Source organism: Carettochelys insculpta, chromosome 13 (genome assembly GCF_033958435.1).
Source record: "Carettochelys insculpta isolate YL-2023 chromosome 13, ASM3395843v1, whole genome shotgun sequence".
Taxonomy (NCBI): domain Eukaryota; kingdom Metazoa; phylum Chordata; order Testudines; family Carettochelyidae; genus Carettochelys; species Carettochelys insculpta.
In genome coordinates, this window is record NC_134149.1 from 23,775,708 (window position 1) to 23,919,886 (window position 144,179).

The window sequence follows — 144,179 nt, forward strand, 5'->3', positions numbered from 1 at the left end:
AACAGCGGCCAAAGACTGGTAAGAAGGAAGGCCGGTCAATGACCTTGAGCAAGTCACTTATGCTCTATTTTCTGTCTGTAAAATGTCCCAGGTATACTGTTAGGATAATGTTAGTTTACAGAAGAGAAGACTTAGGGGTGATTTAGTAGCAGCCTTCAACTTCCTGAAGGGGAGCTCTAAAGAGGAGGGCGAGAAACTATTCTCAGTGGTGTCAGGTGGCAGAACAAGGAATAATGGTCTGAAGTTGAAGAGGGAGAGGTGTAGGTTGGATATTAGGAAAAACTACTTCGCCAGGAGGGTGGTGAAGCATTGGAATGTGTTACCGAGTGAGGTAGTGGAATCTCCATCCCTCGAGGTTCTTAAGTCCTGGCTTGACAAGGTACTGGCTGGGCTGACTTAGTGCTGATTGATCCTGTTTGAAGCAGGGGGCTGGACTAGATGACCTCCTGAGGTCCCTTCCAGCCCTGTGACTCGATGATAACGGCATTAACAATGGGCAGGAGAACAGATAGTCTGTCTGTCATATCCTACAATGATATCATCGTAGACAGTGGCTTTTCTTCTGACTATACCAAAGACCCTGTGAGGAGCAAGGTCATAAAGCGCTGTCTCATAGACATGTGTCACCTCTGGCTGAAACCTTGGCATGATCATAAGGCTGGAAGGACCCTCAGGAGGTTATTTAGTCAATCCCCCCCCACCACTTCAAGCAGGATCAACCCCCAACTAAGTCATCCCAGCCAGGGCGTTAGCCCTATTCCACCCCCCACCCCCCAATCTATTCACGCCACTGATTGGAATGCAGGTGTTATGGTGCTAGAGGCTACAGAACAGGGATGGGGAACCTTTGGCTTGTGGGAGAGATCCAGGCCACGGCTTGCCTTGATCCAGCCTACAAGGCTCAGGGCTTTCTGCCAGGACTGGTGCTCCAGACACTTGGTGAACTGAATGAACCTTGGTGCCTCCCATGTGACTGGAGTACCTGCACTGGTTCCACACTGCAGGGAGGGGGAGCCCTCAGCCTCATGGGCTGGATCAAAGCAAGCTGTGCACCTCATCCAGCCTACAGGAAGCTGCAGGGCTGGCCTTGTGACTTCGGGTGCCCTATACAGCCCGAGCACCTGCACTCTCTCTCCCTGCTGGGGCACAAGGCAGCAACTCTATAGGGTGGTGGTCGGGGGGTTGTGCTCAGGGCTGTTGGGGTAGAAGCAGGCCGGGGAGGCTGGTGGGGGGACAGGTGGAAGGCAAGGAGATGCAGCTCATCAGTGTTGTGGGTTGGGAGGCAGAACAGGGGGTCAGGAGACTGTGGCCACTGGAGCTGGCAGGGGAACCATCAGTGCAGGGTGTGGATGGCTGAGAGATTCAGCCCCTGGGGCCAGGAGGCAGGGCGGGGCCATGTGGGGCTGGGGAATTGGGGCATGGGGTGGGAGGCAGGGTGCAGGGGCACAGGCACTAGGGCATTGGGCTGCAGGGGCTGGGAGGTGGAGCAGAGGTCCAGTGGCCAGGGGATTGGGTGGCCACATTCAGGAGGCGGAGCAGAGGCCAGCAGCACTGGGAATACACAGGTGCAGCATAAGGCACTATTTAATTTGGTGCAGAATGGTGCCCCAAATGTAGTGGTGCGTATGCTATAAATACAATCACAGGACAGCAGTGCGGGAAAGCCCTGTCCTATGCTTGTATGTAGGCTCCACCCCCATCACGCCCATTGGCTGTGATTCCCAGACAATGGGAGTGGTGTGTGCGGTGGGGGGTGGTACCTACAAATAGAGGGAGGCACACAGGCACCTGTGTCCCCCCTGGGAACTGCACCAGCTAAGCACCCCATTCCTCTGGCCTCTCACCTCGACCCATATCCCCACCCCCAGCCTACTCCTGTACTCTCCCTCCTGCCCAGCCCCTCCCCTGGTGGCTTGGGAGCATGAGGAAAGTGAGGTGAGTGTCTCTGTTTTGTTTTTTTCTACATCTCAGTTGGAGTGTGGGGGGGCACATCTGTGACAGTTTTTCCTCCTCCCTTGGGGGGGGGTGGTTTAGAGGGGGGTCACTTCTCACCTGCCTGTGGGGCCTGACTGATTTTGCTGTGGGTCAGGGGATGCTGATCCAAGAAAGGTTCCCCACTGCTGCTATAGAAGTAACTAGACAGCTAGGATGGGCACGGGGATGGCAATGTCACTGCTGGAGAAGGGGCCTTCTGGCTGTCTGGGCTGGGCTCAGTGTTTGTGTGTCTGTGAAGCTTGTACTGGTGCTGCCTGGAGCATGTATGAACTCTGGGGCAAGAGCTGACATCAACCCCAGGGCTGTCAATCCACCCTGGGATGTTGCAAAGGCCGTGGGGGGTGTGGTGGTCAAAAAGAGCTAGAGAAGTTCCAGGAGCGCTCCAATCAAAGGTTGTTTGCCAGGAGGGTGCCCTTACCCTATGTTTGCCAGGAGCTGGGAATGGGCAGCAGGACAGTTCACTTGGTGGTTTGCTTCACTCTGTTCCTTCCCAATACGGCCCTTCTTACTCTCTTATGTAACCAGCACTAACTATGGTAGAGTAAACAACAAGGCAATCCTTGATGTGTCATGCAGTAAATGACAAACAAAGCGGTGTTTTTTTTATTGAAATAGTTACAACCATCGCTTGGGACAAGAAGGAGAACGGCTCTTCAGGGAGCACAGGTGAGGGATGATTGTGGGTGTGTTGTAATACAATTATATACATCTCTCATCAGGCAAAGGCCATCAAGGTGAGTCAAGAGTAAAGGAGCCACAGACTGTGTCTAAAGCTACATGTACACAACTGAGCTCTGTGTGCCTTGGGAAATGGGCCCTTCTCCTCTGATGACACACATTTTACCAGGATGAGCCAAAGAGCATGGGACAAGCATCTTCCTTGGTAAGTTCCAGGGGCTTTGATCACAGTCGTGATGGTGGTTTGTACCGACCAGGCATTACTGCCTTTCACTCTGCACTAGAATCCAGTCTGGTGGGGGGGCTGAGCAGCTCCAGCAAGTTGAAAGGAGAGTGCTCAGCTGCTTGCAGGTATAGTGTGGCCATCCGTCCTGTATTGGGCAGGATGGTCCTGTATTTGGGATGCCAAAAAGGCATCCTGACATTTTTTGAAAGGGAAGAATTTTCTCATATTTGGGCTGTCCCTACCCACTCCACCTTTTCCACCAGCAGCCGCTGGTGAGAGTCACTTCCCTGAGCCTTGGGAGTGTTGGCAGCTGCTGCTTCCCCAGGGCTCCAGGGCATTGCTGGCGGCTGTGGCTTCCCTGGGGCCCAGGGGGAGCACCAGTGGCTGCTACTTCCTTCCTGGCTTCCCAGGGCTTGGACGAGCCCTTCCCCCATATCTCCCTGTCCCCTATTTGGGACAGGTAATATGGTCACCTTGTGCAGGTGCCACTTGTCAGTGTGAAGGATCAGACCCTAAAGCAGTGAATAGAGGGGCACAAATTCCCTGGGCTCTGCTTTTCTCTTCTCCTTGCTCCCTGCTTTTACTTTAAAATGCTGGCTGTGGCGGTGGGGGGAGCAGCTTTTGGATCCTGTATACAACAATCAAATGAAACATCCCAAACCATTTGTGACTTTTCTCACCTGGAGAAACCTGCAACTCCAAACCTCCAACAAACAACGGTGGCTTCCTCTTTGAAAGTGAAGTGCAGCATCATTAACTCCTAAACGAGCTCGAATGGGTGTGAGCCAGCTGAGGCTTTCAGGACAGGCTCTTTGAAGACGGTGGTTCAGATGCTCTGAGGTGCTGTTTCCAAGTTCCTGTCCTGATGAATCACTTTCAGCTTGATTATTAGGCTCTAAAACTCACATCATTTGTACTTATCTTCAGACCCAGGCCTGCTGCAGCCAGTGGACACATTTGTGCATGTGCTTCACTGAGTAGAATTAATCACTACTTAGCGGGGAAGCTGTATCTGTCTAACAACCGCTATTCTCTCAACTTTATGCAGTCCAGTCCTTGAACTGCTTGGTAGCTTTCTGGCCAGACAGGACCTTACTTCACAATCCACTCAGCAGTACTTCTCAACGACTTTCCACAACTCCTTGGACATCATGCCAAAACCAAACTATGCTCAACTCTTCATAAGCATGGTTAGGGATTTAAGTAGCATCCCCACATTCACTGCCTCAATATCTGAGAAGTGAGTTCTTGGAATTTTACCTTCAGTTAAACTCCCCAGGAAATAATGATTTCCTTCAGTAGACCTTTTTATATCACCAGCCACTTGCAGAGAACCAAGGAGCAGATTCCTAGCTTGTATAAATTGTCATACAGCAGAACCTCAGAGTTAAGAACACAAGAGTTATAAACTGAGCAGGCAACCACATACCTCATTTGGTATGAAACGTTTGCAATCAGGCATCAGAAAAGACAAAAAACAAAAACAAACAAACAAACAAAAAAAACCAATAAACAAACAAAAAATAGGAATTACAGTTCATCACTGTATTAAAAATAAACAACTAAAAATAAAGGGAAAGTTCAAAACAATTTGACGAGGTCAAGAACATTCTGTGCTTGTTTCAGTTAAATTAAGATGGTTAAAAGCTGCATTTTAATTCAGTCTAGGAAAGTTTCAAAGCTGAACATTTGTCAACATTCAGTTGTAAGTTAAAAAACCCAACATTTTGTTCAGCAAGTGAGGTTCTACTATAGTTCCTCTGAAGACAGTGGAGCCATGACCATTTACACAAGCTGAGAAGCTGCACAGAATTCTTATTGGGGGGGAACCAGGAGAAGAGAAGGTGGATGCACTAGAGCAGATTAACATTGCCATTTTCAAGATGCCTAATCTGTTAAGCAACTGATTCCTTCAGGTGGCTTTGACATCCCAGCCTCAGTCAACAAAGAAAACCTTTCCATTTCAAGCCCAAGTATGGAGGACAAAGAAGGCTAGAGAAGGAAGCACTATCTGTGCATTTTGAGTTAGGGGTGAAGAGTCAGACTTTGGATTGCAAGAAACACAGGTGACAGAAATTAACAATCTCGTGGAGTTTTGTACAAACTTAAAAAAATTGCAGCCTGATCCAAAACTTTGCTACATTGTCAAGGACCCACCACAACTTTTTTATGAAATATAAATTCACTATCCAAGTGCCTCTGCTGACCCACAAATACCTAAGACTTGAGGCAAAACTATTCGGAGAACCTGAAATTCAGGTAAAGGTCTCTGTACAATTCAGCCAATTTACACCTCTAGGGGAAGATTCAGCCCACTGGGCACTGGTCAGTTAAGTACCTTTTGTAGGAAAAAAGGCAGTAGAAATACCAACCCAGACATTAATTACACATTAGCATCACTTTACACTTATTGACCCACACAGACTATTAAATTCTTCACACCTCAGTTGTATCTTACAGAACATTTACCCCAGCACACTGTATAAAAAACAACCACACTTCCCACGCTCTGGTCTCCTAGACAAATGTCTCTTCTGCAAATGCCACTGTCTTGCACTCCTCTGGAGGGGCATCTGTGTGTGATTGGCTCTTGATCCACTCCACCCTGCTCCGGATGAGTTCACGCTCCACAGCTTCTGCATCTGCTGCATGGCTGTTCTTGGCCTCATCGTGCTTGAAGTATTCCCTGACCGTGTTGCGGATGGAGGCTGGGAGGATGATGCGGATAGTGTGGCTGAAAGTGTTGGTGCTTTTGCTGTGGCTTTTGGCAGGCGCTGCTTGTTCAGCGCTGTCTGGCAGCTCCTCTGCAGGGAGAACACTTTGGCAAGTCTCTGGGCACTCCATCTGTGGCTGCTGGCTCGTTGCTTCATGACGGTATCTCCTGGAGATGGACTGTAGCACCAGTGGGGTGTTCTGCCCATAGAACACTGTCTGGGGGATGTGGACTCTTACTGTGTGTTGACTCTTGGAAATGCTCAGGTCGCTGCTGCTGGTGTTTGAGTTGGGGCTACGGGTGCTCATGGAGAAACACTCATCCTCCTGTTCCACTGGAGACCCCTGTGGGCTTCCTTTATTTGGAGCCATGTAAAAGGTTATCTTTGTGCGCTTCAGGCTTTCTTGTCTGGGAGGGGAAAACTCTGGGCCTTTAATCTCAATATGCTTCACTGATTTCTCCCTGGGTCCTTGCTGGCCAATCGCTGATAAGCTTTCCCTGGCTGTGATAAGAGTTGGGGGGTCTGTTTTACTTTCAGCCTCCTTGAAATAACATAGGTTTCCGAGAGCTCGTCCAGAGCCTCTGGCACATCTCACTTGCCCTTTCTCTTCCTCCCAGTCATGCTCGTTCAACAGGCTTCCCATGGCAGCTCCTCTGATGGGCGCAAACCCCTTCCTTTCTCCAGTGCAATGCCTGCTCCCCATGTCCCCTTGCTCAGACTTGCTGCAGGAGTCCAAGTCACAAGGGTTCATAGGCAAAGAAGATGTCAGGGGCTTGTTCCATTCTTTCAGGGACCTCTTTGCTGTCTTTGGAGACAATGCATGGAGTCTGGTGGAAGTGCCAAACATGAAAGGCAGGGAGGAGACATCTGTGGGGCTGAAGGCTGAGGACTCAGAGCAGTAGGAGAATGCGCTGTCTAAGGAGCTTAGTGAGGAGGCAGAAGGGGAAGTGGTGGTGGAGGACAGGCTGGAGAAGCTGGACCTGTTTGAGAGGCTGGGTCTCTGAAGGCTGAGCTTCTTCACCCTAGAGCTGGTCTGAGGTGATTGCCAGAAATTCTGCCTAGTCTTATTCAGGCTTAGGCCTTCATCAATCAGCTTCTGGCTCTCCAGCTGCAGCTGCCTGAGCCTGTGGATATAATCAGTGTGACTGTGCATGATGGTGGCATCACAGCTGGACTGGCGAGCCACGGGCTCATGGCACTGGGCTGGGAGCTGAGAGCTGAGGCAGACACTAGGTTCAGAAGAGCACCGATCCCTTGCAGGGCTCAGTGAACGTATGGAGCCAATGGAGCAGAAAGAGCCCTCTTCCTCCAGGAGGTCATAGCTGTCTGCGCTGGGATTCTTCCTAGTTTTGCTTTGGTAGCAGGCAGTGATCTCACTATACAGATCCCAATCTTCCAGCACCTCTTCAGGTAAACCACTGGATGGGTCAAACAAGGAAATAGCTTCAGGCATGCGCTTATGATTTGGTCTTTCCTGGTCACAGGCAGCAAACTCCATCTCATCAGAGGAATCGTTGTGCTGTGCCATGCCAATACCTGGGGAAGACATGCAGAGAGAATGCAAACTGTTGGAATTCTACAGGACTGCATATAATTATTGGTGATGGAACCCATTGTGCCTTGGTTCATGAGACTCAGGGTCTTGTGATTAGGTCAGAGTGTGTTGTGTATTGATTCCTTTAAATGCTCACCTTCCAAGTCTAAGTTTAGAAAAATCAGTTTAAAATGCTCCACATTTTCTTTTTTTTCTTAAAAAAAAAAAAGACTGTTGGAAAATGGTGAATTCTGAGGTAAATTTTCTGTCAAACCTGCAGCAGCTACAATCAACACGGGGGTAATGGAGAAGAGGCAAGCCAGCCAAACAGAGCCCATATCTGAGGTACTGTGCTTATTCAATGCCCTTGTCAAAATATAGGCAGGAAACAAGGGGCAAGGACTAGCTGAGAATGAATCTCCCCTTCCAGTTTCCCGTGGACAGAGAGTGTGGGAACTGTCACGAGGCATTTGACAGCACTTGTGAGTGACCAGACATCTCTGGAGGAGAAGCCAGGAAAGTACAACGCCATAACCTTACCCAGGAAATCCTCAGAGGTTTTTGACTTTTCTTTGTCTGGTCTTTGAAACAGTGAAGTGATGTCACCTCCAAAAATTTCAGCTGAGTTTTCAATCAGAAACTGAACTAACATGGCCACCTGCCAAAGGAGAGAAAACACTGGGGTCAGTTTGGGGAAAATATATCCAGCTGTATTATCCTCCAAGACAAATTAGCCTACGCAGACAATATGATGATGCCTTTTTTTCTGCACAAACATAAGACTTAATCCTGAGACTTCTCTTTGGCTCAGAAAGCTGGGGACCATATCTTTTAGGTTGGATGCTTGTTTATCAGTCATAGATGAAGGCAAGAAGCTGGACTTAATGGAGCAATACTGTAAGCTGACACAGCAAAGCCTGTTGTCCTAATTATTATTGTCCTTATCTTACTGGCCACAGGCAATATCCTGCCTCTGGAGAGACGTGTCATGGTGTTAGACTCTTTCCTCTCTGCAGGACGGTGCCACCATTATTAGACATTTCAGAGTGGGAGGCAGTTCTCTCCCTTCCAATGGGGTAATAAGTGCCCTCCTCACCACTCCGAGGGTGCATATGCACAGCAGGGAAGTCCATTTGTTAGAGCAGATCATGACTTCTCCATACTTGCAGAGCCTCAGTGCTCAAGTCACCCCAGAACAATTTACATGAGTGGCAGGAGGGAAGGAAAGGTGAAGCTAAAAATGCTGCTTATTTAAATCAGTTTAACCCTTTACAAGTCCTATGTAGACTGCAGTGGAAGAAATCCCAGGAGGTGGGAACTGGGGAAGAAAATCACATGAGCAGAATCCCACCACCAGAATTCCACCACCAGGACTTACCTTCTTAGTTGACCTACTTTCTTCTTCCGGCCCAGTGGGACTAGGGAGCCAGAGCATGTTGGGAGCTATGCAGAGAGCCAGGTTAAATGCATTCATCTGATTCTCCCCTGAATTCTGCTCAATCTGATGCAGGACTCCAAACAGGTGTCTGAGTAAAATGAGGTTGGCTTCTGGGAGCTGCTTCACCAAACTGCCCAGGGAAAAGACAGCAAAACAAGGAGCCTGTAAAACCTGGTCCCCTTTCAAAGCACTACAGGTACAGTGGCATTTTTGTAACCAGTTTGTGACACTCTCATCCGACCGCTCTACAACAAAGAGCATTGAGTTACGCTCACCGCACAGTTACGTTGCTATCACATTTGTGCATTCACACCTACCGTGCAAAATGCATTCTGGGAAAATTTGGACATTACTCCACAGTACTTTCGGAGACAGTAGAATGCCTGGAGGACACATATACAGACAAGGGCTGGCAGCGTGGACAGTGATACACTTTGCCATGATCTACCATATGGAGATCTAAGGGGAAGGAGGAGCAGCCAAACAGTCACTATTTAAAAAAAAAAAAAAGCAAAAAAAAGCAGGGGGCTGAGCCAGGTATAGGAAGAGTATAGCCAGGTATAGGAAGAGGTTTGTCTTTTGGGTCATGTCCATGTGATGCTAATGGACCATCCTGCTAGTGAGTCAGATAGGAAGGCAGATAAAATCGTCATGTCCCTGGTACTATGGCTGGCAGGCTCCGAACGTGGCTATCTATTTAACTTTGTGCATCCACGCGAAAACCACCAATAATTAGGCACCTAAGTCCATTTATACCCAATGGTGCTGGGTTTTTTGAGAGAGGGCAGAGAGGCGGTGTATTAAAAAAAGAAAAATCTCATGTGAACTGGCCTAAGCGCAATATGAGGAATCTCTTAGAACACAGCAATGATGCCAAGCGGGTGGAAATGATACAAGAGAGACATAACGGGACATTTACATACCTTTTGATGGCTTCAATCTTATGTGCTCGATTTTCTGTGTCCATGGCTTCCATCCACAGCCCGTGCATGTCTGAGGATAGAACACTGTCAGGTATATTTCGTAGAAAATCCTGAATTAAATATATATATGCAGAGCAGTCTGGTCAGTTTGGAATAATTTATTTCATGATGCATAAATGTTCATTTATATTAAACATAAGATCAAATGAAATGTGACACAAGTCAGTTCCCACAAGGCCTCCCAGCTTCCCAGGGACAAATAGATGATCTGTGTGTCATAGCAAGACATGGTTCATCTAATTCATCCATTGGCCAGAGCTGGATTATTCTCCATAGAACTGTACATTTGCCAGGGCTTTATCTAGTCAAGATTTAAGTGTCCAACCAATGGAGTTTCCACCACTTTTCTTGTGATACTATTCCACAGTCTAACATATATCTTGGGTTGAATCAATGTGAATCTCCCCTTAAGCTAACAGTGAACTGGAGAGATTTCTACCCAGTTGGCTGGCCAACAAGTGGAGAACTGGGAATATATTTCAAGTGCTGGCCTGACCAGCTCTCATACCTGCCAGGCAATATGATACCTCGTCTTCACCAGAGAGCAAAGTTATAAATTGAGCACTGCCCTTAGCTCAGATCCCTTCCGCACTCAGTGGCCCTTAACTCAAGTGCAGTGGTGCTCTTCACTAGAGCTGGCTGGCACATCAGGGAGCAGAGGCTGAAGTCTGAGGCAATGTCTATACTTCTGGGAAGACCAACCCGGTCAGGGTTGATCTTCTGGAGTTCAGTTTAACATGTCTCTACCAGATGCACGAAATCGATCTGTAGCTAGAATTGTGTATCTGCACTGGACTTTAAAGTCTGGTGTAGCCAGACCCGACTTTGCACATTTTGTCAGCTGCTAACACAACCACTTTGTAGTGAGGACCCAGGTAAACTTCAGTCAAGTGCTACTAGTTCTCCAGTGTCTCCTCACAAGTTCTTCCCCAATCTCCAGAGCAGTTCTGTTTCCTGCATCACTAAGAACTCCCCAGAATCCCAGTGACATACACCAGTGAGGGCTGAGCCAGTGTGGACCTGGCAGCTCAAGTGTTATATGGCAGTGTAGCTGCTTGCACTGGAGCTAGGCTAACTCGACAGGAGTAACCTGAGGGTGGATAATTCAAGTTAATGCAGCCGGGCTGGTAGAGCCTGAATCTGAGTAACCCCTTGCTGCCTGTGGTTCTGTTCTGGTTTTACATTAGAACCGCAGTGTCCAATAAGTTCACCACTCGCCACATGTGTGGTGATTGCAGGCTCTGGAGCTGCATGCGGCTCTTCAGAGATGCACACGTGGCATGACCGCCGCCTGCTCCATGCACGGTGGGCAAGTGTGTGGCAGCAGGAGTGGCCCTGGCTGCTCTGACCCCAGCAAGGCTCCTTTGTTCACAGCCCCGGCTGCTCCTGCATGGCCCCAGCAGCCCTGGCAGCTCTGGTTCCAGCAGCCCTGGTGGCTTCAGCAGCAGCAGCTCTGGTGAGTCGCTGGCATTCATTTTGGGGCAGGAGGGGCTGGGAGTGACTGGCTGTGGGGGAGGGTCGGATGTTCAGTTAGAGCCTGGGCAGGGGGGAGGGGGGAATGGAAGGACCACAACCACAAGTGTGACAGTCCTTGAATTACTATTGGACATGGCCGCATTAGACGGAACAAAAAGGGAAACTGGCCTCAGGGCCAGTAATCGTTTCTGCACGTTAAAGGCTGTTAAAGCAGCAGGTCTCTGTTCATGCAGGGCCATGTCTGCTCTCTGACACATGCCCAGTCCTGGGTGTGGGGGGGGAATAGGCCCAATGTGCCCCATGAAAATGATTTCCCTTATCTCCTCCCTGTGCAAAGAGCAGTACCATTTGGACTAACGTACAGTGATGACTGCGGCAGCCACAAAGACGGACTCGCCATCCATCTGGACATCATCTCCCGAGTTCAATTTCTCTTTCAGTTCCTTGCAGATCTTGGCGTTGGCTGAGCGCCTGAAAATGCCCCTTGTGGAAGGCCCTTCATGGTACAGCAGAAGCAGCATATCCTAGGAGAAAGCCCAACCCCGACACAGATTTAGAAGACTTTATCATCTGAATCCCTACTGGATCAGACCTCACTAAGCAGGGCTAAGGCTGGTCGCCCTCAGGTAGGAGATTCTCAAGGAAAACCAGAGGGTACATGAGGGGATGTGGGTGACTCTGCAGGGGACAATTGTTTGAAATAATATAACAACACAGGTTCATCCCTCCTCCTCCCCAAACCTGGGGAAGTGAGGTGATACTGAGGTGGACGAATAGATAATATATTCTGGCTAATGCTGGGATTCATGACAGAAACCCCATCTTACCATGATAGGCTTGGGGAGGATTCCATCAGGACACACAGAGGACAAAGACAGGCCAAAGAGTTTCCGTGGGGTCGGGGGAGACTGTGATGCTGGGCTGCCCGTTGGGGGGCTGGTAGTCCGGCGCAAAGCCCAGTCAATCAGGGATTTCTTCCGCTTGGTATGTTTCTGCAAGGAATCTGAAACAGCCAAAAGCCCCTTGGTTTACCAGTCGCTCCTTTCGCAAGGGCCGTGCATTAGACCAGGGAAAAGGGAGTCAGCGTTCATTTGTTTTACAGTGAAATATACTGTCAAAATTCCAATGTTGTGGATTGGAAATACATGGGAGTCCTGCTGGGGAGAAAGTGCTTAAATCAAGGGGCAGAGTGAGGTCAGTCACCCAGTGAAAACCCACATGACAAATATTTAATAAGCACAGCATAGGATGGAATGTTTGTATAGCACCTACCAGGATGGGAGCCCATTCTTAGCAGGCCCTGTGGCGCTACTGCAATAAACATTAGTAAATAATAATAATAAGAAGTTGTTTATGTGCTGTGAAGAAGTGCTAGGAGGCCATAATGCTGCTGCGCCATTCAGTCATCTGTCTTGCCTTACTGCCATGCAGCAAGTGGCTTCGAGCTGGCTGGGCCTATTCCCCAGCCTTTTGAAAGCTGAGCTCTCCAAAGGAGTTACAGGCTGTGTCGCTGTGTGCCACAATGCCTCACTTTTAGGGTCCTGGAAAAAAATCGCTGTTATTCATTCACCAAGCCTGAGTTAGGTGATAGTCACCTAAGGCTGCAAGGCACAAGAGTCAGCAGACTAGGCTGGTGTGTGTGTGTGTGTGTGTGTGCGCGCGCGTGTGTGTGTGTGTGTGCACGCACACACCACGCTCCACCCCTTTCTCAAGGAGAGATGCCTGACTCCACGCTGTGGAGAAGTGGCTAATTCAGCTTACAGTTCCGAGCTGGGAAGCCCCTTTGGATTGAGGGATCAGGCAGCCCTGCACATGGCCAGAATGAGAAACTTAAGCACCTAGGGAACATACAGTGGAAAATCTTAGGTGCCAAGTGGGTTTAGGCACTTTCAGGGTTCAGCAGGAGGTTTGTTTGTCACATTGAACCTGAGACTGGGACTTTGGTGCCTAAAACAGGGTCTTCAGTGTCTACCTCCTTGAGTGCTTTCAGCCCTGAGTGATTAACTTCTCCTATCGCTAGAGGAACACATCATCTCTGAACTGCCTTTTGGATTATGTGTGCAGCTCTACAGAGGGTCAAATAATAGTCACTAGAGAAATTATTGGTACATGTTTGGTCAATTGGCAGGAGTGTTCCCTGTATTTTTTCCATCCATGGGCTGAATAAATTTTATGTGCATCAAGGCATGTGTGGATGTGAACCACAAATGGAAACACATGCTGCCCACTGTGGGTGGCTCTGGGCACTCTGGCACCTGAATCTCTTCTGGACAACCACCCAAGCGGTGAGCTTACAGGGAACACTGATCAGCAAACAAGTTTGTCATGGATAATTCTTGTATTAATTGAATGACTCAAACATGGAAGTTATTGTAGGCTTAGTTCAACCCATCAATAAACCAGTTGGCAAACAAAGACCTCAGAGACAATGTCTCCTGTGCTTCTTGGGAAGATCTAGTCAGAGAGCCAAATATAGTCTGGTGGCTGTGTGTGTGGAACATGGCAAGTCATCCAAGGAGATTGAAACTTGCTGTTAAATGCTTATCAGAGAATCATAGAATGCTAGGACTGGAAGGGACCTTGAGAGGTCATCGAGTCCAGCCCCCTGCACTCGTGGCAGGACCAAATACTGTCTCGACCATCCCTGATAGACATTTATCTAACCTGTTCTTAAATATCTTCACAGATGGAGAGTCCACAACCTCCCTAGGCAATTTATTCCACTGTTTGACCACCCTGACAGTTAGGAACTGTTTCCTAATGTCCAACCTAAACCGCCCTTGCTGCAGTTTAAGCCCATTGCTTCTTGTTCTATCCTCAGAGGCCAAGAAGAACAAATTTTCTCCCTCCTCCTTGTGACACCCTTTTAGATACCTGAAAACAACTAGCATGTCTCCCCTTATAAACACCTAGAATTTGGTAATAAGAGCCAAAGTCATGGTTTAGGCCTGGGTGAAGTCCTGCTGCCACTGAAGTCAATGTTTGTTCAGTAGGAGAAGGAACAAGCCCTGTTTTATGATGGGACAAAAATCAAACCTCTTTTCAGTGCAGATATAGCCAAGCTGTGAGTCGCTATCTAAAATAAATACACAATGCAACAGGAAGTAAAAAACTGCCGTGAGGGAGAGCTCCCAGGTTCTCTGAAGCGACATACAGCATCTTTCTGGCTCTCACCTCTCCTCAGATGCATTGGAGCGTGTGGCCTGGGTTTCAGGATGAACTGACACTGCCTGTCCTTGGGAAGCTGGTCCAGGAGGGAAGCCTCTGTCCCATCAGCTAGGAGCGTGTTGTTGTTGGTTCCCTGGTGGTGGTCCATAGAGTCTCGGATGCAGCTCAGAATGATGCTGAAAGGATGCTCATGACCTGTTTTAGTCACAGACCCAGAAAGACTATGTGAGGATATAGCGCCCATGAGTGAAAGCAATTAGGGGAGCTGGTTGGCAGTGGTCAGGCATCCACATCTCACAACTTCCACCACAGTTAGCTGTAGCAGTCTCATCAGAGAGCCCAAAGAATGAATGGGCCATGGCCTGTGAGACTACTCCTGGATGTGCTTTTTTCTAGGCTGGGGGTTGAGGTGCACTGCTGAGTGGCAAGGGTTTGGGGAAGGCCTGCCATGCTGTGCCAGTGCTGCACATGCTCTGGGGTAAAGAGAAATGTTTGACTGAGGAGACTTTCAGCCTAGAACCTGGCAGGAGTGCTGCCCTCAGGAGGACAAGCAAAATCGGAGGGGAAATGGAAAAGGATCAAAGTGCAGATTCAGTTGTTTTACAGCTGGAAGAAGCTGCCTTGAAGAACACCGAAGCAAGTCGCAGATTTAAATTGATATTTTAAAAGGGTATATCAGATACCTTCCCCCGACCCCGAGCATGCATGTCTCCAGCTCACCAAATCTGAATCACAGTAGTACTTAGACATCCCAACGGGGATTGGGCTCCACTGTGCTAGGCACTGCACCAAATACACAGTGAGAAATGATCTCTGCTGTGAAGAGCTTATAGTCTGAACAGGACAGACAAGGATGGGAGGGAAAACAAAAAGGTAATGTGATTTGACCAGGATCACACAACTGGCCAGTGGCAGAGGTGGAAATAGACCCCCCCCCCCACATACACACCTTCTGTCCTGACTCTCAGTTGAGTGCACTATCTAGTAACCACACCCTGACTCTGAGGCAGCTATGCTGAACTTTTTTATTTGTAGTGGCAGTAAAAAGTGGAAAGTTTACTCTAAGGACTTCCTGTGTTTGCTAATCCATGAAATTACTGGCATATGCAGATACGAAAAAGGCTCCTGAAGGGTAGAAGCTGAGCTCTTGTTGCGTGTATGTACACATTGGTATGTGTGCCCGGAAGGGTGGGGAGAATTGTTTCCTCCATAAATTTCACATAATCAGATGTGACGGCAATCTCATTTGGAAAAACAATAATAGCAGTGAGTTTACTTTAAATAGATACCAAAGGGAAATACACCAAGAGTGATCTGCCTACCTTTGGGCACATCTGTGGTTTTGATATTGTCCAGACAATGGTGGTGGAATCTTACATTCCCCTCACCACCCCATAAATATGTCAGGACTATTTGAAAAGTAAATATAGGCTGAACCTCTCTTGTCTGGCACCCTCAGGACCTGACCGGTGCTGAACGACAGAATTCGCTGGACTGCAGGAGGTCAATATTGTCGAGCAGCATTACCAAAACTTCCACCGCTTACGGGGCTCTTAAAAGTCATTTGGGGTAAATTACAGCTAAATAACAGCACAGAACACTGAGAGCCAGGACTGATGGCTGTAAACGAACTTGATGGGACCACGGGAAATTTGGCCACATCCATGATAAGTAGTCAGCTTGGTAACTAAAATCATGCTGGATTACGGATGTTGCTGGATGAGAGAGTTCCGGATTAGAGAAGTTCAACCTGTAGATAAATCAAACAAAACCCACAACTCCAGTCTTCATTAGCCACCCTACATAACAGAGAATGTGCTCACCTCTATTTAATGTGTGTAATGTGTGCGTATCCCTCTGCTCACATACTACACTACTATAGCATGTGCATTCCTGTGCTCATGAGGTAGTCTTCAGTCAACGACCTCATGTGCATACAGCTGTGTTAATAATGGTCACTATTCTGTGCTCGCATGCTATCCTACAATAAAAATCAAACCGGTGCTTCCCTAAACTCAATGACCACAACAAATAAGCATGGTCAGACAGCACCTGTGAGAGACACCAACAATCACAAAACTGTGCTAAGTGTTCAACAGCAACCCTACAATAACAGTTTTATGAGGACAACATGCTCTTAAGAGCAATTCTACAATAACAAACCAGTGGGAGCAAATCCTATGGGAGAATTAATCCAGAAAGGACACCACATCTCAGTTTCAACAACAGTGAGAAAATAGCTCATTTAAAATGATGAAATACAAGAGCCAAGATTGGGGGGTGAGGTAATATCATTCATTGGAACAGATTTCAGTGGTGAGAGAAACAAGCCTTCAGGCTTACACAAAGCTCTTCTTCATATCTAGAAAATGAAGAGGAGATTTCTATAGCGTGAAACGTTATCTCTGTCACCAACAGCAATTGGTCCAATAACAGATATTACACCTCACCCATCTTGTCTCCCTAATATCCTGGGACCAATAAATCCACAACTATGTTGTGTAAGAAATATATTTTGATAGACACCACTGGAATGTGAACCTGAGTGTGAAACTTGCTCATTGGAATATCACTTGAGCTGCTAAACTCTACAGTTGACCTTCAAAACTTTTAACCTAGGTAGCTGATTAGCAGTTCAGCTCACAGGGTATTGGTCAAAATATTAGAAGTGATGCCTGCTTTGTTCAGATGCATAATCCTCTGTTCAGATCCTTCAGAGCAGCTGGGATATGGACATTCTATAACACACCGAGTGATAGTTTTTTTGTTCACTCGCCACTACTCGATCACATACAGAGTTTTGACTGTGTTTATAAAAGTAGCCCAAGTATAGGCTCTCTCTTTGAAAGGAATCAGCACTTCATAATGCTGGTGATGTTAAAAGCACCGGAAGGGCAGTGCACTGTCTGGTATTTTGGGCACTCTGGTCTCTGGCAGGAATTGCAAAGATTTGAAAATATATTAACAGAAAAACTCAAAAAAAAAAAAAAAACCACCCAAAGTATTTTGAACTGCAGAAGAAGTTCAGGTTGGAGTTGATTCTTATTTTAATCCAAATGGCTCTTCCTTAAATATGATTCTATCAGAATGTCATATGCAATAATAGAATTTGTTATGAATTGCTATGGGAAAGATTGGAGAGCCCTGCTTCACACACTGTGCCAAAGTAAATACCCTGTCTAATTTTAATTGTACATTTAATCTTATTTCACTGTCTTGTTTTTGCCAATGATGCAAATCTGAAACAAATATTTTTTTTCAGACTATAACTTTGGTACTTTCAAAGATTAATGCCTGGAATTAATAAGACAGAATACTGTGTTTTAGCTTATTTGGTAGTGTTGTGTTTCTGAAATCATCACACACAGAGCTCTGAGAGTGTCTGTCCTGGCTCTGAAACCCCAATGTTTTCCTTCCCATGTCCCAAATTTATCATAAACTAAACAAATTTTGTGTGTGTGTGTGTGTGTGTGTGTGTGTGTGTGTGTGTGTGTGTGTGTGTGTGTGTGTGTGTGTGTGTGTAAAAAGAGAACATTTCAAATGAACAATTTGCAAAGGACATTTCCCCAGATGCCCTGTGTCTCCTTGCAAGATTGGTTTCAGATCAGATGGGCATTTGTACTAAAGCAAAGCAAAAATACCTTATGAAATGAAACATCTGCTTAATACAGTAGGCTATAACCTCTTGCCTGAAAAATGGTTTCTTTAAATCTGAGCTGCAATGCTTTGAAAAATAGACATCAGACAAAAACATTAACACGTTGGGCTCTTGATAGGCTTAAATGTTGGGCTGTCCCAAGGCGGAGTGGAGTGCAGTGCAACACCCCTCAGTCCCCTGGGCCTGAGGCCCAGGGCAACCCTCCTTCTCTGCTGCGGGCCCCACCCCTTCTTCCACTCCGCTCCCCCTGCCACTAGGTATCAGCCTGGTTGGGGATTACCTGGGGCAGGTGGCAGGCAGCAGAGAGCAGTGGCAGCCACAGGAAGTCACCTTCCAGCTACCCATGGAGAAGTGGGGCTCAGTAGGTTGGGAGGTGGTGTCAGAGCACTGCATGGTGAGTGCAGAAGTGGGGGATGCTGAGGGGAGGTGACCCTCTGTGTCTCCTGCTGCCACCACCTGCCCCTGACTTCTGAGCCCTGCTCCAGGTAATCCCCCCACTCCCATAGGACAGGTGGGGCAGCCGCCGCAGGGCCCCTGACAGGTCAGGGCCTGGGGCAACCACCCCACCTCAACCTATTGATGGGACAGCTCTGGTTAAGTGTTACCAAGAAATAAAACACTTCCTCTTCCTTCAGTTGCCTACCTGCTAAGACCGCCTTTGGGATTCTGTATCCTCGGCAAGACTGGAAGCCATTGCTACTTTCTAAAGTGGGCTTTCCCAAACTTTATATAATTGGAACCCATTTTCTTTCATTACCTTTTTTTGTGGCCCAAAATATAAACATATTAAAAAAATATAAAAACTGAATAATTTTCACTGTGTATTATTTATTTGCAATAATAATCTTACATAATAATATAAATATTGATATAAAATACTTACGTGCTTAACTTATTGTTATCACCTTAATTACATGGGAAAATACAAAATGTACCAAATCAATAGGATCATGGGTGATAATTTGTATATTTTGTAAGGACCAGTATTTTTTTTTCCAAGGACTGGTACTGGGCCATGGACCACACTTTGGCAAACACTTATCTAAGCAACAGACTGCATGCAGCTACTCCTTCTGCTTTAGGAGTTAGGGTGCAATTTGCTCCCCAAGAAGTAATCATGGAAAGCCCTCAGGACCTTGTGGAAGATGTTCAGCCCTGACTAATAGAGTCCTTTGTTTGTGTGGAACAGCCAACTGAAGGTCATAAGCAGATGCTAAGAGCTAGACCCCAGGAGTGCCTGGCATTTCTTAACAATGATTGTGTATGCAGCATCAGATCTTTAAAGAGCCAACACATGGTTTGAGATGGATTTGTAAAGAGTCTCTTAAATAGTGACCATTATTATTATTATTATTATCCTCATCATCACTGGCATACTACATCAGCATCTTATTGCTGGCATACCTAAAGGAAAAAATGGAAGAACTCTTACCAATAAGGGGATAAGCAGGTTCATCCTTTCCTGATATCACCCAGAGGTGGTAGTCGCTTGGTCTCCCCTGTGGATTGAGGAAGATAAGGGACAAATATTAAATGGGGCCAAGGACTGAAAAGAGGGTCTGGAGAAGCTGGAAGTGGCACAGAAAACAACTAGAATAGTTAATGTTGGAGTGGGCCAATGGTCAGGAAACAAATTTCTATAAATATCTGGGAGACATCAGGGTTAGGAGTGACAAGCTCTCAGAATCTGGTTGTCTGCCATACAGTAGAAGGTGAAAGGTTCAGGAGAGAGAAAGAAAGGTAATGAGAAAGATGAAAATAAACTAAGATTTCCCCAACATCCACACAGAAAGCTCAGATTCAGGAAGTTTCTTGAAATACTGATCAGATATCATCACTCATTTCTAAGATCCCACCGAAATGCTAGCATTCGCTGGCTATAATGGGGTATGCACAACATTCAGGGCCAGCTTCCAGTTGAGAAGGTTTCTAATTTTTGCCTTGACTGACCTGTCAGACTACAAATATTTCTGTCCACAGATACAGTAATGAGACCAATGAGATTCCCCTCTCCCAACGGCAAGCATAAAGAAGTGCAAGCATGCTTATGTAATACTTTATGTTCACTCATTATACAAGCTGACAAAAGAGATGAAATGTTAATTTCTCCATTATATTGCAAGTTTTCTAAGGCAAGGAACATATCCACCTCTGAGTATGCAACATTGCATAATAACTTACAACACAATAGAAGTGAGTTTAATGAATAGTTAATAGAAAATGAGGGGTCGCATACATTTATAGTCAATGTGTTGCACAGCTATGGTTGGCATTCATCTATTGGAATGTTGTTTTGCCTCTCTTCAATACTGGATAGACAATTTTTTCAGTAATTTCACAGCTCTATTAATAACTGTTTGAAAATCTTGGGCCAAGATCAGCCCTGGTAGAAGTGGATATACTTCTCTGGAAATCAATGGAGTTGCATCTACTTACACAAAACCCTAATTTGGTCCATTATACAGAGGCATGTTTTTCTAAATTTGATATCTGCACATATTCTCTGTAGCATGGAGAATACTAGAGTTCTAATGCTTAACTTTAGCCAGTCAATGTTTACCAGACTCCCCTGTACCTATGGTGTACCATAAAACAGATGTTGCCAACTTCCCAACAGAGGATCTGTCAGGATGTGCAGTGGCTACTTACAGGAAGTCCAAGCTGATTAGCTGTTTTCTTGATCACATTGTCTGCTGTTTCTGTGTTGGACACATTTACTGTTGTTGTCTAGGCAAGGAAGACAAAGAGATGCATCTGATGAAGCAGGTCTTTGCCCATGAAAGCTTATGCTCCAAAATATCTGTTAGTCTATAAGGTGCCACAGGACTTCTTGTTATTCTCAAAGAGTACTTAGAAAGTGAATGGGGTTGGGAGTGCAGAGGGTTGAATTTGGTAATATTTTCACCAGGTTTGAAAATCCAGGAACGATGCTACTTTTTTGTCACCCGTTTAGGCAGTAGAGTGTCTGAAACTGGCACACGCGAAGCAATGGTAACACCATGAAGGTTAGGGTTTTACCACTAATTTATTAGCTTGATAACACAACTGTATTTTACTGCCTGTGTGAGAGGTGGACCAAGCTGGGAATACAGTAGGATCTTTCTTAAGCATAACAAAGTTACAGTGAACCAACAACACTGACCATCATGTCTCAAGCACTTTTCTAACACAGCCCACACTGGCAACACACTGGAAATGCAAAACACAGAATCTCAGTGCCACTCAAACATCATGCTGCCAGACAGAAAACCCAGATGGGCAGCTCCCTTGTTAGCACAGGAGTGAAGTACAGTGTAGATCTCTAGCAGTGCAACAGGATTTTGTAGTCCTTTCCTGAGGGAAGGTGAGGATGAACCCATGAGCCAGGCATGAATCTTGAGAATATGAAAAGGCAAGAATATGCTCCAACGATAAACTGAATAAATAAATGAATCTACCAGGAACAAAATACTCAATCTGTTGCACCAGTAGCAAGTGTTATTGGGCATTGCTCTCACTGTAGCCACTAAAGATAAAGTCTTCACTAGTGCTGAGATGAGAGGTAACACCAGGCAAAGAAGTTAAAGCAGGCAACCAAAAATAATCCCCACAACTAGCTTTTTAGGTGAGTCTAGCTATCCCTGTGCCAATGCTTCTTAATTTCCTGAACTGACCCATGTCTGAAAGTAACACCCCAGTGAAGAACCCAGAGGATAGATGGTGAATGCTCTTTTATCACTCCGTCAAGTAAGGCTTAGCTACTTTAGAAAGGATGTTGGATACATTAGCAGCGTACCAGCCTTCCCAAACCCCTTTCAGATTTCCATGTAGTGTTGACCTGACAAGTAGATTCTCCATTTTACTCACAGAAGTACAGCTGTCAGCATCCAGAAGGAGGATTTGAATTGTTATGTCTTTTGGATATTCATTCTGTTTCATCTCACTGATTTGCCTGAAAATCAAGAGGTGGGAGAAACAAACAATCACATCATAACAGAATTTGAGAAAGTAACTCCAGCAAATGCACCTTAACAGCCAACAAGGCAACTGTTTAAAAAGTGACCCTTTCAGTTGAGGTTGTTAGTCCCAAAATAGGAAACCCCAATGGATGGTATCTTCATTGAGAAGGGACAGGACATGAAAAAATTCAGAATATATTGTGGAATTATTTGGAGAATAGAGGTGATGTAACAGTGTCAACTGGCTCTAGGACAGTTGGGGAGATTGTTTGGACTATCTGGGCCAAACTCTGCACTCAACAGGTGGAACATCAGTGACTATGCTACTGGAAAGGCGATTCCAACCTTCTGCTTGGAAAGTCACTGCCTGTGAGCAAGGAACTGAGAGGAAACAAGGCCTGTTGTGTTCACACAAATTGATTTAGAGATTTGGTCTATCGTAGAAGACCTATTCTATCCACCCATTTATCTGCCCACCAGTATTTTAAGGGGCTTTTTCTATAGAATTATGGATTTATAGAAACGATGGACTGGAGGGGATCTTGAAAAGGCAACAAGTCCAATCCCCTGAGCTGAGGTAGGATCATGTCAACCCAGATCAAGCTGGACATGTGTTTGTCCAGTGATGGGGATTCCACAACCTCCCTTGAGGCATATTCCAGAGCTGCAGTACCTTCTAGTTCAAAAGATTTTCTTAACATCTAAGCTAAAGTTCCCTTGATGAGTATTAAGTCCACTATCTCTTGTACAAGCTTCAGTGGGCAAGAAAAACAATTGATCACTGCCTTCTTGATAACAGCCACTAACATAGTTGAAGATGGTTAGCAGGTCCTCCACATAGTCTTCTGTTCTCAAGGCTAAAGGCAACCAGTTTTTTTAACCTTTCTTCATAGGCCAGGTTTTCTAAAGCTTTTATCCTTTTGTTACATTCCCTTGCACTTGCTCCAGTTTGTCCACTTTGTTCTTAAGATCTGGTACCGAGAACTGGACACAGTACTACAGCTGAGGGCTCAGCAGTGTCCACTATAGTGGGACAATTATCTTGCGTGTTATACACATTATTACCAATAAACCCCAGAATGCTATTAGTCTTTTTCACAATTGCATCACACTGTTCACTCCTATTCAGTTTGAGCCACTGTCACCCCAGATCTATTTTAGCAGTACTCTCACCTAGCCTGTTATTCCCCATATTGAAGTTTTTCATGTGATTTTTCCTTCCAAAGTGAAGTACTTGGCACTTGTCTTTACTGACTATCACATTGTTGATTTCAAACCACTTCTCTAACTTCTCAAGATTGTTTTTAATGCTAAACCTGCCCTCCAAATTGTTTCCAACCCCTCCCATCTTGGCATCATAAGCAAGTTTTATAAGCATATTCTCCATTCCTTTATCCAGGTCATTAATGAAAATGCTGATTAATACCAGAACTGAGCCCTGTGGGATGCCACTTGATAAGCCCACAGAAGGAGGAGAACTACTTCTTTATGCTCAACCTGTTGACCACCCCTTATTTTCCTAGTTTGCTTAAGAATCTCATGTAACACTGTACCAAAGCCTGAGTAAAACCAAGATATATCACGTGCACTGATTTTCCACAATCCACTAGGTTAGGAACAGAATCAAAGAAGGAAATTTGGTTAGCTTGGCATCATTTCCTCTTGACAAATTTTTGCTAGCTGTTCCTTATAACCACTTTGTCCCTGAGGTGCTGAAAAACTGATAGTTTAATTTGTTCCAATATCTTCTAATATCAAAGTTAAATGGACGGGTCTATAATTCCTTGGGTCCTCTCTGTTTCCTTTTTAAACACATTTCTCCAGTTGTCTAGGACCTCATGCATCTTTCAGAGGTTCTTGAAGATAATTGCTAATGGCTCCAAGATTGCTTCAGCTAGTTCCGTATGAACTGTAGGATGAATTTAATCAGGCCCTGTCAATTGGAATACATGTAATATTCTTAAGATATTCTGTCCCTGTGTTGGCTTGCTTTTCTCTCCCTTGTTGATCATATTAGTTATATTGAATATTTGGTCACTATTATATTTTTTCAGTGAGGTCTGCCACACAATGGGTATGAAAAATCTCTGCCTTCTTGATGTTATCAGTTATTAGTGCTTATTCCCTAGTAAGTAGAGGATGTAAACAAGTGTTTCTCAAGCTGGGACATGTGTACCCTTGGGGGGACACAGTGGTGTTTCAGGAGGTTCATCAACTCATCTAGATATTTGCCTAGCTTTATAACAGGTCACATAAAAACACGAGTAAAGTCAGCATGATCTAAAAGTTCATTCAGACAATGACTTGTTCCTACTGCTTCACATGTCTTACGCTGAAATTTAAGTATGCTATTTCTATTCGAATCCATTTATTTGATTATAAGATTGTAGAAAGTCAGCTAGTTTTCAGTACTAGTCTTCCATGACGTTTTTACATATTTTTGTAAGTAGTTTTTAAGTGAGGTGTAACTTGGTGATATGTAAAATAAACCTGACTCCTGAAAAGGGTACAGTAATCTGGACGGACTAAATGGCATTTGTTTCAAGACCTCACATTACTTTAAGACCATGTCTCTCAACCAATGGTGCATGTACCCTTAGGGGTATGTGAGAGAAGTCTGTGGTTATTTACAATTTATTTTGTTTTTTTGAAAAAGGGGTACTTTATAAAAAAGGTTGAGAAAGACTGACCTGCACCTCCCTTTGTCTTTCTCTTGTTCCTAATGCATTTAAATAACCCCATTCTTATTGTCTGGTATATCTCTTTCTAGATGTAATTCATTCTGTGCTTTACTCTTTATGATTTTTGTTCCGATATGCTTGTGCTATTCTTTTGTGTTCCTCTTTAACAATTTGTCTATATTTCCACTTTTTGTGGGACTCCTTTTAGATTTTCAAGTTATCTTCTGATGAAATCATATAGGACTCTTACTGGTCTTCCTTTTTTCACATTGGAATAGTTGGCAGTTGTGCATTTAATATGGTCTTCTTTAGAAATTGCCACTTCTCCTGAACTCTTAATACCTTAGATTTATTCCCATGGGAGTGTATACTAATTCTCTGAATTTGTTAAAATCTGCTATTGTGAAGCAGACATCTTCTTACTGTGACGCCTCGCTTTCTCTTGAGTCATGAAATTGGTCATTTCATGATCCCTTCCACCCAAATTGTCTGCCACATTCAGATTTGACACCAATTCTTCCTCATTCAGAATCAAGTCTAAAATGGGTTGCCATCAGGTTATTTCTGACTCTCTTTGAAAAAAAGAGTTGTCCCACTATATTTATTAGAAATGTTATGTCTTGCTATATTACTTTTCTAACAGATGTGTACCATAATTACCAGCTCATATGGTTCGGATATTTGGGTATTTGTATTATTATCATTAACCTCATCCTTATTTAGTGGTTTATAGTAGACTCCTATCATGATATCACTCCTATTTTTTCCCCCTTTAATCTTTATCCAGACACTTTTGTCTGATCTGCCTCTCAACTCTCTCTAGAACTCTGAACAAGGGTACATATTCTGGATGTCTATTGGAATACCTCCTTCCTTTTCTCCCTGCTTTTCCCAGCTGTCCTAGACATACCCCTCTATACCAATAGTCCAATCATGAGGTTTAGCTTGCCAAGTCTCTGATGCCGGTCAGACTGTTCCCTCTATTGTGACCCCATCCACGTTCAGAATAAATTTTGCTATGTGCACCAAGACACATTCAGAGGTGCACCACAAATATAAACACACACTGCTGGCTGTGCGTGTCTGTGTGTGCTCTGCTAGTCAGCACCTGCATCTCTCTGGGGTGGCTGTCCAAGTGTTCAGCTTACAGGGAACACCGGCTAGTGAAGTCATAATTTATCTTATGTATTAATCCTCTGAGCTTTCTCCATTTATTACATATATTCCTTGCATTTGTGTACAGGCAGCTAAGATAGTGGGCAGCTTCCCCCATGGATTTCTTCCTTGTTGCTCCTATGACCCTGAAATAATTGTTCATACCCCCAACATTTAGTTATCTGTTAAGGTTGCCTGTTTTTATGCTCACCTGTGGGATTTTTTTCACCTGTTGCCTTTGAACCTTGTGTAAAAGCTAAAGGCCAGGCTGAAGCTCACACTGTAATGTGGATTTCTTACCATCCCCATTCACATATCATATGAAGGCAGAGGCTGCTGACAAGGGAAATCCAGGTGTATTTGATTTTGGCCCAAGTGTGCCTCATATAACCCTTTCCAACACCCTATTTCAGGTCATCAGTGTTCTCCCCAATTTGGAGGAGGATTCCTTTCCCTCTCTGTACCCTCCATGAACCCAGGAGTTACTGGCCATCACATATTAAATGTTAAGGGTAGGTCCACACAACAAAGTTATTTCAAAATAACAGCTGTTATTTCAAAATAAGTATCATAGCATCTACATGACAAAACTGCTATTTTAAAATAAATTTGAAATAGTGGCTGGCTTATTTCAAAATTGGTAAACCTCATTGTTTGAGGAATTGCGTTTATTTTGAAATAGCTATTTCGAAATAGGAGCTGTTAAGATAAGCTGTGTCTACACATATCCCCTCCTTTCGAAAGTACCCTCCTTACTTTGAAAGCCCCTTCTTCCCATTTGGTTTTAGGAAGAAGGGGCTTTCTAAGTCATGCAGTCCTTTTGGAAGATCCCCATCTACACGGGTGGCGTGCATTCCGAAACTGGCACTTTCGATTTGTGTATGGCTGTTATTATGCTAATGAGCCACTGCACATTCATGTCAGCACCTCATTAGCATTTTCTGAAGTGCCTCATTAACATGCCCCCTCTGAAATGAGGGGGTATGTGTAGACCCAGCTCTCGGGAATAGAGCCTATTTTGAAATAAGCCATAGTCCATTCAATGATTTTATTTCGAAATAGGCTCTATGTGTTAAGATGATGTATTTCGAAATAGCTAAGTGCTATTCTGAAATGCACTTTTGTGGCTGTGTCTACACATGTCCCTCCCCTTTGGAAGGGGCATGTTAAAGAGGCACTTTGGAACAGGTTAATAAGGCGCTGATATGCATATGCAGCACCTCATTAGCATAATGACAGCCAGACATGCTTCAAAAGTGCAGCTTTTGAAACACAGACTGGTTGTATAGATGTGGGCACTTTGAAATAAGCGTTACACTTTGAAATTCCTTTATTCCCAATTCATTTTGGGAACAAGGGAATTTCGAAGTGTGGGGTTTATTTCGAAGCCCACATCTACACAGCCAGTCTGTGTTTCGAAAGCAGTACTTTCTAAGCATGTCTGGCTGCCATTATGCTAATGAGGTACTGGATATGGATATCAGCGCCTCATTAACCTGTTCCAAAGTGCCTTATTAACATGCCCCTTCTGAAGCAGAGGGACATGTGTCGACAAGTCCTGTGTGTAGCAGCATTATTTTGAAATAAGCTATTTCAGAAGAGGTATTCTGGAATATCTAATTTTGGAATAAGGCTGGTGTGGAGACTTACCCTAAGTAATTACTACAAATGATTTCAACCTCCAAATGACAGTGATGAAATATCAATTTTCAATCAAAGCAGACCCCATCTAACTTATTAGCATTATTGTTACCATTTTCATTGCAGTGAAGAAAGACATTTCCCAAGGATTTTAGCTCCCATTCAGTGGAATTTGTTCTTCTGGACTTTTAGAAACCAATCTGCTTTCATCACAGGATCCTAGAAACATCCTTTCATGAAAGCAGAGATCAAATGTGTAAAAGGCAAAGAGGATCCCATTGGAAGGCAATGAGAGTTGGGCATATAGCATCTAAAATCTCCCCCACATTTGTTTATATGGGATTGTCAAAGGACAACACAACAAAGGGACAAGGAGGCATCTCTTACCACAGTAATGTTGAGAGCCATCGCTCCTTCTCTTCAGATGAGCTGAGAAGAAAAAAGGGAGGCAAAATATTAAATAATAGCTAAATGTCTAATAATGTTTGGAGACTCCACTGGGCTTCGCTTATATTTAGCCATAAATCTCAGTTCCTTCCTGGAAGCCCTAGAACAAAAGTACAGTCCTTTCCTGGTTCTGTTCTGTATTAACAAAAAGAAATAATAATAATAATAATAATAATGAAACCCCAAGAGCTGAACTAAATTTCCTGGCCAACCTGAGGGGTGTTCAGATAAGAAACAAATTTCTTTCTGTGATAGAGTTAGCAAATCAGGTGTCTATTTTTCTGGAATGACCTTTAATTAATATTTTGTTTCTACTACCATTTCCTTTCCTATGCTTCCAATTCCTAGAAGCCTTAGGCGGCAGTGTCAGCCACCAGTTTCCATTGCTATGGTAACATGGTAATGAGCTTCCCAGCCTGAGCTGACACATTTGGCTAGCATGGCCCCTGCTAGCACTCTAAAAACTGCTGTGTAGACAGGACTTTGAAGTCACAGCCTATGGCAGAACCAGGACCTGAACTACTGTATTCTTCTTCACTTTCCCTATGTTGCCAATAGCTAGCAGGAGCTCTAAAGCTCACTGCGGGAGGGTCTGTATTTTTGGAACAGGAGCTCAGAGTTCTCACTTCTCTGGCATCATTTAGTTCTAAGCACGCAGCAGAGTGAAAGCCATGAGATTGCAGGAGGTTTTTCACTGTGCTGTGATACCTGAAGGAGACAACACAGTTGGTGGTCGGCCAGCCAATGACAAAAGAATTCTCAGGGCTCATCTTTTTCTCAGACACTTCGTTGAGACAGGAACCAGTCCAGACTTCACTCAAGCGCACCTGCTTCTTCAGCTTCAAGCTGGAGGATGACCTGGAATTCAAAGCAGAGATTGCTGAGGAAAATGAGGTGGCTAGAGTGAAGCATAGCATGTGTACGGACCTCCTCAGCCATCTCCTTTGATGTACATGAAATGACACAATATCCCAAGTCCTTGACCTCTCCTCAGTCTTACCAAAATATGTGCCCTACCCTGGTGGTTTTGTGATTTGAACAAATTACTACCCCACACAAATATGCACTGTTGAGATTGGTTAAACTCATTACCTCCCTGCTAAACAGGAGCTAAAGAGATCTAGCCAAAAGGTGAGTTAATTTTCTGTGTTCTATGTGGAGCTTCTTTCACTCCATTTCCTCAGCACTGGCAACAATGCCACGTCACTTCTACAAGGAGTCTCATGAAGCAAAGAGCAAATGTACGTAGTTCAGATCATGCTGCTTTATAAAAATGCAATGATACATTAATGCCAGTTATCCTCAAATGTGACCAACACATTTCCATAGGTGGAATGAGGAAGATGCAAACTTTTAGAAGCCCCTTTAAAAACATGGCTCTACTGGTACCCAGATCCACAAATGCCCTTGACCTGGCTTACATCACCTCTAAGGCTACATCTACACTACAGAGATCTTTCGAAATAAGCCCTTCTGGAAGATCTCTTCCAAGAGAACTTCTTTCGAAAGAGTGCGCCCACACACAAAAAAGCAGACCAAATTGTGATCTGCTCTTTCAAAAGAGAGTATCCATGCAGCCCTTGATCTTTTGAAAGAACGGGCCAGTGATTGAAAAATCAGGCCCCATGAGGCCTGCTCTTTTGAAAGAACAGCCCTAGGGAGTGTCCACATATGGTTTCTTTTGAAACAAACCTTTGAAAGAAGGTGCTCTTCCTGAGACGGGAAAGGAAGAGCAATTTTGAAAGGAGCACTGTGTTCTTTTGATTTACTTTCGAAAGAACACTTTTTGTGTGTAGATGCTCCATGGGATCTTTCGAAAGGGTCCCCTTCTTTCAAAAAATCTTTTGAAAGAACTTGCTAGTGTAGACGCAGGCTAAATGTGTAGACATATAACCCTTGTGTAGTTTGCTAGCGTTCTCTTACTTGGACTTGGCAATGATCAGCATGTCACTGAAGAGGAACAAATGTCGCTCCTGAGTCTGCAGTCCCATGGTAAGTTGTACCTTCTCATCCAAGATGAAAGCTGAATTGGGGCTACTGAAAGCCCTGGGTCGTAGTCCGTTGTCTGGGGGCAATGAGGAAAGAGTAATTTCCCTGGAAAAAAATCATTACTTGAATTGTGTGATTATTGCAATTCCTACAGATATTGTTAATAACTCAATAGAGGGATCGGCTATTTTATTTCTTCTCACATAGGCCCAGAGTGAGCGTAATACAAGCTGTCCTTATTTTTATACTGAATGTGGAGGAAACTCTGAGGTCCTCTACTCAGGCATGAGTATTGTTATCTGAGTAAAGACCTCAGCTTGTGATTCTATAAATGGAAAGGGGGTTGAGATCTGTGCAGAAGGTCACTCATCAGGAGGGAGGGCAGGCAAATTTGCAAGCTATTTGGTCAGTTCCGTTTTTACTAATGCTACACGCACCCATTAATCCACACCAAATTGCTTGTCCCTGTAGGGGCAGTAACACAATGAATATTTATTATATATACTTGTCTAGTTCCACCAACCTGTTTCAGGGATCCATCTATAATTTGGTAAGAACACCTTGAAATCTACTGATTGAAAGCACTATATAAAAGCTAGATACAGTACTATTGTTCATGCAATCCAGCTATTTTTGTTGCTACTTTAGACTGATTTTGGTGCAATATTTTGCCAGAGAAATTACTGCTGTATCTCTATTGCATTCAGCAAACAGTTGCTGGGCTCAAACCCGATCCCGTACTCATGCAAACTGGCAAAATGTAATAATTCCAAAATCTTATTACGCTTTTCCCTATGCATGTCAAAACTCCCTCTACTGTTCTCAAGCATGAATTACATATGCTCTCTTTATTAGTATTAAGTATCAAATGCAGCAATGGCCCGATGTGAAGAATGTCACAGCATCATCAATAAGAGATGTAGGACAGATCTTCATTTTCTGCGGCTAACTTTTCTGTAGTATGGGGGATTGCCTCTACCAAACTGGCACATGAGCTCTGTCCAGATTATTTACAAGGATGAAGCACCTTTGGCATGAGTGATACAACCAGTCCTAGCTGCATTTATTAGTCTCATAGAAATGGCTGTAAACAGAAGGGATATATACCTATAATGCAGTTTTCAGGGAGATGGTCATTGCAGGCCAGCCTTTGACCTCTTTACTCCAGTTGAGCAGTGCCTAGTCCGTGGTCCCATTTTGCACAGGTTGAGATTTTCAGCATCATTGGCCTAACTCTGCTGCCAATACTCAAGAGTAAAGCTACTCGCTGGCACTAATGGGAGCAGGTTAAGCCAACACTAACTGCTTTTAAAAAGCTCCCCTGATGTCCCCGAACACCTCATTTTTGCAGCCTGAGCATCAGACTGGCTCCAGCCTGGCTCTCACGCTCACTAACAACCACATTCATGGTTTGTAAGCCTCTTGCCTCTACAAATGAAAAAATAAGTTCCCTTTAAAGCATGCCCATAAAAGCCTCCCCAGTGGAGCAGTGGAGATGGGAACATCAAGTGACCTCAGCAATGACTTCTCAGTACTGGAGAAGTTACAAGGTTTAGTAAACACAACCGAAGAGTAGAAAAAAAAATCAGCAATGCTCTGGTGGCCCAAGTAAAGATGGCATTGTACCAGCTCCTTCTGAGGCAATGCATCATGAGAAATGTTTGGAGCTTCCCTCCCTTGCGAAGATGTTCTCCAGCCAAATAAAGTCAAGAATTTGTTTCTCTTTTTAGAGCCAATGTGATATTGCGTGGGGGTGGGGGTGGGGGAAGGAGAAGGCAGATTTTTGAAGGAGGGAAAAATGCATTTCTGAGACCACATTACTTGGGCAGGAGACACAGCTGACGTGATTTCTGCCATTTATTTTAAACCACCCTAAAACCTTGGCTCCTGTCTGAATATTTCACAAAAGCAAGACTTACTCCCAAGCAGTTAAATACAAGGGGAAAGGAAACTGCTGTTCTTGGAAAGGGTTGCTTGGTACAAAATGTAAATCACTTACGTTTTTATCTTTTAAACAAATATTTGTTTTAATTAAACAAATCAGGGCAGTGATGTTATTTATGAGGGTGTTATCAGAACCAAGCAGAGAAAGATCATGGTATTCTTTTGTCTGGTGTCTAATGGTTACACTGTGCAGGGTGGGGAGAAACGACATGAACTTTAAGACGGTTATTCTCCAATCAGAGGGACTGTGAGGCTTGGCTACTCTTCAGCAAAAGATCTGGAAGGGCATTGTGTTTGTACTTGACTATAAACACTGGAAATCTTAGTGCTTTATATCTGGAGGAACTAAGATCAGTAGGTCACAAGGTGGCTCCAGAGCACACGAGTGGGAAAGGGAACTTTTCACATGAGGTCACCTGTTAACACGTCACCTGGGTTGATAGTTAATGAAAGCTGTGACCATCGAAAAAGTGACCTGTAGGAAATTAGTCTGGAAGAAGTCTTCCAATCACAAGTTACAGATGTTCACAAACAGATACTTGAACTATTGCCTTGGCATCAAATAACAAAACATGGTCACAGATGAGGAGCTTTGGAACAGAGCAGCAGAAGAAACACTTGACATTCCAATCAAAGAATTAAGTGTGGCCACGCTCTCAGGAAATCATCATCCAGCACCGTCTGCCAAGCTCTCAAATGGAACCCGCGTGGAAACCAGGAAAGAGGAAGACTTCGGACTATGTGGAGAAGATCTACAGAGATTGAAAGACAACAACTGGGGTACTCCTGGGGTCAGCTAGAAGTTTTGTCCTGAGACAGAGAGAAATGGAGGAGACTTGTAGATGACCTATGAGCTATCCAGAGCGCAAGTGTTTAAGTCAAGTTAAATCTGTCCAGTTTTTAGTGGAAATGCCCCTATAACGCCAAACCAAATATCATACTGGCAGTCACAGAGGCAGAGAAGGCAAAGACAGAATGGGTCACAAACATTGAATTCCTAGCTTGCCCCTCGAGTGGGCAGGGTATGGAAGCACATTGGTGAAATGGTTCAGAGAGGTTATGCTGCTCTTCTGTTCCCTGCACCTGCTCTGAGAATAACTAACTTCTTCCAGGGTTTTCAATCCACCACCTCGCACAGCACCTGAATTTACCTCTAGACAGGAGGGACAAGAGCTTCCACGGGCCCCAGGGCAAGGTGTGTGTGGGGCAGACTCTGTACCCTCAGAAGGGGTGGAGCCTCACACAGAAGGGGTGGGGCTGGGGCATCCAGCCCTCAGCACCACTGGACAGTGGTGATGGCGCCTCCCTGTTCTCAGAGCAGCACGGAGCATGCAGTGTGGTGCTCTGAAGGCAATTTAAAGAAGCTGTTGCAGAGGCAGTGGCCAGAGCTCCAGGCACCTTCGAATCACCCACAGCAATTTCCTCTTTTGCCCCATCCTTCCCCCTTGTCGGCAGGTCTGTTTCCAAAGCATAAGCCTTTGCCGCCCAGTCTTACTCCTTTAGTTGGAGGATTTAAATGATTTTCTCTGTGTTCCTCTCATCAGGGTGCCATTTTGATTCTTCCCTTTTTCTAGATTTGATTTAGAGTTTCCAGCCTCAAACTGTTGTGATTATCGTGAAAGTCCGGCGTGAGCCCTGACCCTGATCTAAACTGACTTCAGCTGGAGCAAGCCTAGCTCTTAAAGAGCAGCTCTATGCCAAGAGACTCTGTGTTGACACTTGCCAATGCTGTTTTTCACCAACGGCTGCACATCACAGGCCCCAGTAACCAAGGACGGAGGAGAACTTCAAGGGAAGGTCTGTTCTGGGCAAGGTGTGTGTGTATTTTCAAAATTTTCTCCCGTCTCATTTTTCCATCACATCAGTAACTTAGTTTCTGAGGCCATCACTGTTTCAGCTTCTCATTGCCCGTTGCTGGTTAGATGGCAGAATAAACAGCAACGAATCCATCAGGCAAACAAACATTCACTGACTGCCCAGTTGGCATTACACAGAAAAGTTGAGAGAGGGCCTGTCTGATGAGAACCGGGTGAGAAAGTAAAACGGAGGATTGTAATTTATGTTTTGTTGGTTTTTTAAAAAAAAAAAAAATTAAAAGTAAACAATTACTGATTTCTTTTAAGGGCCTCACGGGCCATCAGTTGTTTGGCTTCCAGAGAGAATACAGTCAGGCTGCTGTGACTAACTAGATATTTATCATATGTGTGTCTTGGCTACTGGCATACAAACTTCACCTTAAAGTTGGCTGCTTTTCCATACAGTAAAGGCTAGATCCTGACCTGAACAACACCAATGTAAACCCGGAGTGATTCCACTGAGTGCAGTTGAGTTACTCTCTGGATTTACATCTGCAAAGGTGAGATCACAGTCTGGCACAATGTGTTTTCTGCACCACACTTTTAAAGCATGTTCCAAAAAAGAAACAGGAACCCCTCCAGATGGAAGAGCTGTCCAGACACAAATGGTCGTTGGTATTAGCAACTGAACTAAAATACGGATTAGAAAATCTCATTTATAATTTTCTTTGCAAAAGGGGACTTAAGAATGAGTGGGGATACTGGGGAGATGTTTCCTTACCTGGAATGGGATTTGGACTTGCTGAGTGCTTTGCTAATGGCAGAAGGGGTGGAGCGTCTCCTTTGGACAATGGGCTTCATCTTCTGTGGGAAAAAGATATATCTGAATTAGTGTAACCAGCTCCCATGCTGCACTCACTTTCCCATTGCAAATCTGATAACTGCCTTTCAGATTTTTTATACGCAATTTCTTTTTCTCTAGTTACCACTCACAACCCCTAGACACAGAAAGCAACATGAATTGTGTGTCTACTGAAGTTTCGCTTAATTTCCTTGCTATTTAAATACTCATTGGCTTTCATAGTTACTCAAGAGATTCAAGATTTTCCTAGCTGGAAATAGATCCAGTTTTCACATCCAAAAATCAAAGTGAGTAAGAGTAATGGGCTGAAACAGAGTGGAGGAGACTTTAGGCTGAATATCAGGAAAAAATACCTAACATTAATGTTGACTAGAACAGTCTAAGAAGAGAACATGATGGAAACCTCACTTGAAACTGAGCTGTATAGGGACCAATCATTTATTGGCTGGAGGGTTGGATGACATTACCTAATAGGTCTCCTCTACCTCTAATTTCTGTGGTTCAGGGATTCAGTATATAGCTTACTATTAACACCCCTAAGCTCATGTCTCTTTTCAGAACAGCTAACATTTGTAATTGTCTGAACCACACAAATCCCATCTGCCACATGAGTGAAATTATTAGAAAGATGATCCTTGTCAGCTTGAAGGGTAAGGCTTCCAGTGAATACATTGTGTGTGTGTTGGGGACAGGTCTTTTTTTCTGTGGAAAGATGTCAGATTTCTAGCCTGGTGACAAATCCTCAAATCACTAATACTGCCTGTACTGAGCAGTACAGGACTACTAACTAGGAGTAAGAGAACAGCTCATCACTTTTCTTGCCAGCTTACAGCACCAACAGCAGAGAGTACGCTGAACATCAGCGATCTGGGAACATTGGCATGGTGGTGGCATGTTTAACTGGAGAGGCAGTGTTTCTTCTCTAATGGAATGTTTTGCCAGAAGGCTCACTAATGTCCCACCACTCATGAGGTCAGCCAGGGATGAACTGGTCATCAGAGAAAGAGGTCTCTAAGCTCATTGAAATGCTTTTCTTTGACCATGCAGGAAAAAGTAAATTTCTACCCTTCTTGTTTTATATTATACAATAATAATAAAAAATAATTTATTGAAGCATATTTATTTATATAGAACCAAAAGCTCATTAGATGTTTTCCCATCATGTAGCAAGACAAGGTTCTTGCTCCAAAGAGATAGCAATTTAAATACTTTCTGGATACTCTGCACAGTCTTCTGTAAGAACACACCTTTTATTATCAGCCTGGTCTCTAAACTATGCTTATCAACATGGTAACTAATCCCCTGCCTCATTCAGCGCACACCTTTGGTCCTCTACAACAAATGAGGCTGGGAATCCTGCAGAGTAGTGTTTCTTAACCAGGGGCACTTGTACCCTTGGGGATACACAGAGGTCTTCCGGGGGTACAACTCATCTAGCTATTCACCTAATTTTACAACAGGCTACACAGAAAACACTGGTAAAGTCGGCACACTCTAAAAGTTCTTTCAGACAACATGTTTCTACTGCTTCATGTGCCTTACGCTAAATGTAAGTACAATATTTCTATTTCAAATAATTTCTTTGATAATAAGCTGGTAGAAAGTCAGCAAGTTTTCAGTAGTAGTCTTCTGTGATATTGCTGCATGTTTTCGTAAGTAAGTCGATCTTAAGGGCGGTGTAACTTGGTGTATGCAAAACAAATGTGACCCCTGAAAAGGGCATGGTGATCTGGACAGGTGGAATGGCACTTGCTTCAAGTCCTCAGATTACCTTAGGACCAGGTTTCTCAACTGGTGGTATGTGTACCCTTACGGGTATGTGAGAGAAGTCTGGTGGGTGCTTAAATATGTATTTTTAAAAGGGGCACTTTATCAAAAAGGTTGACAGACATTGGTGCAGAGGACAGGCTCCTTTTTGTCACAGCCCTTATTCAGCTTCAGAATAGGTCCACGCTGTGCAAGCAATAGAGCAAGGGTCCTGTGGGAAAAATAATGTGTGCTCATGTCACCGAAGATTGTCTCATAATACATCTGCATCAGGGGGTTGAATTCAGGTTGCCCACACCATCTTAACTCAGGCATTTCCTAACTTTCAAGTGTATATAAATAAATATATATATATTGCAAAGTCATACACTTGAAAGTATATATATAAATTCCCCCCCCACCCACTCCTTCTCCTGATGTGACTCTGCCAAGCATAGAGCCATTTCTGTCCTAAAGAGTTCACAGAGGGAACTGAATAAAAATACAACCAGCTCAAAAATGTTTGTTTAAAAAAAGAAGAGGCCATGCTGAGAGGGAACATCTGGCTTTCAGAGGTACCCTGGTGGGATAAAATGTACTTACAAAACACAATACAGTAAAGCAGCAGTCATTCAACATCTTAGGGAGGGGAGACCAGGGTTGGGGTGGACTCCATCTCTCTCCAAACAGAGTTAATGCAGTACAGCATTATGGAGAAGAGCTGATGCATACAGCCAACACCGTAGGGCAGAGAGAGACTAAAGTATCCCCTAAGACAGGGGTGAGCAAAGTGCGGGGTGGGCCCCCTTTTGGGGGGCAGTGTGCGACATTTCATAAGGGGTCACAGCATGATTGGCTGCTGGGTCTCAGGCTCATTCATCTCATTAAATATGTTGAAATATGTTACTGTTTTTATGTGTATTCACTTTTATATACATATACATATGTATATAAAAACTTTCTTTTAACATTCTACAGACTTATTTTCTTACACATGCCAAAAAGGTTATTTTATTTTTCATATGAACATAACCAAAATTTCCATTGGTTTGTATTACATTAGACCGGTTGTGGCACCCTGCTATTTGCAGGGATGAAAAGTGGGGCCTGAGACAGAGTTTGCTCATCTCCGCCCTAAAGAATGTTAGAATAATCTCTTACAGGCTACGTCTACACGTGCCCCAAACTTCGAAATGGCCATGCAAATGGCCATTTCGAAGTTTACTAATGAAGCGCTGAAATGCATATTCAGTGCTTCATTAGCATGCGGGCGGCAGCGGCGCTTCGAAATTGACGCGCCTTGCCGCCGTGCAGTGCGTCCAGACGGGGCTCCTTTTCGAAAGGGGCTCATGGGAATAAGGGGACTTCAAAGTAGGTGGGGCCCTTTCAAAAAGGAGCCCTGTCTGGACGCGCCGCGCGGCGGCGAGGCGCGTCAATTTCGAAGCGCCGCTGCCGCCCGCATGCTAATGAAGCGCTGAATATGCATTTCAGCGCTTCATTAGTAAACTTCGAAATGGCCATTTGCATGGCCATTTCGAAGTTTGGGGCACGTGTAGACACGGCCACATGCAACTGACACCTTTCATCAAAACCCAAAATCTCAAAGCACATTACAAGCCTCTTGTATGTAAAGGAATCACCTGCTAGCCTGCCCTAGCTAAGTGGAGTCTCATCTGGGGTATAATACGGGAGCTGTTTAGCAATGCTTATCAACACCACAGAGGCTAGACTGTGTGGAAGCATTTCGTACCCCAATTAAAGTTCAGACAGCATGAATGTAAGTTCCCAAAGTGGAGTGTGGCCACAACTCTTGGGAATCTCAGAACTCATCTCTTGGCAACTCTTGGGTTTTAGATAACCATAAATGGCTTTATAGTTTATCTGAAGGCTGGCAGTTCCAGATAGCACACAAATCTCAGATGCATTGGATCTGTATTAGTTTAGCAGGAAGAACATGACAGAACAATTCATTGACAACACTTCCAGCAGAAATTGGATTACCTGTGGAAGTCTCATGTCCACGGCATAATCTGAAGGTGAATCTGAGCAGGCATAATCTGAAGGTGTTGTGGCTACAACAGGGTGTGCCTCTCACTCACTGACTCCAAACAAAATCCTTTTGCACTCCTGAGGTGGTTTGATTTGTGTTAGGCACAAATTCAACACACAAAAAGCAGCGTGGGGTGAAAATCTGTTCGAGGTATAGCACAGGTGCTTGGCAAATGAGAAAAATCTCTTCCTCAATCCTAGAACAGAGTCAAAAACTATTGTGCGGCCCTAGCTAATCACCTGCTCTCCTTCTCGTAGCAGTGTCCAAGCTCCACAATAAATTGATACAGTTGGCATTCTGCCGGGGCACAGGACCTAACTGGCATACATTTAAAATTATTTATTCTCTTTGACTCGTATCTTTCTTGGTAGGTGTAAAGAAATCACTGGGCAGTAGCACTATGCCATAAATTGTTCAACGTCTCGTTCCAGGAAGAACCTGGCCGTTCATCCCATTTTAAGATGCATCTGGCTATAACAACATTTTGACTATCCCTTGTTTAGAAAGAAGAGGCAGTTGTGCTGACGCAACTTTCGAGAAGCTCTTAGGCACAGAAGTAAGTCTCAACTCCCTGGACATGCTTCGAGTGATGCACTGCCATGCGCAAAAAGTGTTCCACATGCTGCTTGTTTCTGGAGGACTTTCCACAATCGTCACCTGGAGTTTGTCAGTTTCCAGAACTCTGGACTGTGCCTTTAGGACTGCCGTGCCCAATACACCGTCTGTTCACTGCATGTGATGAACTGGACGCTGCGGTGCGGCAAAGTGGCTTGTTAGAACCGCATGCATGAAGACCCTTCTGCCCGTCCGCACATGCACCCCACCACTTGGTGGGACAAGCACATGGTGGCAGCTGCAGAGGCATCTCCTCCTCTGGCTCGCTCGGGGCCTCGGGGCGGGGCGGGGTGGCTTGTGGAGCTTACATGGCAAGACTCGGGTTGGCGGCTCCAGTGATTCACCAGCAGTTTGCACAAGGGGGATGGGGAGAAAGGTGCCTGGTTGGGTGGGAGGGGCGAGCGGGGGTGTGTGTGTGTCTGTGGCGATTGTTACATTTTGTTTTGGACACCACTGCTGTAGGATGTCCTACTCTATAGACTACAACAGAACAGCTACCAGAGCCCCCTGTGACCCACGTTTACCAGCATGCTTGGAGTCCAAGTAGGATCAGAATGGACTAGAAACTCCTGTTGAGGCCCGTGAGACACTTCTATTTTGGGCGATACAGACGGGCAGTTTGCTGGGCCAGGGATGAGAGGACAACCTGACTCTGAGACAAAGAGGCTTTGCAAAGCTGTGGGATCTAGTGCATGGGCCAGGCAGCAGTTCCAGCCCTGCAGAGACCAGCGTTCCCAGAGGCAGAGACTTGACCCAACACCAGCTTCTGGGAGTCACCCAAGTGCCCTCCAGAGTGATATTTCGTCACTGGTTCAAGATATAAAATAGCAGGTCCCAGATCTCTGAGTAGTGTCCTTTTTCCTGTGGACATTTCATTTCCCAAGAAAGTTGGGAACTTGTGTTAACGAACAAGGATATTATGCAGCATGCACGACGGCTCTGCCATGCTCTAGCTCATAAGCATGCAAAGCTTCAGTAAGTAATAAGACATATGACAAGCAGCTTTATTCAAAGCATGCAACTTAACTCCAGCACTGCTTCAGGAACTCACTAATCAGTCTCTCAGTGTCCTGTCCCTTTAAGTCCTGGGTGCCACATAAAACCAGAGCTGGACTTTTCAGGAGGATATCTACATGCTGGTTGTTCCAAGGTCCACATACAGCAAATGGACTGGTTCCTCTCTGGAAAGTTACCCTCCCTTCACCGTGTTCCAAATTAAAACTTAAGTAAACAGTCAAAGCTCCAATGTCTTGGTTCAGCTCTGTGTCTAGTTCACAGGCAACTTCTGGAATAATCCCAGGCTTTTTTTGAATTTTCAGATGAACACAAGGAGAGTTCCCAGTATTCTCTGTCTTCCTCAGAGTTGAAAAAGACACAGACCAGCCTCTCCCATGGCACCCTGGCGCTACTGCCTTTCTGCTGAAATGCAGAGAGAAGTGGCAGCATGTGAACAAATCGTAGCCCAACCAAAACAAGTTAATTTTACTTTTGTTACACCAGCAACCATTTGGATGAAGTGACTGGTTGGTTATTTTATCATGCCTCGGTCTCGTTAGGTTAGTTCTCAAGTCTGCTATCACATTGTGGCCTAGAAGAGTACTGGGAGGAGGCTGAATGGCTGGGCTCTTGTCCTGGCTCTGACACTGACTGGCCTTGGTCAAGCCACTCTCCTTCTCTAGTTAGGGCAAGGGCAACATCTTTACCTGCCTCACACAGCCGTGATGAGGATTAATTAGCAATCAGTGTATTTTGAATTTCTTGGGTGATGTGCTATGAACGTTAAGAGCTGGGCACAAGAAGCTACTTGGAGCACACGATGATGTTTACTGGCTCTATAAAAGCCAGCAACGCTGCTGTGTAATCTTCTGTGCCATCTATTGCCACCTTGACTAGTAACTATAGTAGGACCCCAATTATCCAACATAAATAGGACTGACAGATAGGCCCCCTGGCTGTCTAGGGCAGGCTGCTGGTTGCTGCAGGGCTGACTGCCGTGGGACCAGCTCTCCGGGGCCAGCTGCCATGGGGTGGGCTGGTGGCACTGAGCTGATTGCCGTGGGGCTGGGGGAGCGGGCAGGGCCAGTTGCTCCAGGACTGTGGGATTGGGATGGATACTGCCAGGCGGGCAGAGCACCTCAAATAAAATGGAAAGTTGGATAACTGACGGTCAAATAATTGGCGTTCTCCAGTAGTTACATGTCTGTGACTCCTGGGACAATAGAGGTGCTAGTTCTGAACTGTCTAGAGTACATGTGTATCATTGCCTTCTACTGAATAGACCCAGCATTCCTAAATGAGATGCCACCGACCCCGTGGTTCTGACAATGATGAGCCATTCTCTCTTTGCTCAACTGGCAGAGGCCTGTTCTTTTGAAGCCAGAGGATCTGAGTTTTACCCACTGACTTCCAAATCTTCCCAGAGATGTCTCTGGATTAATTCCACAATCACTATTTGAAGAGGTTGGCGGGAACCTCTCTCCCACACTACCTGGAGTTATGTGGAGCAGCTGTTCTAAACTGAAGTTAGGACAGTTCAAATTAACCAGGCACTTCAACTGGAAAGCTGTCAGAGAGAGGCAGCAGGATTGCCCCTCTGTTTGGTTGCCATAACAACAGATTTGCGTTTACTCAACATACTTCCAAAGTGCTCGAACACTTGCAACACTCCAGGCTGTGTTTGTACGTTACTCATCTCAGAGCTGCCAATTTTAGCTTTGTAGTTCTTGGCACTGGCAACAGTTGTGAGCCTAATATCCCTCATTCCAAACCCATGTATGGCCTACAATATCAAGTCAGCCTGCTGGTGCAAACCAGGGTTTTTCCCCCCCCACATCTATTGATTCCTGTGCTCAAGTGTTATTATCCAGACCACGAACTTCGGATGGAGCAGAAGAAAAATACACCTGCTGAGTACAGGGTCAATTTCCTTTTTGACATTATATGCACAGAACAGACTTCAAGCAAGAAATACTCAGTGTTCCTGTATTAATGCATTCCCTGTTGGGTCACGGACTTTCTCTGTCTGCCCTTCAGGGAAAGAAGTGCTGTGTGCTGACATCATGGAGCTAACACATGCCACTCAACTATCAGAGCCAACACAAGCTTCAGATGTGACTCCAGACATGAGCTTCTCCAGTTTTCAGGGAGGGCTGGATCTGGGGATTTGGTCTATTGTAGAGAAAGAGCCAAACTAACTTCTGGATTCAGCTCTAGCTCTCTTTCTTCACGCCCGCGTAGCTGTTTGTTCAGTGCATCTGTGCATTGCCGCAGTGTCAACCATTGCCAATGCTGAGGAAGTTTGGATCTGGATTATTATAGAAGCAGGGACAGCTTTAAATTTCGAACCTGGGACCAGATTCAAACTTCCCCAGTATTCAGAGAGCGAAATGGAGTAGGCTCAGATCAGTACAGGGACATTTCTGCTTCCTACATATTGAAATTTCATCATGCGTTCCTCGCATTGTGGTTGTCCACTTCTCACCTGAAGGCCACTTTCCTGATGTAAGACGAGAGGCAGAATAAGAAAGCTGAAAGACCTAGTGTCATTAGGGATGGATGGTGGGATACTGGACTAACGTGTATAATGGGGGTGCTGTGAGCCATCAAACCAAATGCTCTACCCTGTATGTGATGGAAACCACTTCAACCCAGAGGCAACCACTTCCAGCATCTACGGCATCCCCTAACTCAGTGTTTCTCAACTTTTTTTTTTTTTTTTTAAATATATAAAGGACATACTTTTCAAAAAAAAAAAAAAAAAGGCTTCTCTGGTGTACGTCAAAGGATATGTGTATCACTGGTTGAGAAACACAGTCCTAAAGCACTCTGAGGTCTCAAAACAAGTGCCATTCAACCTTGCCAGACTACTCTACCCTTTTTAGGAGTCAGATTTGTTTAGCAAACCACCAAGTTACACCTCCCTTAAAAACTACCTTCAGTTGCCCAGCTAGATGGTAGTGGTGATATGCTCATTCGCAATTTATATTTCACATGAATATCATCCCCCCATATCACTTTTTGCAAAATTTTAGGCGATACAAATGAGTTTACAAAGAAAATCTGCAAAAGTTCACTCCCCGCCTTCGAAGCAAAGCCAAAGCCAATCTGAACAAGTAGTTTATTTTTCATTGGGTAAATAGGGGCATTTAGCCCAAAAGAATTAATGTACCAAAGAAAGATTTTTTTAAAATGTTTAAGTTGCTGAAGGAATGTGAACTCTGAGTAGTTTTGCATTCCATTATAAATATTACACTCTGCTCCCCCCAGTTAGGAGTCATGGTGCTGCCAGAGGGGCTGCCTTTCAGATGAAACACAAAACCAAGGTCCTGGTGGCTGTGTATCGTTACATTACATCGTCAAGTGCTTTGGACAAGAAGAGGGATGATGTTAGTATCACAGATGGATTTTTCTTATGTGCTGACTTGCCTACCAAAAATGTTCCCTGCGGGTTTCACGTGCAGAGTGTTTTCTGTCCTGAATTTCAGAATAATATTCATTAACTAATGACTGTCACCCTAGAGGTGACTGTATCCCATCAAGAGATTCCATGATTAATCCCTATGCTCTAGATCAGTGTTTCTCACACTTTTTGAGACTGCAGAACACCAAACAATTTTGTTTGCGGATCATCTACGACAACTTTCTTAAAAAAATTGTTGTCAGACTGAAACACCACCCCCGCCCCCCCCCCCGCCAAACCACAGCATATACAGCAAAACCAAAATGAAGTAATTTAATCAGGTATTGTAGCAATGAAGCAGTAACATTATTTTAATAACAGAACATATATACATGTGCAGCACATCGTCGTCAGTTGCTACGCCGCCGTGACGCAGCTGTGAGACGGTCAGGAGAACACAGAACACAGTTTAAGAAACACCGCTGTAAAGTCACAGTGCAAATACAACAGCATTATTTAGCCTTGAGGAAATGTGTGAAGGGGCTTTATTTAAGAATCAAGTAAAAGTACAGGAAAAATTAACCAGACTTGGGCTCAGATCCATCCATATGAAAACAATCGCTGCTTCCTTCTCTTGAATTATGCCTTTGTGTTACCAACAGCATTTGATGTGTGACGTTTCTGCCATCTGCGCCAGTGTCTCTTCTGTTTATGTGCATGGAGGATGGTGTCACAAAGGGCTTTTAGATGCGCTGTTTATTAAAGAACCGAGACGGAGAGGGAGACAGTGAAGGAGAGCAAGGCCTTGTGGGGTGGGAATGTGGAATTAGACCACTTTGGAAACAATGACTGGGCATTTTATGATGAGTTAGTCAGCTTCTTTTTTGAAGTGATTTTTTAAGGCTGGAGAAAGGTGCTGGCTTGAATTTCCAGAAGAATGAACTCCAGTGTGGCGTATAGGAGTAATAGTTAGCATGGGGAAACTGGGAGCCTAGAACCCCTTGTCCTAGCCCTAACTGACCCAGTTCACTGCATGACCTTGGGGAGGTCATTTGAGCTATCTGTAAAATGGGGATAGCGACTCCCTCACCCTTTGGAAGTTTGCAGCTATTAAGCCAAAAGCTACTCCCTCAGTGCAGCCCAATCAGTGTTTCTCTATAATTTTTTGCATTCATGGGCAAACTAAATTTTATTACGTGCACCAAGGCATGTGTGGATGTGCACCACCAATACAAACACAAGCCTGCTGGCTGTGGTTGGCTGTGGATGCTCTGCCAATAAATAAAAAAGTGGAGATGTACAGCTCTCATAGAGCTGGAAGGGACCTCAAGATGCCATCAAGTCCAGTCCCCTGTCTGCCTGGCAGGACCAAGCACCATCTCTGACAGTTTATTTTTTTAATCTATTTTTCCCCAGCCCCTAAGCAGTTTCCTCAAGGACTGAATTCACAACCCTGGGTTTATCAGCCTGCTGCTCAAACCATTGTGGCCGTTGAGTCTCTCCTGGTGGTTGCTCAAGGGCTCAGCTTACAGGAAACACTGAGCCCAAGCTACACACACTACATTGCCACATGCCTCATTCCTGTCCCAGCAGGAGCCTTTTTGGCGGTGTAAGAGGAGAGCACTTAAGCTGTGTCTACACGTGCACGCTACTTCGAAGTAGCGGCACTAACTTCGAAATAGCGCCCGTCGCGGCTACACGCGTCGGGCGCTATTTCGAAGTTAACTTCGACGTTAGGCAGCGAGACGTCGAAGTCGCTAACCTCATGAGGGGATCGGAATAGCGCCCTACTTCGACGTTGAACGTCGAAGTAGGGACCATGTAGACGATCTGCGTCCCGCAACATCAAAATTGCTGGGTCCTCCATGGCGGCCATCAGCTGTGGGGTTGAGAGATGCTCTCTCTCCAGCCCCTGCGGGGCTCTATGGTCACCGTGGGCAGCAGCCCTTAGCCCAGGGCTTCTGGCTGCTGCTGCGGCAGCTGGGGATCCATGCTGCATGCACAGGGTCTGCAACCAGTTGTCGGCTCTGTGGATCTTGTGTTGTTTAGCGCAACTGTGTCTGGGAGGGGCCCTTTAAGGGAGCGGCTTGCTGTTGAGTCCGCCCTGTGACTCTGTCTGCAGCTGTGCCTGGCACCCTTATTTCAATGTGTGCTACTTTGGCGTGTAGACGTACCCTCGCAGCGCCTATTTCGATGTGGTGCCGCGCAACGTCGAAGTTGAACGTCGACGTTGCCAGCCCTGGAGGACGTGTAGACGTTATTCATCGAAATAGCCTATTTCGATGTTGGCTTCACGTGTAGACGTAGCCTTAGTGAGCAGCTACATAGACAAAGAAAAGCCCCCCCAGATTTTTATGCAAACATGATCCCGCAGATGGATTTGTTGTGACTCTGGGTCTGGAGCACGACAAAGGACTGTCTCGTCCAAATCAGTCCCCCTGTGCCTGCCTCCAAGCCGCCGCTGGGTGAAAGAAGCTATATTCAGTGCGTATAGCTTATGATTATGATGATGCATTGTTAGTTGACTTCCTTGCGTTTGTCAGCCACAGCGACATCAACGTAACCCCGACAGTGACAAAGCCCGGCCAGGAGCAGATTTTAATGAAACATTCCCTCTGGAAAAATGTGTTTTGTACGAATCGGTTCCTGACACCAATAGCTGCTTCCTGGACCAACCTGCTAGTATGCAGCTCATATCCTTCCGGGCTTCTCTCACTAAATACCACTGGCCATGGACAAGGTTGCCTTGCTGTCCCCATGGCCAGGGGGCTCACAGTGGAGGGGCTGAAAAACTTTCCCAAACTTTTGATATTTGCTCCCACGTGGGCGAGTGACAGCTGAGCGGGAAATGGGGTTGGGGCAATGTAAGTGGGGCCAGGAGAGATTCAGAGCTGGTTGGGCAAGGCCCAAGATGGCACGCTGATAGTGGGGCCCAGACAGTGGGCAGTGGGGTGGGGGGGTTTTCGGACACATTGACAGCAAGGCCAGCTGATGGGTGCGTGACCCTGAAGGCACTGGGCCCATGGCAACTGTCTTGCCCTAAGGCTGGGTCTGGCTACATTACTGGCAGAGAAGCAAATGCTGTCTTTGAAAGAGGATGTCTTGTTTTTAAGAGTTCCCTTTTAGTACATGACCTACTCATTAATATCACAACTAATTAATTGCAAACAACCATACATGAGGCCCAGTTCCTGCCCCAGGACTTATCATTCTTATCCACCACATTAATAAGCACCAAAATGGCACAGCTCTATGTGATCATGATTGAATGTCCACCATTGCAAGTGGTGGGAGGCTGAGCAGTCTTAGCAAAGGAGCCACTTTTATTTTATTTTAATTTATTTTAGAAAAGCTTTGCTTTTCTACTTTCCATTTTAAAGCACTTTACAAACAGGAATCAACCAATCAAGCCTCACGGCATCCCTGTTATATACAGTAGATAGGCATTTTAAACGTGCAGAACCAGAGGCTCATAAAGGCGCAAGTGACCAGCACAAGGTGGCACAGAGAAGCAGTAGCAGAGCTCAAAATAGAACTGTCTCTGCAGTCCCTTCCTCTCACCGCTAGGAAAGTTCCCCTAAAATTACTACTGCAATGGATCAATTGTAAACAGCCACACAAGGCCCAGTTGCTACCCCAGGACTTTACGTTCTAATGCAGAGAGACACCATACTAAGAGTGTAAGGCATGAGGGTGGAAGAGGGTGCTCAGACAGTCAGAGAAGATTAATCTCATAAAGTATCATAAATAATCTGTGACCACTTGGAAATTCCTGGCACAAGGAAGGACTGAACTCAGATTATCCGGTTCCATAAATACAAACCCTTGCTGCTAATGGAGAATTTTCATTAACAAACAGTACAAGACCTATGACACAGAGTTATTCAGTAGAAGACAGTGGCTTTCATGCATACTGTCCTATTCCTATGACTGTTCTGTAACTATTGCCCAAATTGTTGCTTTGAAAATCTGCTGATCATAATGCCATCATGCTTTCAGTGCTTTTCTGGTTAATACCACAAGTTAAAAACTGACTTGCCCAACTATGCCACATTGCTTCAAGTCAGGTAAGGACATTTTTGTAGTTCATATTATTTCATTTCAAAAGGGAAAACTTTTCCATACTCAAAGGGAGGTGGGAATGGAAAGCAGTAATTTTATTAGTTCTTGGGATGGATTTTGCCAGCACAGGCATATGGTAAAGCATTAACTTTCCCCTACAAACACTAGGCAGACTTCTTTAACCCTGCAAGCCTCTTCTTGGAGCAACAATTAGCTCAATTAGTGAAAGGAGGAAGCATAAATAGCATTGAATAGCCACAACATGCTACCTGGGACAAAAGCCCCCTCTGAGAAAGAGCCAGATTTAAAGTGAACCAAGAGCTAAGCAGATTGGCTGTATGTATTTATCTTAGCTGTTTTACATAAGCTCATTTTCACTTCGTATTTTACTAATAGTTTTTCTTTCTTACTTTTTTTTCCTCCAAAAGAAAAATCCCAAACCCAAACCTTTTTAAAATATGCAGAGCCCAGTGGTGCTAAATCACATATGAAGGACGTACTTTGAAAAAGCTTCATTTCCTTCCAAGAAATGGAACCCTACCCATTTATTTTAAAACAGGCGTGTCCAACCTGCAGCCCGTGGGCCGCGTGCGGCCCTGTACAGCTAGTAATGCGGCCCCACAAGATCGTAAACTTTTAACATTATTATGTGATTTATATACATTAACTATATGATACATTTTGTACGTGGCCCAAGACTATCTTCATTCAAAGCGGCCCAGGCAAACCAAAAGGTTGGACACCCATGTTTTAAAATATCCCAAATGAGGAGGCTGGAGAGGGACAGAATTAATTCTATAACAGCAAAGTGTTTTTCCAGGGGATGTGCCTGGGGAATAGTTTAACTCACACTGTATTATGCCCTATCATTTCTCCAGCTCCCAGGAATTGTGTATACCTTCAGGGTTCCGTTCAGGATCCCTGGAACAGCATACAAGTGGATGAAAAAAGTGATGCCTTCAAAAGGACAAAAGCTGTAGCTGATGTAAGCAAAGTTCCAACAAACAGACCTTCTACTGGAGAGAACTCTGCCCAAGGCAACTTTGAGAAACATCAGTTCCCAAGCCAAACATCATGTTTCAGAACTACCTCAAACTTGGCAGTGTTTGGTTCTGGGCCAGTGGTTACTAAACACAGTTTGATTGTGTGAAAGCTTTGGAAGTTTAAGAAACACCTATATGCTAGGGTTTCTCCTGGGAGACTCTGTGCTGTAAGGCTAGTTTTTCCCAGCGTAGCATTGCTATTGAACCATCATTACCAAGCGCATCAATGTGTAGTGCTGTTTGTATCATGAGGTTGCATTGTTGTATTGTTGAGATTAGAATCCTAAAACAAATTCAGGGAGTCTTAATTGCTGCAGAGTACCCCTGTGAGAACTAAATGAGTCATAAACTTAGAGACACGTGGCTTATACCTAAGCCTACACAAGTTAAAGGTCCTTAGAAAGGAATCCCATTGTTCTTAGCAGAGTAAGGATAGTATGTTATTTATATAGGTTGGACCTCTTTAGTCCAGAATTCTCTTATGTGCCAACATTGGTAATCCAGCATGTTTTTAGTTAGCCAAATGAGCACTTACCATGGGTGCGGCCAAGTTTCATATGGTCCCATCAAGTTTGTTTATGTCTGTCAGTCCTGGCTCTCAGTGTTCTGTGCTGTTATTTGGCTGTAATTTACCCTTCATGTCTTCTCAGAGCCCAGCAAGCAGTGGAAGTATTGGTAATGTGCTAGGACAAATTGATTTCCTGTGGTCTTGCAAATTCTCTCGTTTGGCACTGGCTAGGTCCCCAGGGTGCCGAACTACAGCAATTCAACCTGTATTGTAATAGTGCTTAAGAGTCCGAATCATGGACCAGGACCCCATGGAGCTAGATAGCAGTCACTTCATTATTGGCCATCACAGAGATGGTTCCTGATGGAATAGAGAACTGACATACAAGGGAAAAAAACCTCCTGATATTTTCAGGCCTCAGCCAGTGGACATAGTGATGATGGAAAGAATCTTGGATCACTTAGGAGAGTCTCTGCAGCTGCAAACAACCCAGCCTCCTCTTTTCTCTACGGCTACGTCTACACGTGAAGCCAACATCGAAATAGCTTATTTCAATGTATCAACATCGAAATAGGCTATTTCGATGAATAACGTCTACACATCCTCCAGGGCTGGCAACGTCGATGTTCAACTTCGACGTTGCGCGGCACCACATCGAAATAGGCGCTGCGAGGGTACGTCTACACGCCAAAGTAGCACACATCGAAATAAGGGTGCCAGGCACAGCTGCAGACAGGGTCACAGGGCGGACTCAACAGCAAGCCGCTCCCTTAAAGGGCCCCTCCCAGACACAGTTGCACTAAACAACACAAGATCCACAGAGCCGACAACTGGTTGCAGACCCTGTGCATGCAGCATGGATCCCCAGCTGCTGCAGCAGCAGCCAGAAACCCTGGGCTAAGGGCTGCTGCCCACGGTGACCATAGAGCCCCGCAGGGGCTGGAGAGAGAGCATCTCTCAACCCCCCAGCTGATGGCCACCATGGAGGACCCGGCAATTTCGACGTTGCGGGACGCGCATCGTCTACACGTGCCCTACTTCGACGTTGAACGTCGAAGTAGGGCGCTATTCTGATCCCCTCATGAGGTTAGCGACTTCGACGTCTCGCCGCCTAACATCGAAGTTAACTTCGAAATAGCGCCCGACGCATGTAGCCGCGACGGGCGCTATGTCGAAGTTAGTGCCACTACTTCGAAGTAGCGTGCACGTGTAGACACAGCTTACAAGTCCAACAGTCCAGCACCAGGGTGTGTCTGTCAGTTTATTTCTGGGGCCATCCCATCAGAATAAAAGACCATCCAGTACAGAAAAGAAAAGATGAGACTGGAAGGCACAATGGCCAGTTAAGGACTTGATGATTCTAACAATTAAATGCAGTTTTAGAACTGTTTAACTACAATCTAGTGGCAGCCTTGTTCCTAAGAATTAATGTTTTTAGATCCAGCTTTTAAATCCTGGTTTGTATGTTTCTGCCTAAGTGGGATACTTCGTGTTGCTAAGTGTTTACCCCAATGAACCAGTTGACGTGGCTCAGGGTCGTATATTGCTGTGCACCCTGCATAGTCATTATATGGATTGGGATAGAACCTAGAGACCTCAGCTGGGATCAAAGCACAAAGTAAGTTGCCGTCTCCCTAACAAGAGGCAGCCTGAGCACTTGATCATTTTCGTGTTTGGTTTTTCCTTGTTCGTGTAATTTTTTCAGTGAGTTAAGTTCCAGGATATTTACCACAGTGGTGGATGAATCACTTAGTGTTTGCTCCTGCAAGATCTTGCTGTTACTTCAACTGGATTAGGCCTTGAATGTCTGAGTTTCCATTCAAAGCAGCACCCAGAAATTCAGAAGCTTTTCTCATCCCTAGCTGCCAGAAAAAACAGGACTAACAGTCACACAAAATCCTGCTTTTCACATCTTTCCAGCATGAATCAAATCAACAAAATCACAAGTTGTCTGGTACTAAGGAGATCAATAAGTAAAGACGTCTTAGAAGAGCCATATACTTTTTGTTTCTGTTGGGTCAGTATACAGCAAAAGAAACCTCTGGAATGAGAGTTCACTGGTTTCCCCTCAAGCCCTCGTTAAGAAGGTCACAGGCAGAAGAAAAAGTGAAACATCAGTTTGTAAATTTAGCTGAACATTTTTTTTAACCTGCATAAAGCTCCGAGCGGCTTTGGTTCAAGCCCTGAACAGTTCTTGTCCTGTCCAGCCTGAAAGCCCTGTCTCTGGTCTACACGTAATAATAAGATTTGGTACACTCCTTCTACAGGGGAAGGTTCTGTTCTTCTTAAGGCTTGAATGTCATACCTACCACCCCGGTATCTCAAGGCCTCATGTGGAGATGTTCTTTTCAAAGATTCCAAGTAGTGTATTTTTTAAAATCTTAATTTCATCTGTCCTTCCAAAAAGGATCTGGGCTGACTCTCCTGGCAGAACAGTATCTCTATTTTCATTCCCTATTCCCTTCCTCTGGGTTGGAGGCATGTGTCAGTTACCTGGGAAAGTTCTTCCTTACAAAATGGTTTCTTGCTTCTCAAGTTGTGAAAGAGTCTCTGTCATTTTTTACATATTTATTATTTTTACCATCAGGCCTGGATGATTTCCAGAAATGAATCTGCCCTTAAACAATTCCAAAGCAACAACCAAGAAGCCCTGCTTGGGAAACCGATGCAGACAGACTTTAAAAAGCCTTTAAAACCATTTAATGAAGGCTGGGATTTTGGAATAGAAGCCCGTACTGTGAAGTCGGATGTATGTATAATGGGAGGGAACTTATTGGATTTCTGTGTATATAAAGTCATCAATGAGGCCAATGTAAATTATGAACAGAGGGTTTTTTTTTTTCTTAAATGCAAATAAATTCTTCACTGAACCAAGAGTTAGCCCAATGAAAACGTTGTGTAGCGGCCAAACCCAAGGAATGGAAGAATGTAACACATGCCTTTGTGCCTTTGAAAAAGCCCCACTGTTTTCCATTCGAGCACAATTCCCTCCACTGCTTCCATATTAAACACACAAATACATGGGCAGTTGGGTGGGCAAATGGGATTAGTTTATGCTGCTACACTCAGGGTATCTGAGTTTGAGAGTCAGGGTTGTTCCTTGCTCTTGTGGCAGGCAGGGGGGTGAGACTTTACAGCACCCCATGCTAGGGGTGAGTGAAAGGAAAATGCAGCCATGCAACAGGGAGAAAAGGCCAATGATAAACACTGTGTAAAGTAGCAATCCTTCAAGTGCCTTGGCCACACTCCAACCCCATTTCCCAAAGGTTTCAAGGTGTCTCATTCCCCTTCACCAAAATACGGCCACCTCTGGGGTGGAACGCTGCACACCAGCCGTCCCTTGCTCAGCCCCTAGAGGTGAGAAGGGATTTTTTTTGTCTGCTGGAGCCATTGAATGCTTTGCTCGCCAGGTATGTCTACGCAGTAATGAATCACCTGTGATTTGCCCTTGTCAGCAGACTTGAGCTCACAGGGCTGAGGCAAAGGGGCTGTTTAACTGCAGTGCAGCGGCTCAGGTTTCAGCTGCAGTTCACACCCTGGGGCCCTTATGTTTCAGAATCCTAGAGCCTGGGGCCTCACCCACACTCACCTGTCTACACTGAAAGTAAACAGACTCCTAGCCTACGCTCTAAGCCGGAGACAGCTGGTAAGGGCCAGCCGTGGGCAGAGAGGCTGAGAGCTGCTGCAGGCCGCAGGGAAGCGTGTGGGGAGGGCCAATGTCAGAAGGGGTGGGGCCTAGGGCATTCAGCCCTCTGTGCCGCTGGGACTATGATGCTGCTCCTCCACCCCCCATTGAGCTGCCGTGGCCATTCAAAGGAGCTCAGACTGCCCCCTCGGCCCCCCTTCTGTCAGTGGGCCTGGCCGTGGGCTTTTAATTGCAGTGCAGCCCTACCCTCAGATGAGACTACCATCAACAAGGCCAACTGCTGCTATATGCAGAAGTGGTTTTGGTAATGTTGCCACCTCTCCATTAGGGACTGGGCTTAGACCCATCATGTCATTACACAGACCTTTGTTTTCATTGATTAAAAAGAAACTTTATTCCTCTACTATGTTTCCCCAGCTCTACTGCCTCATGGACCTCTGCAAAGGCTTGCCTAGCTTATCTCATGCATTCTTTGCAAATGAAGTTGATTTGTGGATAATTAAGTCTTCCCTACTGTGTGAAGGGTCAATAGAAACCCAATAGCCTTGGTACCTGTGGGTTTAAGTGTGTAGTAGGTATTGTAGTTATTCTGAGTCTGGTGTGTTCCATGTATTTACACTGACTAAATCATTTCATTTCAGCTTGGCAACAGAGGGGAGTTTGAAAAGAGGCAGCTGTGTGCATCTGGATTTCATTAGTGTTGAACATTAATCCCTTTATGCCTTATAAGCATCACATTAGTGCTCTACAGTTCTGGATTTGCTAAATGGCATTCTCAGAACTGGCTGGTGGAAAAACAGGCTAATCAGCAATGACCCTTACAATGCACACACCAGGAAGAGAAGTCCCCTTCTTGCATCACTCACCCACCTGCCAACTGGAATAGGGACAGCTCAGCTTCTTCTGAATAAAACCCACTCTCCAGCACCTACATTACAAGAAAAAGCGTGTCCTCAACTGATGTTAGCTAGCCCGAGTTCCAATAGCAGTGAAGACATCAAAAAACAACAGAAAGTCCTGTGGCATCTTATAGACTAACAGATTTATTGGAGCATCAGCTTTCATGGGCAAAGACCCACTTAGTCAGACATGGCAACTAGGTTAGCGGATGGAGGTATCAAATTTGCTGCTGGGTAATTTTGATATGTCACTTTCTGCATCTTTCTTGTGCAACATTAAGGAACTGCCAATGGGCAATGGGGAATGTCAAGAAATGCTTTATTTCAGGCTAATTCTGCTTTTTTCCTCAGATTATTTTTGGTTTAATTTCGTGTTTGCTTCCTTTGATCTCTAGGGGCATTTTTGTGAAAAAAGAGAGTCAGGTGAAACCAGGCAGGGAGCCATGGCACATTATGGGTTACAGAAGTTCCCCCAAATGATGGGAACAAACCCCAGAGAAGTTTATTAATTACCCCCAGAGTTCAACACACCTCTGTGCTTACATCAGTTCCTCTAGTAGCTGAAGCACCTTTGTTGCATTTTTCTGACATTCTTTGGTAATTTGCCAAAATCTGTCTGGTTCTGAGGTTCTCAGTGTTGAATGCAATGTCCCAGGTGCATCTGCACTGGGTGAGGGTGCATGTTCTGGGCTAGGCTAGTCGGCATTACATTACTCTACCTTTTGTCTGCTTAGCAGTATCCCTCCCAACATACACTCCTAAACAGCCACAAAGTTCTTGGTCTTGCCACATCTCCAGTAAGGGGTGCAGGCAATTCAAAAAACAGAACAAAACAAAACCCCACCCACGCAGTCCTGTAGCACCTGCACGACTAATGATTTTATTTATTAGGTAATGAACTTTCACAGGTAAGACTCACTTCATCAGCTTCCGGAGCAGAAACAAAACAAACGTTTCAGTGAGAATTATGAAAAATACCACAAAAACATCCTGTTTTCCGTCAGATTTTGTTTTTTTTCCTCTCTCTCTCTCTTCCTATAGGCTACACCCCCACACACACACTGCGCGGCCTGTTTCCAGTGGGACAGATTATGGGTTTTGGAAACTTCCCCCTTCGCTTTTCCAACCCTTATCTGACCAGCCTGTTTATTCACTATGGGGAGGGGAATGTGGGGTGTAGAAGGTGAAGAGAATGGCTCCCCTCCCACTACACTTTCACTTATAGTCAGGGTTGAAAGGAGCTTAATTTTTTGCTGGTGTGATCTGTTACAACCCCCACCCCCAGGGTGGAGGCACCTTAGGGCAGGGGTTTGTGGGGGGGGGGGGGCGGAGTGCAGAGGTTATGTTACCATAATAAAAAATTAACATGTGAGATGGAGTCGGGGGGGGTCCGGATGGGGCTGTGCATGGGTGGTGCAGTTGTCTGGGCAGGGGGCTAGGAGTGTGGGGGGCACAGGGGAGGGGGCCATGCATGTGGGGGTGGTGCAGTAGTCAGGGTGGGGAGGCTCAGGGCAGGGGGCTGGAGGCATGTGGGGGGAGGCAGGGTGCAGGGCAGGTATGCATGTGGGGAGTGCAGCCGTAAGGGTCGGGCTTGTGGGAAGCAGCGGGGCCAACAGCCATCTCAGGACCTGGGGCAAGGTACATCTGTGGGGCCAGCTCCGCACTCCCGGAAGGGCTGGGGACTCAGGCGGAAGGGGCAGGGCTTCGGGGAGCCAGACCTTAGTTGTGCTCAGACCCCCAGCGTGCCCTCCCGCCAGTGTTCAGTGCCAGGCAGCGTGGCACTCCAGTGGCAATTCAAAGCGGCTTGGGGCGCTTCCTGCCACTACAGCTGCAGTAGCAGGGCAGTGGCTTGGAGCTCTGGGCTCCTTTGAATTGCTGGGCTCCAGGACAAGAGCCCCCTTCGCCCCCTATGTCAGTAGGCTTAAGGCAGGGGGCTGGGAGGAGGTGTCAGGTGGTGCAGGGATTAAGGCCGAGGTCTGGGGGTTTGGGGAGAGTCAGGTCAGAGGGCTGGGAGTGTGTGTGTGTGTGTGTGTGTGTGTGTGAGGTGCTTGTGTGTGGAGGTGCAGGAATAAGCGTAGGGGCCTTGGGGGCTGCTCAGAGCAGGGGGCTGGAAGTGGGTGTGGGAGGGTGCAAGAGCCAGGAAAGGGGGCTGGGTGCAATATTCCTGCTATTTTTTCATCCATGTGCAGAATAATTTTTGTTATATGCACCAAGGCATGTGTGGATGTGCACCACCAATGGTCGACCCTACTGCCAGCCAGGGGCACTATGGGGATGCTGCTAGTCAGCTAGGTGGCATCTGACTCTCTCCTGGGTGGACAGCCCAAGTGCTCAGCTTACAGGGAACCCTGGCTGGGAGTGTGCGTGGGGGAGGCTCGAGGCAGAGGAGGCGATGGAGGAGTGAGTGTGTTTAGAGAGGAGTTTGGATATGGGCTGCAGGGCTGGGGCAGTCCAGTTACCTTACCTGGGTAGTAGATGGGTCCCTGTCCCCCAGCTCCTGTTTGCTGCCAGTGCCGAGGGAGCTGTGGGCTGGCTGTGTGGGGGCCCTGCTATAGGCAAACAGGCAGCAGTGGTGTGAGAGACCCACTGTCAGCAGCAGTGCACGCCACAGGGGCTTCATGTGCACTGTCCTGTGTCTAGCTAAAGAGGGGCCGGGCAATAGGACAGGTGCAGACACCCATCAGGAGCCTGGCTGGAAGCACACACCCCTCCCCTGCAGCGCACCGCCAGCCCTCCCTTTCAGCCCGGTCTGGCTCACACCAGGGTTCACCAGAGCTGCTCTGCAACAGGAGCCATGAGGGAGCCAGCCAGGCATGCGCACTACAAGCTGCGCTGCGCGTCTCCACCTGCAATGCCACACCTCAGCGGGCTCTTACCAGAGCAGCACACCAGGGTTTGTCGCTTTACTTTCACCTCTGCAGATAGTCACTGTCAACCTCAGTACAGAATTTTCTGATACCACTGACTGGAGCGATTACCGATACATCTGGGTCCCTGGCAGTGAGGGGAAGGATCGTATATATTCTGGGTAAAACCCATATGCCAGGCCAGGATCTGTTTAGTGGGGCTGAGGATGAACTTGGACAGATGACTAGGGAGGAGTAAAAAGATATTGCTTGAGCATGCAGGAGTGTAATCAGGAAGGCCAAAGTACAGCTGGCATGACAGCTAGCAAGGGACGTGAAGGATACCCAGAAGGGTTCTACAGGTATGTTCGCAACAAGAAGGTGGACAGGGAAATTGTGTGTCCATTACTTAATGGGGAAGGTGACCTAGTGACAGAAGGCTTGGAAAACGCTGAAGCACTTAATGCTATTTTTTGCCTCAGTCTTCACAGAGAAGTTCAGCTCCCAGACTGCTGCACTGGGCAGCAGAGTAGGGCAAGGAGGTGAGCAGTTCTCAGTGAGGGAAGAACAGGCTTGGGACAATTTAGAAAAGCTGGATATGCACAAATCCATGGGACCAGAGTCAATGCATCTGAGGCTGCTGAGGGAAGCTGATGTGATTGCAGAGCCTTTGGACATTATTTTTGAAAACTTGTGGCTATTAAGGGTGGTCTGTGAAAAGGCAATTATGGTGCCTATCTTTAAAAAAAAAAAGGGAAGGAGGAGAACCTGGGGAATCACAGACCTGTCAGCTTCACCTCAATCCCTGAAAAAATTATGGAGCAGATCTTCAAAGAATCCATTTTGAAATAGTTGAAGGGAAAGGAAGATGATCAGGAGCAGTCACCATGGGTTCACCATGGATTTATGCCTGACCAACCTGACTGCCTTCTTTGATGAGATAACTGGCTCTTTGGATATGGGGAAAGGGTGGATGTGCTGTACCTTGACATTGACAAAGCTTTTGGTATAGTCTCCCACCGTAGTTTTGCCAGCAAGTTAAAGTAGTCCAGAGTGGATGAATGACCTATAATGTGGACAGAAAGCTGAACAGATTGTTGTGTTTAAGAGGTAGTGAGCAATGGCTCAAGGTCTACTTGGTAGCCAGTATCAAGTGGAATACCCCAGGGGTCAGTTCTGGGGCCAGTTTTGTTCAACATCTTCATTAATGATCTGGATGATAGGATGAATTGCACCTTCAGCAAGTTCATGGTTGACACTAAACTGGGAGTAAGTGGTGGACACACTGGCCGGTAGGCATAGGGTCCAGAGTGACCTAGACAAGTTGCAGGATTGGACCAAAATAAATCTGATCAGTCTCAGCAAGGACAAGTGCAGAGTTCTGCACTTAGGAGGGAAGCATGCCATGTCCTACTACAATCTGGGGACTGGCTGAGTAAGTGACAGTTCTGCAGAAATGGAGCTGGAGGTAACAGTGTATGAGAAGCTGGATATGAGTCAACGGTGTGCCCTTGTTGCCAAGAAGGCCAATGGCATGCTGGGATGCATCAGTAAGAGCATTGCCGGCAGATTGAGGGAATTGATCATTGCCTTCTATCTGGTACTAGCAAGGTCACATCAGGAGTACTGCATCCAGTTTCAGTCACACCACTAAAGAAAGGATATGGACAAATTGGCAGAAGTCCAGTGGAGGGTAGTGAAAATGATTAGTGGGCTGAGGCACATGACATTAGGAGATGCTGAAGGAACTGGGCTGAGGAAGAGAAGAGAAAGGGAGTGGTGGTACCTAGCAGCCTTCAACTAGTTAAGGGGAGCTTCAAAGAAGATGGAGCTAGGTTGTTCTCAGTGCTAGCAGGTGACGGACCAAGGAGTTCACCTTGCAGTTGGGGTGGGTGGTGAAACACTGAAATGGGTTACCTAGAGGAAGTGGTGGAAGTGGTGGGATCTCCATCCCTAGAGGTTTTTAAGTCCTGCCTTGACAAAGCCCTGACTGGGATGATTTAGTTGGGGTTGATCCTGCTCTGAGCAGGGGATTGGACTAGATGACCTCCTGAGGTCCCTTTCTACCCTAACCTTCTGTAATTTTAGGATGATAACCTCTTGTGCCATGATGATGTGGGTATCCCTGAGAACATGTGTGCATGACAAAACTCTAACCAGGAGCACCCAACAGAAGAACTGGATGTTGGCCACCAGCAAATGTCCATCTTTTATCCATCTGCAATGACACATAGATCAAGCCATTGTTTCAGGGGTCTTCTCTGGGAGACCACACCTACAGTTCAATTGTCAACCACTGTAACGACATCAATGGATAGAAACCATGGCTGGTTGATACAATGCTATTGCCACATAGAGATGGTACCTCTGCAGTAAGTACTGGTGCACAGTGGGTGTGACGACTGCAAGTGAGTGTAGCACAGGAGTGAGTGAATAAGTGTAAGATTGGGAGCCATGTGAATGTGTGTGATTGTACAATATGGGTGTAAATAGGAGTGGATATTTATGGCTGGAATACAGAAGGGTACAGATTTGCATGTTTATGTAGATTTAGCGGAGTAATATCAGCATGGGGGTTTTTGGAATGGTAGCATAGGCATCAGTGAAAGAATATGTAATATTAATCTGAGTAAGGGTACTGGTGTAACGTAGGAATGTGTGCGGATGTAATGTATTTTACGTAGGTGTTTATGATTGTTTGCGTGAGCTGGTTTCATGTAGCTGTCTGGCAATACGACAGTACACCTAAATCTGGGTGGATATGGATGTGGATATCCCACTGGAGTGTCAGATACTCTCATGACTGGGTCCAGGTGTGAGTGGCTGTAACATGCACAGCTGTCTGAGAACAGCAAATCCGTTAAGCAATTTCCTTCCTTATTTCTCATATCAAGATGCAGTTCGTATAGAAAAAAAAAGATTTTACATGCAGCAAAACAATCCGAGGCCAGACCCCAGGCTTCCCCTGAAGGACCTGGGATGGAAAAAATCTAGTCTAGTCTTTCTGCTGTGCAATTTTTTAAAAATAAAAGCACATATTCTAAAAATAAGTCAGAATCCTACATAGACTGTGAATGGGGGGACCCAGGCTCTCTTGTATTTTAGAATGAACATCCACTAAGTCTTCAGGCTGGTGACTTAAAAAAATACTAATGTATCCATCATCTGACATACCTAAGTAGAAGATGAACTCTAATGAGTGTTTAGAACAGAAGCTCTTGGATCACATCCACTGAAGTCCTGGTAGCAGTGTAACACATCACCACACGTGAGACATGTATGCACGGGCAAGCCCCAGACTCACTCATTCCCAAAGCCTGTGGAGCTGAGGCTCCATGAAGAGGTACAGATCGGAGAAGCACTCCACATTCTAACTTTTTCCCCAGCCTCATGCAATAGTAAATTTCAGGGGAACCCAATGTTTTCTATACTGTTCTGGTTGTGAGTCCACTGAGAACTCAGACTGCAGAGGTGCTCAAAAATAACTTGAAGAAAAAGATAAGCAATGTACAGTTTTGTTCACCAGGAGAACTTAATAGAGCCTTTGACAATGCCTCATATTTAGTTGCAAGAATCCGTAGAGGAGTCAGAAGACACTGCCGGTTGCTGGATTCTAAAAATGACAGAGAAATTTCATTTCTAAAAGTTTGGTGTATACCTCATATTTGAAAACATGGCTCAAAGATAAATAGCAATACTCTAAAAAAGTTGATTTCAGCAAATTAAAGGAGTCTTTTAAAAAGAGTAAACTCTTTTCTTCTATAAGGAGCACATGTACATTATTGTGAGTCACTAAAAGATGCTACCACAAATACTCATTCATGATCCATTTTGCTGACTGAATAGATCTTGAAGAAGACTGAATTAGACCTTGAAGAAATGCGTACTGTTAACTTATGATATAACTCTTTTGAGAAACTGTGCACGTCACTAGCAAAGCTTCTAGTTGCATTAGTGTCACTCAGAGTAAATTCTTTATTATCTACGGGGCCACTGCCGCAATATATACCTATGCAAGCCAAAAAAACATTATGTGGGGCCAACATTACATGACAATGTTGTAAGGTGAGGTGGTGTATCAGACCAGGCCTCCGATTCTTTTAATGGTTTAATTATTTTTCTTGGCCACATTCCAGATTATGATGATGTATAATTTTAAAACTAGTAAAGATATTACAGAATTAACCCAGCTTCTCTTTCAATCTCAGGGCAAGTCTATGCTACCCTGGAAGACGGACCCGCTCAGGGTCAACCTTCCAGGGTTTGATTTCATGCCTCTAGTATGGACATGTGAAATTGACCTCTCTGGGGTCGCAGCTGACCCCTGTACTTCTCCTAAGACCTTCTCCAGTATAGAAAGCCAAGTTAGCTGAGAGCAGATACATTGATTTTAGCTACACAATTGCCATAGCTAGAATTGCGTATTTGTGGTCAACTTTCTTAGCTTAGTGCAGACATAGCCTTAGATAGGGTTGAAGTTTTGAACAAAGGCTTTGGATGGCTATTTTCTTTGACTCACTGTGCCCATCCCTAATCCCTAGGTTCCAAGGGCAAGGAGACACATCCACTAGTATTCCCTCCTGCTTTGCTTTACTGCCTGGATTTGCTGTCAGGATGAGAGAGGAAAGGTGCTGTTACGGAGGAGGAAAAAATAGTGATGCCCCACCATGAAAGTGCAGGAGAAAAGATCAGTTCTGGCCCAGACATGAAGAGAAGGAGACCAGAAGCTGAACGTTATTTCTGATGCTGTTCCTGCTCCACTCCCAATGCTTGTCAGCACTCTGTACCACCTCCAGAAGGAGCATGGTCCAGAGAACCCCCTGAGCACGGTGCATATTGGAACAGAACTTTGGAGGTCTCGTCAGTCCTCTGTGGGTATCCAGGCAGTGTCACAATGAAAAAAACCATTTTTTGATCTGCAAAGCTGTTGAGTCTTGGTGCTTTGATTTTGAGCTCCCAGCAATGTGGGATAAACCTGATCAACAGGCCATTGAAAACCCTCCTGTTGCTGGGGCTGCCTTGCAAACAGACAGCTGCAGAGCACTCACATACCTCTCTTAGCTCTGCATTCATAACAGGCTTAGATCAGGGCAGCCACTTTTTTGTGCTGAAACCTCTTTTCTCCATCTCCCTCCACTCCGCCCCCAAGAAAGAAAGATTTGCAATTTTTCAGTGCTGAGATGCAGTAGAGAACATCCCAGTTGCTTGCACAGATAGGTTGCTGCAGCTGTCCTGCTTAGTGCAATAGGTGTGAAGCTTAAACTGCTATTTATAGATGGAGAGGTGAATCAAAAAGCATTTGAAACATTGTCATGTGAGATTTATTCAGTACTTTACTTCCTACGGGACCCCGAACATTACTTACACGGGAAACACTTCATCTACCTCTGAAAAGTAGCTACCTCTGGAGTGGAGCACATCAGTCATTTCACAATGAACAGGGACACCACCAAACCGTTTCAGAACGGAAGAAGAAATCTGTATCCAATTATACCTACAAGGGGGATTTGGGTTTGTAAGAACCCCAGGCAGAGTTTTGGGTCTTAGGGGAGTCAGGTTAATATTGATACCGAAAATGCCAAGTGAAAAGCATAGGGCAGTGAAGAAAGCATTTTAAAACCCGTTGATGCTTCTCTGAATCTAGTAGCATCTATATGTTTCCATTTGACTCTAAATACTGGATCATTTATATTACAGAGCATTAATTAAAGATTGTGCCATTATCTGTATAGAAAAAAACCTTCAGGTCCGCGTGACCCGACAAAAACAGCACCTGCTTCTTTCCAGATTTCAGACGTAACCCACATCTTTTATTTTTAGCCATAAAATAGCCTGGGTGTGGGGATGGAGAATCACTGCTGAATGTTAGTGCACAGGGAGCTGGAGAAAGGAGATATTACAGCTTTCTAATAGAGAGAATGACAAGTGGGTAATTCAGGTTACATGACATGGAAAGTTAAACTTACCATGTGAGACAAAACATGCAGGCACTACAACTTGAGGACATTCAGAAAAAAAATACAGTTTTCAGGCAGATTCTCAGTGGGAATAAATATGGGCTTAGTAAACAGAAGTGGTGGAAAGTTAAGCAAATAAAGAAAAGAAAAAAAAAGGAACAGGGTAGAAAGAAACTGAAAAAGACCAAGGAATTTGATTACGGGTTCCTCACATGAAAACTCTCAGTTTCTGCAGACAAATCAAAGAGCATGCCTGAGCCCCCAACATAGCTGAGAGGTGCTTTTATCTCCCCTTTAACATGTCATCTAGGTACTTGCCTTCCCCCACTCCTGCATCCACACTCTTGGGTCTTCTTCACTCTGCCTGCGAGGCAGATTAGCCTTCTGTTGAGGAGTCATCCTCCTGGCTGGGTGTTGGTTCTCCTTCTGAGTTCATGATTTATTCCCAACCTCACATGTTTTTCTATTGACACAGACAAAAGGAAGAAGGGGAGTAGTCCCCAGGAGGGTGTCGGGGGGTTTTACTGGGTTTATTTTATAAGTCCCAAGTGCTGGAGTATCAATCAGCTCATCCTTAGATTCCGTTAGGCAATTCCAGCCTCAGAACACAGGAGTGAGTGACTGGAGCGAGTAACATTGCTTGCTGGCTTTTCCTGATCAGCTGAGAGGGGACCCAGCTACATTGCTCCTCCTCACGCTGCCTAAATAAGGACATTGACTCACAGTAGGCTATCCCGTGCTCCTCCGTTCTGAAAGCATTTACTGCTAAAAGGAATCTTACCCCTTGACTAAAATGCTGCATAAAGTGAGTATGAAAAGGAACCTGAATGCAGCCTTAGATCACAAGGGGGTTTTTCATTCTTGGGGAAAGGGTCAGGACTCCTTGCTTTGCCAAATGCAGAACTCCAGCATGCCATCAACTGTCGACAGAACACAACACTTCTGAGGTTCTGGGTCTGACAAAATACCTTTCTGGGCTGCTTCATGGTTGTTTGTTTAAGAAAAGAAATACTGCACTGCATTGCTTGTGGCAGAAGCTGAGTAAGAATGACTTTCGAACAGAAAGTTTTCATGTTTACATAGCACAGGCTCTGAGCCACTTAAAAAATATTTGCTTGTTATTTCATCTTCCTTGAAAAGCAACGATTTGAATTATGCCCTGTATTTTACTTAGAGCCTAATCCAAAGTCTACCAAAGAAAACAGAAGCCTGTCTGGACTCAAAGTTTTGCAACCCTCTCAAAATCTGAGGAACTTTGGGAAAGCTCAAGCAATGCTTCTTTGCCCGCGAATCTTTTCTGCACATTCCAGATATTAGGAAACAGCCTGGTCTTTATTAGAACAGCAAACCCTTCCCCTAGCAAATCAGCCAGGCATTTCCCATGCTGTATTCTTTCCAGATAAAGTCAAGATGTGAAAACAGAGTGGAAAAATTCACACCACTGATGAAACTGGGAGGAATGTCACGTTTCAGGGCTGAAAGTGTGAAGCAAACAACCCTTCGAGTGGCAAAAAAAAAAAAAAAAAAAAAAAAAAAAAAGGCAAAACTAGAAAAGGAAGGTGGTTTACTGGAGAAAAGGAAGATCTCCATTGACTATGGACATTTTCACACAGAGTAAAACCTGCCATTTGCTCCTGAGTAGACGTTCTGCATGATAGACTTTGAGAAACATAATATTGAGTCTGTTCTGGTCTGGCTATGGTCTGAAGAGGTGGGTCTGTCCCACGAAAGCTCACCTAATAAGTTATTTTGTTAGTCTTTCATGTGCTACTTGACTGCTTTTTTGTTTTGAGAAACATGTTTTAAAACATTAGTGGCAAAAATCATGTCATTGACCAAATTCTTACCCCATAGTGCACAATCTGTTTTAACAGAGTAAAAATCCACAAAGCCAGAATTGGTACCATTTGTGACAATGGCTGTCTGGGATTTGGTCTAGCAGCACGTGGGCGGCTTTCCACAGCACCCCAGAGTTTTGGATGGTAACTTTTCAGAGTGTTCTCAACGGTAAGGCCAGGGACTGATTAGGGGAGGAGTAACAAACAAGGCTCCCAAGTCAGGCATGTGGGAAACTTTCTCCACTACTGCCTGGGCTGTTCCTACTCTGGGATAGAGAACTTTGTCACCATCCTCACTTTAGCTTGTCATATGTATTCATTGAATGCAAGCTCTTTGGAGAAGGTACCATCTCTTCCCCTAAGTTTATGCAGCATGTAGCACGTGCCTCTGTGTTTTACCACAATACTGTGCAGATAGATAGATAGATGGAAGCTACAACTATTTGGGCATATTTGCAGAATAAATGAGGAATGAAAAATCAAGACCCTGGTATTCGGCATAATGGATGGTTCGAACAGGAGAGGCAGACCCCACAGAGAACAGGTAGATGATATAGTAGATTGATGAGGAGCTAGTCTACAGAAACTAAGCCACTCTGCACTGGACAGGTAAAGATGGAAGGAAATAGTGAGAGAGGCATCGGACACCGATGGACGCTGAGCCCATGGTTATTGATGATGATGATGATGATAGATAGACAGATAGAGAGCTCTGCATGGAAGTATACCTTGGTCACACATTCATTCCATAAAATACTCTCTGGTAAACACCCTACAGAAATTCTTTTAAGAGCATAAATCCATGCAGTGATAACCTTCATTCCTCCCTGGGACTACTTCCATAATTGTGTCCCCCATGTCACTAAAAATAATAAATGCAGCATGTGGCGTGGATCTAAAACAACCTGCCATGGAAACACCCAATTTTACACTCTTCTTTTTTTTTCATTAAGAATTTACAATCTACTGATGTCCCCTTGAGTTTAACCAAAGGCATGTGCTTTGTCTGTAACACTGTGAGATACAGCTGAAGGATAACGAACACAGTGGCTCTTAAAAAACAGACTAATGGGAAGGTGAGTGTATTGAATAATGCAAATCCTTACTTTTGCAAAGATCTCTGTGGGTGTCTATTGCTTTATTCCTTTGTTTTCATTAGGCAAGCCGTTTTGGGAAGCCATGGCTTGGCACCAGTCTTTGCCAGGCCAATGTCTTTCCAGCCTCTTTTGTTGCCAAGACACATTGGCAAGGCCAGTCTTGTTCCCCCCAGATAGCCACTCTTTCCTACAGTTGGATATTTGACAGGAACATTGTGTCACTAGAGTAGCTCACCACTTTTTTCCACCTTTCTTTAAAAAAATACTCAGTGGTGGTGAAAGGTGCCAGCTCTAGCTTTGGAGACTGAACCCTGGAGTGGAGGGCTCATCTTTGTAGAGAGAAGGTTGTTCAGCCTCCTTGGTCTATTCAGTCCTTGGCAGGCTCCAAAAGAGGCCAAGAAGGAAGCCACTTAATGTCAATTCTGTTTGTGGGTAGTGTCCTGAAGTGACTATTTATTGGTATTACCCTAATATAGTAGGCTGGGGTTTTCAAAAGACCCTCAGGGAGTTAGGTGCCCAAATCCCACTAAAAGTCAATGGCAACTGAGAGGCTAAAATCCTTAGGCACTTGAGGTTGAACATCTCCAATCTGGCACTCTCTTGTCTGGCAACATCCATAATCCGGCATGATTTTAGTTAGCTGGACAGCCACTTAGGAGTGTGGCCAAGTTTCCCGTGATCCCATCAAGTTTGTTTACAGCCACCAGTCCAGCATGATGTTCTGTGCTGTAATGTAGCTGTAACTTACCCCTGAATGACTTTTAAGAACCCAGTAAGCAGTGGAAGTGTTGGTAGTGTGCTAGACCATATTGACCTCTCATAGTCTAGCAAATTCTCTCATTTGGCTCTGGTCAGGTCCTGAGGGGGTCAGACGAGAGAGGTTCAACCTGTGTTTTAAAATACCAGTCTGTATTTCTAATTACCCCTGCCCCATTCGACAGTTTCTTAGCCCCATATAATTAGCTAAAGGATATATCAGTTTCCTCACACAGGCCGTGTCTACACTAGCCCCAAACTTTGAAATGGCCATGCAAATGGCCATTTCGAAGTTTACTAATGAAGTGCTGAAATGCATATTCAGTGCTTCATTAGCATGCGGGCGGCCGCAGCACTTCGAAATTGACGCGCCTCACCACCGCGTGGCTCATCCTGATGGGGCTCCTTTTCGAAAGGACCCCACCTATTTTGAAGTCCCCTTATTCCCATCAGCTCATGGGAATAATGGGACTTCGAAGGAGGCGGGGTCCTTTCGAAAAGGAGCCCCATCAGGACGAGCCGCGCGGCAGCGAGGCGCGTCAATGTCGAAGTGCCGCGGCTGCCCGCATGCTAATGAAGCGCTGAATATGCATTTCAGCGCTTCATTAGTAAACTTCGAAATGGCCATTTGCAAGGCCATGTCGAAGTTTGGGGCTAGTGTAGATGCAGCCCAAATGTCTCATGGACTGCAATCGGATTACCCTGGTGGGCCACAGTTTGTTCATTACTGGTCTAGGCATAGACTGAAAGTAACTTGTGTTTGAAGATAGACTAGAACCTGAAACATTATAATATATTCAGATAACATACAAGTTCAAGCATTCAAAAAACCCAAAGATGAGATTTTAAAAAATAGTAATTTTCAGGTTGCTTTTATTTGCCTTCTGGTCATGTTTTCAAGCTGCCAAATTATAGACACTAGAAACTTACTTTGAAAATGAAAGTTGAATTGCACATAAACGTATTATAAAAATGTCAGGCTGCAAGGGACTACAAGCTATCTTTTAGTCCAGCCCCCCTGCACTGAGGCAGGACCAGATAATCCCAGACCATCCCTGACAGGTGTTAGTCCAGCTGGTTCCTAAATCTTTCCATGATGGGAGTTCTTCATCTTTCCTTGGGAGTCTATTCCAGTGCTTTAAATACCATTCTACTTAGAAAGGGTTTCCTAATGTCTAACCTAAACCTCCCTTGGTGCAGATTACCTTCAGTGGACATGGAGAACAACTGATCACATTCCTCTTTATAACAGTCCTTATTATATTTGAAGACAGCTGTCAGGTTCCCCCATTTATCCCCAGGAACCAAGGACTTAAGAAGAATAGCAAATACAATGAGACTTGTAATGAAATATCAAGAGTTAGCCACATTGGTGATTACCATCAATATTTATATTGCAATATGCAGCCTTATTAAGTCTTCCACGGGAGCAAAGTTACACATCGTAGTAACTTTAATTTCTGGACTTTTTTTTCTTTGTTGAATTTACATATAGTAGAATGAAAATGGCTGTCTCCTTGCAAGGTACGTTTTAATTAGAAATAGGTAACAGTTCTATTCAAAAATCTTTTCAACAAAAATGGGCCTCTTTAAAAAGAAATAATGAAAAATTTCCATTTTGCTTGAAATCTTTTCAAAAATTGTCCAAACCTCTCAAAAAAGTGTTTTCTGAAAACAGAAAAAACTGTTTTTTTCCACAGATTTTTGTTTCAGTTTTTCATGAGATGGACACAACAAAACTACTCCATTCCCACCCAAAACAATGGGAAATTCCAAATAAAATAACCATATTTCAACCAGCTCCACTTTTAAAATGTACTTGTTGGGCAATTAAATTCTAGGCTGTGTTTGCAATAAGTCAAACAGAAAAAAGAGAACAGAAGTATTTAGAATCCAAGGCAATGACAGAGTTGACCGCTATGACATAGATTTGTGATACCAAGTCCACATGACACAGTGTTTTTGTGTGTGTTTGTGCCGTGTCTGGTGCAATGGATCCCCAATCCCACTAAGTACCTTCGGTAACTCTACACTTATGCCTCTTTATTCCATGCAGAACATAGGGCAATGGTGGGCAGCCTGTGGCCTATAGGCCACGTGCAGCCTACTAAGGCTCCACCTATGGGCTGTGGACCTCCTAGCTGCTCCATCTTCCATATGCCTCTTGCACACTGGGGCACCAAGGCCCAACACTCCTACACCTCACCCCTCCCTCTCGGCACTTTCAAAGGAGCTGCGAATTGCTTGATTTGCATTCTGTCCCCCTCCTTTCCAGAGCGTGAATGCTGTGAATCAGCTGTTCGTGGTGTCCCAGCTCTGGGAGGGAGGTGGGGAAGGGTAGGAGCAGGGGTGGAGTGCAGATCAGCTTCTTTGCACGTTCTGAACGTGCTGGGAGGGAGGGGGAGGAGCAGTGAAGCACAGGGCTCTTGTTCCCTTGTGTGCAAAAGGTCCATGGGGGACGAGAACTCACTGTGGGTGGGGAGGGGGAGCGCAAAGGGCAGCTGCAACCCACTGAGGTGAAGAAAAGTCACTCATGCAGCCCACCTACAACTGGTGGTTGCCCATCCCTGACACAGGGACTTTATCACTGCTTTCCATCTTAGCTGCTGCCCATATCACTTTGATAGCTTTCATTTCTATTTCTATTGTACACCTCTACATAATTCTTGGCCTCCTTCAGCATCTTGTGCCCTGGGGGCTCCAGCCCAAATTCTGATCACTACTGCAATATTAATAATGAGAGGAACAATCTTTGTGACTACAATGACTTCACAAGTTCCAGAGAAATTCTCCAGACATAATTCAAATCTCCTTCCTAAAATGTCACCTCTTTTCTAGCCTCACATGCAGAGAATGGTTCCGCCTGTAACAGCAAGTTCCTCAAGCTGTCAAAGTTTAACAATTCAAATGATCAAGGCCTGGAGTCTCAAAGGCTGCATCTACGCTAGCTCCCTCTTTTTAGAAGGGACATGGCAATGAATATGCAGTGCCTCATTAGCATAATGGCAGCCGCACAAGTTTTGAAAGTGCCACTTTTGAAATGCACACCGCCTGTGTAGTCAGGGGCCTTTCAGAAGAACACCCTTATTTCGAAAGGCCCTTCTTCCTATTTCGGTTTCGGAAGAAGGGGCTTTCAAAGTCCAGGGGTCCTTTCAAAAGGCCCTGTCTGCAGGGGTGGTGGGCATATCAAAAGCAGCACTTTCAAAATGCGCGGCTATCATTATGCTAATGAGGTGCTGCGTATTCATGGAAGTACCTTATTAGCATCTTCCAAACTCCCTCATTACCATGCCCTTTCCAAAAGGAGGGGGCTAGTGTAGACATGGCCAAAGGGTCTCACCTAACTCTTTTTGATGTCAACAGGAGTTAAGCACTGAAACATGTTTGAGGCTCTGGTTCTGGTAATTTGCTATACCTCAGTAATAGTTCAGGTCTTTACTATGTTACCTGACATTATTTTAAGAGGCATGCAATGCCAGGTTTACCATTACCTTGCAGATTAACAGAAGCATATGAGCTCATAAATATCCACCAAAGATGCAGAAAGTTTGGAAAACCTCACAAATTACAGTTTTACATGACCAAGTTGATCCCTGTCATAGAGGATTCAGAAATGGAACAGCATTCTCTCAGAAACGTTTTATAGTGTCAAAGCAGCTGTGTTTAGAATCAACTACGAGGAAAGGAAACAGATGAATCATGTGAACGGCTAGAGTACAGAGGGCTGGGACACTGTTGTTTCAGAGTAGCACTGGTACCATGGAATTTAAGAAGGTCATTTCTGCATAGACTGGCTTTGCTTGTGACTTTGTTGATGCACTCCATCATCTGCCTGTCTTTCTGAATCACTCCACAACGTTTCTTCATGCTGTGTTCACCAGAAATATGAACACTTTAAAAAGCATTTTTTTAAAGATATGAGTGCGCCAAGCCAGCCATATTGGCTTCAAGCCTGGATATTACAAGAAGGAATTTCAGTCTTGGAAACCTGACAGCATCTATGGTCTCCAGGCCCCAGGTGCCTTTCAAAGAGGCACTAAATGTCAGTGTTCAGCTGAAACAGCCTGTTTTGTGAAAACTCAAAACCAACTTATTCAAATTGCTTTTCTCCACACAAGTTTTTACAGAGTCCTACAAAAATGGCTTAGAAATCACTTCATTTTCTCTCTCATGAAGACACTAAAACAACATCTGACAACATCCATTCCAAAAAGACACCTACAATATCGGGTCAGATTGAAGGTATCTCGTATTAATGTTTCACCCTATTTACCCCAGACCATTTCTCCAGTCTGTCCACATCATTTTGAAATATAGTCCTATCCTCCAAAATACTTGCAACCCCTCCCAGCGTGGTATTATCTCTCTCTCTCAGGAGTCTACACCCTTTTTAAGGTGGCATACTGATATTTGACCTTTCGATCATTACGTATTGTTCAAATGCCGGTGATTCTTTTTAAAGTCACTAATTGTCCTACTTACAATGGCTTCATTAATAAAGATGCAGAACTTTACCATTTAGGTGGTGGTTGGTAGCATTATCTGGTCTTTTGTTAATCCCCAGGTGGCGTGGTTTTGAGCAAGCGCCCAGCTGCATGGGAGGGGAGGGGCGGGGCTGAGTTCCTATCTCATGTGATGATGAAAACCAGCTTGTGTACCACTCTTGGTGCCTGCACTGAGGGTTGCTGACCCCTGCTCTATGCCTTTATCTAAATAATTTATGAAGGTGTTAAATAGAACCAGCCCCAGAACTGGTGGTTGGGGAGCTCCACTCATTTTGCTCTTCCAGCATGACTGAACCATTCCTTCCCTGGGAATGATTATCTGACCAGTTATAGTAGGTCCACTTAGGTTATATTTTGCTAATTAATGAGAAAGTCATGTGAGACTATCAAAAGCCTTACTAAAGTCTAGATACACCACATCTACCATTTCTCTCCATGCACAAGGCTTGTTACTCTGTCAACAAAAGCTATCAGGTTGTTTTGACACAGTTCTAGACAGATCCATGCTATTGGTTATCATCTTATCTTCTGGAGGTTTGCAAATTGATCCCGTAATTATTCGCTCCTTTATCTTTTCTGGTGTAGAAGCTAAGTTGACTGCTCTGTAGTGTCTTGGGTTGTCCTTATTTCCTTTTTTATAGATGGACACTATATGTGCCCTTTTCCAGTCTTCTGGAATCTCCCCAGTATTCCATGACTTATAGATATTAGCTAATAGCTGAGATATCTCCTCACTCATCTCCTTGAGTATATGTAGGATGCCTTTCATCAGGCCCTGATGACTTGAAGACATTTAACTTGTCTAAATAATGTTTAACTTATTTTTTCTCTATTTTAGCTTTTTTGATCCTATCCCGTTTTCACTGGAGTTCACTATGTTAGGCGTCCAATTACCACCAACTGTCTTGGTGAAAACTGAAACAAAGAAGTCATTAAGCATCTCTGCCTTTCTACATTTTCTGTTATTGTTTTTTTCTTCTTCATTGAGTAAGTGGCCTTTAAGTCGCTAGCGACTTTGAGCTCATTTTGTATGTTGGTCTTTTGAATTTTGCTCCTACATATGAGTGTTATTTGTTTATAGTCATCCTCTATAATTCAACATAGTTTCCACTTTTTCCAGGACTCTTTTTGATTTTTATTTAGATCACTGAAGATCTCCAGGGTGAGCCAGGGAGGTCTTTTGCTGAACTTCCTATCTTTCCTATGCAGCTGAAGAATTTGCTCTTCTGCCTTTAATAATGTCGCTTTGAACAACTCCTGACTGATTTCAGTTGTTTTTTTTTCTCTTGGACTAATTTCCAAGGGATTTTACCTACCAAATCCCTCAGTTTGCTAAATTCTGCCTTGTTGAAATCCATTGTCTTTACTTTTCTGCTCTCCCTCTTACCAATCCTTAGAATCATGAACTCTCTTATTTCATAGTCACTTTCACCCAAGCTGCCTTCCACTTTCACAAATTAAGTTGTGTAGTAATTATTTACCTGCACAAAGAATGTATTTCAGTCAGTTCTACCAATGCGAAAGATAACTTGGTCAATTTCATTAAGGTCCCTGATGTGCCAAGGAGTCAACTCCTGAAACTATGGTTTTATTGGAAAGCTTTAAAACAAATAATTGCATTGGCCATTTTGTCTTAAATTCATCCAGTATGCTGGATCTGATGATCTTTGACATCTGGAGGCTCACAATACTGCATCCTTCCTGGACAAAGCTGCTTGGAGAATATAGTGACCTGCTGACTGTGGCTGACAATCTGATTTTATAGTTAAATGTGTAGTTGGTTTCTGCTACAGAAATAATACATCCTATATGCATTGTATAATCAACTTGATTTATGTCATGCTTCCTCCAGTAGAACACACTAGCATCCTGTTTGCCTGGTTGTTCTTTGAGGCAGCTGCACTCAGGGCCAAAAACTACAGGGATTTCTTTGAGTCTAACATAAAGGTCACTAATGTCATCACAAGGCAATAGCTTTTCATATGGGCAACATTCCCCTTTTTCCTTCCTCATGCCAAAGAGCCTGTTTGGTGCCAGGCTCATACCAAAGAACACCACAGAGCATTACACAGATAGTCCCCAGCCATCAAAGTGAGAAAAAAATGTATATTTTCAGTACTGGATACAACCACTCTTCACCCTCATACAAATAACTCCTCCACAAGGAATACAGGATTAAACCTATGTAAAACATGTAAAACAACAACAACAACAAAATAAAAAAATCAGAGAATGCAAAACATAACAGCCTTACCCAATCTGAGTTAGTTGCATATGCTGTTCACAACGGAACTGCTGAAAGCTTGCTTCATGGGAGGAAAATGTGTCAGAAGCACAGAGGAGCTAACGTGCTTTCAATTCACATCACAGCTCATTGAGCATTAACTGTCCCATGTAGACAAGCCCTAGTATATTCTTTCTTTAGTGGGGGTTGAGCCTGCTTGGAGCAGGGGGCTGGACTAGATGACTTCCTGGGGTCCCTTCCAGCCCTATGATTCTATGATACTAAGCTACACTGTTAGTCAGGCAAACGGGATTAGAAAACATGATATGGGTACTATGTGACCAACTGAGTGTGACTTCTGCATTTTGAGCCTTTTTGTGACTAACTCCAGCAGCGGGGCAGGGTTAGACCACTGCTCAGTAAAGACTCAAACACGTGGTTAACTTCCAGCAGGCCTGTAGTTCCTGGCCCATGGAAGTCAAAAGCATTACTCATGTGCCAGCCCCTGTTCATTCCAGCTGTTAACCTTGTGAATGGTTTCCCTGTCTGTAAAATGGGATACTAATGCTCATCTCCTTTGAGATTTTGGGAGGAAAAATGCTATATAGGAACTAAATGTTATTATTCAATGAGAGGAATTTGGGTCAGGTTTCTTGCGTCTTGTGCCACCATTTACATATGTACTGAGTGAGTATAAAAATGCCATCAGATCAGAATACTTGTATTTTGCAACCCACTTGGCACAGGTGGCTGGGAGGTATGAGAGATAGTAAGAAAAATCATGAATACCCTTATCCCTTCAAACCTTTGTTGACTTCTAGGATTACACTCTTCCAAGACTCTTAAAATTCCTCAACTGCTGGCTGGTCTTTTTCATGAAGTTCCAGGTTCTGGCCAGGGTAGGAGACAAAACTGCCAAAAGTACCGTGAGATATATCCAGTAGTTTCCGGTGAATTTGTAGGCTCAATAGGTACCCATTAATCATCCACACAGATGGGTCCTGCTGAAAGCTGAATCTTTCTAACATTACCCTTCCCTACAGCTGCTCCCCATTGCATTCAGTTAGAGTTGGGTCCATTTGCTGGATTTTAGTCGGGGTGTATTTGACATTCGGTCAGCCATTATAGAGAGTGGGGTAGGGAGTTAAATAAAGATTTGAATTTGGATTTCAATATCCCAAAGTTTGGGGGTGCTTGAAAACAGGGATTTAGGGTCAGTACCACATCTTCTATGACCACAACTTTCACAGCTCTCCTAGAGAGGACAATATACCCCTTACCATGTCAAAAGGGCACAATAGGGCCCCAGTCCTGAAGAGGATCTGTGGATGCCCCTGTAATATAAATACTCAACAACAATACTGGCAGCAAAGGCCATTTCTGTCTGAAATGTCTTACAGGCAAAAACACCATCTCATTTTATACACTATTCGTCTAACATGGCTGTGGGCAGAACTCCAGAGAAGTCACCATTTGGGGCATAAATGCCTTGCTTCTGGAAGTTACAGTGGAGGAGCATAGGAGACACAAAGAGTGGTCCAAAGAAAGTGAGGGTGGCTTAGAAAGAAGCACAAAATGACAGCAGAATGGGAGAGCAGCAGAAACCATGGCCAAAGGGGAACTGGTGTCTCAAGTTGTGCTGATGGCCTGTGGTCCAGGCCCCACCTCACCTTCCTCCCCAAAGCACAACCATATGTGAAAATATTTATCTGGTTGAGAACCAAGCTGAAAATAGCCCAACGTTTTCCTTCCTCAGGCTATATCCAGCCTTCCCCGTAGACTGCACGAGAACAGTGTTGCCTAAAAGGACACCAGTTGCTTTCACATGCTAATTAATACAGCCTTGGCACACAGCTCAGTGGTGGCAGCAATGGTTTTCTAGATCCTGTGTGACACAGGAGAGTTTCCTTCTCCTTTCATGACTCTGCAGCAAGGGCTTTGACCTCCTTCTAATGAACCAGAGTGATTGATACATAGAATCATAGAATCATAGAACACTAGGACTGGAAGGGACCTCGAGAGGCCATCGAGTCCAGGCCCTGCCCCAGTGGCGGGACCAAGTACTATCTAAACCTTCCCTGATAGACATCTATCTAACCTGTTCTTAAATACCTCCATCGATGGAGATTCCACAACCTCCCTTGGCAATTTATTCCACTGTTTGACCACCCTGACAGTTAGGAACTTTTTCCTAATGTCCAACCTAAACCTCCCTTGCTGCAGTTTAAGCCCGTTGCCTCTTGTTCTATCCTCAGAGGCCAAGAAGAACAAGTTTTCTCCTTCCTCCTTATGACTCCCTTTTAGATACCTGAAGACCGCTATCATGTCTCCCCTCAATCTTCTCTTTTCCAAACTAAACAAGCCCAATTCTTTCAATCTTTTTTCATAGGTCACTTTCTCTAGACCTTTAATCATTCTTGTCGCTCTTCTCTGGACCCTCTCTAGTTTCTCCACATCTTTTCTGAACTGCGGTGCCCAGAACTGGACACAATACTCCAGCTGAGGCCTAATTAGCACAGAGTAGAGCGGAAGAATGACTTCTCGTGTCTTGTTCACAACACACCTGTTAATGCATCCCAGAATCATGTTTGCTTTTTTTGCAACAGCATCACACTGTTGACTCATATTTAGCTTGTGGTCCACTATAACCCCTAGATCCCTTTCAGCTGTAGTCATTCCTAGACAGTCTCTCCCCATTCTGTATGTGTGAAACTGATTGTTCCTTCCCAAGTGGGGCACTTTGCATTTGTCCTTATGCAACTTCATCCTGTTTACCTCAGACCATTTCTCCAATTTATTCAGATCAGTTTGAATTATGACCCTATCCTCCAAAGCAGTTGCAACCCCTCCCAACTTGGTATCATCTGCAAACTTAATAAGTGTACTTTCTATGCCAATATCTAAATCATTGATGAAGACATTGAACAGAACTGGTCCTAACACAGACCCCTGCGGAACTCCACTTTTTATGCTTTTCCAGCAGGATTGAGAACCATTAAGAACTACTCTCTGGGTACGGTTATCCAGCCAGTTATGCACCCACCTTACAGTAACATCATCTAAATTGTATTTGTCTAGTTTTTTTATAAGAATATCATGCAAGACCATATCAAATGCTTTACTAAAGCCTAGGTAGACCACATCTACCTTTTCTTCCCTATCCACAAGTCTCGTTATCCTATCAAAGAAAGCTATCAGATTAGTTTGACAAGATTTATTCTTTACAAATCCATGCTGGCTGTTTCCTATTACCTTACCACCTTCCAAGTGCTTGCAGATGATTTCTTTAATTACCTGCTCCATTATCTTTCCTGGCACTGAAGTTAAGCTGACTGGCCTGTAGTCTCCTGGATTATTCTTATTTCCTTTTTTATAGATGGCCACTATATTTGCCCTTTTTTAGTCTTCTGGAATCTCTCCTGTCTTCCATGATTTTCCAAAGATGATAGCTAAAGGCTCAGATACCTCCTCTATCAGCTGCTTGAGTTTTCTAGGGTGCATTTCATCAGGCCCTGGTGACTTGCAGACATCTAATTTTCCTAAGTGATTTTTAACTTGTTCTTTTTTTATTTCAACTTCTAACCCTACCCCTTTCCCACTAGCATTCACTATGTTGGGCATTCTTTCATCAGACTTATCAGTGAAGACCGAAACAAAGAAGTCATTGAGCATCTCTGCCATTTCCAAGTTCCCTGTTACTGTTTCTCCCTCCTCATTGAGCAATGGCCCTACCCTGTCCCTGGTCTTCCTCTTGTTTCTAATATATTTATAAAAAGCTTTCGTGTTTCCCTTTATGCCTGTAGCTAGTTTGAGCTCATTTTGTGCCTTAGCCTTTCTAATCTTTCTCCTGCACGCTCGTGTTGTTTGCCTATATTCGTCCTTTGTAATTTTTCCTTGTTTCCATTTCTTATACAATTCCTTTTTTATTTTCAGATCGTGCAAGATCTCCTGGTTAAGCCAAGGCGGTCTTTTTCCATATTTTCTATCTTTCCTACACAGCGGGATAGTTTGCTTTTGGGCCCTTAATAATGTCCCTTTGAAAAACTGCCAACTCTCCTCAGCTGTTTTGCCCCTCAGCTTTGCTTCCCATGGGACCTTACCTACCAGCTCTCTGAGTTTACCAAAATCTGCCCTCCTGAAATCCACTCTCTCTATTTTGCTGTTTTCTGTTCTACCCTTCCTTAGGATTGTGAACTCTATGATGTCGTGATCACTTTCACTCAAGCTGCCTTCCACCTTCAAGTTCTTTACCAATTCCTCCCTACTTGTTAAAATCAAATCTAAAGCAGCTTCCCCCCGCTAGCTTTTTCAACCTTTTTTCAACATGACGCATAGCCCTCATTTGTCACACCTCCTGTGCTGGAAAGTGGGGAATTTGCAGTCCTGGAACACCTGCTTTCTAGAGGAGGTCTCATGTTCTTGTTTATTTTGTCAGAACTCACTCACATTTTCTCATCTTCTGGGTCTTGTCCCTTTGGGTGGGATGCTCTTTCTTTCTCATCTGCCATGTCAGTGCCTACCCCCTCTTCCTGCCCAGTCTAATCCCATCTGGCTACAGGACTAAGTGAATGTTTGACGATCGCTTAGCAAAACCAGCTGGGTAAGCACTGGAGGAGCAGTGGGCAGAATTAGCCACTGCCAGCAGGGAAAGGAAATCTTCATGCTGGACTGGCTGGCACAAAAATAGTTATTTCCCAATCCAAGAAAGGCTTATTGTTATATTAAGGGTGGGTCGGTCAGAAGGGGATGTGTGTGTGAATGCAGGCCTATGCTGGCATTCAGGTTACAGAGGTCATAGAGGCAATAAGTCTCTGTTCTGGAACACAAGTCCTAATATAACTAACCAGACTGGCTGGTCACTTCCTCTTCTAGGACAACAAAGGCAGGGTGCAGCCTGAGAGCCTCAATGGTCCCATTCCTGAATCTAAGAAAGCTTCAGATCGATAGCTCCTCTGCTGGGGACACCTTCAGGTTGAATCTCTCTAATCCAGAACTCTCTCGTCTGGCAACATTTATAATCTGGCATGACTTTAATTAGGTGGACAGCCACTTATCATGGGTGGTGTGGTCAAGTTTCACAAGGTCCCATAAAGTTTGTTTCCAGCCACAAGTCCTGGCTCTCAGTGTTCTGTGCTGTTATTTAGCTGCAATTTACCTCTCAATGTCTTTTAGAGCCCAGAAAGCAGTGGAAGTGTTGGTAATGTGCTAGACACATTAAAATCCTGTGGTCTGGCAAATTCTGTCATCCAGCTCCAGTCAGGTCTTGAAGGTGTTGGACAAGAGAGGTTCGACCTGTACATGCATCAAAGACACCCCATAATTAAAGTCTTCCTGGGAGTGCCCTGAAACATGTGAGAAATCCTTCAGTATTATTCAACGTTCCAGCTCCATGCACATGCCCAGGTTGCTCACAGCCCACTGCTGAAACTGCTCTTGGACCCAAAACCTTCCCAGATGACCAAGTCAGAATCTGGGCCAATAAAGACAAACAAATCTTACCAGAATACATGTTTCACAGGGGTCTCTACTTCTAATGTGAATCATGGTCCAGAAATAGGGGCAGATTTAGCTGCTTTGGTGACATAATGTACCCACAAACCTCGTTTAACTGGCATCCAGGGATTCCCATTTGAGATCACACATTATCCTATTACGGCTGATATGTTTTACAAAATAAATCACATGTAGTAGTTAATACTACAGTATCCAAGCTAAGGCCATATGAGTTACTTGGAGCCAGGTTCTGCTTTGGGTGAAACTAGTGTACATCGAGTGTACCTATTAAACTGAGTTGCTCTGGATAACTAAGGGAGCAAAAAGGCTAAGTAGTGTTAAGTGGTAAAATAAAATAATTCAGATCTTGATTCTTCTCTCATGTCAGTTAGGTCAGTGAAGTTACTTGCAGCACTTTTATACTCATAAAGAGGGAACTGAACTGAGCAGGTCCACATCTCTTTTTAATGGTAAGAGAAAGGGATGAAAAATAAGATTTCTTTCCGTGACCTGCCCAGAACTCCTCCTGTACAACTTTGCAATTACTGTTCTTACCAAAGCCCTGAAACAACACAGTCATTGTAAAACAACAAGAAGTCCGGTGGCATCTTATAGATTAACAGATATTTTGGAGCATAAGTTTTTTGGGCAAAAACCTGCTTCATCAGATGCATCTGATGAAGCGGGTCTTTGCCCACGAAAGCTTATGCTCCAAAGTCTCTGTTGGTCTATAAGGTGCCACAGGACTTGTTGTTTTTGAAGATACAGACTAACATGATTACCCCTCTGATCATTGTATTGATTCACGCCAGAAGTGATGGTGAAAAACTGGTATAAAAGGAGTGAGGCAGATTCAATTAATAAAATGGGACGAGCTCTGTCATGAGCAGAAATGCAACTCTACAGAGTGTTTAGAGAAGTTGTGATTTCTTGTGCCAGGGTGAATTTGACCCAGAGTAAGAGAAGTGGAAAGCAGTGATCAGCAGAGTAGTGATAAACAAAGAGGTGTCTGACCTTTATCCACCTCTGTGGGAACTATGTAGGTTAAAATCAGTTTATCCACAACTACTTTACTACTGCTGCTGCTACACTCTGGTGAAGGATCTGGTGACGTGAATCACACTGTCCTCCCCACAAGGCAGCTGCACGGAATGGCACACTATAGGCTGACGTGCCAACATTTGTTAACCGGTTAACATTGTTGTAGAGAGAAGGAGTTGTTCTTCGCCAGCACCTTGTCCAAGTTCCCCAACTGCACAATGAATGGCTGCAACTGCTAAAATGCTCAAAAATGTGTTTGGCCACAGTCTTCTTTAGCAGAGTGTGTGCGATGTCTGCTCACTTGTTTGTGATGTGTGGGTGTGTTATGTATATTCAGATTTTTGGGCCCAATTACAATGTCTTTTACTTGAAGCAGCAATGTGAGTTTTCACCAAACCCAACATGCTGATGATGTCGTGTTTGCCACTAGATTACCAGGTCAACAAAATGGTCAAGACCTTTGAATATTTTGTTTTAATATTTTTTTTTATTTGATCCTCCTCCAGGCTCAATAAAATCCACCAGAGGATGAAAAATAGACATGTCTGCCAACCAGAATTGTGACAGCTGGGCACACATCACATTCAGGGTCTTCTAAGACAGGATGTCACATCACTGGGGTGTGATTAGTAGCAAAACTCAGAACCCACAACATAGGGTGATCGTATCTCCCTGCCCAAGTATAGTAGTAGTAGTAGCAGCATCCTTCAGTCTACGTAGACTATGGAACGTGCCCTTCGTAGTTCCGTTTGGCCTCCTCATTTGCAGCATCGGCTGTGATTGTGAAGACCCACACGAGAGTGACAGTCCTTGCTGCATCTGTCGCATATGTAATGGGTGTCTGGCAGGTCCTTGCTGTGCTTTCTATGGGCTCGCTTCTCCTTTGCTAGCTGTGTGATCCTCAACTCACCCTTCTGAAGGCCCTTGTATAGTTCCTGCCTCCATCTGCTGCGATCGTCTGCCAGCTATTCCCAGCTGTCTGGCTTGATGTCTACTTCCCTCAGGTCACTCTTTCAAACATGTCTGTAGCGCAGCTGGGGGTGTCCGGGAGGTCTTTTGCCAGAGGCTAGCTCGCCATACAGGATGTCTTTTGGGATTCTTTCATCATTCATCCTGTGGACGTGGCCAAGCCAGAGAAGCTGCCGCTGCCTGAGGAGGGTGTGCATAGTTGGGATTCCAGCTTGCTCAAGGACGGTAGTGTTGGACACTCTGTCCTTCCGCGATATTCCAAGGATGCACCTGAGGCGGTGCAAGTGGAAGACGTTCAGCCTCTTTTCCTGGAGGGCGTACAGGGTCCAAGTCTCGCTGCCGTAAAGGAGGGTGCTGAGGATGCAGGCTCTGTAGACTTGCATTTTGGTGTGAGTGTACAGCTTGTTGTTATTCCACACTCTCTCGCTGAGTCTGGACAGAGTTGTGGCTGCTTTACCGATCCTCCTGTTTAGCTCCAAATCTGGTGAAGTCATCCCTGACAAAATTGACAAAACTGACAGAAGATTGCGGAGAGGGTGTATCCTGAATCACAGTGTGGATTCTGCGCAGAGAGATCTACCATCAACATGGTCTTCTCTCTGAGGCAGCTGCAGGAGAAATGCAGGGAGCAGAGGAAGCCACTCTATATTGCCTTCATTGACCTCAGCAAGGCCTTCGACTTGGTCAGCAGGGATGGACTGTTCAAACTGCTCCACAAGATAGGCTGTCTGCCATGGTTACTCAAGATGATCCAGTCTTTCCACGAAGACATGAGAGGAACCGTCCAATACGATGGCACATTATCAGATGCTTTCAGCATCAGGAGCGGCGTCAAACAAGGATGCGTCCTTGCTCCGACATTGGTCAGGATCTTCTTCGCATTCCTCCTTAAACACACCTTTGGATCTTCAACAGAGGGCATCTTTTTGCACACAAGATCTGACGGGAAACTGTTTAATCTTGCAAGGCTGAAAGCTAAATCTAAGGTGCGGGAAGTCCTCATCAGAGATATGCTGTTTGCAGATGATGCTGCTGTCATGTCACACACAGAAGACCAGCTTCAGAAGCTGCTGGATCGGTTCTCCAAAGCATGCAAGGACTTTGGGCTCTCCATCAGCCTAAAGAAGACAAATGTACTTGCTCAGGACGTTGCTGATTCTCCATCAATCAGCATTGACAACTATACGTTAGAGGTCGTCCACAAGTTCGTTTACCTCGGGTCCACCATCACTGACACCCTGTCCTTGGAGACTGAGCTAAATAGGAGGATCGGTAAAGCAGCCACAACTGAGTGCCCAAGTATAGGACAGGGAGATATGGGCGGTGGGGTGGCTCCTCCCAGTTTCCCTGAGCCTCAGGAAGCCATGAAGTGGGTACCAGCTACTGCTGTTCCTCCTGGCTTCCCTGTGGCATGGGGAGCTGGGAAGCAGGTGGCAGCCACCCCAACCTACCCTTAATTTTGCAGGGCCACCTTGTTGACTTCCTCTGGTGTGGCTGGAGAGAACATGTGCAAGTGGCCAGCAGCTGCACCTGTACACCAGCAGGGAGCCAAATAGGGGGCAATTAGCCCCTTTTTAAAAACAAATCAGGATGCCTTCCTGGCACCCAAAATATGGGACTGTCCTGTCCAAAATGGGACAGATGATCACCCTACACCCACAGAAATGAGAATAAGATTTTCTTACCCACCTAAATTCTTGTGAGGAGTCCTGTGTGTGTGGCTGGGAGAATGGGGGGAACTAATGGAATACTTTATTAGGACAAGTGTAACAGGTCACCAGGGAGTGGATCTTCTCTTGAGAGGCTCTGAATAACTCATATCAGGCCTGAGGGTGATCTCTCTTCATTCTAATTGGAGTCTTTACTGATATTTTTATACCCTACTTGAAGCCTGGTGAGAAAGAGCCAAAAGCCCAGACTGCAACACATTGTAAGCTTTGGGGAAGTTTGGCTCTGTGAAGCTTGGGCCCATTTCTGATTCAGCTCCTCATCTTCTTAGCCATCTGAGGGAGAGACACACAGAACCACAAAGGATTAAAATAATGTGGAAAAGAAAGGCCAGGCTCATGCTGTGATGATGCAGGAAACACTGTTTTCTCCCTGATAAACAGGAAACCGTGAATGAATTTGATAAAACCTTTTACATGAAAGCGATACCAGCTGGCAGATTTATATTTTTATTTTCTTTTAACACTCCTCAAACCACCGGACAATGCAGCAGCTCTACAGCTCTGTGGCCTCAAGAGAGCTTTCCAACGATGCAATGTTTATTTGTTTGAAAGGAAAGGCAGCGGTGGCTGAACTCTGTCACCCAGCCTCTTCTGGAGCAAAAATGGCTACTCTGCTTCAGGGGATGATGCCAAACGAACTGATAAATAATAGTGTAACCCCAAAGTTCTCAGTTAGAAGACACAACATGGGGGTGGAGTAAGCATGCTGCACATACCAGCCCTACCACCTCTCCGACTCTCCCCCACGAGCCTCTCCCATCCGCCCTTCTCACCGTGTCTTCCTCACACAACCCTTCTGCCTTACGCACTGACACCATCCCCATCCCCTGTTCTCATGCCCCTCCCTCCCTCTAGTGCACAGGCAGAGAAAGAGGAATTTCCTTCGATTGTCCATACAATCATGGTAAGCTCCACCCATCTCCCCATATGTGTTACAAGCACATGTTGAGTGCATGTAGTACTGCTGAGAGACACCCCAGTGATAGCCCTACAGAGCAAGTCTTTTGATTTCCAAACTGTGGGACGCTGGACTTCTCTGCACCTCCAGAGAATGAAATATGTTGCAAATGGAACTGAGGTGTTGGTAAAGTGCATTTCCCTGGCCAGTGGTCTGCAGATTAAAAATTAGAGAATTCCCTCTCTGTCCCCAGGCAGAGAGAGTCCAGGCAGTAGCAAAAGAAGCTTTTCCCAGTCACCCCAGGACACCCTGACAACTACCTGTCCTGTGACTTAGGTCAGTGTTTCTTAAAGTTTTTAAGTCCATGGAACACCAAACCATAATATTTTTTATGCGGAACACCTATGAAATTTTTAAAAAAGAAATGCAACTTTGTTTACCCATCTTGGTGGAAATAATAAATTCAATGAGTCATCACACGCCACGCACGTCAACCGATATCAAACAGCTGAATGACAGCATAGCTGTAGTGCCAGCATAGTACATGTGCTGCATATCGTTGCTGGTTCCTATGCTGCCCTATGGATCGATGAAGAACAGCAGCGGAGAGGGGAGGCTAGAGCAATGGTAGGCAACCTTGCTGCATTGCCAGACTGCCACTGCTCTCGTGAGACGTACAAATAAAATTATGTTTCAGGGTTTTCCATGACTGTTACCATCGTCAAATGGTTATTTATTGTAAAACTTGAAATGATGTTTCCCAGTGCTCACGGCACACCTGTGAGTTGTTCATGGAACACCAATGTTCCAAAGAACATAGTTTAAGAGACACTGACCTAGTGGGACCATGGGGGAGGGGGAGGAGTTCACTCCATGGCCCACACAACAGTGGTCACTTAGCGTAAAGGCCGAGGGAGACAGTGAGCACTGACTGTGGCGACTAAACTGTTCCGAGCTCACCAACCAACTGCACATTAGCCACCAAATGGCAACGGAGGATTGGGTCCTCAGCTGGTGGTCAACAGAGCTACAGCAATTCACACCACTCTTATTAAAAGCACATACTTTGGGATGAAAGCTGCTCTGCAGAAAGTTGTTCTCAGATCACCTCTCTTTTTGGAGTCCCTGGGATCAGCGTGAGAACACACATTTTCTTAAGTAAATTGTCCTTCCTCTCAGTAGAGTCCCAGAGTGCAGACTTTGCCCCTAAACTTTTGCTAGGAAGCATAGTTTCTGATGCCAGCGACCATTACGCACCTCTGGCAGCTTTTGCAATAGCTCTCTCTGAACAGTAATGGAGAGGGAGCCGTGCTAGTCTATACACTATCAAAACAAAAAAGCAGTCCAGTAGCACTTTAAAGACTAACAAAATAACTTATTAACTGAGCTTTCATGGGACAGACCCACTTCTTGAAATAGCTCCTCCCTGATTACCATGAAGATCTGTTGTTAGCTGTCTCAAAGTTCTACTTGATTTCCCCCAGAATGGGTCCCAAACCCAGAAGATGTCACTATTTAGAGGAAAGCAGTGGCTATGGGCCTCAACCAAAAATTGGACTCCATTGCACTAGGCTCTGTACAAACACATAGCGAGCGACTGCCCCCCGCAGCCAAGAGCGGATGGGCAAGGCAGAGGGAGGGTGGTGTGGGAAAGCAGCACACGGAGGTGGAAGGATATGCCCAAGGTCAGCCACCTGGTCAGGGATAAGACTGTGGATAGAACCACTTCTCCTGACTTTCAGCCTAATGCCTGCTTCCCTGGCACCAGAGGCAACTGGTAAGAGGGGACCCGGGAAGCCACTGGCCAAGTGACCGCCCTCCAGCTTTGAAAAGGCCAGGACAAGGTCCCAGGTCTTGCTTCTGCCATCTACTGGGCTGCTCCTCCTTGCCCTTGCTGCAACCTCCCCTTGCCTTGCTCTGCACCACCCCGCCTCTCCCCCGCAACCAATGCGACCTGGGAGACTAGCAGGTCAGAGGGCCAGCACCAGGGGGCTGGTTGCTCCCTGCATTCACCAGCAGTGGTGGGGGAAGCAAAGCAGTGTGGCTCAGGTTGCTCTGCTCCTCTGGCTGATTCTCACTGGGGAGCGTGGTGGCAGCCCTGTCCTCCTCCGGGAGCTCTGCTTCTCCTGCTGCTGTCAGCGAGTGGGTGTGTGGTGGGGCTGGACCTCTGAGGACTAGTCCCCTCCCACTTGTTAGTCCCTCTGCCAGCTGGTGGCTGGCCCCTCCCACCCAGGGAATTGGGGGTACATAGCCCCTTTTCCCCCCACGTGTCACCCATGCCTGAAGCATATTGTATAAGAACGCTTTGCTTGCCACCCTGCTCTCCTCTTAGCCTGTTTTGTCTGATATGCTTTGCAGGGAATTACTACTCAGCTGAGCTAAGAAACAACGAACTCTTCTCCCCTCGGTCTCCTCACATTCACAGCTCCATTCTGAACTTTGAGGTGGCAGCGGGGAAGGGAGACAAGAAACAAAATCAGGCCCAGAGTTCGAACTGCTGAAACTGCATGAAAGCAGTGAAAATGAAGCACATGTGGCAAAGCATGGCCCAGAGCTGGTTTTAATGGACTCACTTAGCGTCACTATAATTTCCTGTGCATTAATGTCCCTTTGAGCTGGCTCAGTCCTGAAACAGGGCGGGGGCAGAAGGAAGCAGGAATGTTTTGGAATGAGTGTCCCAAAGCTATTCCCTGGAAATGCCTGACCGCTGCCTCTCAAGCACCGCACGTAAGAACTGCAACCACACCCAGAGGCTGCATCTACACTATGAGATAAAATTAAATTTAAAGGTGTTAGCTCGATATTAAAACATCACTATCATCACTGTAAATGTCATGAGCTCGATTTAGTCTGCCCTAATATCAATAACAAAACGTCAAGTTATAGCGTCACTCTTGGGTTTAAAACGTTGAATAAAGGCTAAGTGTGGAAACTCCATGGCTTTCATCTGAATTTATTAGCCTCCACAACTGTCCCGTATGTATCCCACAAAGCTACGTGCTGCCCCTGGCTCCCAGCCCCCTGTTACTACTGGGAGCCAGGAAACTGACCAGGGCTGATGCTCTGTCAGTTTCCCAGGTCCCCCAAGTTGCAGGGACCTGGGAAACTGACAGTGCTGCTGCACATGGCTCCCGGATCAGAATGCAGAGTGGAGAGAACTGTGGGATAGCGTCCCACAATGCACTGCTGCAACAGTCAACGCTTGGTGATTTCAGTGAGGAAGCAACATGTTGAATTTGTTGGGAGCCTGTGGGAAGTGAGGATACGCAAAATCAAATTTAAGAAAACGATATTATAAAATTGATGTTTAATAAATTTGAATTTATCTTGTAGTGTAGATGTAGTCAGAGATCTTTTGTGAACCCAGCATCCAGCCCTGCCCTGGCTGCTGCTGTTCTGTCATGCTGCAGCCCTACTCCAAGAGAGGAGCTTGAACTACTTTTGGAAAGTGATTAGCACAATCAGGTTCTGGTCCATGACAGAATCCTAGGCCCTGCTCAACACAAACAAACAATCAACCGCCCTGAAACCAACTGCATGATAAATAGGAACACTCTGAACACATTGCAGAACTTAAAGGGAGAGTGTCTGCACCAGAGACACTTTTAGGGCAGTATTTGTGGTTTAAACACAGAGGGCCAGACATTGCTCCAATGACTTATCAGCTCCATTTCTGTCACTGTGCTGCAAATGGGGGCTTCTTAGTATTTGGCAGCCACAGCAGGCATAGGACTCACATCCCACAGCTCTAGAAATCACAAGCCCTTCCCATGGGAGCTAATGGAGAATTTCCACTGGCTGCTCTCAGTAAGGGGTCTGTGTCCCACAGTCAGGACTTTCCTCTCCTTGGGAAATGTCCCCTCTCCTGCACTTGACAGATTGAAATTCCAGTCCATTTGATAGCTGGTGCTCACAGCAATCTGTCAGGAAAGGTGTGGTTGGGGCCAACCGTATATCTCCAAGTACTGGAGATTCTGATTCCTGGGACACCCTGGGCTATTTTAATCTATGGAAGCCATTTGGAATTAGTTTCTGTGGCTGAAGGAACTAAATATGCTTCTCCACAAGCATCTTTCACAGAGCAGCTGCACTGAGAACAGGGCGGAAGGGGTGTGAGTAAATGGATGCACACATGTGCAACAGAAAAATGAACATTTGTTGTTGCACCAGATTACCCAGCAGGCAGCTTTAGGTCAGCCCGTGGCCTGCAGGCAGAAATGGACCTATGAATCTGTATCTCCAGCTGCCTGCTGGGGCACTTGTGCATCAACAAAGCAAGACCTATCATGCAGGAAGCATTTGGGGAACTGCAGGGATAAGCTTTAATTTCCCCAGCCACCAGATGATGGGATCTCTGTTCATGTGGGCTGAAACACCTACACAAAGTAGGAGTGTCTGTCTGTCTCAGGACCTGAGCCAAAGCTATTGCTGTCAAATGAATGTCTTTCCACCGATTCAAGTGGCTTTGACTCATCGTCTGGCGCCTGGCGCTCCATCCGCCTCTTTAGTGTTGATGGAAACAAGGGGAAAACAAGGTTATTTCTGTTTTTCACCTGGATGTGTGCTAGGGAAGGTCTGTGCTGAAAATAAAGCAGAACCTTCGTCTCAAATTCATATTAAAGCCAAAATTGAGTTACAACAAAGTTGATGTCGGGACACAGGTCAAGAGTTCATTCTGCTCTAGCTTGCATGTTCCTAGCTATCTACATGGATAATTTTGTAATTCACTATTTATCCAAATTAACCTGGCTAATCTATAAGAAATATAAGCTGCGTCTACACGTGCACGATACTTCGAAGTAGCAGCACCAACTTCGAAATAGCGCCCGTCGCGTCTACACGCGTCGGGCGCTATTTCGAAGTTAACTTCGACGTTAGGCGGCGAGACGTCGAAGTCGCTAACCTCATGAGGAGATAGGAATAGCGCCCTACTTCGACGTTCAACGTTGAAGTAGGGACTGTGTAGACGATCCGTGTCCCGCAACGTCGAAATTGCAGGGTCCTCCATGGCGGCCATCAGCTGGGGGGTTGAGAGATGCTCTCTCTCCAGCCCCTGCGGGGCTCTATGGTCACCGTGGGCAGCAGCCCTTAGCCCAGGGCTTCTGGCTGCTTCTGCGGCAGCTGGGGATCTATGCTGCAGGCACAGGGTCTGCAACCAGTTGTCAGCTCTGTGTATCTTGTGTTGTTTAGTGCAACTGTGTCTGGGAGGGGCCCTTTAAGGGAGCGGCTGGCTGTTGAGTCCGCCCTGTGACCCTGTCTGCAGCTGTGCCTGGCATCCCTATTTCGATGTGTGCTACTTTGACGTGTAGACGTTCCCTCGCTGCGCCTATTTCGATGTTGGGCTGAGCAACGTCGAAGTTGAACATCGACGTTGCCGGCCCTGGAGGACGTGTAGACGTTATTCATCGAAATAGACTATTTCGATGTCGCAACATCGAAATAAGCTATTTCGATGTTGGCTGCACGTGTAGACGTAGCCATAGTGGGGGAAGATGAGTGTAGAAATACTGAAGATCAATTTTTTAAGGTCAAAAGTACCTAAAATTTCATCCAAGAACTGCTTTTGACCAGAAATTTTTGATTTGGAAATATTGCATTATTGTCTCATGGGAACTGTAGTTCAGGGGACTTGTGCCTCATTGACCTCTATGGGTCAGGCTTCCTGCCTGGACAACTCACTGTCATGATGCATCATAACACTGTGCATGCGGAGCTCCATTATGGGATATGTAATTCAGACAAGAAACCTTAGATATAGAGGAAAATGGGGCGTGAAGCCTCTGAACCACAACTCCCATGAAGCACTGCAATAGTATTACAGACCCAACATTCCCCCTCCCCCCACCGGCCCCAGCTCCCCTCCAACTCCAATTTTTGCGGTGTTTCCAATTTTCCCCTGCAAGAATGGTTTTGAAGAAACGTTTCTAGGAGAGCATTGTGTAACTTTTATGCACCCCTCTCCCTCACAATTGATTTGAGTTGGTCTGGAAAACGACCCTAATGTCACATTTCCGTTATTTTAAAGGTATCTATCTCCAAGTTCTGACCTTGTGCAGTCAACACTACAAGAAGTTATCCAGGCAGGAAATCCTGCTTTGTGGAAGAAGGAAATACTAGACTCATGACAGATTTGGTTCTCATAGGATTCTCAGCCCTGTTCTTCACAATCCAATTCCTTCAAATAGGTTTGGATTAGAGATGGGGATGCAGCTTAAACACCGGCATATCCTATTCAATTCTGGAAACATTGGAATCCAGACCACCACCCAGGAGCTCGCTGTGGGAGTGTCTCTCTAGTTCTCATCGGTATCAGAGTGGATTCCCTGTGGCTGTCCCTATGAAGGTGCGCCCACTGGGATTGTGTGTCTGGGTGCCATTTGTATGACTACATGAGCTTCTCTTGTGCCTGGTCTTCCCAAATCATTTAAAAAAACCTCCCTTGAAAAGTAGCTGCTCATGTTACCTCGAGAATAACTCAGTCAGCAACAAGTGATAACATACCAATTGAAAAACGCCCCACATGTAGAGCTTAGACTCTGAGGCAACAAAGACAAACAAACTAAAAACTCACTTACAGGGTATGCTCTGGGCAAGCAGATGTCCCAGCAGCGATCAGTTTTTCTAAGGACGCAGTTCCTTTCTGCCTCTGGTGTGGGGCCTCTCATTCGGTCACCTTTGAACAATATTTTAGCAGGTGCAGTCCTTTTCCTGTGCTTGTTATTGCTGCTGAGAGCATGCTGGGAAAGGGCTGAATGAAATGTTTATGCATTTACCTGCTGTGGGACAGGACAGTAAGGCTGAACTGAGCTTTGACTACAGTATTAATACTTGGGAAACAGCAACTTGGATTTTGACACCAGATTAAATGGATACTCTGCCTCATGCTCAGTTTACAGTTTCAGATTCAGTTTTATTAGTATTTAAGACCTTTATGTTTCCACTTCATCTTAAATAAGCAGAATAGCACGTGTATATTAGATACACCCATCTCAGCTCATTACTATCCACCAGCAATTTATTTTGTTTTAACATTCTGTAGTCAAATCACCATGTGATCTCAAAATCTTAATCTTAATAAGGTTCCCAAAACAGAATCCTCTCTCACATGAACGTGTCTTAAACATAATAGTGATTTCATTGATATGCTGAACTGGGATCCAACCTGAGCTAGACTGGTACTTGGATGGGTGGTTTCCCTGAACCTTGTAAGAAAAGTTGGGAATTCTATGCAGGTGGAACCTTGCTAGTCCGAAATCCTCAGCAATTGACCAGTGTCGGACTAGAAAATTTGCTGGCCCACATGAGATCAGTATTGACTAGCAGCGTTACTGACACATTCACTGTTACTGGGCTCAAAGAAGACATTTGGGGTAAATTAGACCTAAATAACAGCACAGAACACTGAGAGCCAGGATTGGTGGCTGTAAACAAGCTATAAGGGACCACAGAAAACTTGACTGCACCCATGCTAAGTGGACATCCATCTACTTAAAATCATGCCAGATTATAGATGTTGCTGGATGAGAAAGTGCCATCTTAGAGAGGTTCAGCTGGCAGTTAGCTCATTATTGCTGATTTAGTCCTGAAGCAACTTTCTAGTGTGGTGCTACTGTGCACTATGTTGCTGGAGATGCAATTTCTTATTAGGTGTAAAATGGTTTTAAACATTTGTTATAATTAAAACTAGTGTTACAATTTTTGCAAGTACAGGAACGTATTAAGCCTGGTGTCCTCCTGAACAAATTCCCACTTGGCCTAATTCAGTGCATCAAACACTCCTTTTTCATGTGGCTACTATATTATTCTTCAGTCTTTCATAGTGGCACGTGAGAGCTTCTGGAGTCCACTGCAGTGTAAGAAGTGATCATTTCAATAACCACCTCATCTCTCACTGGAAGGGATTTTTAGATTCAAGTAAAGCTTGCAAAGTGATTTAAGATTTTTAGGGGATGAGTTTGAAGTATCAAGTCACACTACTAACATTTGTTTAATCCCCTGACTCCATCAGTCTTATAAGGATTATGAACCGCTCTCAATCGATTTTTTCTGGCACGTTGCTCTCCAGACTTCCTTCAGCAGCAGACTCCTGGGTCTTGTTGTTCAGCTGATTTTCTTCTTGAACAATAACAAAAGAAGTTTTTATTGCAGCACTGGAGAGAAACAACCCTCTCCACTTTTGTTAGAGTTCAGGTGTGGTGTGAATGAGATTCCAGGACAACAATGAGATATTTATTGGTGAGCAGCTTGAGTCCCAATTTCCTAGGATGGCAAATCCTGACATTGTGTGATACTCCACATTAACCAGCTAGTCCCTGAACCTGTTGTGACTGGAACAAGTTCTTCTTGCTATAAATCAGTGGTGGGCAACCTGTGGCCCATCAGGGTTCGATGTGTTGCCCATGAGACACTTTGTTTATTGTTACCCATATGCAGAGTTACCAGATTCCACTGGTTTCCCTCCACTTATTTTTTTCCCCTACCAGTATTACTAAAGTGATCTGTACATAAAGCAAAGGCACATGTTGTGAGGTGTGTGCTGACCACACAGAACATTGACTGGGAGAGCCGTGCACTCCCATGTTTCCAATCAAAGCATTGCTACAATTTGGTTGTCACACCCCACAAACTGTAGCTACCAAGCACAGTTAGCAAGCCTCCCTGTCCCAGGAGAGGGTCTTGGTTATGGCAATCGTGTGGTCCACTTACTAGCTGAGATTGCCCATTGTTACTAGGGATGCATGCAGCATGAAACTTTGACTTGTTTTTCCATGCATGAGAGTTAGTGGCATGCGGTAGCGAAGTAGGTTTCACTAGGGTGCTAGGAGTGACTGTACGGGAAATCAAATCACAAGCAGATTCGGGTGAGATGCACTTCTGTCTCCCTCCTACCCCCCAGCAGTATGTTGTGACAATGACAATCTGTGCACATCTGCTGTCTATCTGGACCGAGGTGCTGATATTTCCATCAGTTTCCTCTGCTGCCAGAGCTGGCAGATTTGTTAGGCCCAGGGTGCACTGAGTTATGTCTGTTGACTGCTGCCCTCTATGGATGGAACAGTCATCTTGCTACTAGGGTTGTTAACGCTTAACTGATTAACCAGTTAGTCTCACCCTAAATGCATTGACATAAGCAAATAGAACTGCAGAGGTACACCCACCTATGTTATCCCAAAGACACCTAAGAGCAACACTAGCCAACACCATTAAAATCTTGCAGTTATCAGTGTACTGTCTAGGTTTAATGCAGGGGTGGACAACATGTGGCCCACAGGTCAGAATCCAGCCCATGGAGCCTTTCCATCTGGCATCCAGAGCCAGCAGCAGTGCCATTTTGAAAGCCAGCTGGGTGGCTCTGAGCTGCATGTGGCTCTTTAAGGAGCCATTTGCAGCTCTGGATACTGCCACTGCTCACTCCTCTCTGGCCTGCCTCACTGAAACTCAGTTTAATTAGTAGAACTCAGTTTAATTAGTCTAACAGCCAGCAGGAGAGATCTAGATGTGAAACCAATTAAATTGAGTTCCATTATTTCAGCACGGCAGGGCAGAGTCACACATGCTGTACATGGGGGAAGGGGGCAGGAGGGCTAGGGAGAGCTGTGCAGCTGTGGCGAGAAGGAGAGAGCAGCCCAGTGAAGGTGTGGCGAGGGATGGCAGCATGCAGAGCTCCTGTGAGAGATAAATTAATCCAGGGTTTGGGGCTGCAAGGGGCTAAGCCGGGGGGTGGGAGGGTGGTGTGGGGCAGCGAGGAGTTAAGCCTGGGTGGGTGGGGGGTCATGGTTTGGGGCTATTTTGTGTTCAGTCCCTGTAACATGACAAATATTGCCAGGTGGCCCCCAGTGAAAAAAAGGGTTGGCCACCCCTGGTTTAATGCATGGTGATTCCATGTAATGCTATGCACATGAGCTCACAGTCTTTTATTCATTCTCCCCACTTCAGGCTGAAGCTAGCTAAGGCACAGACAGTCTAAAATGCTCCTCCTAGGCCTGGAACTTGCACCCAAGGAGATTTTTGCTATTCTTATGGCCAGAATCTGCATCCTGTACTCACCCAAGTAATTCCATTGAAAGCAGCAGGATGATGCACCTGAAGGGCTGCTGGATGGGATCACAACAACTGTTGATAGTAGGCACAGAACTTCAGAGAAAAAGAAATGCCTTGCCACAAAGTTCAGTTTACTTCAGACACATGAAGTACACAGAAGAGCAGATAAAGCTTGCTTAGCCCAGTGTATTTAATGCCTCAGAAAACCTTAATGCACTTGACAAGTGAATGGCAGTACTGACCGCAGGAGGATCAGCGTAGAGAGAAGAGGGCTTTAAGGAAGCTTTTGAGGAGCAAGAACTTTCTCTAACTTAAGGCTTTTATAAAATCTTCATGCACCAGTCAATATTTGTCCGGTTGACCAATGCAAGGGAAAGTGGGGTTGATTTCAATTAAAGCAGATTAACAGTCTCCTACAACATTCTTGCCCATAAGTTAAGGAAGTATGGATTGGATACAGGGACTATAAGATGGATAGAAATCTGGCATGATGGTTGGGCTCAATGGGTAGTGGTCAATGGCTCGATATCTAGATGGTGGTTAGTTTCAAGCAGAGTGCACCAAGGCTCGGTTCTGGGCTGGTGTTGTTCAACATCTTTATTAATGACATGGATGAGGGACTGGATTGCACCGTCAGCAAGTTTGTGGATGACACCAAGCTAGAGGGAGAGGTAGATACGCTGGAGTGTAGAGATAGGATCCAGAGTGACCTAGATAAATTGGAGGACTGGGCTAAAAGAAATCTGATGCAGTTCAAAAAGGAGAAGTGTAGAGTCCTGCACTTGGGACAGAAGAATCCCAAGCATTGTTATAGCCTGGGGACCGACCGGCTAAGCAGCAGTACAATGGAAAGAGACCTAGGGATTGTGGTGGATGAAAGGCTGGATGTGAGTAAACAGTGTGCCCTTGGAGCCAAGATGGTCAATGGTATATTGGGCTGCATAAAGGAGGGACATTTCGAGCAGATCCAGAGAAGTGTTTTTTCCCTCCTATTGAGCACTGGTGAGGCCACATCTGGAGTATTGCATCCAGTTTTGGGCCCCCCTAGTATAGAAAAGATGTGGATGTGCTGGAAGAAGGTCCAGTGGAAGGCAATGAAACTGATTATGGGGCTGGACCATGACTTATGAAGAGAGGCTGAGGGATTTGGGCTTATTTAGTTTACAGAAGAGAAGACTGAGGGGTGATTTAATAGAAGCCTTCAACTTCCTGAAGGGGGGCTGTAAAGAGGATGGAGAGAAACTTCTCAGTGGTGACAGATGGCAGAACAAGGAGCAACAGTCTGAAGTTACAGAAGGAGAGGAGTAGGTTGAATATTAGGAAAAACTACTTCACCAGGCGGGTGGTGAAGTACTGGAATGCTTTGCCTAGAGAGTTGGTGGATCTCAATCCCTAGAGGTTTTTAAGTCCCGGCTTGACATAGTCATGGCTGGGATGACTTATTTGGGGTTGATTTTGCTTGAAGCAGAGGGCTAGACTCAATGACCTCTTGAGGTCCCTTCCAGGCCTCTGACTCCATGAAGGTTCTTTCCCAGTTCTACAAAATAGGTGTATCTCCATATTTTAATATTATAATTGACTATAGCATCCACCACCTGCTCGGGCAGCTAGTGATAGAAAGCAGCTTGCTAGACACATCTCTCTGAAGTATCTGTCCTGGTCTATTAGTTAGGTAGGCCTTTGGTCTAATCCAGTATAACATTTCCCAGGAGGGAAAAAGTCCTGACATAGGAGACCAGCTTCATCAGATGTAGATGCCTTTAAAACCATAATTTACACAGCAAGGGGCATTTCTGATTTAATATTTTGATAAACAGTGCCAAGTTCTACAACCACAATCAATAAGAGCTGCATTTTCAGTGGAGCTCACCGTGGCTTATGCAGGCCCCTCATGTAGTTTGATGTCTGCGTGCAAGAGAGCTGAATGCCCAAACTTGCAAGCATACTTGATGTGTTATGGATATATTTATTTTTAGTCTCCAAAAGGGTACAGAGGTCTTTGCAACACAGATGCAGTGACCAAGGCTAAAAGAGAATGAGGGATAAGCAAGAAGAATCCAGTTGATGAAGGCTGTTTGAAATGCATACCATAAATCAAAGATCATGCCCAGGCCTGTTTTGCGTTTACAAGTGAAACTCAAGAGAAAACAGATTGAGTTTTGTGTTACATACTAAATCATGTGTGTGTGCTTGCATGCTCCTACAATCAAGTAGTAAGGCAGCCAAAAAATGGTTAGAGATGTTGAAAATCTAAATGTTTTGGCAAAGGCCTTTTATCATAGTGAGTCACAACACTTGCTGGCCAGTCAAACTGTTACCACCAAGTTGTCCTGGAAACCAAACAAGTTCAGTATTAAGTGACAATAACTTAATAGTTTTTCATTTATTGCAAGCAGCATGTACCTTGCTTGACTGCCCCATCAAAACCTAGTCAGCTTCTCAACATGTTACTGAACAGCTCTCAAAAGGTAGGTGTGATGGGCCAAATTCCTCCCAGGTATCGTGTTGTTGTCTCCAACTGTAGGTCTTCTGGGAGGTTCAGGACTGTTAGGACACCAAACCTCATCTAGGAATAATCTCTTCCAGAAAAGCAAGTTTACCATGCCAGAGGCCCACAGTGTAGGTTCCTCAGCTGCTACCACTCAGGGAGACCCTCCCAAGCGTCTTCAGCACTGCTCCGTCCCCTAGCCCAGACACTGCCTTGTGACCCACTGTCCCCCCTCTGGCTTCCAGCTTCAGCGGAATTTGCTCCAGGTGACTATCCATCTTCCCCACAAAGGAAAAGAGAAGCAGCAGGTTTATGCCAAGAAGATTTGCCACATGGCTATCTGCTGGCACATGGCCGCTCAGTGTGCTCGTTACAACTTTGTTGGTTACACCAGAGAAGAATTGGCCCCTTGAATGTGTTCCCCATTCCCGAACACATCCTGGAGCTAGCCCTTTGCACAGCCTCAACACGGGAGCAGGGCAGTGGCCATTGAGAAGAACCCCATCCCAGTCTTTACATTTTAAAGAGATATTATGAGTCATTTATTGGTTGTCACTATGGCTGAAAGGCAGGGTTTGAGCCTCTGCCTTGTACTAAACTATTGCTATCTCCCTGCCAGTTATCCACCCCGTCTCAAGAAAGGAAAGTGCAAATAAGGTTACAGAGCAATGCTGTCTTTGAAATTTTTCCTAACTCCTCAAGCAGGCCCGGTCTTATGGCAAAGCAAGCGAGGCAGTTGCCTTGGGCCCTGTGCCTTCAGGGTCCTGTGCTTGCATCCATTGCTCACCGGCCAGGACTGCACTTAGCCTGCCACCTTGGGCCCTGAAAACTCTTTGGCTGGGCCTGTCCTCAAGAGGGAGGACAAATACCGGAATGCTAGCTCAGCCATTACTGGAAGCACTTGTAAGGACTTGTCTACGTGAGAAAGTCGCAGTGTCTAGCTCAGATTGGATATTTAAGGATATAGTTAAATCAGTGCAACTATGTGGACATTTCAATATAAGAGTGGGTTACTTCAGTTTAATTAAACCCATAGATTAACTGTTCCTAAAGGTAACCTGAAATCAACCACTCTAAATACTGAATTAAAGCCCCAATCCTGAAAACACTTAAATATGTGATTAATTCCACCATTGTGAGCTGTTCTATTGAAATCATTTGGGTTACTCCTGGTAGACAAGATAATCACGTACATAAGAGTTGTGAAGCTGGGGACCAAGAGTGTCCACAAAGCTTTTTGCACTGGTTGAACTATGTTAGTTTCAGTTTACTCCTGAAGTTATTGAGATGTAGTTGTCTTGGTAAGACAAGTCCTAAAAGGAGAGCTACATTGAACCTAAGTACAAAAATCAATGCCTGGACTATTCAGAGATTCTGTGACAATAGAACGTGCTGCAGATTCCACTCCTGGCATGTGTTCTGCAAAAATTTATGTTCTCTTTTCAGCAAGGTTGCAAGCATCAGTGTTAGGTCGTACATTTCCATCTCCTGCGACTGGGAAGACACATGCAGTTCACACTCAAAGAGCTAACTGCTGCAGTGATGCTCTGAGTCTTTCCACAGATGGAAGAATAGTTCTGAGAGAGAAATGAAGTGCTCATTTCACTAAAGAGGCATGTTAAATCTGAAACCTAGTGGTGACAGACCAAGCGTCAGCACTTTAACTGTCTGGTCAGCCAGGGTGGTTGTCATTGCTGGACGCAGGGGTAGATTTTGGGGCAGGCAGTAGGAGAATGACTAGTTGTTGGAGGGGAGAGTAGGGGTTCAAACTCAGCAGCAAGTTCCAAGTCATCGCTGTCCCATAGAGAAAGATGTTTCCCCTTAGTCAGCCTGCCAGGTTCCCAAAGCCCTTCACATTCCCTGCCAAAATAGTCCCGCAGACGGCTTCAGTTTGTGTGACCAATATGACAATTTCCTCCAATATCCATGGAAGACCTTCTTAAGTTTAAGTATGTTAAGACCTATCTCAGATATCTGGACCTCAAGAGGTCATCAAATCCAGTCCCCTGCCCTCTCGGCAGGACTAAACACCATCCCTGACAGATTTGTGTTTTTTTAATCTATTTGCCCCAGACCTCTAAATGGCCTCCTCAAGGAATGAGCTCACAGCCCTGGGTTTACAAGGAGTCCATTGTCTTAATGGAGTTGTTTGTGTTATTGTGGGCCAGGGATTGTATGTAATTCCATATGAGACAGTGAACATATCTCTTTCAGGGACTAAGAATGTGTGTGGAGGGGTGGGGACTTAGGTAAATTTATTCAGTGTGTAATACCACTTGTACAGGCTCTTACATATTATCTTAAGCATAAGCATATTTGCTTATAATTAGGGTTACCATATTTCCCTATGCCAAATATAGGACACCTGGTAAAATTGCTTGGATTTAAGTAAGTTCAATGACAATCAACCAGAACTAGGTAGTACAAGTGTTCATAACATCAAACTGATGGAGTACTCATTAAAACAGATACTGCATTATTATAACAAAATATGTTACACATTACAAATATATGCTTACAATCAAGTGGTTACTGCTATTTGGAGAGCAGCAAGATAACGACAAGGCAGGCACTTCTGTCCCACGAAAGCTCACCTAATAAACTACTTTGCTAGTCTTTAAAGTGCTACTTGACTGCTTTTTGTTTTAGCACTTCTACAGTGTGAGCTGCTAGTGTGAGGATTGGTAGTGTTAAAGGGACCTGCAGGAGCCAGGGTAGAAGGCTGGTGGTGGGAGGGCTGGGGTTTCCTGCTGTTTAAGGAGCCTGCTCCACCCGTTCTCCAGACCCCCTGCAGGTAGCTCTTTAAACAGCAGATCAACAGATAGGACAATTTGCCCCTTTTAATAAAGTTGGGGTGCCTTCCAGGAAGCTCAAATAAGGGACAGTCCCATTAAAAACAGGACAGATGGGCACCCTTTCTATAATGGGCTTTGTGGTAACTTCTGTCTGTTGCCTTATTCATAGCCTTCAAAGAGAAAGCAGCGCATAGGCATGCTCTGCTTAGGTAGTCTGTGTGATGGTGTATTTCATATTCTTTATAAAATATGCTTAGGAATGTTCGGACTATGAATATGCCTAACAAATGTGCTTTATGTGAAATATTTAATGTAATGAATCATTGGAAAGTGTGTGATCCACTGAATGCATATATTCTATTTATGTGCATGCACCATTTCTGTATCTGAAATTGTCTGTAGGTTTATCATCAATGTGTTAGGTTGAGAGAAGCCTATTTCCTGCCTGTCTGGGACAATAATGAAGAAGCTGGACACAGAATTAGGAAGAGACAATTGAGTGGAAGAGAACTTTCTTCCTGTGGATATGCTGCAAAACATATGTCCATGTCATCTGATGCTGGAATCCATTTTGAATTTTGCACTTTTCCAGAGGTTTCAGGGAATTGAACAAAGGCTATAGAAAGCAAGAGAAGTAAACAATGAGGGCAGCTGGCTTGACAGACTCCCACCCCACCCAAAGACAATATATAAAAAGACCTGGAAACAAAAGGACTGTAAGAACAAGGGTGGAGGAGAACCACTGGACCCAGGTCAGAAAGGACATTTCTGGCCTGAAAAAGACTAACTGAAAGAAGTAGAGTGAGAAATTATGATTTCTAACAAGTTCCATTAAAGTATTAGTCTTAGCTGGTGCATTTTGTTTTATTTTCCTTAGTAACTTACTTTGATTTGTCTGCTCTCATTTGCAACCACTTAAATCCTACTTTTAAACATGTAATACACTCACTTTTTAAATACAATGTAAATCATTGTTACGAAGGGACGACAACTGTGCCTCTCTCTCCTTCATTGGAAAAGGAGGCAAACAAGTTACGAGCTTGCTCTGTATAAATGTTATACAGAGTATGATGGATTTATCTGATGTTCTGGCACCACTCAGGCTATGCCCCTGGGTGCTGTGTCAAATTCCTTTGTCCAAGCCTTCCCCAAGCCAACCTGATCTGTGTCTCTGCTGCTCTCCTGTGGGCTGTGACCTCAGCTCTCTGCATTTGCTGGGGGAGACCAGAGGCTCTGGCTCAGCAGGACGGGGTGGAAGGAAACCCCAGAGGGCAGCTAGGCCCTCAGTGGCATTTTCAGACCAGCAAGTGACAGTCTCAGTGGCATCTCTGTGACTGAACTCATCACAGTCTGGTTTGCAAGAAATATTCTACCATAGGCAGGGAACTCTGCAGCTTGGGACAAACAAACAAAACAGACAATTGGGGACGGTGAGGAGAGAGAGAGAAAAAAAATGCAGGTTTAAATGTCCCTTCATTACCTGAGATTGAGGGCAAGAATAATCGGGTGGGACCAAATGGGCCCACAGCAGCTCATTAATATTTGCTGGCTCAGGGTGGATTTGGTATACTCCACCCTGCCTATAAAGGCTAAAAATATTGGTCCAGCATAAAATCACTGAATCTCTTCTCAAAGAACTAGGGCGCTGGTTATATAACTCATTGCCATTGTGAGTTCAGTAAAAACTTCCAGTTGGTTCATTTATTTGGAGCTGCCACGGAATCAGCCTGAGGTGCCAGCTAACCCAGGTGGTCCAGCTGTAGACTGTATGTCTAATTTCCTGCAGGGGATATGGGGCCTCGCTCTCTCTGTGTAATCACCACACCCAGCCAAAGTCCCAGTGATGCCTGTTGCTGGATTGAGACTAATTCTGCTCCAAGTCCTGTAGGCATCTCAGGATAGTTTCCAAGACAGTGCATGAGGGGAAAGAATGAACCATATGCCTTCGAGGGGCCAGCTTCTCCATCCCAGCAATCCCAGTCTCCATTTTGGGATGGGGCCTAGGTATTCTCAGACAGTTGTCAGGAGCTGGAGGTAGCACATCTGGAGCCTATGAATCATAGCTCAAAGCTTTTCAATGGCTCCCAAAATAATCTGCATGTTCAGCAACCAACTCAGCAGCTGTAATGCTGGGCCCTCAAGTACAGCAGGGCAGAGGCTCCCATTATATTGTTTACTACAACAGTATCTTGGTGCCTCAGGGATTCATGATCCGGCTGCATCTACACTAGCAAGTTCTTTCAAGAGAGATTTCAGAACCCAGGGCTCTTTCGAAAGATCCAGCAGAGCATCTATACACAAAAAGCTTTCTTTCGAAAGACTATCTTCTGGGGGATATCTTCCAGAAGAGCGCTGCAGTGTAAATGTAGTTTATGAGATAAGATTGCAATGACTCCACCTTGCCACCTGCCGTCAGGAGGCTTACACCACAAAACTTGTTTACAAGTTCTCTTCTTCCCCCGCTCCTCATTCAGGGCTCCTTTAACCCAGTCATGTTGCTGAAGGCCCATAGCATTGCATTACTTTTCTTCCTGCTTTCCATTGCCCAGGCAATATCACCCAGCAACCTGCAGCTGCAGAACTGTGAGACCACAAAGGACAAGTGGACATCCAGAAAACAGCAACAAGCCAGACAAACAATAACTTGATCAGTGCCATGATTAGCGTGACCACAGGCTACAAACAGATGCCTCTATGACGTCTCCAGATGGTGGCAGACGAATATGGACATTTTGACTTCAAGAAAAGAGCCATTCTGAGTCTTGGTAAAAAAGGAACTGGTTTGTTTATTATTCATTTATTCCCCAAATCAAATAATTGAATAAAAATGAGAAATTAAATGGAACTCTTATGTACTCTGAGACAGCAGGGGTGACAGACACCGCAGGCCCGAGCGCAAGGTAGGAGGGCTGTCCAGCTCCCTGCCCAGCAAAGGGGCAGGGCCAAGGGCAGAGGTTGTGGCTTAGGGTGGTTAGCCTTGGTCTCCTCCCCACACACACTACCTTGAGACACATGTGAAAGGGCACACAGTGCTGCCACAATGTTTCAATGGGGTCCTGTGGCAACTGCCTCCTCCCTCATGCCACCCCATCAGTGGGCCTGCTTGGAGGTGCCACAGACCTCAGCCTAACACAAAAAAGCATAAAAGTGACTGAAGGAGTTGTGGAGGAACAAGAGAAACTCACAATATAGAAAATATGATTTTTTTTTTTACTATAACAACTAGTGTTTGATGTGCTAGGTGCTGTACCAACAGAAACTGAGAAGCAGTCCCTGCTCTGAAGAGCTTATGGTTGAGTTTGCATAGAGGTTGCTGAAAATGGCACCTTGGATTGAGACAACCAGAACTTGGGGAGGGTTTCTGGACCTAGTTTTGAAATCTGTGGTTGCAGAGAGACCAAATGGGTCTCATCTGGCAGCTTGGATGTCAACACCGCAGAACTTCGGCAGAATTGTCACCCAGATCTCATTTCCCTGGTTTAGACCCGTACATACGTACGGGCAGACTGAAGATCACAGGAGCTTTCCACACCTGCACTCAGATCTGGGGAAGTGTGGGTTTGAGTCTCTGCTTCAGAATGCGGACAGCAATCAGACAGGTATTTCTGTGCTGCATTTGAAATGAAGCAGGCAGATGTCTCCATCCCCTATAATGCTGTAGATGGAGTAGAAAGTTAATCGATAAAGTGGGATGTGAGGCAGCAGCATCAACCAAAATTAAACATTTTCAAATAAACAGGCCAGCATAATTTACAACCAAGAGTTTTAAAAGAAGTAGCTAGGGAGCTCTTTGAACCACCAATGTTCATTTTAAATCAGTCTTAGAAAACTGGGCAAAAGCCTGGACGACTGCCAGTGTAATTCATTATTTAAACTATAGCCCAGTTAGCCTGACATCAACCCAGGACAAAATAATGGAGTGGTTATTCAGGACTCTAGCAACAAAAGAGAAATCATAAAGTATAACTAATGCCAGTCAACGAGGTTGCATGCAAAGAAGATTTGTGCAAACCTTATTTAAAAAACAAAATTAGAAGTCTGGGTGATAACAGTATATGTGGATTTTTCCAAGGCAAGTAACAATCTTGATTTTAAATGTTTGCATTATAGGGAGACAGCAGAGTACCACATGAGATGGATTGAAAGCTGGCTCACTGAGGGATCACAAAAGGTAGTTGTTAATGGTAAAGTATCAAAGAATGGGGCTGTTACTGGTGAGCTCTTCAGGGATTGCTTCCTAGTCCAGTGGTATTTAATGGTTTTATCAACAATTAGACTATGATGTAAAAGCTTTGTGGGCAAAGCTTACAGATAACACAAAGGTTACACATATCACACACACACACCTCCTAGAACTGGAATGGTCCTTGGGAAGTCATCTAGTCCAGTCCCCTACCCTCTTGGCAGGACCAAGCACCAACCCTGACATCTATTTGCCCCATCAAGGATTGGGCTTGCAACCTGGGGTTTAGAAGGCCAATGCTCAAGCCACTGAGCTACTCCTCCCTGCCAGATCACTAGCTGAAAGCTTCTTTCCCTGACTAGGAATTGAACCACTAAAGTGAGAGGGCTGAATCCTAACCACTAAGCCACCAGGTTAGTGGGGCAATTAATAATGAGGAAGGCAAGTTACTGTTAGATGGAGCTTAATTGCCTGTTTAAATGGGCACAGCCCAAGAAAATATGTGAGCATCATTATGAATCCAGGAAAAAAGAATGCAGGTGCCACAGGACACTTCACTCACCATCAGATTTTACTTCCTCCAGTTTGCTCTGGGATTAGCTCAAGGTTGACGCTGCCATCCGTGGTCTACACCTTCGCTGCTTTTCCACAGTCCACCTGCTCCCTGTCTCACCACAACAGCAACCACAGTACCCTGTTTGTGGCTCAACCCTCTGGCTGTGCCTTCCCTCCTCCGCACATTAAAGGGGAGGTTCAGCTGTTCAATAGTCCAGCGGATGCTCTCAATTGGCCATGCCACTTTCACAGTGGTGTGTGGGTGCAGGATGTGGGTCTGCTCACTACTCTGGGTCCCAGCCCAGATACCCTGTGGGTCACAGCCTCCTGTTGCACCTCAAATTCTTCTCACCACTGCAGTGTCTCCCTGGCCTACTTGCCTGTGGCCCTAGCCCTTTCCCCTTCCTCAGAGATTGCAACTCTCCAGTGCCAGCAGCCAGCCAGCATAGCTCTGTCAAAGGTGCTACTGGTCTCTCAGCCTTTCAGAGACAGTCTTCACTTCTTGAGCTCCCAGCAGTAAATGACCCTGCTCTACACTGTGGCTCTTTTTATATGGGCCTGCTGGACCCTGATTGGCTGTTCTTTGCAATTACTTTTCTATTGGCTCCTTTTCTCACAGACTCCCTAGACTTCTGTTAAATCCTCTGCCAGTTTTGGGGACATGTCCCATCACAGTAGATTATACACATAGGGTTGGAGAGTGTCTTGGAAAATAAATAGATATCTGCCTTAACATGAGCTCTCTGTGAAATTCTGTGACTCAAAGGGCTGATGCGAACCTTAGGTGTATGTCAAATGGAATGTCAAGTACAAATAAAGAAGAGAACTCATCCTTGCACACAGAATTGGCAAGACTATCACTAGAATACTGTGTCCAGTTTTGTTGTTCACACTTAAAGAAGGATGAGGGATGGAGGGCCACAAAATGACCCAGGGATGAAGCACAAGCCTTTTGATGTGAAGTTTAAGGAGCTCATCCGATTCACCTTACCAAACAGAAGATTGAGAGGCAGTGTGATCACTGTGTAGGTACTTAGGCCTTGTCCACACTTACTTTAACTTTTACCTTTGGTCTACTTTAGCTATGCAAATTGCATAGGTGAACTCAACATACCTGCCACAGTGTCCTCAGGCAGTAAGGGCAGTGAGGGCTGCTCTTCTGTAAACAACAGCTACTTTTCTCGTTCTGCTAGCGTACCAGCCTCTATGGGAGCACATTCGGAGGTTGATTTATTGCCTCTTCAATGACATGAGAAATCAAGGCCCCATGGAGCATTCCCTGCTGGGTTGGTCTGCAGCAAAGCATAGACACGCCCTTACAGATGGAAGAGGTGTCTGAGAATTGGGGAGACAGAAAGAGAGGAGACAGCATTGCGGACAAAGATGCAACGAAATCCAATGGTTGGACATTGAAGTTGTACAAATTCAAACCTGACATAAGGTATATTTAGCAGGGCTGGTGGTGGACTCATTGTCTGGAGTCTTTAAAACAAGATTAGCTACCTTTCTGGAAGATGTGTGTTAATTCAGCGTCTAGGAGAACGTCTGTGGCCTGGCGTGAGCATGCTGGTCAGGCTAGTCTATCATAGTGTTTCCTAAGGCAGTTAAAGTACATGAGAAATCTATGTGTTGAGTGAGAGACAGGAAATGTTACTCCACTAACACTTGGAAAACACAATTTGCTGTTGGTAATGAATAACCCCCATTCTCATTTGAAGATAGATCAAAGTTCACATGAGATGCATATGGCAGTGAGTGGTGGGATTCTATAAATTCCTTCTTCTTGCCTAGAAGCTTCAGCACCACCTGACTCATGTCCCAGCAAAGGAAACACCAAGACAATGTGTTAAATATCAAGGGGGCATCAGGAAATGTCTTAACGTTTGAGGTATGTGAGATGGCGGCTGGGTTTTTTTAGATTTGGAACAGGGCTGGGTTTCCTGATCCTCTTACACTAAGCAGCCTGCCATTGAACTTCACACTGTGTCATTGATCTTGACTCTTGGAATGATAGCAACTCAGAAAGTCATTTCACATGTGCTGAACAATTTCCGCAGTGAGACAGAGGCTAATTGCAGTAGGAATCAAAAGCATCCTTTGGAGTTGTATAGACCTCTGAACTGTGGTACGTATGTTGAGCTCATGGGACCAGATCACATTCCAAGAGAAGGGTGGGGTGGAAGCAAAGTGGCACTAGGATTAGCATGCCAAGGAGGAATAGTGTAACTGTCATCAGTTTGTCCATGAATAGAGGTTACGTTCTAACACGTCATAGTGATACAAAGGCAAAAAAGCACCTCTGCCATCAAGGCATTTATGACAGCACACCACACTAACCCCTGCCATTTGGAAGAGATGTGAAACCAAGACAATGAAGCCATTACAGATCTTGTATGATTTTTTTTTTGAGGGCTCACCAAAGCAGGTAGCTACTTTTGGATGACCTAACATTTCCCCTGCAGCTTCAACTGAAGCCAGAATTCTTCACTTCCAGAAGTACATTGTTGTGTAGTGTTGCTGCATGCTGCTAGACTGCTGCTGTGTTCCACCCACATGGCAGGCGACCCCTGCACAGCTCGTAGCTACCTGGCTAGGAGGATGACAGGATTAATCTTGCACAAATGTGCCACAATCAAACCCCCAGATCCAAGCACCCTGACAGTTAAAAAGAACGGCCAAACAAGGAATCATGCTGGGTGAGAATGGGAGGGGTTCAGAATTAGTTCAAAGCAAAAAGGAAGAAGGATGTGACTCTTGTGCCAGTTCAGTGTAATTAATGAATTTCTCTGGAGCATTGTCTGAGGCCCATTGTCCGCCTGTGGACGACTGGGTTCTCTCAACAAAGTAAATTATTAGCAATTAAGACTAATTGATAGAAAGATGTTATTTAATATGATACTTTCCACCAGTAAATCTCAAAGCGCTAAAGAAGGTCAGTATCATTAACTTCCTTTTACCAGTGAGGAAACTGAGGTATGGGGCAGTCAAGTGACTTGACCAAGGTCATCCAGCAGGCCGGTGGCAGATCCAGGAGCAGATTCCAGGTCTCCTGCTTTCTAGTTCAGCGCTATAGCCCCAAGCACACACCGCAGAGGAGCAAATATGCACCTGCACATTTGCAGGATGGGCTCACGTACACAGGGATGGAAACACCCACATATAATAATGTAGCCCTCTCTTGCTGCACAAGCCCTGAAGGACTAGTAATCCACGCTACTAATTCTTTCTGGAAGAGACTTGTTATTGATGGGTGGGGAAGCTAGAAGCCAAATGACTCTGGCTGACAAGAGCAGCTCGAAGTACTGTAGGAGCCCAATTAATTGCTGTCCTGGCACGGGGGGGGGCGGGGGTAGGGCAAGAAAGCTTGCCAGTGAATATTGCTTTCAGCCTTCCACCCTTTAAAGGATGAAACCTAAGGGAAGGTGTCAGAAGTCAATTTGCTTTGGCACAGAGAGAGAGAGAGAAAATGCAGCCGGCTTGGAGCCAGGGGGTTCGTTCTGGATGCAGTGGAACAGAAGAGCATTTGTGTGGGTCTCCGCGCCCACTGGCCTGGCACTTGCTGTGGCCTTGGGGATGAGTGTGGTGGAGGCAGGGCAGCTGTGCCACACAGGGCTCCTAGTTCCCAGACCACATCCATTGTGCAGGGAATTCCTTTGTTCTCATTGAGAATGGGTGGGGGGCGACACATGGGGGAGCTGGGGTGGGAAGTGGAGATGATTTCATTCAGCTAAACAATCTTCTCCGTTTTAACCCTTGTTGCAATGGCCTTTTCCACCCAGCCAGCCAAAGGAACGATTTAAGGGAGGCTCCTTGGCAATGGTTGGAAAGAGACATAGGATGGAGCAAACTCATCCGCCTGCGCGTCCCTTCATGGCCCCGCATGGCACTGCAGCAGCTCCATCTGCTTCCCCCACCAGACAGCTCTTTGGTGCTGAGACTCCGTCTATTCCCACAGCACTAGCCCTCCAGCCAGGTCACTCTCACCTGCACACCTTCTGAAGCAACAAAGAGGCCAGCTGGCCAACGTCCCATGACCTGTGTTGACTCATCCGTCCCACCTCAGGTTCTATTCTCCTTATCTGCTTTTCCTCAGTGAGGCTTTATTATCCCACCTTCCTGGGCATGGCCAGGGAACCTAGGCCCACCATCTCAACTAGGCCCAGATGAGGGGCCCTCTATTTAAGCACCTAAGACCTGCTACTCACAAGTTCTTTCTGCTTCCCTTGGCTGCTTCCCCACAGTTGCCTTTCCCAGGGCTATATCTTCAGTCCCCGTTGTAGGGAAGTCTGATTCCATGTAGCTTCTTGCCTGTCTGTTGCTCAGGAGTCTCTTCTTGGCAGGACCTGCCCTGCCTGCCATCTGTCCAGAAGCCTTTCACAGTGCTGCCCTTTGCTTCAGGGCCAGTCCAAGGGTTCAATTTCATGCTGCCCCTTTCCTCTCTTGGTCCTTCCCTGTTGGCCCTGCAGTCCTTCCTTCATAGGCATGACCCAGGCTGGTTTTCTCTAGCCGGGTCTGATCCTTAATAACCTTTTCCTCCGCCAGATGCCACCAGATTAGGCTCTCTAGTTGCTCTTAGCTCTGTCACTGACAGCGTGGCTCCCATCGTGAGAACCACATCAAGGGAGCACAAACCCTGTGGAGGAGGTTTAAAAGAGTCAGAGATGCCCAGGTTTCTACTCTGCCTGAGCCCCCACTGTTTTTCATTTTCACATCTGTCCTCGAATTTTCATTGTCTGGCCAGGACTGGATCCAAAACATCTGGTGAGGGGCTGTTGTCATGAGATTTTGAGCCTCATTTAAGAGACCCAAATGGCTGGGAGATGATTTAGGTCCTTATCTAAAGGGATATTAAAATCTGAACCTGTCAAGGCCCCTGTCACTAACCTATTGCCACTGTCTCCAGAGGAATAGTAACAGAGAAGTAGGTGTGTAAGTCTGTACTCCAACAAACCAAAGCAGCAGCAAGGTAGCACTTTAAAGACGAACAAAATGATTTATTCGGTGATGAGGTTTCGTGAGACAGACCCACTTCATCATCCTCACTTGGAAAAGGAAGTTAATGATACTGACCTTCCTTTTAAAGCACTTCATCAGATGAAGTGCGTCTGTCCCACGAAACCTCATCACTGAATAATTCATTTTGTTAGTCTTTAAAGTGTTACATGTCTGCTGCTTTGGCTTGTCTCCAGAGGGTTAGCTACCTGTAAGGAAAAAGCTTCCTCCAGAAAGGTCTGCCTTCAGATTACCTTACCTTTGTTTGAATAATGGGGAATGGAAGAGGATAGGATAGGAATAGACCAGATTTAAATTCAACTAGCCGTATTGCCTTCATCTAGAGTGTCTGAGAAGGTATCTTCCCACTTGCAGTTCTTGTGTTTGGGTTTCTGCATATGGAAACTGTTACTCTGAATTATTACAAATAATTACTCAGTGACACAGGAATTCCTAGGCAGACAATCACGTTGATATTAACCATCCTTCCACTACACTGCACTAACTCACCCTGGTTACACTAAAGACACCCTTTAGTCCTGGTTAGTTTTCCCCTGGAAATGTTTGGCCACTGCCTGCATCCTCAGGTTGCCACTTTGGGGAAAGTGAGTCGCATGTAGGATAGTTCTTCACAGCTGCTTTTCACAAGAGTGGAGGTGTTCTACAAGGCTGCTGAGACCCCCGTAAGCCTTCTGGGGACTGGATGGTCTAAGAAGCAATCAGAGCACTTTCCTAGATCCATTACTGCCCTGGGGAAATCATTCCCTGTATTGGGGCAGTAAAATTTCCTTACACGTGACGGATGAATGTTTATAACAGAAGCTTGAACTTCTCCCAACAAACTGCAAACTCTCCTCCTGGGTCTGGCCCGTTCATTTCTCAGCCATGCGGCAGAGAAGAATTAGGGTCATGCTCCGTCTGTCACGTTGGAAAGCCTGCAGAGCAATGTTTTTCCAGGGGAGCAGGGTGACCACAGCACCAACACATCTCCATCACCTGGCAACGCTCCCCCGATACTATAAATTAGGAGGGCCCAGTACCCCAATAATTCTTTGTTGGCAATCTATGCAGTGTGCCCACTTGCCATGACAGGGGCAGGGTCCCAGACTATGTGAGACAAACTTGATTTCCAAAGGTCCAGCTTTCAGGCCCAGCCTGTGGGAAGACACAAGTTTATTGCGGACACAGTGACGTTATAGCTACCTGTGACAATGTTACACCAAATGAAATAACAAGCCACTGAGCAGCGAACACACCCAGGGTTTATCAATGCCTAGCCATGTCTACACGTGCACGCTACTTCGAAGTAGCGGCACTAACTTCGAAACAGCGCCCGTCACGGCTACACGTGTTGGGCGCGATTTCGAAGTTAACATCGACGTTAGGCAGCGAGTCGTCGAAGCCACTAACTCCATGAGGGGATGGGAATAGCGCCCTACTTCGACGTTCAACGTCGAAGTAGGGACCGTGTAGTCGTTGCGCGTCCCGCAACATCGAAATTGCGGGGTCCGCCATGGCGGCCATCAGCTGAGGGGTTGAGAGATGCTCTCTCTCCAGCCCCTGCGGGGCTCTATGGTCATTGTGTGCAGCAGCCCTTAGCCCAGGGCTTCTGGCTGCTGCTGTGGCAGCTGGGGATCCATGCTGCATGCACAGGGTCTGCAACCAGTTGTCGGCTCTGTGGATCTTGTGTTGTTTAGTGCAACTGTGTCTGGGAGGGGCCCTTTAAGGGAGCGGCTTGCTGTTGAGTCCGCCCTGTGACCCTGTCTGCAGCTGTGCCTGGCACCCTTATTTCGATGTGTGCTACTTTGGCGTGTAGACGTTCCCTCACTGCGCCTATTTCGATGTGGTGCTGCGCAACGTCGAAGTTGAACATCGACGTTGCCAGCTCTGGAGGACGTGTAGACGTTATTCATCGAAATAGGCTAGTTCGATGTCGCTACATCGAAATAAGCTACTTCGAAGTAGGCTTCACGTGTAGATGTAGCCCCTGTGTGTCAATCATGCTGAATTCCTAGCAGTTAGGGCAGACTCTCAGAGACTGTTCCTGACTCTTCCAATGATTTGTTGTTTAATCTTGGAGAAAACACCTCTTGATTCATCAGTTTCTCCGGCTTTAAAGCTCAGATCATGTTACTCACCTATCTATAGAAGGGCAAATCATTCTTACAACCATCCGTCTTGAAAGAGGAGCTAGGGGAGTTTACTTACAGGGGCATCTGGGAGACAGAGGTGTGCACAGCTGATTGATGCTCTCTGCTGAAAAATACTGAGGCCGCAGTGGAGTTCTGGAGGCTGGATGAATGTGAATTTTGCACGTATGGGAAAGACCCAGTGCTGACCTCCCTTTTATGAAATGTGTTGGTCAGAGGAATGCCGGGAGCACATGGTGAAATAGAGGAAAAGTGCACACGCTGCTGGGACTGTGGTTCATGATGGGTTTGTGAAATGTGTGTAGCAGCAAGACAACAGAAGTGGGGAGGTGGGGAGTCATTCACTGTATAGCTGTGTGTGAACGGTGATGTGAGAGCCACTGTTGTCCAAAGAGGGATTTGAAATATATGACGCCCATCTAACGGGCTCCACTAAATAGTTCTGGGTTTCCACAGAGTGCTCTGACATTGCCTTAACAGTGCTTCACTCGGAGCAGCATGTCTGGGAATGAAAATAAAGGGTCCAGAGGGACCCTAAGAATACAGAAAGTGTCTTCCAGGCTTCAATGCCTGACTCAAATACACAGTAAGGTGCAGAGCAGACATTCAGGGATGCTTGTAGCATGTAGTCATCTGTTCACAGAACAGATAGCCATTGGCCTTCAGAAATATACTTGAGTTCATCTCTTGCATGAGTGCATATTAATTCCACCCTTTTATCTGATCTTTGGATATTTTACTTTTAATGAACATGACTCAAGAGAACAAGATACAGAGCATTTTACATCAAAGTCACAGTCCTCATGCAACCCAGGATGGGCATTGGCTGCAAGTCAGTGCCATATGATAGCTGTTCCTTGAGCTCTGCAAAGTCAACTGTAGAGTCTCCAGCCAGTTTCTAGCAGACACATGCCCATGTCATTAAAACCACTCTCCTCACTGGCACTGTTGCTGGCAATCTTAGCAGAGAAGCCAAGGACTGAAGAGACCAACAAGGCTGAATTCTTTTCTTTCTCTCCTTCATGCATAGTGAGGGCAGCATTCTGGCTTGCATGGAATGCTTCCACTGGTGATGCCCATGCCTGCATGAGTTCCCTGGACCAGCTACTTTCACCTCCAGCAGCATCAACGTTCTCCAGCACTGCATTCACTTTGAACGTAATTAGAGAAAAGTAACAGAACTTTAGCTGCCGCAAACAACAGCAATAACTTGTCCAAACAAATGAAGGTGCAAATCAAGCCAGATTAGAGCTGATCCAATTTTAATACTTCTGTGTGACACAGAAAACACATCCCAGACCCCAGAGCAAACTGGCCAGATTAGGAATTGCTGCTGTGTGAGTTGTCTAGGAGATGCCAAGGAGAGTTCATAAGTCTTGACTAGTTAAAAGCCCCTACAATAAAAGTTCATTATCCAGATAGACAAAGAACTTTAACTGCAAGAGAGCTATCAAAATGTTTATGAACCTGTAGCTGGCTGACATATGTTCTGTCTGAGAAGCTTTGCAGGTGATACGCAATAAAAATATGGTAGGATAAACTCACTGAGAATACTAAACAGATTTAATATTCATACACTCAGGCTAAACTAAATCTTGGACATGTTTATCAATTCTCTCACACTTCAGCAGTTGGAATGTAAGTACAAAATAATAAGCTCAGACTCCTGTAAGATTTGTTTTATTATTGTTTCGCTGCTTCCCGAGACATCCAGAGGAAACGATGTTCAGCCCTGGTGCCTCCTTAGAAGAAATGAAAACATCACAAAGTCCCCAACACTTTCTGATGTGACTGCCCAGAATTCTAACAATTTTATGCAAACTCTACAGGAGGCAGGGAATGAATATATCAGAGTTGTAGAAAATACCAGTTTATCCCATACTAGCAGATGTACCTGGTGTTGCCTGGCTCTTTAACTGAAGTGATTTTTTGATAATAAACGAAAAAAGGGAGGACAGTTGGAGGGTGGCAGCTCCCAGAACCTTGCCTCCCAGATGGGCTGCAGACCAAGCGGGCAGCTCCCCCCATCTTAGCCCCCCTCAGACAGCCTGTACACTGTGGGAGACTAGTGGAGGGGCACAGCCACCACCCCAGAGCCTGGCTGTGCTGAAGGCCATGGGGGGCAGCTGGAGGGAAGCTGCCCCCCCCCCACATCCTGAAGCCTGCGTGGGAGGGGAACCACTGGAGGCTGGGGGCAGCTCCAAGAGCCCCCCGCAACACAGATTCAAAGAGACAGCAATAAACAGGAAGAAGTTTAGGAAAGAACAACAAAATGCAGAGGGAACAAGAGGAAAAACCCTCAAAAAGTGAAAGGAAATTGGAGGTAAATGTATATAATTATTATCTCTGTACTACGTAGCAGTGCTAGGGTGATCATCCATCCCATATTGGGCATATTTAGGATGCCAAAAAGGTGTCCTGACTTTTTAAAAAAAGGGACAAATTGTCCCATATTTGGGCCGTCCCTGCAACCTTTTCTTCCAGCAACTGCGCAGGTGCAGCTGCTGGCAGAAGTCCCTTCTCCGAGCCTCGGGGAAGTGGGAGAGCGTGGGCTGCTGCCACGTCCCTGCTGCTTCCCCAGGGCTCTGGGGCAGGGCTGGGGGCTGCTGCTTCGTCGGGCTTCAGGGGAGCGCCAGCAGCTGCCGCCTCCTTCTTGGCTCTCTGGGGCTTGACAGAGCTGGAGAAAACATTCCTCCCCCCATATCTCCCTGTCCTGTATTTGGGACAAGGAGATATGGTCACCCTAAGCAGTGCTGACAATGGTCTTTGAAAGTGTAAACACCAATGAGGGAGGAGAACTGTTTATAATGGCCCGATGGGCTATACCGAGGAACAATGGTTTGAAATTAAGGGGAAATTTAAGTAGAACACCAGGAAAATTTCATGTCATTGAGCTGTTAATTGTCTCCTTGAAAGAAATGTTGTAAACGTCATTAGATGAGAAATTTACAACTTGTCTTAATCAAACAATAGTAAACATCCATCTACATTGGCCCGAGTGAGATGGACTAGATGTCCTAATAGGTCCTTTTCATGGGTAACTTTTGTCGTACATCTGTGAAATGTCTCAGACATGCCAAGGCACAGGCAAACCTATACGCATTCCTAATCCATATACAGAGAAAAGGTTTGAAGGAGCCCTTACTGCAAAGTTCATCAAGCTTCAAGCTGTCTGGTTTGGTTTCCAGAAACAGTGTAGCTTTAGCAGAGCTGTAAAAAACACTTGCTTCCCTAATTGCTTTCCATTGAGTTGGATCCTCCCATATGGACAAATCCTCTTCACGCAACTCCAGCGAATGGCCTTGCTCTCTAACTGCCTCACGTGGATGCTACTAGACCTGTTCAAAGAGCAAAATGAATAAACAAAGAAAAACACAGATCGACAAGCATGTCCTGGATGAACACACTAAGTTTGGCTCACTTTCAATGGGAGGGGGCATTCAGGAGTATGTGCTTGGTTGCGGGCAGTAGGACCGACAGATTTGTTGGGCCCCTGAGCAAGAAGGGAGGGCAACTCTGTGCCCACAGAAGGGGCGGGGCCTCAGACAGAAGGGGCGGGGCTGGGACTAACCTCCCCAAAGCAGCCGTCAGCGTGGCCCACAGCATTCCTCCAGGCAACACTCACAGCTCCCTGGACTGCACCCCATGGGGTGCCCATAGTGGTTTAAAGGGCCCAGGGCTTTAGCTGCTGCCACGGCCACAGTAGAGGTGCAGGGCTTTTTTTGAATCACTGGGACTCAAGGCAGCTTCCCCTTTTATTCCCCCATCAGCCGGCCTGGCTGTGGGGTATTTGTGAACACGCCATAAACAAACCAGAGCCTTAAATTTCCAAATAGAGAATATATTGCAAGGAAATCAGAGCTGCGCTGTGACCAAGTCACTGTTTGCTAAAAGGCGTTGTCAAAGATGGTCCCCTGAGAGTCCTTACCTAGAATATAGATTAAACTTTCCTGTCCACATTCTCCTGTTGTGCCCAGTTATAACATTTTAACCACCATAAATACTTCCTTGTCATCCTTCCTACTGGATGGTTACATCAAGATTATGCCAGCACTGTTGATGTACCACTTGAGCTCAATCCCTCCCTGATGTAGCAGGGTTAATGCCACTGCAGTCTATAGAGCTGTACAGAGTGTGTCTCAGGGCAGAATTGAGCCATGTGACTTTATTTCCTGGATCACAACCTATAATAACCTGTATTCCTGGAATTAGAGTCCTTCCAAGGCTGTTCTTGTGCCCAGTGACTCAAAGGCTCCTTGCCCCACGGAAACCCCTCCTCCCTCCTTTTGTAAAATCAAGAAAAAACAGTGCCCATACAAGAGCTGATGTTAAAAATAAAATTAAATGATGAGTCCTGAACAGAGCAACTTCCCTGTTCCAGACCAGACACCGTTTCAGACCAGTGGAGTTTTCCACTTTCCATCATCTCTCTTCTTCCTGCTTTGGCCAGCCCTGGTCTGAACCTAGTAACGTAGCAGTTGGACTCTGCTGGACTTGCTGGAGGCAGGGTATGCTTCTCAGCTTGTCCACCCTTTCCCCTTCCTTGCCAACTGCAATTTTTTCCATCCAACAGCAAGTCTAGTGCAAAGGGGCCCCAGCCGAACAATGATTTCTATGGCAGCTCTTAGATGTCTGCCTCACTGAGCTGTCTTTCTTTGCTCCGTGAAATCTAGAGAGGAAGCTGGCTACTTGATGCTGATCTGCAGAGAGAAAGGACAGATATTGAACTCTGCCACTCTTGTCTCTTCCTTTGACCAGGAGAGTGGCTTCAGCTCCTCCTCTTACTGTTTGCTAAGTGATCTGGTAGGACTGTGAAATCAACCAAACGGAACTAAAGCGTAGAAGAGAGTTACCAGATACGACCCCCGGGTCAAGATGCAGGACAGAAAGCACAATATTGAAAAAAATCATTAACAACCTAGCATTCCTGTTTCCCATGGTTAAAGTTCTGAGATTGTTTCATCTGGTCACAACCCCGGCAGGCCTCAGGGGATTTCAGAGCCAGTGATGGTTTACACCTGGCTAAAACGTAAATTGGTAAAGCAACATCACTTAAACCTGGGAAAATTCTCATGCTCTGTGCAATGTCCAGTAAACTCTTTCCTATGCGGCAGCCCTGGGACCGGGAGGTTGCCAGATGTTCAAATATTCCAGATAATCAAGAGCATCTGTAGGATCCCCTGTGGCAAGCAGGGGACTCTGCTACCTGTGCTGTTGGGAGCAGGCTGGGGCTCAGAGCCCCACTGGCAGCTCTCACCCTGGGGATCCTGCTGGGGACAGGTGAACTCTGCCGGCAGCCCTGGGGCTGGGAGAACTTCGCCAGCAGCTCTGGGGTCAGGGGAACTCTGCTGGCGGCTCCAGCCCTGGGAGCCTGTCCAGGGCTGGGGGGTCACCAGCAGCCCCAGGGCTGGAAGCCGGCTGGGTGCGCAGCTCTGCTGGCAGCTCCAGCCCCAGGAACACAGCTGGGGCCAGGGGAACCCCGGCAGCCTCGGGGCAGGAAGAACCCCAGGGCCAGGAGCCTGCAGGGTATAGAGCCCCATCAGTAGCTCCAACCCTGGAGCTGGGGGAACCCCGGCAGTCCCAGGGCTGGGAGCCAGCCCTGGGTTGTGCTTCACAAGCAGCTCCAGCCATGGGGACCTGGCCAGGAGAACCCCAGCAACCCTGGGGCTGGGAGCCCATCTAGCAGCTCAGAGGGAGGCAGGGTGAGCACCAAGTGGTCTGGCCCCCAAGAGCCGGCATTGCTCAAGTGCTCCCATGCTCAAGTGTTCCCGTTCTACTCTGCGCTGGTTAGGCCTCAGCTGGAGTATTGTGTCCAGTTCTGGGCACCGCAGTTCAGGAAGGATGTGGAGAAATTGGAGAGGGTCCAGAGGAGAGCAACGAGAATGATCAAAGGTCTAGAGAACATGACCTATGAAGAAAGGCTGAAAGAATTGGGCTTGTTTAGTTTGGAAAAGAAGATTGGGGGGGGGCATGATAGCAGTTTTCAGGTATCTAAAAGGGTGTCATAAGGCAGAGGGAGGAAACTTGTTCTTCCTTGCCTCTGAGGAAAGAACAAGAGGCAATGGACTTAAATGGCAGCAGGGGAGGTTCAGGTTGGACATTAGGAAAAAGTTCCTAACCGTCAGGGTGATCAAACACTGGAACGAATTGCCAAGGGAGGTGGTAGAATCTCCATCACTGGAGATATTTAAGAAGAGGTTAGATAGATGGCTTTCAGGGATGGTCTAGAAAGTGCTTGGTCCTGCCGTGAGGGCAGGGGGCTGGACTCGATGGCCTCTCAAGGTCCCTTCCAGTCCTACTCTTCTATGATTCTATGATTCTATGTTTGTGCCAGTTATTTGAGAGTTCCAGTTATACGAATACCAGGCAAAACAGAGTTTCCTGTAGTTAAGTTGTCCTAACACCCGTTTCCATCAGCCTAGGCCCTGCCTTTTGGAGAGGTGGATTACCTATCCCTTCCAGCAATGTGGGAAGCAGCTAAGCTTTAGAGTTACAGCAGCATAGCGAAAGCTCCAGAGCCGTTCTTCTGTAGTATAGATATTCATGCGAATTGTCCCTGATATGGTTAGAGCAGATGGCATGATGCCCAGGTGTCTCCTGGCCTTCCTATACAATTTTCAGTTCATGGCTAAGACCTAGGCATGGTGGATGCCATCTTAAAACCAGTGTATCTTCACAGGGACGGCTTAGAGAAAGCATTGGCTTTCTTCCTCCAGTACTTTTAACCTAAAAGTCCTCCTGGGACAGAGGCCGCAGTCTGTAATTCTCAATTAAGTGTCATGTTCACATAAGGCAAGAGCAAATATTTCTATCCACGACCACTCAGGAGCTTGGCTTTACATTTCAGATAAGCTGTGCCATTGCCGGTAGTGTATGTCCTCGCAACTCTGTGCTGTGGCTTTGCTTCCTTACTCATCCAGGATGGAAGAGAAATCCGTACTGACCCTTGGGCACTACATCCAGGAGCACAAAATCCCCTAACATGCTACACTTCCAGGGATACCTTCTGAACTCGCATGTTGTCAAGTATCAGAGGGGTAGCCGTGTTAGTCTGGATCTGTAGAGCAACGAAGGGTCCTGTGGCACCTTATAGACTAACAGAAAAGTTTAGAGCATGAGCTTTCGTGAGTTAACTCACTTCTTCAGATGTGAAGTGCATCTGAAGAAGTGAGTTAACTCACGAAAGCTCATGCTCTAAACTTTTCTGTTAGTCTATAAGGTGCCACAGGACCCTTCGTTGCTCTTCTGAACTCGTTAGTTTTACTCAGATGTAGCTCTTCCATGCTTTACAGCAGAGTACAAATAAAAGCTTAAATCTTGCCTGTGTTGCAGGGGCTGGTAAAATGTAAAGGGTTAGGGGAGCTGCCAGTCATGTGCTCTATATAAACATCTACACAGAAAAAACAATTTGCAGTGCACAATATACACATATGCAGGCAGCGAGCACTCTTGTAACATTTCCTTTCCAAGGTCATTTGTCATGATCTGCCCTCTGACTGGTTTCAGTCAGCGGTGGAAGAAGTACTCAAAAAGGTACTTGAGTGAAAGTGCAGCTGCTTTCACTTCTGGATACTTGAGTACAATTTAGATGTGACGTGTGTGTGTGTGTGTGTGTGTGTGTGCGCGCGTTTACTTAAGTAGTTTTCCAGAGGGACACCAGTAACTTGTACTTAAGCACATCCCTGCCAAAACAGCTGTACTTCTACTCAAGTAACTTTGGGGTACTTTTCCACCTCTGGTTTCAGTTCCCATCTCAAAAGATTTGCCAGTGGTGCCTCTTTAGCAATCCCCATCTGGTGGTGGGTTTGATTCTTTCTGCCCAGATGAGATTTTGCTCAGTCCTGCCAGTTGCAAACACGTGCTGAGGTACGCAGGTTGCTGATTTCTGGTCCTTACATGGTATTCTTTTCAGGGTCCCTGTGTTTAATATGTGCATGGAGTGAGTTTTGGGTCTGTACCTTATGCCATTGATGCTATATATTTGAGGATGAGGGAAGCGGAAAATAACAACTGTATCTTAATGACAAAACCTGAGCACCCAAAATTTCCAGCAAAGTGAATGGGAGCATGCAGTGCAGAGTGCTTCTAAGAACCCAATCACTATGTGTAATGCTAGGTAGTCAGCTCAACAGGAAGATATCAGAGCAGATCACAGAATGTAGCCCTGGCACAGGTCTAGATTTTTAACAGGAGGCATTGCTGAACTCAGCATCACAATACCTAATAGTTTTAGGATTACAGATCTCATTTCCAAGAGGGATTTGGGTATTTGGCCTAACTCCCACTGCCAATAGATGTGGTTTAACCTCCTGAGTGTCTAAATTAATTTTGAAAATGAGATTGGGGCTCCTAAAGCTGTTAGGCATTGTAACGCTGAGCACAGCGATGCCTAAATACTGTTAAAAATCTAGGACTAAATCTTAAAGAGACTGCATGGTTTTATTCAAACTACCTTAACAATCTGCCCTACACTGAAAAGGGCTCATGGCAGGCCACCTGACTTGCCTGGGGAAGCCAATCATGTGGAAGAAGGCAAAGGAGGGTCAGTCTCACAGAAGCTATGATATGACGTTCCTGGATTATCCTTTATTCTAAACAATGGAATAGTTTCCATTGTTTGCAGTGATGAGCAACTGCACTTGCTTAACCTGGTACTGAACTTGTTCAATGTCACAGCATCTCAGAAGCGGTATATCTTATCAGGCTGTCCTCCAGCACACCTCAAAAGGTACACCCTTTGTTTCCCGAGCCATCATCTCTTGCTCAATGTGTACCACCAAGCTCAAAACTTGAAGGGACAATCTTGGTTTCTAAAGCCTAGCAATATCCTACAGTTACTGTTCCACTGTGATTGTGCAGACTAAAGATAGCAGTTATAGCCATGCTTTAGTGCAGTGAATTAATAGCACTGATAAAAGGCAGCAGCTGGACAACCCAAGAGGATCGTGTTGGCCTCAGTTTAGCTGCAGAACAGGCTACCTAGGCTTCCCAATATGGCTTCAATGAGTAGACTGCAAACCTGACCTGTAATACAGGAGTGATCTGTTAAGCAGAAGCCTGCACAGCAGTACTCCCCCCTGTTTTTTCCATCCAGGGGTAGAATAAATTTTGTTATGTGCACCAAGGCATGTGTGGATGTGCACCCAGTCAGAACACATGGTGGTTGCTCTGCTAATCAGCTGGGTAGCACCTGACTAGCTCATGGACAGCCACCCAGGTGCTCAGCTTACAGGGAACACTGCTGCACATACATGAGTAGTTAATAAGTGCCAGTGGATGGTGCTCAGGAATATGGATCAGAGTTCCTGGGTTCTGTACAGGCAACATATCAGGAAGCCAAACCTACTGAGTGCATACAGCCATCTGCAGCAGTTCAAGAGCCAGGATGTGCCTGCTGAACCCAAGCCCTGCCTGGTGTGCACCATTGGGCTGCAGCCCCAGGATTGCCCTCTCCAGTGCCAGAGGCAATATGTGTATGTGTGAGGGGCAACACGTGGGGTCATCCCCCTGCATGGCATCTTTGGGAGCTTGCAAGCTGGGAGCTGCTGCTATGGGGAAAGGCAGCAGCTAACAGCTGAGCGCTGTTGGGGGTTTTACTGCTGTCGCTGCCCACAGAGCTAATGCAGCCTCTGGAGACAGAGCTGAAAGGTGGGAGCATGGGCAGGGGGTGTAAGGGGGAAAGGGAGGCAATGACTCCTCTGGGTCTTAATGCTCCCCCCACACCTCTCTTCCTTTCCCTAGTCTGACCATTCCTGATTGTTCCCACAGCAGACGGCTTTTGCGGTTTGCAGACTCTGTCATGATTCTTCCCCCAAAGTCCATTGATTAACTTAAAAGTGAAAAAGCATCAGAAATGTAGCAGAGAGGTAGCCGTGTTAGTCTGTTAGCCTGATGGAGACTGAGCTGAGGAAGTGGGTCTGTCCCATGAAAGCTCATCACCGAATAAATCATTTTGTTAGCCTTCAAAGTGCTACCTTGCTGCTGCTTTGTTTTGTTGGAGTACAGACTAACAGGGCTACCTCTCTGTTAGTATTAAAAGTGAAGAGGCTTCCAGCCTGCCAGACCTATTAACATAATGTCAAACCAGTGAAAGAGCCATTAACTGGGTAAAGAAGCTATTTAACAGGCATGCATCAGCCCTGAATGTACTGACAAAACAGTGTATATACCATGTCTCCAGGACCTTCATTTGAAATTGACTTCAAATATTTCATTAGTTTGTGGCTGAAGCTTATAAACATCACATCTCTTAAAAATCATTGCATGGATATTTAGATGCACAAGATGAGTATTCAGGTTTGGCCTTAAATGCTTGAATCTGAAAACATACTTTTTTAAAAAATAAAGTCTTCAAAAGACCACCCTGATCTAAAATAATTAAAAAAAATTAACTATTGTAGTACAAAAACTTGGTTCTCAAGTCTTCCCGTCTTTCTTCTCCAGCCCTGCTCCCCATCACACACACACACACACCGTTGAAGAGGGCCCTTAAAGGGACAACGTTCCTTCTCTTCCAGCTAGTTGGACAAATGAGTTCCCCTTTTACTTCTGACTATTTGACAAATTAGTTTTCAGAGAACCTCCACCAAAATCTGTACCTTACTTAGATATAAAATCCTTTCATATGCCTAAAATTTTTGGAAATATATTTTAACATAAACATATTGTGGAATTTTATGCAATTTAGTGTTCCCTTTTTCTATATAATAACAGAGAGGTAACCACGTTAGTCTGTATCCTAACGAAACAAAAGAGGAGTTTTTTTGTTTTATGTACCTGATTTGTCAGTTTTTATTTCAATTATTTTCGTACCTCTGTGTTATATAATCATCATGACAAACAAACAGGCCAGTGAGTCTTGTGGCACCTTATAGACTAACAGAGAGTTTGGAGCATAAGCTTTCGTGGGCAAAGACCTGCTTCATCAGATGCACACACCCCCACTCATGTAACTGATGAAGCGGGTCTTTGCCCACAAAAGCTTATGCTCCAAACTCTCTGTTAGTCTATAAGGTGCCACAAGATTTCTTGTTGTTCTCGAAGCTACAGACTAACACGGCTACCTCTCTGATAAGCAGTCCAGTAGCACTTCAAAGACTAACTAAATAATTTATTAGGTGAGCTTCTGTGGGACAGACCCACTTCTTCAGACCACAGCTGTACCAGAACAGACTCAATATTTAAGGCACAAAGAACCAAAACTTGTTATGAAGGTTAACAAATCAGAAAAATAGCAATCAAGGTGGGCAAATCAGAAGAGCAGAGGGGTGATAGCTCACCACCTAATACATTATTTTGTTAGTCTTTGAAGTGCTACTGGACTGCCTTTTTGTTTTGATAGAATATCGCTTAACACAGCTATCTCTCTGTTACTATTCAATCATGACAATTCACTTTCAGCAACGTTTCCAGTACAGCACTATCTCCAGATCTGAAGAAGTGAGTCAGCCTTACAAAAGCTCATCACCTTTTTCTAAAAGCAATGAACTTTGTTATAAACACATTAAACAGCCCTGACTGATTGATTTCAAATAATGTTTTTGTTTCTGTGAGTTTAAATATGTAGCAATCTCATGCTTTCTTTCTGAAAATCTTGAGTATACTCAAAATATAAAATCCGCTTAGAAATATTGATGCGGAAAATGTAGAATAGACAAGGGCTACATCATGTATTCCAGAGTATTCAATATTGCATTCAGCTGGACAACTGACCTGCCCTTACTACAGAGTATTTGCACATAAATTTCTGACAGACTATAGGGTATATTTAAAAACCTGTGACTGCCATTTTGTATTCCCAGATATAGTGCTTTTAATTAAATATCTTCTGCATGGCCAGTGTTCACAATCTGGCATGCAGTGGAAAACGTGTGGCATTTTCTTTACAAAGAAATTTTAGAAGAGTTTTCCAAATGCCATTTGCTACGGTTGGGTTCAGGGATTTAACTGGAATGGGTGAGCAGGCAGAAGACAGAGACAATGCAGGGTGGGGGTGGGGGGCACTGGGCGAGGGGGCGGGGTCTAGGCTTAGCAGGGGTGCAGCATGGGCAATGCCACAGGCTGGGGAGTTCGTGCCTCTCCAAGCAGCAGCTTCATCCACCACCCATGGTCGTGAGCTGCAGGGAGCAGTCCCTGAGGGTAAGAAGGGAGATGGGTCTGGAAGGGCCTGACTCAAGCTCTTCAGATGGCTTTATAAACGGAGCTTCAAATGTTTTTGCGTATTCCCCATGAGGCATTCCCTCTATCTCGCTGAGACAGCACATATGAGGTCTGAGGAAAGAAAAGGCAAAACCTTGGTCCATGGCTTAGCACATCCTTCCTGCAAGAGGCTGGGAGTTCATGTCAATGAATAGATGTTTTTTTAAAGCTCCCAGAGAAATGCCAGGGTCCAGTATGGGTGTATAAGAGGATATGAATGTGATTTTCCCAAAATAAAATATCAGCATTTGCATTTGTGTTTTCTAGGGTTAATTTATTACCTCATGGAGCCACTGAAGAGGCCAAAAGAACATGAGATTTCATCTTTTCAGGGTATTTCCACCATCAAAGAAGCAAAATGCTTCACTCCAAGCATTTCTCAGATCTCTCTGTATTTTTGACAAATGCATCACCATGGTATGCGAGCGCTGGTCTCAGAACTAATGCCTGGAGTCCTGCAATGAGCTGTGCAGACAGTGGGAGCTACTTATGCATTGCTCATTGCAAGGTTGGGCCCTATGTTTGCATATTTTTCACCACAGAGTTACTGGGAGCCATTGAGCTGTTGACCCTCCCTTTTCCACTGACCTGGGAGTTGAAGGACACTGTGTAATATCAATCCTTTCTTGCAGACAGATTCCCAGACCCTTTTGAGCACAGTCAGCTCTCTAATATTTTATTAATAATTTCCTTTACAGGGCGAGGGTTTTTTTTCCCTCCTTCTTCTTTTCATTACCATCACACAGCTTCCTAAGATAGAAATGAACATGAGGAAAACCATAACGATGAAGACACAGAAGCCAACACATCTGTCAGGCAAATGGCCTCTCATAAATGGCGCCCCAGTTTCCAATCCATGAACAGCACATTTTGTCTCTTGCTAGAGGGTGGGTCTGGACTGGTGCCCAGGAACCAAACAAGAGCTGACCGGAGCAAGTTTCTGGACTGCTAGCAATACAGGAAGAGGTGGAATTTCTGTGGAATCTCTCTCTCTTTCTCTCTCTCTCCCTGCTCCCACCCCTTTCCTGCTGGTTTCCTGCTTGATACATCTGAGCTACAGAGACAGCTTTTGTATTGGAAACTAAACCCAAGCTGCTATTCTGGGATGACGAAATTGGAGACAAATAGCCTAGGGGAAACCCATTACCACTAGCCTTACTTTAACCTTCCTTGTGGTGTGTAGTGCAGCCAATAACTAGTTCGCTTTCTAGTAGCACATTTCATGTCTTCCCTCTTTTTCTATGTCTCTCTGTCTTAGGTCCTTCAGTAAAAAATTATCAGCCATCCATCGCCAGCCACGCAGGGAACAGAGGAGGCCAATGTGGAAAATGGAACTGGAGATAACCCACATGTGTGCAGTGCTCTCTCCAACCTAGAATCTTCTTCCCTTTCCCCACACTTCCTAAATATTTACTGTGTGCTGCTCTGTACTCTTCATTCAAGCAAAACTATCACTGCAGTCCAGAGAAAATTTGCAGAACAAGAACTGATTCACAACTTTCATCCAAGTCCCCTCTTATTAAGGGGATGAAAATTAAAATATATATATATATATATATATATATTCCCTTCCCAGCATCAAACTGGACCAAACCCAGCATTCTTCATGGAAGAACACAACAGTATGGTAAATATTTACCATACTGTTGTGTTCTTCCATGAAGAATGCTGGGTTTGGTCCAGTTTGATGCTGGGAAGGGAATGGTTTGATAACATCCAAGCCACTTCACTCAGCACTATGCAAAAAGTTTAAGTGATAGAGATGGGAAAAGCCTATTGAGTCATCGGAGGGCAGTGTAAAATGGTTTCCTGAAATCCTCTTTGCTGCTTGTCCCGTCCATATTAATAGGACTCAAATGATAGGGCTCCCTGTTGATTCCTGGTGGGAAATGATTTCAAGATTTCATAGCTCTTGCTGGTAGGAAGGTTTTTCTTCAGAGTTGTTATTTTAAATTTTCTTTTGCTATGTTTTATTCCATTAGTTGGAAATAGAACTTAACCCCCCTCACACACACACACCGAAACCCCCCTCCCCAGAAATAATGGCAAGCTCACAGGAAATGCATGTTTGTAAACCACTTGGGCGACATCTGTACTACAGTGATCTAGCGACAGAAGTTCCCGTTAAGAGAGATCTTCCGACAAAAACCTCTGTCAACAGATCATGTCCACACACAAAAGCAGATCGAAAAAGCAATCTGCTCTGTCGCCAGAGAGTGGCCGGGCTGCCTGGCCCTCTCAACAGAACAGCCAACTGGAAGCACTGTGGACAGGGCTGCCTGGTGACCACAAAGCTCTGCCTGTTGACAGAGGTCCCCCTGGAGCATCTACATGGCTTTCTTACATCTGACAAAGTAGGTCTTTGCCCATGAAAGCTTATGTTCCAAAAAAATCCATTGGCCTACAAGGTGCCACAAGACTTCTCATTGTTTTTGCAGATGCTCCTCTATAGGGCATTCTCGTTGACAGAAACTGTTGATAAAGGCATTATTCCTTGGAGCAGAGAGGCCGAACGCTGTCAGTGAAAGTGCTGAGTTTTGTCGACAAACTGGTGACAAAATGCATTTTGTGTGTAGACACTCTGCAAGTTTTGTTGACAGAATGCTAGTTTTGTCCACAAAATCCTCTAATGTAGATGTAGCATTGGAGAACATGTGCTGGCTGGTACTGAGGAAGGCAAAGCATTGTTATCAATAACACACAGCACCTTGCAGATATTGGTAAATGAAGAGTCACAATTAAAGCCAGGCAGATTTTTTCTGCTCAAGCTTTTCATGGTGAAAAATGGAAATTCAGTGACACCAAAATGTTTTGTGAGTATGAGCTGATTTTATCCTGCTTGAGAAGAATGTCCCAGAACTCAGGCTCCATCCCAAGCCTGGATGGCTACACTATAATTTTGTAGTTCTGAAATCTGAGTCAGCTGACATGGGCCAGCCACCGGTGTTTTAGTGCAGTGTAGACTTACCACAGTGACTCTATGCTTGTCTGTATGACAATGTAATTCAATTGGTGACTTGAGTTGCTTTGCTTGAACTAGCCCAGTTTGAGTAATAGTGAACTGAGGTAGTATGGGTATGCTGCAATGTAAGCCCAGAGTTAGTTCAACTTGAGTTAGCAGACCCTGAGTTTGTTAACCTAGTCCAGGGGTCGGCAACAAAGAGCCAATTTTTTTGAATTTGATTAAACAACTCAATAATTCAAGAGCTGCAATGCATGTGAATTCGAGATAGCACTTGAGAAATAATGTCAGACCATACTTTTTGTAACTTCTCACGTTATGAGCCAGCATTTTCTGCAAGAGCAAAACAAACCCCTAGTGTGACGTTTTCATACTTGGTGCCCCATCAGTTGCAACTGAGATGATGTGGCTGGTGCTTATGTCTTTCATTTTTAGGCAGTTGGTGACAGCTGAAAAAATATCTTCTTCCCTTGTTTGGCCTTTGAGCATCAGCAACTTTAATAAGCTCCTCTGGAGTCCTTCAGAATTCACATACCTGCCGAGAAGAGCAACTTGCGCAATGTCGTCAACATCACTCGACTTATCACAAGCCAGAGAGAAGCCCAGAGCTATATTAATGTCCTTAATCTGCTGGCCAGTGATATCTGTGGCCATTTTTAGATCTCTATCCCTCACTGTCTTTTCAGACAATGGCAGATCTCTAATTTTCTGAGCAATTTTGTTTTTGTTTTTGAAATCACTGTACAGCTGCTCTGATATTTTGATGGAGCACTTTTTTACATATTCGCCTTCCATGAAGAGCTTTCCTCATTTCATAATTTCTTGAATTGCCACAAAACTAGTCACAGTAATGCCACTTGTTGATTTCACCCATTTAGCGTACATGTTCTTACTTTCTCTGCTTTGCATACCAAGTCCTCCACATCTTTTTTTCTGGCATCTCCTGCTGAATACTGTTCGGCAAAAGTAGTGTGTTTTTGGAGGAAATGTCGCTTGAGGTTACACTTTTTGTCGATGAATTTTTCATTGCCAGTGAGACATAAAGGGACCTCAGCCAAACTCAATATGAATGTAAAGAATTGGGTCCATTCATGTGAAATTCTGTTTTCATCTTCAGTTTTCCTCTTTTTGAAGCCGTTCCAGGCCCACTTTAATTATGCCAATTTTACTTCACGTTTATTTTCAATTTTCTTTCTTAAAATGTATGTTGCCCTTCACAGCAGGAATGCTGCAAGCTACCTTTTCCTCTTCAAAATCAAGACTTTACAGTAAATTCTTTCATGTCCAGTGGCTCTGGGACCAGGAGATTGACTGATATTCAAATATTCTGGATAATCGAGAGGTACACACCTAGCAATGCATAACACTACAGAAAAACAAGATTAGATATGAACAAACAAAATGTATGCAGAGTACTTTATTTACCAACATTGGTTGTATTGTACAGTGTGAACATATACTGTATTTGCTGTATTTATTTGTATTTACTTTCACTATACTGTACTTCAGGAAAACATAACTAAACTTTCCTTATGGTGAAAATGCCGGTTATTTGAGAGTTCAGGGTAATAGAATGATACATATGAAAGAGTTTGCTGTCTTAGTGCAACAAGATCAAAACACACATATAGTACCACATCCCACAATGCACTGCACATAAAGAGGGAGTAATCTGATGTTTTGAGATCACATATCATTTGCTATTTCAATATGAGTTGTTCGGTTTGGGGCTTTCAGATGGTCACCCCGATCGAAAATAATCAGGAGGCTATTTTTCTTTTTTTTTTTTTTTTCACTTTGCAGTTATAGACTACATCTACACTAGCCAAAAACTTCGAAATGGCCATGCAAATGGCCATTTCGAAGTTTGCTAATGAAGTGCTGAAATACATATTCAGCGCCTCATTAGCATGCGGGCAGCCGTGGCACTTTGAAATTGACTTCGAAGTAGCCGGGGTCCTTTTCAAAACTAGTCTGTCCAGAAGGCAAAGAAAGTTGGTCTTGGGAATTTGTGGAATAGTTCTGATAGACTCCCAGAACTTGAGTCCAGTGAGGATGCATCTACTCTGCAAAGCCGTAGGGCTTGAGCCCTGAGTCCCATTTTAACTCAGCCTCAAACCCTCCCCTCCTCCAGGTTTTGGGACACTGGGTTCAAGCTGTATGTTTGCATGATTTGTGCGTAGTCAGAAGGTGGGCTATGCTTGGGCGTGAGTTTGAACCCCAGATTTACATGGCCACGTAGCTATATCTTGGGTGACCACATTGGGAAGCAGCTGTGGGCGTGACCCATGAAGAGTAGATTAGCACCTAATGCCATGCACACAACTTGCTGCATCCCCACTGAAATGCTAACACCAGCTTCTGCAGCATTTACACACTTCCCTAACAGACCATCTTACTAGGACTTAAAGCATAATTTAAATCCAGCTGGAGATTTTTGTGTGTGGACAGGAGCTGGACTGGGGGGGCAAAGCTCAAGTTATAGCTCAAGATGACAATTCAGTGAAGACAATCCTGACTCCCAGTCTATTGCTGAGCTCCGCAGAGCCTCCTGCATCGAGCTAATATTGGGCAACTGTCATCCAGAAGTTAAACGTCAGTGGAGGCTATTAAATGGAAACAGGTCATTGTTCTAACCCTTGGACTGATGGGCTGATTGCTGTAACCTCAGACTCCAGCAGGGATAGCCCCATTTGAACTTGGCAACTGAAAGATGGTTTTTAAACTGATTGCACATTTCTCCAGTTTTATTGCAATAATTAATTTCAAACGATTAGTGCGTGGTGAGTGAAGGCAAAATGCAGCCCAGCAGACCCCAGACTCCATCCAGAAAACATAGTTTCAAGAAGAAACTATAAACCATATAAACAGGATGACAAAGCCACATGTCAAGTGTCGCAAAGAAAGCAAGGCTCAATTACCAGGTGGGGCAGGATGGAAGCAAGAACAAAAGCATTAGGGACGTTTGACTTGTCCACCTGGGTTTAAAAAAATCAGATAAGCTCCAAATCCTCTGAAACTCAGCCAAGGAATTTTGCTTTAATAGCTTCAGCAATAAACTGCTGCCAACGCATGAGAATGGAGTGTGTGCGGGGGGATGATGACAGTGCTGGATAAGGTCACCTCGCTATCCTCTCAGCAGGTACAGCACAGATGGTTGCGAGTTCAGTATCTTGTGGGTAACACATGGAAGTCATAATGGCAACTACATGGATAGTAAGTGAGGTCATCAGGACTAATGTTATTACAATAAATACCACAGGAATTAATCACTATCCAGCCGTAAGGATAACAGAGTGTGAGTTGTCTCTCGAGGCCTCCAAGCTCTGTTCCCCGACCCTCACAGGCTGAGGCTGTCTGGATGTGTTATAGGAGTGTTTCTGCACCCACAGGAAAAGCAAACTAATTTAGTTACATCAAGGGTTACTGTCAGGTAAAAGGCTTCCAAGTTAGGTCATGTAGTTTAAAAAAAAACCGCATTTATGAAGCTAGATTTCTCTGTGTCTGTATTTTTTTTTTTTACTATGAAAATGTTTCCTGTGGTCAGTGAAGAGTCCACCCAAGAGCCGGGTCCACGAAGGTGATTTGTAACAGTTGTGTGAGCATCTACACGAGGTACATTACCACAGGCAAGTGACTCAGAGCCAGAATGTATAACTGGCCAAGTGAATTTCACTCTCTATACTGAGTGAAATGCAACAAGTGAACATGCAGCTTTGATGACAGAAAGTAAATAGGAGCTTTAAAATTCATACGGAGTTACTAACTGAAGTTGTTGCCCACTGCACAAAATGTAAAAATCCCATAAGTAGTTGCTCTTGTTAAAAATAAACTCAGTTTGATTTTTCTGTATGCCCCATTTACTCTCTGTCCATGAATATCCTAGTGAAAGAATTTACTGACAGAAGTATACATGGAAACAAGGGTTTTGAACACAGTGTTGACGAATATTTGCTGAAAACAACATTTTAATTCATAGTTGGAAGCAGAATTAAGCTCATTCAGTCAAGACAGAAACATACCACATGGCCTATGCATCCTAGCAAAAGAGCTCCAGTTTGAATCGTGAGCATTGTCAGTGAGCTAATTGTGAAATGACTCCACAGCGAGCACTCACAGACTGAACTAGATAAATAAAACAGAGAAAATCATGACCTGGACACCACTTGCAAAACAGAGAAAGAAGTGAAATTTTTGAACAAACAATTGATTAGAAATGATTCTGTCTGCTGCAGGGAAAAGAAAGGAGTTGTTTGGAATACACTGGATGAAGACGTCATGTCTTTCAAAACACGTTAAGAGTTTTGGGTCCTGCATCCATGATTTAATTTTAACTGAATGATCCTGAACCCTTTTCAATTTACATCTTCCCTCCAAAAATATGAATATGAAGTCCCTGAATGGCACCCCTTGCACTGTCCCATGGGCTCCTGATCTCATTTGTAGCCTGTAAGTGCTAAAGAGTTATCCTTACTCTATTATTTTAAAGAACTGTGCATCTGTCTGTCTGTGAATCTGTTTGTTCAAGAACTCCTCCTGAACTCTAAGAGCTAGGACCATCCAATTGGTATGCAGCTTCTTCTTATCATAACTTACAGAAAGGCCAGGGGTTGGTTGTGACAGGGCAATGGGATGTGTGTGGAATGCAATTGTTTCATATCCAACAGAAAGGGAAGGGTGTGAAGGTAGGGACAGTTAGACTTATGAATAACCATACGGGGTCAACCGCTTGCTGGCTACACAGCCTCCAGCCACCTCAGCCTGCACTGGGGAGCAACTGCCAGCTGCTGCATGGCCTCCGCCACCCAGGGGGAAGGTGGTGGGCAGCCTGTGCAGCTTCCAGCCATTCCAGGTGAACCCAGGGGAGAAGATAGTGGGTGGCCTGTGTAATCTGGTGTTGACGTCTCTTTGTTTTAGAATGCACTCTTTCAAATTTGGGATGCTATGACCTGCTAGATCTAAATGCTCACTGTCCCGTTTATGTGTATTCAGCTTCCGAATGTTTGATTTGTGTCCATTCATTCTTTGGCAAAGTGATTGTCCAGTTTGTCCAATACACATGGCACAGGGGCATTCCTGGCATGTGATAACATGTATCGCATATGTGGAAGTGTAGGAGTATGAGCCTCTGATCATGTAGCTGAGATGGTTCAATCCAGAGGCGGTGTCTTCAGTGTAAATCTGTGGACAGAGTTGGTAACAGGGTTTGTTGCAAGGAAAAGTTCCCAGTCAAGCTGGGTTTTTTGTTTTGCTTTGTTTTTTTGTCTTTGTTTTTTTGTTTTGTTTTGTTTTTTTTGTTTTTTTAAATTTCTCCCAGCGGGTAATTCAGTTTTATGAATGCCTGGTAGACATCTTGAAGCATTTGGTCTCTGGCAGCAGGAATGGAGCAGATGCAGTTGTATCGAAGGGCTTGACTATAAATGATAAATCGTGTGATGTGTCCTGGATAGAAGCTGGAGGCATATAGGTAAGAGTAGTGGTCAGTAGGTTTCTGGTAGAGAGTGGTATTGATTTGACCACTGGTGATTTGTACTGTGGTGTCTAGGAAATGGATCTATCATGTGGAATGATCAAGGCTGAGATTGATGGCGGACGGGGTGCAGGTTGTTAAAATCTCTATGGACTTTGCGAAGAATCTCTTTACCGTGGCTTGTAGTCCATCTCATGGGGAATATTGGTGCAAAGAGCTTCTACATCCATGGTGGCAAGGATGGTATTTTCAGGAAGATTTTGGATGTTTTGTGATTTCCTCGAGAAGACAGTGGTACCCCAGAAATAGCTAGGAGTGCTGGTAGCACAGTGTTTGAGGAGGAAGTCCACATAGCTGGATAGTCCTGTACTAAGGGTGCCAGTACCTGAAATAATAGGGTGTTCAGGGTTTCCATCCTTACGGATTGTGGGAAGCAAATAGAATAATCCTGGCTGGGGCTCTGAAGGCATATCTGTATGAATTTGGTCCTGAGTAGAGACAGGGAGTCCCTCCTCTTTCTGTCCTATCTAGCTGATTCGTCAACTTTTATTTCCCTTTTTTTTCTGTCTTTCTGTTAAATTCTCTTTGTATCTATTATCAGTTATCATTCACCAGGATTTTCCAGATCTGAAGAAGTGGATCTCTCCCATGAAAGCTCGTCACCTAATAAGTTATATTGTTAGTCTTTAAAGTGCTATAGGACGGCTTTTTTGTTTTAATAAATAATGGTTATGCTGAACCCCCCCAGGGCTTTCTGCTGACACCCCCCCCCCAGCTCCCAATACTTTTACATTTGCACAGAAAGAGCCCCCACTAGCACACTATGAACAATTCACTGAACTGCTGCACACAGCTAACGTAGTCATTCTTGGTACTACCCTTGGGAACTGTTCCTGCTTGTTCTCTTTGCACTGTGTGTTATTCAATTGCCTCGTCCCACAGCTTTGAAACAAATGCTGCCAGCTGCGCTCAGTGCAGAGTGATTGCACCAAAATGACCTGAATGAAGGAGTTGACTTTCGGAAAAACAAAACAAAACAATTACAGCATTTAAACACTTGCACTGAAATCAATGTTTTGGAAGTTGTAAAAAAAGAAGAAAATACAGCTCAAGAGAAGGGGCAAGATAGTGAGATACAGGACCTCTGACCTTTACTGATCAAGTCTCCACTTCACTTTGTAGCCCTGCCCCAGCATGAATTAGGCACAGCCTAAAGTTGAATATGCAGCTGAGTGTATAAACAGCCAAATCCAGTCTTTAATCCAGTTTGGGAGGGCACCAGACCATGTCAGGCACGTTCACATCTGTTCTTACTCCATCCCTACACCCCTCGATTCTGTTCCCACTGAAAGCTAAGGCAAAACGCCCACTGACTTTAATGGGAACATAGTTTACTTGAGTGTTGCTCAGCAGCATTTGTCTATACACCCTTGTTAAGTATAGGAGGGTGGCTTGTGCATGCTGTGCTGTGCTCTTTGGTTTAGGTTTGTCAGTCGCTTGCGAATGCTGAGCTGCACATGGATTTTGTTCATGAGACCTGGGCTGTGCACACTGTTTAGAACTGAGGTGGGGAGCCACAAATAACAAGCAGTCTGGTAGCACCTAAAAGACTAGCAAGTGTATTAGCTTATGAGCTTTCATGGGTAATACCCACTTCTTCAGATAGCTGGAACAAAAAAAAGAGAATCCAGGGTTCATGTAGCAGAGAGGTAGGGGGGGAGGAAAAAAGGGGTTATCTGACACTAGTAGGTGTGCATGTTGGGATATGCACCTGGGGTTTGTTTTTATAGGGTTGCACATAAACACTGTACTGCACATACTGCTTTGTTGTTTGCAGTGCTGCTCACAACAGCTGGACTGCATCCAGCTGATTGTGACTTTAGTACTGCTGAGTGGTGCATGCTGGTTGGTGTTCTTGGGCCACTCCACACTGCTGTGTTTCCAGCATTTTACTGGTGCTTGTGTTTTGGAATTAGAAACATCTTTAAAGCATTACGGAGCCTTGGCTTACAAATAGGAGAAAAAGACCAAACACGTTTTGGATTCAGCTTTGTCTTGGCTGCTTTAACCACAGGCCTCAGCTTAATTCTTCATGACGCAGACAGAACTTAGGGGCAAGAATGCCATTTGCCTGCTTTGCTGTGGTTCTGTCTTTGATCTGCGCCTGTAACTGCAAAGTGAAAGGCTTTAGAACTCTTTGTGCTCCATTTTCCCACTGCCAAACAGATGACTTCCCCCATGCTGGTCCCCTAGGATCCTTTCTTCCATGTGGGCAGAGAGCAGAACAGCTTTCCAAGCAGCTACAAACCTGGGGATACAAGTGCATCCCATTCTTAATGGGGCGAGAATTCCGCCAGCTGCAACAGCAGCACCATCTAGAGCTTTTAACGGTTCCTGCACCCATTTCAACCTCTGAGCTCCCCATGACAAATGCATTCAGTTGCCAAACCCTTCTCCTTCTCCAACAGTGCTCTGTGGGTTTCCTATGTCTGTGTGTGTCTAATTTCATTCTGGGGCCTGTAAAACCCACCAACAGTTCTGATTACGATGCCCTGGCCAAGCTTATCGAGCACCAAGGACTAGGGTGCTGCAGCTGAGGAATATTAGCAGTCACAAAAAATGTTTTTTTTGGACAAGGGATAAGTGTTTTGTGGTGTTTGCCAAAAATGGGATTTCTTTGGAAATGAATAATATATTTTTATAATCGATTATGAAACTGTGGTAAAATTTCCATGTTCTCACCCCTTTTTTTCCCCCCAACTGGTACATGTAGGGAAATGGAAAAAAAATGAGTAAAAGTTGGGGAAGAAAACATTTTATCACATTTACTTACTTTTCCTCTAATGAAGTGAGCACCAACCCATAAAAGCTCATGCCAGATAAATGTGTCCATCTTTAAGTTGCCTCAGGATTCTTCGTTGTTTTTACTGAAACAGACTAACATGGCTACGCCTCGGAAACATTCTCTCACTGTTATTTTAAACTTTCCCCCACTTTTCAATTGGAAGAGTATAAAAGGGAGATCAGGCAGGGGAAACGTTGAGTGTTCCCCTCATTTGCACTTCCTTTTCCACTTTCCTCCCCTTTTCCAAGTGAGAGGCAGTCGGGCTACCATATCTGCCCTTTCGAAAAAGAGGACACCCCTGAGAAGGAGTGTAGCTGTATCTGTATCTAGTAACTCATGTGGTATTAATGCACTTTATATATACTATAACACATTAATGCAACATGAGTTTGTAGATATAGATACACTTACTTTCAGGGGTGTCCTCTTTTTTTACATGGTAACTCAAGGGTAGGAGGGGAAGGCGAACATAAAAACCAGAGCTCACTTTTTGTCAGCTCTTACAAAGGATATTGAAATGAAAATTTCAGTTCTGAATGGAACAAACTGTTTTGCTTTCATTTAAAATGTTGCCATCCAAAAATCTGAAGATTTTCACTGACATTTCTCTCATAAAATGGTTTGTTCAAAAATGTTCACAGGAAAAATGGGACTTTTGCCTCAGCAGGCTGGGGTGGGGAGGAGGGAGGCGCAGCAGACTGGAAGAACAGCTTGGTGCTTCAAGTCAGGAGTAAGTTGTATCAGTGGAGCTGTGGGGGGAGTAGAGTATCAGGAACTGCTGCATGCGTGACAGGGAGAGCTGTGCAGCTTATGTAAACCTGCCTGCCTGATCCTCTCCAAATAGCCAGCTCCCCACAGCCTCTCCCTTGCTCAAAACAGGTTTTAAAAAGATAGAGCATGGTGCTGATACTCTTGTACCCAACTGCATCCTCCCCCTCAGACTTCTTGCATGTTAATAAGACTGCCCACTTCCGGTGACTCCAGGAACGCGCAGCTCCTACTGCCACCATGACTTGCAGGAGTTCTAAGCCCTCAGGCTTTCATTTATTTGTCATGAGAAATTCTGGCTAAACGTGCTGGACGACTCTGCTCATGATCATCTCCTCCATTAGGAAGCTAGAAGCTCTCAGGCTATGGCTACGCTAGCTCAGAAGATCGACCCCCTCAGGGTCAATCTTCTGGGGTTCTATTTTGGGCATCTAGCAGGGATGCGTGCAATTGAAATCTCAGAGGTTGCAGTCAACCCTGTAATCCTCACGAGATGTGAGGAGTAAGGGAGGTGAATGGGGGAAACTCTCTCGTTGACCTAGTTCAGTAGGATCTAGCCATGCAATTGCCATAGCTAGAATTGAGTATCTGTGGTCGACGAGAATAGACACAGCCTCAGTTGCTCACCTCATTTCCCATCCTCTTGGCTCTAGTGCTGCAGACAGACCATATCCTGCTGGCCATGCCACAGGCTGACTCAGTGGAAGACAGCTACGCAACCCAATACGTACACGCAGCACAACTATCCTTTAGTTCATGCAAGTCATTTTTTTCCTCAGGTTTTCCCGCTCTTAGGGGATTAATAGTCATTTATAAACCTGGATAGATAAGCATATAGAAATACCACAAGAATCGACAGTCATCACAGTCAACATCAGTGTCAGACTTGCAAGCTGCAGGATCTGCTTGGTCAGGACGATTGTGGAGTATGCACTGTCTAGTGTGTGCTGAGGGAGTGCTGTGAGTCAGTTCAAGCTAGCTGCTGTTTTAAAGTGAGGCCAGGTCTGCATTAGACATTAAAGTAGATTGTAGATACACAATTCTAGTTACGGCAATTGCGTAGCTAGAACTGACTTCTACAATCGACTTACCTGGCTGTCCTCACAGAGGGAGGTCAATGGGAGAAACTCTCCCGTCGACCTCCATAATGCCATGCAACATTGAGGAGTACAGGGGTTGACTGCCAACCACAGATAATTCGATTTTGTGCGTCCCTACCAGATGCGAGATATCCAGCCAGGGATGATTGAAACTGAACGGGTCGATCTTCTGCGTAATACAGACATACCCGTTGCCTCACATGTGATGTTCCCTGTCACAGAGACTTTATATTTGGTCTTTCTTTGTTACTTGCCTAAATAAAAATAATCCAGGCTGAATTCGTATGTTCAGCTCTGAATACAAAGAAAACATTGGATAAATTTACTTCTGCCAAGTTAACAACAAGGAGTGAAATCCACCTCATGAAGGATACATTAGCTGAAAATATCTGGGTTGGTATTTGCAAAGGAATTACAGAACCAAATGGGATTTGGGCATTTTAGGTGCTATTGAAAATCCTACATCTAATGGCCAAATGATGTACTTACAAAGTGAGTGCCTGAAAACTTCTTCAGATGATTAACTATTACAGAGCCAAGTGGCCATGGGCCCCAGTTGATATCAGGGGTTGTATGAACAGTTTTGACTTTGGGCCTGTCACTTAATCTCTTTGTTTTCTTTATGTACCCTGTGAGCCCATGTGGGTGGCAACAGCCTCTCACAATGGGCTTGTGAAGTGCCTAGCACAATGGTGACCTGATCTAAGCTGGGGCTCTAGGTACTACTGAAGTACAAATACGAATAGTAATTAATAATTTCAGCCCTGGCCCAGAAGTGCTTCCCACCTGCAAAGCCAGATGAAGTATGAAGGGTAAGGGGGAGAGAGAGACAATAGATGGCATGTGTCCAAATCTTATAAATACATTTCATTTTAAAAACAAATTATAAACAGATACAGAAAATATCATTTCTCCTCATCTGTTGCTAGGCTGAGCCCTCATTCATTGGAATAGCCTTGTTTCTGTTTGCCACCAAGGCATGAGAAGGGATTTAAAGAAGAAGGTCATGGCCCTACACTTCTGGTGAGGGAGAGAATTCCAAGTGTACCAGCTGGTGAGCTTTCCGTCCATGTCAGGGATGGAAGTGATGCCCCTGAACAATTCCATCAACAAGCGTGACAGGTGAAACCAGACTCCCTAAAATCTATGTCCATGTCACACTGTAGCATATTTCCTGCTTGAGGCCCGCAGGGTCCACAAGCTGACACTGGGTCACAAGATAGTCTCAGGGGTAGCTGTGTTAGTTTGTGGCTGCACAAAAAACAACCAGTCCTGTAGCACCTTAAGGACTAACAGCCGGTCCACTTTAGACCTTAATGTCAATTGTAGATCAGCAATTGCATAGCTGGAATCGATTTATCTAAAATTGATTTAACTGGCTGTCCTCACAGAGGGAGATTGAAGAGAGAAACTCTCCCATTAATCTCCCTTACTCTTCACGATATTGAGGATTACAGGGGCTGACCCTTAATAGTTCGATTTTGCACATCCCTACTTGGCGATAATACAGTGGCAGCCAAGGCCCCTGCCCATAAAGGGTTAACATCTGCAAGGCTATTCTGTTCAGGCTGTTAGTGCACTGAATAAATAACCACATGAAGATCCATGCTCAGGACTCTGCTCTTTTCTCTAGTCTCCTACTTTACTGAGGCAGTTTATATTGGTGGCCTCTGCAGACAGATTAGTGTGTAGATGCAGGTAGCTCGAATGATGGCAGGATGATCATTTGGTGCATGTGATTGCCTGTAATAGTTCTGATGCAAGTGTCCAGTGCTGGGCTTTGAGGTTGACACAGGCAACCCAGTGAGGTTGCTTTAACACTGGACTGGGGTTTACATGGGTCCTAGTAGAGCAATGCAACCAACGGAATGATGCAGAAAGTTGCACGTTAGCTGATGGGAAGATAGTCCCCAGCGTAAGAGCTCTGGTAACGCTGATTGTCTCAGAGTTGTTTCAGCAGAATTGTCAGAATCCTGATGTAAATCTCTCTCTCTCTCTCTCTGTTCTTCCCTCCCCCAGCTCTGTGCTCCGGACTCCACAGGCAGAAGCAACCCTTTTTTTGCATAATTTTTGCTTGTCCTTTAGAAACACGGTTACTAATACAACCCACCCCATTTGCCCGAAAAATACTCCTTGGATTATCTGCCCAGCAGCTCTTTCCCTGGGGACTGTGCAAGCCCTGGATTGCAAAGAATGTTCCCATGCAGTTTACACAGAACCTCTCATCATGGAAATAGAGTCTCTGGCAATCAGCAAGGCAGCAGAAGTGCAGAGCAGGCAACGATTCGTCCACCAGAGTAGATCAATAGCCACCCCAGCTCCAAACTGCAGAGCTCCAGGGGGTCGTCAGCAGGCTCAACAGGACTAGGTAACAGGTCAGTGGCTGGGGTGAGAGTGGAGAACTGCAGAGGCTTTGCCTATGGGCTCTTGCTTCTGAAGTGTTATAGTGACACAGGCAGGAGTGGGCAGTGGAGTTTGTGCCAATGCCAGAGATACAGTGAGACTAGTGCAGGGACTCAGGACCAGTCCCCCAAGCCCACGCATGGACACTGGCCATGCAAGATTGATTAAGCTCCATCTTTCTCCAATTAACATTAAAAACAAAATTCCCCTTATCGACATCAGAGGCAGCAGGAATGACAGAACTTTGTCAGCAATTCCCTGCTGGTGCTCTGTGGACTTGGATGACTTTTTCCCAGAAGGCAGTTCATCTCCTCCCATCCCTCTCCCTGCCCCTCCACTTTCCCTCTCCATAGTGAACAGCCACAGATACGAGGGTCACATGAGAGGAAAGGAAGGACAAAGCCTCCCACCTTCCTCCAGAAAACACTGGTCCATTCTTATTGCTCGGGACCTGACTTCCCTCTTCTTGCTCATTGACATCCTCTCTAGGGTAGGAAGCAGCATGTAAGGGAAGGTGTTATTGATGCTGCCTGACTTTTTTCCTCCAGAGCTGGTCAGATAGTGTCTCTCTGTGCAAGAAATCCACCGGAGGAAAAATAATACCCTGGGGTTTCACCCAGACATGCACCAAATGCACTTGGCATCCTGGCATTGCAGGCAGCTTCCAGCCAGGAGACTGTGAGGAAGAGAAGAAGGCACCTCGGTCAAACACATTGCCCTGTGCATGCTGTGCCACGGAGAGGGCGGCAGCTTGTCCAGCTGTGAGTCATGGGAGCATGAGGTGGACAGTGTGTGTGTGTGTGTGTGTGTGTGTGTGTGTGTGTGTCCGTCCATGGACATCTGTGGGCTAGATGTTAAACTGTGTCACAGCAGCATGCCATGCAGCTGGAGTGGGGAACAAAGGCAGATCCGTCCCTAGCATGGACTAGAGTAGCTTCAGAGCTGTGCTAAACCAGACAGTAGCTTCCCAGGAGGACGTCCAGCACTGAGAGAGAGCTTCATGCTGGCACAGCCTCTTCTCCCCAATCCATTCTCCCACGCCAGCCCAATGCATGCGTATGCCCCATGCAAGGAGGGGTGTGGTGAAAAACTAGCTGTTAAAGCTGGCAGAAATGTTTTGTGGGAAAAGTTGTTTTTGATTAAAGTTTTCACACAAAGCTTTCCACTTGTGCCATTTTTTCCAGCTTTTCAAAAGTTAAGTCATCCCCCTTTTGAATTTTCAGTTTTAGCCCCCTTCCCATTGCATACATTTTCAAAACGTTCTCAACTCCAGAAAAGTTGCTGGTTTAAAGTTTAATTTTTCGCCTGCTAATCTGGAACTGCTAATCTGCCAAATTTGAAGCAGTTTTGAAAAGCTACTAAGTGGCAAAAGAAAAAAATGGAAGAAGGCCAAAAGCCAAAACAATCCCAGTTCCTAGATGTCATTGAGGCTGTTGCATTCTGCAACAATCTCTGCTCCCCCACCAAAAAAAAGTCAAGGAAAAAACAAAACTCTTCAAATATGACAAATATAGATAAAATAAGAGGAAGAAAAGGAGAAGGACAAAAAAACAAGTGGATTTGTGTAAATTGTTTTTTTTTTTAAATTGTGAAAAATAAAAGCAAATAAATCTCAAAATGTAAACAACTTCTATATCTTTTCCACTTTTGGACCAGCTTTCCATAGTGCAGCGGCTCTGTGCCCATCTGCCAGAGGATTTCCACAGAGCAGACTGGGGTGGCTGGAAGGCTGTTTTGTGTCACAAAATATCACAAAGCACACATCATGGAGGTCAGATCTGATGCCATGTGTCTGCATATATGTACCTATGCCAACGATGGGCAACCATGAATGGTGAGTGGACCACACTGACCACATAAGTGGCCCCCCTTCACCTCAGTGGGCTGCAGCAGCCCACAGGTGACTGGAGCTCCACCCTGTGGCCCTTTTGCCCCCTCCTTCCCATGAGCCTCTTGTCCGCTTACCTGTTCCTCCCTCTCCCTCCCAGCACTTTTGGAGCTTGTGAATCACCATCCTGACCCCTCCCACTCCTTGCCAGAACTGGAACAGCCACTGCATTCCTGCTGTGCGAGAGATGGGGAGGAATGGGGACAGAGCATGAATCAGGTGATTTGTGTGCTCCCAGAGTGCTGAGGGGAGGGGGAGGAACAAGGAAGTGTGGGGCTCTGGTGCCCGAGAGGTGCATCGGGAATGGGGGCAACCAAGGGGTTTTCAGGCTGCAGGTGGAAGACCGTTAGGCTTCAGGTTGCCCACCACTGATCTATGTGATCTGCACATCTGAGCTTGTCTGAGCATGCTTTTGTGTGTGCACTTGTGTATGTGTAAGAAAAGGTGATTGTGTTGGGGTGCAGCCACAGAAGGTCCCTTTGGATGTCCACTGGTGTGTTGATCAGGCCACTGACACTCACCTTCTTGCTCTCTGGGGTTCCCCACCACCCTGCCCTTTTTAGACAATCACCCCTTGTCTACTTCTGGGCTGAAGGTAGACAGCAAAGTTCTTGAGATTTGGATTGATAGCCAGTAAGGGCCGTTTATCAGCTAAGTACTGCTATCCCCTCACTGGCCAAGAGTAGCCACACCTCCTGTTGAGGTTATCACAGAGACTAACATTTGGAACACAAAAGTGTAGACAATATTTATAACGTCAACTACAAAAATGAGACATGCACAAAAATAAGATTTACAGATCCAACAGCTTATGCCATTGAAAGTGATGGGCTACAAGAGGTATTTTGCCCAAAGTGTTCCTGAGTTGCATTTATATTCATAACCCCTTTTCCATAAAGCATGGGGCAAGGCCCAGAACAGCGATATCTTATACTAGACTAATTTATGTTGGGGAGCAAGACAAGCTTTCAAGCCACACCGATCTTCTGGTCTGAGAGAGGAACTCCTGTCATGCAATAGATTGTTTAGCCTAAGTAGTTAACACATATTTCAAGGGTCCGTTCTAGGTAGAGTGGCCCATTCACATACTGGCAGTCATAGGCCAAAGAGTTTACAAGTTAGTTAGTAGTGGGTTAGTAGGATTGTCATAATGAGCCATAAATCCAAGGTCTGTTCAGTCTGCATTTAAGCTCCAAAGTTCATTGTGACAGCCCCTCCATGATATATGAAAATTCACTTCTGAATATAAATCTGCATAACTTGGAGATGCTTTTGGACAAAATACCTCAGGTAACCTATTGAGTTTAATGTTACCCTCTGCTGGACTATTCTATTTTTGTGCATGTATCCTTCTTCTATATTCTTCTGTGTGAAGTTAGAAATGTGAAGGGCGTCTGTTTACAGTTTTAAAAGTGCTGATGAGAGCCATTACTCCTGTCCCAGAGCCCTAATCACTGGCTGATCAGCTTAATGACTTGCAAACAGCCATGCTTATCCTGTAAGTCTAGAAGATGGATCATACTACCTGGTACTGGAAGCTATTTTGATCCAGTGTTTTCCCATAGGAAAGAGAGTTGTAAAACAAAGGTGTCCCACCATATGGGAAAATCTATTCAAATAAAGGGGTACTATCATTTTTTTTGTCTTCAGCCTATTTTCACTTATTACTACTTAAATCCTGCTGTATATGCCTAATAAAAATTCTTTTGTTTGTGATCAAGCCGGGTGTAAATAACTGGGGGGCCAGTGCGTATTTGCCTTTCATTGAGGAAAGGGGCTTACTTGATGAGCCCTCTTTGTGCAAAACTTCTGCACAGTGAGAGATGGATTTATTCTGGTGTTTGATCCCTTTTGGAGGCTGGTTTCCTGAGACCTGTGCCCTATGACTGCATCCTCCTGTGCTGAAATGGACAGTGTCTGTATTGATTTACGGGGGTAACCCCAATTCTGTGCCTCATCGGGGGGAAACCAGAGGATCTAGCCCAGCAGGAAAGGGTGGAGGGGAGCCCCAGAGAGCAAGACGGTGAGTGTCAGTGGCCTGACTAGTACATTGGAGAACAATCCTGAGGGGTCTTCTGTAACCTCACCCCATTACACTCATCTTTTGACCACGCTGCATATGTTGCCTTTGAGGATGAAGGCTGATAGGTCACTTTCTGACAAGTGGTCACCTGCAGGTCACAGAGTGCTTTCATCTTTTATCATTTTCCTGTGTAAGTTCATTCGAAGAGATGTGTGAGAACACACTGCACACCCCTGCGTCTGGGAGTGTGTGTGCGTATGCACAGCTGTGGATACACACACGTGTCGGTGTATGTGGGCATGTGTATGTGTACTAGCGTGTGCTTGCAGTGGTAATAAAAAAAGTGGGTAAATTAACCTACACTGAACTCCATAATCTCTAGATGAGAAGTGGGTTTACCTGAGTTCACCCTGGGCTGCAGGCCCATGGGTCTGGACATGGAAAAAGTCTGTGTGTGTCTGTTTGTGATGTGCATTTGCCACCTCATCTAATCCACTTTCACTCCCGCTTCCCCGTTTTCATTCGGTTGGAAGCTGTGGCTCCATCTTGTGTTGATCTGGGGGAAGCACATGTACAAAGAAAACACTGAGCTAGCCCCTAAAGGACCCCAGGGTCTGTAGTCTTGGCTGCTGAAATAGCAGCAGGGTTTGTCTTTGGCAGTATTCAGCGCCAGTTCAGTTGGCTGCGGCTAGCACTTATTGTCACCAGTGGATTATTGTCATAAGGAGGAATGGGATGAAGAATGGTCAGGAGCCCACAGGCAAGTGACGACATAGCTGAATGCCCCCTGCCCAGCCCAGCCCAGGTGTTCCCAAGATGGAGAATGTACGAATAAAGCTCTCAGACGCTATGCTGGTTGTGACTGTGTCTTTGCTCCTGAGATTTAAGTATCATATTATCAAATTGGGGTGCCTAAATTTAGGCTAAGTGGCCTGGTTTCCACAGAGACTGAGTACACATGGCTGTCACTGCCACCAGCGACTCTGAAAACCAGCCCCACGTAGACGCCTAAATGTGGAGTTCAGTGTTTAACATCAGGCCCTCAAGTCTGACATTTGACCACTCTTTGGGCGGGAAGAGGAGGTGGGGAGAAGAACAAAAGAGAAATTGATAATGTTGTGACTCCGGCTGGTCAGCCTCCACATTTCAACTCTGTACTTCATCCTGCCCAGCACCACCATGTGCGACCATCCAGGACAAGCCTGCTTTAACTCAGAGCCCTGCCTGGGGCTGGACAAGGCAGCAGGACCTCCGGGAAGCATTCAGGCTGATTCAGATACCTCCTCAGGCTTCTAATGAATCCACACTGTGCTGTGATGTCTCCGCCACTGGAGGCATCATGTGTTCTGCCTAGGCTATGCCAGACCCCCGTTCCCCCATCCTTGACTAAACAAGATATTAGCCCATGAAACCTGCCCCTGGTGTTTCCACTGGTCTGCATCCATCGAGCACTGCAAGCCAAGGCATTCATTGGTACAGGCCAGTGTTTCCCCTAATATTTTCCATCCATAGGGGGAATAAATTTTGTTATGTGCACCAAGGTATGTGCAGCGGTGCACCACTAATAGGAACACACGCTGTCCACTGCGGGTGGGTGTGGGTGCTCTGCTAATCAGCTGGGCAGCACCTGGATCTCTCCTGGGCAGCCACCCAAGCATTCAGTTTACAGGGACCACTGGTGCAGGCTCTAGAATGGTTTTGCTGGGTCCTGTCTCCTGAGGTGGGGAAGGCTGAGTATTGCCCAGCACTCACTCCACAGTAGCAGCTTCTGTGCTGTTGGGCTGGCTGGACTCGGCTCTCTGCCTAGGGCTTTGCAACCTTGGGGTTTGCAGTGCTGCTCAGGTTTGGCCCTGTCCCCTTGCCCCTCAAGTGGACCAAATTGTGTGAGTGGAGTTGTGATCTGGCTCATGAGATTGCAGGGGCGTTCACACCCACCTGACTTACCTGGAGTGGACTCTCATCACCATGACTAGCTGGGCCGTACCTGAATGACACTGAGAGCCTGGAGCAGGGAGTGAGCCCAGCCAGCCCTGTGGGACAGAAGCTGCCTGGTGACCCTTGGAACCATTCTGGTGATCCCATTTTGGGTACCTGCTGATTGGTTGAGAAAGTCTGAAATGTTAGGTTAAAAAAAAAAACAAACGAATAGAGTAAATGCAGCTTTGGAGGGAATGGTACAGCCAGCAGCACTAGAATGGAGTGTGGCATTGCTTCCCCAGCCAATATTTTGTGTGTGCAAGTGTGTTCCTTGTGGACATCAAAAACAATCTGCCAGGCCACCTGACTGCAGCACTGAGAGATCCAGTTTATATTTCACCAACAACTCGAAAATCCAGAAGCTAAACTAACGGGATCAAATGTCAAAGGTACACTGTGCAATAGGTCAGTTTTCAAGCTATTTACAAATGCATCCCATCCCTGCTCCCCAGTGCATTCAGATCCCATATCCCTGGGGATCTGGTCAGGGTGAGACGGATGGATGGACAGATGGGTGGACGGACGCCTCTCCTTTTACAATAGCATAGATTACTGTATGCGGAATACTAGGCACAGCTAGAAAGTGTCCTGTATTGTGTATTAATTTATTACCCTGTAAATATAACTACTCATAAAGTTATCCAGCCTGTTCTAGTCCTAGACTTGATGGGTACATGTAGTGTTGGTTCTGGGACG

General features: G+C 45.3%; 1 protein-coding gene and 1 long non-coding RNA gene across 9 annotated transcripts; one reads left to right on the top strand and one right to left on the bottom strand.

The window, feature by feature from the left end:
- Positions 1-2,561: 2,561 nt before the first annotated feature.
- On the bottom strand, positions 2,562-62,713 carry LOC142020420 (uncharacterized). Of its 4 annotated transcripts, XM_075008214.1 has the most exons (16): positions 62,413-62,713; positions 53,263-53,320; positions 34,243-34,325; positions 29,656-29,826; positions 28,441-28,590; positions 27,673-27,714; positions 21,717-21,801; positions 20,520-20,597; positions 19,303-19,369; positions 14,219-14,407; positions 11,872-12,047; positions 11,407-11,568; positions 9,509-9,618; positions 8,526-8,715; positions 7,688-7,805; positions 2,562-7,149 (listed from the first exon to the last, which is right to left on the bottom strand). In XM_075008214.1, the coding sequence occupies exons 3-16, from the start codon at positions 34,320-34,322 to the stop codon at positions 5,417-5,419; spliced, it is 3,351 nt and encodes a 1,116-aa protein (XP_074864315.1). In that variant the 5' UTR covers positions 34,323-34,325; positions 53,263-53,320; positions 62,413-62,713; the 3' UTR covers positions 2,562-5,416. The 4 variants fall into 4 exon arrangements, with proteins under 4 accessions (XP_074864315.1, XP_074864312.1, XP_074864313.1 ...); XM_075008211.1 differs by lacking the exon at positions 53,263-53,320; XM_075008212.1 differs by lacking the exons at positions 53,263-53,320; positions 62,413-62,713 and adding an exon at positions 38,071-38,639.
- LOC142020422 (uncharacterized) lies at positions 7,156-38,752 on the top strand. Of its 5 annotated transcripts, XR_012647387.1 has the most exons (6): positions 7,156-7,492; positions 8,658-8,781; positions 10,943-11,024; positions 11,485-11,670; positions 33,240-33,478; positions 38,623-38,751. It is a non-coding gene; the product is annotated as an uncharacterized LOC142020422 (long non-coding RNA). The 5 variants fall into 5 exon arrangements; XR_012647389.1 differs by lacking the exon at positions 33,240-33,478 and having other exon boundaries at positions 38,623-38,752; XR_012647388.1 differs by lacking the exons at positions 33,240-33,478; positions 38,623-38,751 and adding an exon at positions 15,672-18,679.
- Positions 62,714-144,179: the final 81,466 nt, after the last annotated feature.

Coding starts and splice junctions, on each gene's coding strand:
- LOC142020420 (XM_075008211.1), bottom strand. CDS start 62,493: ATGACTCCTCAACAGAAGGCTAATCTGCCTCGCAGGCAGAGTGAAGAA. Junction 28,591..29,655: donor CTGATCATTGCCAAGTCCAA/GTAAGAGAACGC, acceptor TTTGAATTCCAG/GTCATCCTCCAGCTTGAAGC. Junction 19,370..20,519: donor CTAATCAGCTTGGACTTCCT/GTAAGTAGCCAC, acceptor CTCAATCCACAG/GGGAGACCAAGCGACTACCA.